General features: G+C 48.0%; 10 protein-coding genes across 34 annotated transcripts; 5 read left to right on the forward strand and 5 right to left on the reverse strand.

Annotated features, from left to right (window-relative positions):
* Positions 1–2,239: 2,239 nt before the first annotated feature.
* On the reverse strand, positions 2,240–11,977 carry GNL1 (G protein nucleolar 1 (putative)). 3 transcript variants are annotated; one of them, XM_064283108.1, is made up of 12 exons: positions 11,870–11,977; positions 11,068–11,233; positions 10,570–10,706; positions 10,277–10,428; positions 10,106–10,177; positions 8,864–9,071; positions 8,601–8,696; positions 7,990–8,184; positions 3,665–3,843; positions 3,422–3,584; positions 2,999–3,139; positions 2,240–2,597 (listed from the first exon to the last, which is right to left on the reverse strand). In XM_064283108.1, the coding sequence occupies exons 4-12, from the start codon at positions 10,388–10,390 to the stop codon at positions 2,353–2,355; spliced, it is 1,413 nt and encodes a 470-aa protein (XP_064139178.1). In that variant the 5' UTR covers positions 10,391–10,428; positions 10,570–10,706; positions 11,068–11,233; positions 11,870–11,977; the 3' UTR covers positions 2,240–2,352. The 3 variants fall into 3 exon arrangements, with proteins under 3 accessions (XP_064139178.1, XP_003422507.2, XP_064139174.1); XM_003422459.4 differs by lacking the exon at positions 11,870–11,977 and adding an exon at positions 11,651–11,828; XM_064283104.1 differs by lacking the exon at positions 11,870–11,977 and adding an exon at positions 11,651–11,764 and having other exon boundaries at positions 11,068–11,208.
* Positions 11,978–12,022: 45 nt separating this feature from the next.
* On the forward strand, positions 12,023–23,155 carry PRR3 (proline rich 3). Its single transcript, XM_010601776.3, has 4 exons — positions 12,023–12,970; positions 13,634–13,696; positions 15,600–15,890; positions 16,140–23,155. Exons 1-4 carry the CDS (start codon positions 12,865–12,867, stop codon positions 16,244–16,246), a joined length of 567 nt encoding a protein of 188 aa, XP_010600078.2. The 5' UTR covers positions 12,023–12,864; the 3' UTR covers positions 16,247–23,155.
* A 1,536-nt stretch (positions 23,156–24,691) lies between these two features.
* ABCF1 (ATP binding cassette subfamily F member 1) lies at positions 24,692–40,251 on the forward strand. 6 transcript variants are annotated; one of them, XM_064283080.1, is made up of 25 exons: positions 24,692–24,824; positions 28,509–28,555; positions 28,790–28,882; positions 30,059–30,188; positions 30,321–30,358; positions 30,443–30,553; positions 31,204–31,278; positions 31,363–31,476; positions 33,339–33,443; positions 33,681–33,803; positions 34,201–34,301; positions 34,404–34,489; positions 34,769–34,908; positions 34,995–35,143; positions 35,458–35,541; positions 35,764–35,888; positions 36,098–36,210; positions 36,336–36,507; positions 36,642–36,716; positions 36,813–36,883; positions 38,241–38,273; positions 38,359–38,527; positions 38,694–38,758; positions 38,869–38,941; positions 39,049–40,251. In XM_064283080.1, exons 1-25 carry the CDS (start codon positions 24,752–24,754, stop codon positions 39,213–39,215), a joined length of 2,532 nt encoding a protein of 843 aa, XP_064139150.1. In that variant the 5' UTR covers positions 24,692–24,751; the 3' UTR covers positions 39,216–40,251. The 6 variants fall into 6 exon arrangements, with proteins under 6 accessions (XP_064139150.1, XP_064139149.1, XP_064139141.1 ...); XM_064283079.1 differs by having other exon boundaries at positions 24,701–24,833; positions 30,062–30,188; XM_064283071.1 differs by having other exon boundaries at positions 24,702–24,833.
* A 5,235-nt stretch (positions 40,252–45,486) lies between these two features.
* Positions 45,487–61,600, reverse strand: PPP1R10 (protein phosphatase 1 regulatory subunit 10). The gene is made up of 19 exons (XM_003422456.4): positions 61,485–61,600; positions 55,133–55,250; positions 54,397–54,483; positions 54,095–54,230; positions 53,632–53,683; positions 51,603–51,680; positions 51,289–51,462; positions 50,930–51,035; positions 50,698–50,810; positions 50,072–50,172; positions 49,670–49,817; positions 49,433–49,591; positions 49,086–49,332; positions 48,850–48,913; positions 48,533–48,727; positions 48,268–48,343; positions 47,889–48,002; positions 47,003–47,719; positions 45,487–46,741 (listed from the first exon to the last, which is right to left on the reverse strand). Exons 2-19 carry the CDS (start codon positions 55,237–55,239, stop codon positions 46,632–46,634), a joined length of 2,784 nt encoding a protein of 927 aa, XP_003422504.2. The 5' UTR covers positions 55,240–55,250; positions 61,485–61,600; the 3' UTR covers positions 45,487–46,631.
* Positions 61,601–62,320: 720 nt separating this feature from the next.
* Positions 62,321–69,140, forward strand: MRPS18B (mitochondrial ribosomal protein S18B). 3 transcript variants are annotated; one of them, XM_023541682.2, is made up of 8 exons: positions 62,321–62,943; positions 64,105–64,213; positions 64,319–64,416; positions 64,542–64,610; positions 65,841–65,921; positions 66,179–66,245; positions 68,060–68,141; positions 68,540–68,681. In XM_023541682.2, the coding sequence occupies exons 1-8, from the start codon at positions 62,866–62,868 to the stop codon at positions 68,568–68,570; spliced, it is 615 nt and encodes a 204-aa protein (XP_023397450.1). In that variant the 5' UTR covers positions 62,321–62,865; the 3' UTR covers positions 68,571–68,681. The 3 variants fall into 3 exon arrangements, with proteins under 3 accessions (XP_023397450.1, XP_023397449.1, XP_003422520.1); XM_023541681.2 differs by having other exon boundaries at positions 62,558–62,943; positions 68,060–68,119; positions 68,540–69,140; XM_003422472.4 differs by lacking the exon at positions 65,841–65,921 and having other exon boundaries at positions 62,576–62,943; positions 68,060–68,119; positions 68,540–69,140.
* Positions 69,141–69,252: 112 nt separating this feature from the next.
* On the forward strand, positions 69,253–82,793 carry ATAT1 (alpha tubulin acetyltransferase 1). Of its 5 annotated transcripts, none has more exons than XM_064283111.1 (13): positions 69,253–69,747; positions 70,210–70,270; positions 70,378–70,469; positions 70,595–70,655; positions 70,764–70,877; positions 71,054–71,155; positions 76,937–76,982; positions 77,098–77,166; positions 78,778–78,849; positions 79,053–79,296; positions 81,871–81,950; positions 82,043–82,085; positions 82,456–82,793. In XM_064283111.1, exons 1-13 carry the CDS (start codon positions 69,641–69,643, stop codon positions 82,628–82,630), a joined length of 1,266 nt encoding a protein of 421 aa, XP_064139181.1. In that variant the 5' UTR covers positions 69,253–69,640; the 3' UTR covers positions 82,631–82,793. The 5 variants fall into 5 exon arrangements, with proteins under 5 accessions (XP_064139181.1, XP_010600075.2, XP_064139185.1 ...); XM_064283123.1 differs by having other exon boundaries at positions 69,642–70,034; XM_010601773.3 differs by lacking the exon at positions 82,043–82,085.
* A 202-nt stretch (positions 82,794–82,995) lies between these two features.
* Positions 82,996–86,877, forward strand: C1H6orf136 (chromosome 1 C6orf136 homolog). The gene is made up of 6 exons (XM_064283128.1): positions 82,996–83,223; positions 84,543–84,944; positions 85,223–85,311; positions 85,493–85,693; positions 86,419–86,488; positions 86,580–86,877. Exons 1-6 carry the CDS (start codon positions 83,152–83,154, stop codon positions 86,691–86,693), a joined length of 948 nt encoding a protein of 315 aa, XP_064139198.1. The 5' UTR covers positions 82,996–83,151; the 3' UTR covers positions 86,694–86,877.
* Positions 86,878–86,899: 22 nt separating this feature from the next.
* DHX16 (DEAH-box helicase 16) lies at positions 86,900–101,176 on the reverse strand. 6 transcript variants are annotated; one of them, XM_064283011.1, is made up of 19 exons: positions 100,760–101,176; positions 99,314–99,561; positions 99,054–99,216; positions 98,694–98,750; positions 94,852–95,106; positions 94,451–94,654; positions 94,175–94,366; positions 93,392–93,502; positions 93,149–93,264; positions 92,320–92,530; positions 92,010–92,108; positions 91,756–91,908; positions 89,625–89,928; positions 89,403–89,521; positions 89,207–89,274; positions 88,350–88,512; positions 88,099–88,260; positions 87,666–87,839; positions 86,900–87,147 (listed from the first exon to the last, which is right to left on the reverse strand). In XM_064283011.1, the coding sequence occupies exons 1-19, from the start codon at positions 100,976–100,978 to the stop codon at positions 87,019–87,021; spliced, it is 3,147 nt and encodes a 1,048-aa protein (XP_064139081.1). In that variant the 5' UTR covers positions 100,979–101,176; the 3' UTR covers positions 86,900–87,018. The 6 variants fall into 6 exon arrangements, with proteins under 6 accessions (XP_064139081.1, XP_003422502.1, XP_023397428.2 ...); XM_003422454.4 differs by having other exon boundaries at positions 100,772–101,175; XM_023541660.2 differs by lacking the exons at positions 99,314–99,561; positions 100,760–101,176 and adding an exon at positions 98,471–98,543 and having other exon boundaries at positions 99,054–99,167.
* A 3,541-nt stretch (positions 101,177–104,717) lies between these two features.
* Positions 104,718–113,233, reverse strand: PPP1R18 (protein phosphatase 1 regulatory subunit 18). Its single transcript, XM_003422453.4, has 4 exons — positions 113,126–113,233; positions 110,414–112,058; positions 105,763–105,973; positions 104,718–104,854 (listed from the first exon to the last, which is right to left on the reverse strand). The coding sequence occupies exons 2-4, from the start codon at positions 112,028–112,030 to the stop codon at positions 104,835–104,837; spliced, it is 1,848 nt and encodes a 615-aa protein (XP_003422501.2). The 5' UTR covers positions 112,031–112,058; positions 113,126–113,233; the 3' UTR covers positions 104,718–104,834.
* Positions 113,234–113,575: 342 nt separating this feature from the next.
* NRM (nurim) lies at positions 113,576–117,238 on the reverse strand. Of its 7 annotated transcripts, none has more exons than XM_003422452.4 (4): positions 117,048–117,226; positions 116,264–116,460; positions 115,484–115,660; positions 113,576–114,947 (listed from the first exon to the last, which is right to left on the reverse strand). In XM_003422452.4, the coding sequence occupies exons 1-4, from the start codon at positions 117,175–117,177 to the stop codon at positions 114,666–114,668; spliced, it is 786 nt and encodes a 261-aa protein (XP_003422500.2). In that variant the 5' UTR covers positions 117,178–117,226; the 3' UTR covers positions 113,576–114,665. The 7 variants fall into 7 exon arrangements, 6 of the variants coding, with proteins under 6 accessions (XP_003422500.2, XP_010600073.2, XP_064139214.1 ...); XM_064283144.1 differs by lacking the exon at positions 113,576–114,947 and adding an exon at positions 116,052–116,103 and having other exon boundaries at positions 115,490–115,660; positions 117,048–117,231; XR_010321626.1 differs by lacking the exon at positions 113,576–114,947 and adding an exon at positions 115,924–116,103 and having other exon boundaries at positions 115,562–115,660; positions 117,048–117,232.
* Between the last annotated feature and the right edge of the window lie 3,423 nt (positions 117,239–120,661).

Raw genomic sequence — 120,661 nt, forward strand, 5'->3', positions numbered from 1 at the left:
CCCAGACCTCCATGGCCAAGTGTCCACATAGTTGGCGTGACCCATAGGACAAGGGCCCTAGGTGTTTCAGCATAGAGGGGTTAGTGGATCCCTGGGTTCCTTAGTCTCTTTCAACCTCAGCCTCAGACACTGGGGTTGGAGCGCCATTTATCCATCTCCTTCATCTGTTTGTTCCTAAGATAGTTCTTTTCTCAATGTTATCTTCCTTCAGAGTGAGCAAGTCACTGACATAGACCTGGAAGGATTCATTTACAGCCCACCTCTTTGGTGATGTTAGAGTTGCCTCCTTCCGGGTCTTCAGCATGAAAATCCCCCTTTCTCAGCTGCCTTTCTGGCTCAAGTCTCAACTCCTCAACCCCACCCCTAGACTCTCCCAAGTACTGCTGGAGAAACTCATGAAATAGCAAGATAGGCATGTGAAGAGCAGCAGCACAGAGGAGGAGTGATACAAATGCAATCCCAGGTTTTCCCCCTTTTGAGGAGGTAAATCCAATGTTCCCATCCCACCTCCAGCAGCAGAGGAGTCAATGAGCACCCCTGAGTATTATGACCCAGAGGAAGCTGAGCTGGGATCCCCTTTCCTCCAGCAGAATACCCATCCCTCAGGCTAAAGTGCCTAAGATGGGAGACAGATGGGTTTTTTTTCTCAGTGGACTTTTTCTAGTACATCCTGCTCAACCTTCAAGCACGTTCACATGCTAGTGTTTAATCTTTGCCTTTCAGTGCAAATTCCAGGAGTTATGTTCTCACTAGTACCAGTGAAGGGAACGAGCTTGAGAGAATGTGTAGCCAGACACCTCAGCCTCCTCTAAATATACTTTAGTTTCCTTTGCTCCTTGGCTGTTGGATCTCTGCTGGCATTAGAGAAATTGCCCAGTGACCCAGAACCTGATCAGGATGCTTGTGTGTGAAGAGAAACAATTTCAAACCACCCCCCACCTCGTTCCTACTCCTAATGGTCAACCTGTCAAACTATGCTTTGCACTACCATCCAACCCAAACAACACTGTGGCAGCCAATTAAAGTCTATTCTTCCTTTTCCCCAAGAGTTAAATCTAGAAGTCCAGTTGCTGCTCACTCAACATGGGAGAGTCCAGGAAGGCCAAAGGTGCCCTGACTCACAACAGAGCTTATATCTGCTGAAATGCAGAGTTGACACTATAAGCTGACTGTGGCCACCTACTGACTCCTAGCCTGGACCCTGCATTGGGCTGCCTTTACTCCGTCCCCAAACTAGGGTAAGTGGGACTCAGGAGGCTGAGTCTTTGCCCTACCCTATGTATCTTGTATACCTTTAGCTGCTGGGATTTTAAGGAATGAAACTTAACATGGTACTTAAAGGGCTCAAATCACAAATGTGCACATCGTCATCTGCCAGTAATTAAGACTCTGCTCCTATACATTTAATCAATGTTTTCACATTTTGTCAACTAGAAATTTCTATCCACAGGAAGTTCTGGAATCATACCACATGAGGCCTCAAGATTTGGAGAACATAATACACTCTTCTTAATCCAAATACTTGGGTGCCTGAGGGTGGAGTCTTGATCATGCCCAGGCTGGCAAATTTAGGTCAGGCCCTGTTTGTGCATCTTTATATATGTTCAGTGCTTAGCAGAGGTCCAGACACAGTACATCCTCAATAAATATTTGTTGAACTTGAATAAATCCTGTCAAAATCTCAAAAAACTTGGAGACATCAGCTTGTGACACCTTCTCTCACCGTTTCCTCCTCCAGAAAGTACAAACCCAGGTTTGGCAGCAGGGGGCGCACAGGGCAGCTACTCAAGTCAGAGAGGGAATGGCACACACTCCAAAAGGGGTTTGGATTTAGAATAAGCTCCCAAAGCCTGAACTGGCCTCTACCGCCTCCCCACCCCCGCCCCCACCACCACCACATAACAGGACCCTTAAGGTGCAGAGTGGCACAATGGTTAAGCTGCTGGCTGCTAACCAAAAGGCTGACAGTTTGAATCCACCAGCCGCAACTTGGAAACTGTATGGGACAGTTCTACTCTGTCCTGTAGGGTTACTATGAGTCAGAATCAACTCAGCAACAATGGGTTTTTGGTGGGTTTGAAGGTGCAGGGTGGGAAAGTGGGCAGAGGAAGCAGCTTTCAGGGCCTTAGAACTCTTAAGAGAACTTTTCCTTAGCAAAGAGAATGCACAAAAAAAGGAGAGAAGTTTTCCACAGTTGTAAGCCTGAACCAGCCGCTGTCACCTCAGTCCATCTGGGGAAGGGGATACAAAGCAGACAATCTTTATTCACAATTGGGGCGGCAGAGGGGAGATAACCCCAGGTCAGTCCAAAAGCAAAGATACTGGGTGGGGAAGATGGCGTGGCAGGGGAACTCAGCATTCGTCCTCACCCAGAAGGGCATAAGGGTTTCGGGTGGCCAGGCTGGACCCTGGAGCTGAGGTTGGGGTGTCCTCATCCCCTTCCCCCTCCTCATCTGCATCCCTGTCTTCGTCTCCCTCCTCCTCACAGGAGCTGCTCAGCTCTTCCTCTTCTTCCTCCTCCTCCTCATCACCTGCCGGTCCCGCTCTGCCCTGCAAAACCACCAGCTCTGTGGTCTCTGGATGGGACTCCCAGGTGCCTGGGGAACCAAAACAAGAGGAAAAAAAAAAAGAGAGAGGAGAGTCTTAAGCAAAAGACTAAAGCCAGAGGAAGATGGAGAAGAGGCAAAGACTAAGAATAGCAATAATCTCTACAGCTGCGGGCATGCGTTCATTCATTCAGTCGATACTTGTGTGCCTCCCATGTGCAGGCACTGGTCAGAAGCTTTGCACACATTAATTCCAGTCTTTATCACAACCTTGTCAGGGGGGCACTTATCACCCTCATTCTGAAGACCAGGAAACTGTCAGAGACATGAAGTAACACAGAGCAGGCCCAGAGGTGAGGAGCCCAGGTCTGGCCTTTGCTGTCTGGCTGCAAAGCCCCCACCCTCTTGCCTACACAACAGCAGGGGGCTGGGGAAGAACCTGGCTCTCTGACCTTTCTGTTCACTGTAGCCTGGGGGATGAAAACACAGGCTTAGGCGGCCGTCTACTGCCAGCCACAGGAGGCTGTTGGCTGCTCTGTACACGTCATTCCGAGCAGCCCTGGCTGTCTTGTAACCACGTTTCTCTGCCCAGGCTGGAGGGAGAAAAGAATAATAGGAGAGAAGCCAGTTAACCAGGTCCCAGTCACCATCACGCCCACTCCCATAACACAGTCCTTCCAGTTTCCTAAGAACATTCCAGGCCAGAGATCTTGTTTCCTGTGGAACAGAAATAAAGGATTGGGTGGACAGTTCTTCATCGATGGCACAATCTCTGAGAAGAGGAAAGGAGATAACACAGGGTAAATGGCAAGGCCAGAAGGCTGGCAGGTAAGGGGGAGCAGGTGATGCCAGGTGGCGAGACACATGGAGCCCACCTTCACAGATGTCCCAGGCACACCAGGGGTGTTCTGCTGAGGGGTCCTCAGCCTCTGGGTGGCGCAGGTGGAGGAGGGCCTGCACAGGGATTCGGGAGGCCAGATAGCCCACAGCTGTATATGGCTCCTGGATTTGGGCGATGGGGTAGATCCCTGCCAGAACCTGAGGGAAACAAGAGCACTCAGCCCTCTTCCTCAGCTTCCCACTTTCCCTCCCTATCCCTGCTCCCTCTGCCCAAATACCTGCAATTGCCTGGGGAGGAGAGAGGGGAAGACAAGGCCTGGGCAGTCGCAGAGCTTTACAGAGGGGGTGAGGAAGTAGGTCTGAAAGTATCGGGTATGGCCCGGTGTTCTGGAGACACTCACAACCTTCCGCCCCACCAGCCCGTTGATCAGCGAGGACTTTCCCACGTTGGGGAAACCTGAGGAAGGCAAGGAAAACACAAGGAAAGTTAACATTTCACAGGTCCTCACTCTGTGAGGGGCAGGACTTGGTTGATGCCTTAGTTATACATGGAAGGGGAACTAAAGTTCAGAAATAAAGAAAGCAGTGCAACACAGAACAATACAGGTTGCAGCTCACACTCTGGATTGCCAGAGGTGAATCCTGGCTTCTCTACTTACTAGCTTTTTGACCTCAAGGCGATTTACTTAACTTCTGAGCCTCTGTTTCCAATTTACAGTGCAGATACCCTCTACCTCAGAGTAGTCAGGATTACGTGAGTAACAAACACAACTGCGTGGTCAGTGCCTGCAGTAGAGAGCAAGTGCTCAAAACAAGTGAGATATACATCTCGTGATAACTATCGGTAATTTGTCTGAGGAGAAGACTGGAAGCCTTGGCTCACTGTAGCTCTTCTCACAACCACCAGCACCATCATTCTGGCTGACTTCAGTACCTGCATGAAGCTCCTGTACAGCACACCAGCCTCTCAGTGCCTTGATCTCACTTCTAAACATCATTTCCTTCACCACCCCCCAGATACCCACTGCATGGTCGCACCCCGGACTTGTCAATTCATATCCCCAAAGTCTCAGTTTCAAGCTCCTCTCTCTCTGCCCTTATACCCCACCTTTTCAGCTTACTTATTCTGGTTCCACCATTCCAATAACTCTTTGACCCTGGCCCTAGTACAGTAACACTCATCAATACCTGACTCACGGCCTCACTTCCCCTCTTACACAACTTAGATTCTACTAGCCAGCTCTACAGTCAGTCCCTTTCCTAGACCTTGAACTCCCTGGTCCTGCCCCTACCCGCCACCTCACCTGGCAAAACCCCAACCCTGTAAAATGCAACTCTCTACCCATTCGGCACCTGCCCTGAGCAGCTGAATGTGGCCAAGCAAGGTAGATGCATGCCATCCTGACTGTGCCCCATTTATAACACACTGAAGTATCTCCTTTCGAAGGAAGAAGAAAGGGAGAGAGGATAAGCGGAAAGGAAGGAGGGAGGAACCGTCCTTTGACAACCCCCACCATCCCCATTTCTCCATCCCCTTTAGGGTAAAACTTAAAAGATGTCTATTTTGTCACCACTTCTTCAGGCCATCTTTGTTGTGACTATAAGCCATATAGCATACATAAAAATGCATAAAACATCAATGCACAGCCTAATGAACCACATATAGCCCAGCTCTGGGTGCAGTGTAGTACACTTCCTCAGAGGCCCCATTCATCCCTTCTGGATCATAACCCTCTTCTTCCGCACATGTGAACCATTTTCCTGACTTTTGAGAGATTTCATTCCTCGTGGAGTTAGAAACCAATGTCCCAAACCAATATGTGTATTAATGGTTTAATGAGAAACTAATTTACTTTGTAAACCTTCATCTAAAGTACAATAAAAAAATTTTTTTCAACTTAAAAAAAAGATTCCATTTCTTATTTTTCATTTAAGTTCTATTACCTGTGTATCCCTGAACAATGAAGTTTAACTTTGCAGCTTTCAAACTATGGACTCACACAGTGTGCATTCTGTTACGTCTGGTTCCTTCTGTGAAATGTTATGTGGGTTCACTCATGTTGTTGCACATCCTCTCATTGGCCAACCACAATCTGGATTTCCTCTCCACCACTGCACTCCAATCACTGATCTGCTCATGGTCAAACCCACTGGTCAAGTCTCTGTTCTCACATCTTGACCCATCAGCAACATTTGACACAGCTGATCCCTTCTTTCCTCTTCAAATACTTTTTTCATTGGACTTCTGAGACACTCTCTAGGCTTTCCTCCCTCTGGCTTCTCCTCCTTTTCCCAACCTCTAAATGCTGGCTTGTCCTGACCCAGTCCTTGGCTTTTTCTTTTTCACCTACCTCCTCTCCCACACCTCATCCAATCCCATGGTTTTAAATATCATTTATATCTACCAGTGCCTTCCCACATTTAAATTTCTCCCAAATTAAAATCTCCAGCTCTTTTCTCTCCCAAACTCCTATACTAACTGCCTAGTCAACATCTCCACTTGGGATCTTTAAATGAATCTCAAATTTAATTTTTGATTCTCTCCCCTCCCCAACCCCTCCAAATCTACTCCTCTCCCAGTCTTCCCATCTCAGTATTCCCACTTGCTCGGGCCAAAAATCTCGATGTCCTTCTTTACTCCTCTTTTTCTCTTATACCCCAAATGCAACCCACCAGCAATTTTGTTTGGTCTACCTGTTTCACCACCTCTACCTCTACTACTCTACTCTTAGAAACTCTTATTTCTCCTCTGGACTACCGGAATAGCCTCCGTTGCTTTCTCTGCTTCCTTTCTTGCCACCCCACCCCCTACCAAGTATTCTCTATTCCACAGATAAACTTTAAAAAAGGAAATCAGAGCCTGTCATTCTCCTGCTCAAAACCCACCACTGACATCTCATCAAACTTAGGATAAAATCCAAAATGCCTTCTAATAATCACAGGACCCTACGAGATGTGGGCCCCAGCGACCATTCTGACCTCGTCCCCTGATACTCTTCCCTGGCTCCCTCAACTGCAATCCCGCTGGCCTCAGAATCACCAAGCTCATTTCCACCTCAAGAATCTTTCACTTGCTGACCCCTCTTCGAAGGCCTTTTCCTCAGACCTCTGAACGGCTCACTTCCTCTCATCACCCAGGTCTCTCCTCAGGAGGTTTTCTCCTCCTAGTTGCTCTCTTTCCCCTTTCATTGCTTTATTTCCTTAAATAATATGATATCAGATTGCCAATCTATTTACACACAAAAAACAGCTTTGTGAGGATAGGGATATTTTCTGCCATTTTAACACTAACATATTCAATCCCTGCAATAGCACCCGACACCTGGTAGGTACTCAGTAAATATGTGTTGGATGGATAAGTGAACGAGAGCTGGAGGGGAACCCGAACTCACGATTGCCTATGCCAGAGGCAACACTCTCCCTATCACACCACCATGAACACAGACAGTTCACTGCAAGGCTCCTGAGGGGGAGCAGAGGCCCCATGTGAGGGAGAGCCTAGGCTCAGGGGGTGGAGGAAAGTTGGGGTGCAGTGACTAAAGAGGGAGCAATCTGTCAGCACTCAGGCAGGTTTTTTCCAGGACAAAAAGGAGACTGAAAGATAAGAAAAATCTGGAGTGTTTCCTAGGAGCCCAACTATCTACTCCACTCTCCCAACTTCTTCTGGGCTGGGTCCTTTTTGGTTGCAATATCACCTCAGACATAACTATGCCAAGGTCTCTCCTAAGCTTTCCAACAAATAAAATTCCAAGGAATCCCACTCAAAATGAAAAGGGGCTCTAGGCTCTAATCATACATTCCTTTCTCACCACTGAGAGCAGAGACAAAGCTCTTGGTTAAGGGAAGCTTCTCACTGACAACAGACTTACAGGGTTAAGACACTAAAATAAATTAATACTTGCTGAGCTAGCATTTAATGATCACTCTACTGTCGAGAGTCCTAGTGGCGTAGGGGTTAAGAGCTCAGCTGCTAACCAAAAGGTCGGCAGTTGAAATCTACCAGGCGTTACTTGGAAACCCTTCGGGGCAGTTCTGCTCTGTCCTATAGGGTCGCTATGAGTCAGAACCAACTCGCAGCACCTAACAACGACTTCTATGGACTCATTGCTACAGTTGAACATAAGTATACATAAAATTAATTAATTTGTAAAACTTATATATAAAAATCACTTATAACAGTGCTTGATGCATAGTAAGCACTTCAACAGTGTTAAGCTCTAATAACAATTATTACTGCTTTTACTACTGACTATTTATCAAGCATCGTTAGACAGTCTCAACACTATTCCATTCATTCCTCACATCCATTCTTTTAATTAGGTATCAACATCCTCATTTTTAAAATTGAAGCAACTAAGACTCAGAGCAGTTAATGAGCTTACTCAAGGTCACACAGCTGAGAAGAGTGGATTTTAACTCAGGTGTGCCTGTGATCCTGCCAGGACAGCAGATGGCCTCCTCCACCTTGTCCACTACCACCAGCATAGGTCACCCCCTCAGAAGCCCTGAGGCCTAATTAGGCCTGATCACCAGCCCTCTTTTCCAAATATTGAAACTCTGTGCCTTCAAGAAGGCCACCATGCCCAGGCCACTGCTTTCTTACCCACACAGCCGATGGTCACCACCCCATCCTTGTAGCGCTCCCGGGTTGGGCCGATTGGCTCCATTGCTGAATCAGTCTGCTGCTCCACCAGGACTGCCGGTGCATCATCCTCTTCCTCCTCCTCCCCAGATCCATTACCCCAGGTGGCCCCTGCCAAGTCCCGAGCAATCTTCTCCCGCCAGCTGCTCAAGTCCACTATTCAGGGAAGAAGAAAATGAAGGAGGTTCTTCCTGGGGCCACTGTGTATGATGACACAGACTGTCTACTGCACAGCTTATGGGATTGGCGCCCTCTGGAGTTAGGTAGCAGCAGCCTGGGCAACAGCAGGCCAGAAAATCTCCCCAGCCTTCTCGTAAACCCACCCCTAGAATCAATTGCATTTCTCTGCCTGGATTTCTTAAGAATACTGAGAAGACTAAAGGCACCAAACCCACTCAGATGCCTACTTACCTGCTGCTTCTCTGGCCCCACCAAGTCAGCCTGCTCCCTATTCCATCCCTCCCTCCGGCCTCTCTCACACTTTCCATAATAGAGGGACTGACTTCTGGAAAGGTGGGCCAAATAACTCCAGGCCTTGGGTGTCCCACAGTGAACCTCTGAGGCACACACACCTTTCCCCGCAGTGATGGCTTCACAGGCTCTCAGCAGCTGCTCCGGTCCCAGGGCCCGAGTCCACCCTCTCCCTCGCTTCCGACTCTTCTTCAAGACTAAGGTCAGATGGCACAAAAGGTTAATACCCAGGCTTCTGTATCCCATCTCTGCCACCAACATGGGCCCAAGTTCATGTAATCTCTTGTCAACATGCCTCTCTGCTGTCTCCTTGGTCCCCTGCCACCCCACCTCTCCCACGGTGCCCTTGTCATTGCCTACTCACCACTACCAGGGTCCTGTGGGAAGCGGATATCCCGAGGGAAAGAGGTGAAAAGGACAATGTGGAGCTGAGGGTAGTGTTGGTGGAAATAGTGCTTCCAGGCAACCACGAGAGCTGGCGAGGCCAGGTCCACCTTGTTCAGGACAAGCACCAGGGCCAGCCCAAGTTCTCCAGTCACGTACTCATAAAGTGCTGGCGGGAAATTCACAACCTGCAGCAGGGTTGATAAAGGGATGGAGCAGTGAAGCCCAGAGTCCTCTGCCTCCAGCTCCCTACTCACCAGGCACAGCTCGGAGACAAGGCCCTTGCGGTAGCAGATTCTGTGGCAAAAATGGTAAATCAGCCAAACCAAGCAAAAAAGACAAAGCAGAGGTTAGTAATACCAGTGCCTGAGTCTCTAGGGGGCTTCCTGCAGGTTATGATTAGGAATAGAGATAAGCCAAAAATAAGACAAACAAATAGTAACACCTAGCACAATGAGGTAATGGATGGGATCAGGAACACGAAGATGGGATTAACATAGAAATTAATACATGTTTTCCTGTGCATACAACTATAGACTTGTTTGTACGCGCACATATGTACGCATAGGTGTGTGTGCATATGCATTAGACATGTGTGACCACGTATGCCTGTACATGTGCAGATGTACACCTGTGTATGTGTGTATGAATGTATGTATATGTGCACATGTTAAAGATCTCCAACCTAAATGGTCCCACAGACCTCTCTTTCTCATCGAAGGAGAGCAGTAAAGTAAAAAAGCCAAGGCTTGCAAAAGGTCTCTCCAATACCAGAGTCTACAGCCTTAACCACTACCCTTGCAATCTAGGTGAGGCTAAGTCCTATAGCAACTGAGGTGGTGGTGCTAGAGAAATGAGATAAGGAAGAAAGAGCATCTTTGGGGGGGAGGGTAGGAAAAGCCCCCAGTCGCCTCCGTAGAATCTCTTAGAGTTCCCCACTGTGACTTTCTATTGGCCTACCTCTGGTGGGCTGGGAAACAAGATATACAATTATTTGTCAAAAGAAGGGGAGAAGGAGATAGCCAGAGAAGGAGTGACAAGCTATGACAACAGATGAATAAAGAACTGAGTCCCTGACTGCAGACATCGGCGCAGGATAGAGAGGCTAGAAATGAAATGAGATGGCTGTCTCCCAACTCCTGCCTCTGACCTTTATTCCATAAGAACCTTCCTCCCCCTGGCCTACCTTCACTCTCCACCCTCCCCCCCTTCCAGTACTCACTGGATGTCGGATATCAGTGATGAGCAAGACAATGTCAGACATCTCTAACACTCGCCACAGCTGCCTCCATGTCTGAAGAGACAAGAGATGGTAGAAGAGAACCTGAGTCCAGAGCACCCCCCCACCCAAATCAACTTGACCATGGGTCTCTACACCCAACTCTAGTCTCACCTCCAGATTGTGCTCAAAGTAGCTGAGTTTCTCAGAGGTGTAAGCCCCATGAATCTTCCCAAGATACTCCTGGAAACTCCGTTCCTCCTGACTCATGAGTTGCTCCTTAGACATCTCATAACTCCAAGGAGGACGTCGGGGAAAGTCCAGGACTTGGAAACCAAAAAAAGTCCAAGTATGAAGATAGTTTCAGGACTCAAGGGTGCATCCCAAACCCTGCCTTCCTCAGTCAGCTCTGGCCCTTCCAAACTCCCTCCCTGTGCCAAATATCCTGGTGTTGACCTCTCCCTCACCTGAGCCAGGCTGATAGACCTCCTTGATGTCCAGCTCCAGCACCTCGGCACTGACAGGCTGTAGCACTTGTTCTCGGGCTGCTCTCTTTCTCCTCTCCACCTCCTCCCTGCTGTCCCGCTCAAAATGCAGCCGGTATCTAAGGAGACAGGGGCCAGGCATCCAGTGCAATCCTGTGGCCACAAACTCCATCTTCTCTCCTCTTGGACCAGCACCTTCTCAAAGCCTTCCCTCCACACTTGTTCAAATTTCCTCTCTTGGTTTGCCTTCCTCCAAGTCCCTCTTTCACGGATATTCGGCCTTCCCCTAAGCCTCACCCTCCTACAGCCAAAATCTCTCCACCCTCTAAAAGAGATGACTGTGGACCGCTAGAGGCATCCCAGCCCCACCTACTCCACTTTCAAGCCTCCACCAGCAGCAGCCCGCTTTCCCCTGGCGTTCTGATTTCCGGGTAGGCGGGGAGGCCCCGACCGGCACCCCCTCCCTCCGCCCACCCTCACCGATTTGGGTCGTAGCCTCGCGGGCCCAGCCCCTGGGAAGGCTGCTGGTTGAGCCTGCGGATATGATGGGTCACAGACTCCCCGTCCGAGGTATCGGTTTGCTCCTCTCGCCGCTCCCGGCTCCCGCTGCGGCTGTTGGAACTGGAGCGCAGCCCATCTTGAAGCCCTGCTGGGAGGGGCCGGTGACGCCAGCGCCGGCCGGTTCTCAGGGGCCATAAGATCCCCCTCCCCAGGCGGCCTGGCTCCTCCTCACCCCACCGCACCTCTTTCGAGGCCGGGCCCTTCTAGTCAGTCGGCCCAGGACCCCCCCGGAATTGCGTGAGGGGACTCACCCCTCCTCCAGAGAGCTGCGGGGATGGCGCCCCGTACGAGCTGAAGGGATTCCCCTCCCCCAACTCTCTCTCCTTCCCCATCCCTTCCAGATGTCGGGGGGCTAAGGTGGAGGAATCTCCTCTGCGATCGCCGGCGCGGGTCGTCGCGCGCTCCCCCCCTCCCACGCCCCCCAGAGGTGCGGAGGGCACACCTCTCCCTCCAGATGTGCGGGAGCCCGAGCCCCGCCCCCTCCTCCTGCTCCCTCGCTGACCTCGCTTCCGCTCTCGCTTGTCCTGCAACTGCTTCTTCTTCTGCTTCACGCTGAAGGGCTTCTTCCTCGGCATGGCCCGGACCAGACACCTGGCCCGCCCTCCGCCGAGCTCCCTCCGCCTCAACTGACTCCCCCCCGGCAGCCCCCGCCGCAGGGCCCCGGGACCCTAGAAGGGGCGGGGCTAGCAGGTGACGTCAGCGGGCGGGCCGGGCCACTCACCGCGTCGGCCTGACTGAAAGGCGGACAGGGCAAATACAGTCACTTCCCTCCAGGAGCGTGGCGAGAGGATGATGCCGCGTGGCCTACCCGCGCATGAGAGCCGGTCGCACCGAGAGGGCGCAGCGGCGGCAAGGAAAGAGGTGCGCGTGGGAGGATCGGGCTAACTTCGTCACGGACGCTACCAACTCGCTATCGGAGGAGGGGAGACGTATGTCATCACTACCTTGCGCGGCCGGCGAGAAGCTACCACTCACCTGGAGGGGGAGGCGGAGCGGAGGGCGGGCCCTACCACCCAGGGGAGAAGGGGGCGGGGACACATAGAAGCTCCCTTACCAACCCGGAGGCTTGACCTTAGTGGAGAGCCGAGACGGCGCGTCCCAGGAGTGAATACAGGTTGCTGGGCTACAGCTAGGGGCCGGGGCAGAGGTCCTGAAGGGCAGGTGGCGATCTGAAGAATCTCGGGCGCTGCTCTGCTGGGACCCAAATTCTTTGTGAGAATGATGACAAGGAGCGAGTTTACAGATTTATGTATAAGCGCGGGCGAGGAGGAAAACCTACATGGGATAAAGACTTTCGGAGAGAGGTCAGAGGGCACGAAGTTGTGCCTGCAGCTGTTACCATGGTAACCGGGTACCGGATGTGGCGATCTTAGGATGCGACAGCCCTCGCTTCTCAGGCCTCCTGGCCCAAGACCCTCTCGACTATATGGCACACTGTGAGGAACGGGTTGTGGTGTTTTCTCTGCGGCGAGGAAGAATAGAATATTTTTTAAGCCTCTATAAAAACGCAGCAAAGAGAAGGTTCTACATCGCGTCCATGCCTGGCAAAGACCTGAGGATGCGGCTGCAGCAGAGGCTCCCCGCAGCCTTCCGGAAGTGAAATGGCGGGAGTCTCAGCCTCACTGTCCACCGTCCCCCCGGAAGCGGAAACAGAATCCCAGCTTGCCCCTTCCTCACTGCCCTCCAAATTCTACTGCAGCCATTCCCGCAGCCACGATGCCAAAACGAAAGAAGCAGAATCAGCAGCAGCAGCTTCCACCGCCGCAGCCCCCACTGCCAGAGCCGGGAGAGACTGGAGACGAGGACGACAGAAGTCCCATCGGTGAGGAGCCCGGGAGGTGCACCTGCCTGTCAGCCCGTCCTGGCGAGGGGCTAGGGGCTGACAAGGTGGGGAGGAGATCCTCTAATGGAAGAAGGAAGGGTGCACGCGCTGGGAGAGGGGGCCTATCTGGGATGAAGCCCTGAACGTGGAGTTCTCTTATTTGGACTTTCAACCTTAATCTGACCCCCAAACCTTTCTAGAGAAGGCAGGGAGGAGAGGATAAAGAGCTCGTGCGCGCAGCCGCAGAACGGCAGGGGAGAGGAGCCGAAGAGAGGTTGCAGATTGGGGTGACTAGGATGATTTGTGATCAGATTTTCACAGGAAAGGTGAAAGTGCAGCCTTTTCTCAGCTGCTCTCTGGGGGGGAAGGGATGGGAAGGAGAATCACCTGGGATGTTTTGAATATCAACACTGTAAGAAAAATAGAAAGTTGTCAGTATCCTTCCCACATTATTCTCCCCAGGGCTGAGTCTCTACTTTTTGCAAACCCTGACACAGCTTTGCAGAGAAAGGGCAGATAAGTGGAGTGAGAACTGGGCAACATGGCTGAGAATATATTTGGCTTTGTTGGTTGGACTAAGAAATGTGTAATAGAAGAAAAACACACGTAAGAACTCAGTCATTTAGTCCACTCTAGTGACCATATTTTCATGTCTACTCTCAGGACCACCCAGCCTTCTGGGCCCTCCCCCCATGGCCAATGGAAAGCCTGGTGACCCCAAGTCAGGTGAGAAGGAAGGGGCCCTGAACCTTGGATTAAATCCTAGAGAAGGGAGCAAGGGAGGGAGTAAAACCCAGGCGGGACCTTAAATCAAAAGACCAGTGCTTCTGTGCCTAAGTAAATGGAGAGATGTTGATAGTCACAGAGTGGAAACTCAATGTTGTAAAAATGTCATTTCTTCCCAAATTGATCCATAGTTTCAATGCATTCCCAGTCAGAATTCTATCATTTTCTTGTGGAGATAAAGATTCCACCTACATGTCAGAGTGATAAACTGCCAAGATAGTCTTGAAGAATAAAATAGAGGCCTTACTCTGAATATCAAAACTTAATTATAACAGTATGGTATTAGCACGGTGGTAGACCTATAAGTCAATAGAACAGCACAGAGCTCAGAAACAAGCCTACACGTATATGTATTATGATGAAGGTGGCATTAGAAAGGTGGTCTTTTCAGTAAATGGTGCTGGGTCAATTGTATGTTCGTGTGGGAAAAAACAAACTCTTAATCATAAAAAAATATTAATCATACTGGGTACAAAAATCAATTCCAAGTGGACTGTAGATCTATAAGTGTGAAAAGTAGAAGAATAATTCTAGAAAAAAGTTCTTATCACCAAGAAACACACACACTAACCGTAGAGAAAAGATCACTAAATTGAACTATGCTAAAAAATATAAACTTCTGTTTATTTAAGAGCGCAAAGGAGTCCCTGGGTGGCACAAACAGTTAAGTGCTCGACTACTGGCCGAAAGATTGGCAGTTCCAACCCACCCGTGGGGCCTTGGAAGATAGGCCTGGCAGTCTGCTTCCAAGGATCACAGCCTTGAAAACCCTAGGAAGCAGTTCTACTCTGCATATATGGGGTTGCCATAAATCGGAATCAACTTGAGGGCAACTAACAAAAAAACTCAAAAGGAAGCGATAGAGTGAGAGAAGATGTGTGCAATGTATGTAATCAATGTGGAGCTTGTATTAAAGAGCTCTTCCAGACAGTCTGTTAGAGAAATGGCAAAAGATGAGAACAGGCACCATCAGAAAAGAGGAGATCTGACTGGCCAATAACATGTGAATAAATACTCAACATTAGTCATCAAATGAATGCAAGTTATAAACAACACCACTTTTCACACTCGCCAGATGACTAAAATGAAAGACTGGCAATAGCAAGTGTTGTCAAAGATATGGAACAACTGCCAGTGGGAGTACAAATTGGTACAACCACACTGAAAAAAATTGACATTAGCTATTAAACTTGAACATACATGTACTCTGTGGCCCAGCAGTTCCTCTACTACGTATATACTCAACAGAAATGCATACATAATGTGTGACAAAGACATGTATAAAAATGTTCACAGCAGCATTTTTCGTTATAGCCCCAAACTGGAAACCACCCACATGTCCATCACCAGTAGAATGGATAAATAAATTGTTGTATATGCATGCAATGGGATACTACACTGCAATGAAAATGAACGAACTACTGCTACAGGCAACCAACCTGGATGAATCTCACAAACATGATGTTGAGCGAAAGAAGCCAGACACAAAAGAATGCAGACTGTATGATTCCATTTATGCGAAGTTCAAAAACAGGCAAAAACTAACCTATGGTGTTAGAAGTCAGGATAGTGGTTATCTTTGGGAGGAGGGCGGGATAGTAAGGGGCAGGGGCACATGGGGGGACTTATGAAGTGTTAATAAGGTTCTATTTCTTCACCTGGGTGGTGGTAACAGGTGTGTTTACTTTGTGATAATTGAGTTATATACTTAAATCTGGTGTATTCTTCTGTATGTATATTGTACTTCAATAAAAAGTAAAAATAAGATCAGGATTTCTGTATCGGGATTAAGCTGGCTATTGATCACCTTTCTGTGTCTTCCTCTCTTTGTTTCTCTTTGCAGCTCTTCATAGAGGTCCTCCAGGATCAAGGGGACCATTGATTCCACCACTGCTGAGTCTCCCACCTCCTCCCCGGGGTAGAGGGCCAATGCGGGGAAGCCTAGGTCCCAGATTTGGCCCATATGGTCATGGTTGGTGGGGAGTCAATGCTGAACCTCCTTTTCCTGGGCCAGGCCATGGGGGTCCCTCCAGGGGAGGCTTTCACAAAGAACAAAGAAACCCTCGAAGGCTCAAAAGCTGGTCTCTCATCAAGAATACCTGCCCTCCCAAAGATGGACCACAGGTTACGGAAGGTGAGCTCCATTATTTTTAGCCTGTACAGAGAATATCCATGACTCTTCTCCTTTAGGCTGTTCTTTTTTTTGCTTGAAGTAAAAGTCCTGAATGTTTCTTCTCCCAGCATAAAGACTACCATTCCAAAATAACCAGAAACGATAAGGAGTAGGAAATCTGACCTTCCTCTCTCTCTCTCTCTGCTTTTTGTGACATTTGTTTCTTTTCCTACTCAGGTTTTAAACTGCCCAATTTTCACTCGTTCACAGACAAATCCGACCGCCCCGTCTGCCGACACTTTGCCAAAAAGGGCCATTGTCGATATGAAGACTTCTGTGCCTTCTACCATCCAGGCGTCAATGGACCTCCTCTGTGAGACTGTGCCTTCCCATCCAGGCTGGAACGAGCCCTCTGTGACCTAGCGGCCATAATCTCCCTGTGGCCCTGTGATGGCTGCTGTGAGGCTCTCCGCCTGACACCCTGAATCAGTGACGCACCTATCCCCATCCATCACCTCCCCGTTTGGGGTCCAACGTTGTGTTTCATCACTGGTGCGCAGTGTGCGCTCTTGTGATCCGGCCTCGAGAGACTCGTCTTTGGGGCTCCATCTTTGCTCCCTTCAGCTGCCTCCTGGATCCTCTTCCCCCTTGCCAAATGACTGCTGAACAGGAAACCTCGTTGGTGCTGTTTCTCGTGCATCTGTCCACCCATACCCAGTATTGCCCTCTATTCCTGAGAGCCCTGGAGCAGTTTCCTACCATTCCTTTCTTCTAGCTGCTTGTTCGAAGTCCTTTTTATGTGACTCCCCCTGCCCCTAATGTTGTCAGCTGCTCTGTGAAACTCACCAGGTTGCCAGGCCTGGGGTCAAGTGTGAGTGACTGGTACAGAGTTACTCCCTGAAAGGCCACTCTCCCTGCTTTTGGATTTTGTAGTTTCTGTGTCAGTAGCATGAGCCCCATCGCTATGGTCTGTGATCACTGTGCTTTGTGAAGCTGTGCATCCCCTCGTAGCCTTTCTCAGTGTTTGTGGCATTTTTGTGGCTTCCCAACACTAGAGTACATTTTCTGCCAAACTGAGTGAGGCTCTTGGTGCCCTCTAGACTTTCCCACCTCCCAACACGGGAGAATTGTGAAACTTTCCAAGAGACTGCCTCCCTGGTCCTTCCATTCTTCTCCCAGTGTCAGTTATTCTGGGTCTGACAGGCCCATGAGACATCTTGTAAAGCCTCTGATGGGCCTACCCTGTCTCCTTTCCAGCCTGTTTTAGTTAGACTATGTCATTGTGAGGCCACCAGCCGTTTCGTTTGAATTCTGTGAATCTCCACCTGGCCTATCATCAGGTGGAACCTGGACAGTACTGTCGCCCTCTTCTACTCCTCTTCCCCTACATCCCTGGCACTGGTTGTTTTCTGTGAAAACGGCAGTGAACAGATGCAGTTTTGAAGTGGCCCTGAGGAAATGGGTCAGGAGTCATGTGGGCAAGAGGGAGGAATGAGAGCCGTTGGAGAACTGAGAATGACCTTTTTTTTTCTTTTTAACATTTTTTTATATTAGTAATAAACACAGTGGAAACAAGCATTTTCTTTAGTCCCTGTGTTCCAGTCACCTCTGGAGGTGCAGTGAGGTTATTCTGACATGGAGTCAGCGCTTTCTTCAGTTAGTCTGTGAACAGTGGTGGTGGAGAATGTCAAAGCTTAAATTTCTTCTAGTCTGAAAGAAAAAATGGGTTCCGTTAACCTATAGGCTTCAACCAAACCAGGCTGCATTATGTTCAAGGGTAAAGTTTATAGGAAAACGAAAGGACAGGTATCCATGGAGTAATATTCAGACATTTTACAACTGTTTGTAGGTTTGGTGTTTATGGAGAAGTAGTGGCTAAGCTTTCTTTTTTAAATATTTGTAGAGTGCCTGTGGGCCAGGCAACATACTGGGCACTAGAGACAACTGAGAGCCAAAACAGATGAATTTGAAATCTAAAGCAGGACACACATTCACCAAATAATTACAAATACTTGGAAAGTTAAACTGTCAAAAGTGCTGTGAAAAAGATGTGAAAGGAGTGTGTACAAAAGGGAATCAGGCAAGGAGATCACACAGACTCGCTCTGAAATAAAGCAGGAGGTGAAGTGGGAGAGAACGGTCCAGTCAAAGGTCTGAGATGAGCTAAGAGAATTACGGGAAGAGTGGAGGCAAGGCAAAGGTACAGGAGGCAGACCACCCAGGGCCTTGCAGAAGATAAGGATTTGGGTCTCTAAAACAAGACTTTGAAGAGTTAACCAGGTGGATTAGAAAGACCTTTTAGGATCAACTCTGATAATATATAGAGAGGTCCAAGCTTGGAAATGGAGGTTAAAAGGTACTTCAGTAGTCCAGGTGAATCATGGTGGCTTAGACCCTGGGTATTGGCAGTGCAGTTGGAGAAAAGTGAACCTTTGGAAATAAGTAAAAATGAAGTATTTTGAATTTCTTGAGGGTAGTTACGCAGAAAGGTATTGGAAGAGAACAAACAATGCCATTAATTTTGAATTATTGGGTCTGAACTGCCTTTTAAGACATCTAAGCAGAGATGTGAAGTAAGTAGTTGGATGTACAGGTTTGGTATTCAGATTAAAGCTAAAGACAAATTTGAGTCATCTGTACATAGGTGGTGGTTAAAGCCATGAGCACGGATATATTGATTCACTTAGTAAATATTAAGCACCTATTATGTTTCAGAAGGAAACCCAGGTAGTTTAGTGGTTAAGAACTGTAGCTGCTAACCAAAAGATCAGCAGGTCAGATCCACCAGTTGCTCCCTGGAAATTCTGTGGGGCAGTTCTACTCTGTCCTATAGGGTCGCTACGAGTTGGAATCAACTTGATGGCAAAGGGTTTAACGGGTATATTTCAGGAGCCCTGGAAGTACAGTGGCTAAGAGCTCAGCTGCTAATCAAAAGGTCAGCCATTCAAACCTACAAGCTGCTCCTTGGAAACCCTGTGGGACAGTTCTGCTCTGTCCTGTAGGGTCACTATGAACCAAATCGACTTGTTGGCGATGGATTTTTTTTTTTTAATTATGTTTCAGTGTAATCAGGTGTAAGTTCAGTTGTAACAGAAACCCAAACTTAGTATTAAAGCAAGATGGGAGTTATTTATTTTTCAAGTCAAGAAGAAGTAGTCTGAGGCATGTGTGACAATCATGCCACAAGATCCTAAGGTCTTTAGAGCCTCCTTCCCCCAGCTGTCAGAACCCCAATCCCTACGGTACCAGTTGTGATGGAGTCAACTCCGACTCATGGTGACCCCACGTGTGTCAGAGTAGGACGGTGCTCTGTAGGGTTTTCAAGCTGATTTTTCAGAAGCAAATTGCCAGGTCTTTCTTCTGAGGCACCTCTGGGTGGATTCAAAACTTCCAACCTTTCTTTTAGCAGCCGAGTGTGTTAATCATTTGCACCACCCAAGGACTTCAATCCCTAGGGTAAGACCCTCCTATTCACAATCTAAAATTAAGCTCTGGCTTCATCCGTGTCCCAAGCCTCAAGATGAAGGAAGGGACAGAGGACACCAGCTGTCTTGGAGGGAATTTCCTGAAAGCTAACCTACAGCTCTTCAACTTCCATCCATCTGGCTGTAACTTAGTCCCATGGCCAATACCTGTGACTAGCTGTGAGTGAAGCTTGAAAAAGTAGTCTTTATTCCAGACGGCCATGTATTTGGCTAAATATCGGGCTCTCAGCAGGTGAAAACATGTTAGAGTAGGATGAACAGCCACTCAACTGTGCTAAAATTTGGAGATAAAATAGAGAATAAGACAGTAAACGTATCAATGCCTTCCAGCCAAAGACCACCAGGAACACACCTATAGTCAAAGTTGGGGTTAAGCCACTGCATGGGTAACCATGAGACATCTCATTAAGAGAGGATTAGGATTTCCTGCCAATGCACCGCAAGCACAGCAACCATTCTTTCATCAGTGGAGGCTTTCACAATGCTATGATGCTGAACTGTTTCAGCAGAGCTTCTAGACTAAAATGGACTAGGAAGAAAGGCCTGGCAATCTACTTCTGAAAATCAGCCAGTGAAAACCCTACGAGCGTGATAGTCTGATTTGCAATCAATCATGGGGTTGTGCATTGTTTTGTTTCTTTCTAGGTGGTGTTGCCGTGAGTTGGGGCCACCTCAATGGCAGCTAACAACAGGAATGACACGGGATTAGGGCTTGTGTTAGGTGATTTGGGGTAAGGATTAAGGAAGCAGGGAATCATTCTGGGTCAGGTGCTGTCAGGAGGCGGAAGCCTATCTCAATAAATCTTATCTAGAAGGAGGGAGAAATGAAGCATGGTAAATGCTGTAACTGGTAAAGAAGCAGCAGTCACTCATTAGCCAAGAGGGGTTGGTATTCTGTGACTTGCACAGTGATGTTTTTGTCAGTGCTTAGATAAGGCTATGAAATTTGTCTCGCTTCATTCTGGTCACAGAATGACCTTGTTGGGTGTTGGCGTTCTGTGAGATTATGTTCAACGGGAGAACACCATGGCCTAGTTGTGAGCACCAGTCCACCTCCTAGCAACACCAAAACCTAGCTGCTAATATGAGGCCAGTTGCCAGTTTTCAGTGCATTTTTTTCTCAAAAGTAAACAAATGAATAATCACAGATTGTAATTAAGTACATGAAGGAAATAAAGGGGCTGTTATATAGAGAATAATGATTGGGGGCTAGTCAAGACATGGTTGTTGGAAAGACTTCTCTGAGATGGCCTGGGAAGCGAATATCAAGTGAGAAGAGAAGGCTCGGGACTTATCCTGGAGAAACTCTGACAATGGCCAAGTGGAGAAGGACAAGAGTGAGCCTGACAAGGAGACTGAGAAAAGATGGCTGAAGAGGCAGAGAGGAGAAATCTCAGCATGTGGTGTCATCTGGCTGCTTGCTGTGTGCCAGGTACCACGCTAAACTCTTTACATGAGTTGTCTTACTTAAGCCTCACATTCATTCAACAAATACTTTAGTGCCTACTCTAGAGCAGGCACTGTTTCAGGGGCTGAGGATGCATCAATAAAAAGGATGAAACTTACATTACTGGAAATGACAGACAATAAATATATGTGTAACATAATTTCAAGTAATAAGAACTTCGAAGAAAAACAGTGAAGAGATTAGTGACACGTGGAGTAGAACAGATTGACACCAAAATAGGGCTTCTTTGAGGAGGTAACATTTAAACAGAAACCTAAATTAAATGAGGGTGCAAACTATGTGAATATCTGTAGGAAGTACATTCCAGGGATGGGAACAGCAAGGGCAAAAGCCCTGAAACAAGAGTGAGTTTAGGGTGTCTGAGTAAAGATAGAAGGTTAGTGTGTCTACAGTGTGGGAAATGAGATCAGGAAGTTTGGCAGGGGTCCGAGAACACAGAGCCCTGTAGGCCACGATAAAGCATTTGGTTTTCATTCTAAATGAATGTTCTGAGCAAATAATTTACGTTTTTAAGATACTGCTGACTGCAGGTGTGAAGGATAGACTAGAGGATGAGAGAACTGCAAGGAGACAATTAGGGGACCATTGCGCTGGTCCAGGGAAGAAGAGATGACGAAGACGTGGCAGTGGAGAAAAGTGGTCAGATTTGGGATATGTTTGAAGTCTAGGTTAATAGCAAGTCTATCTTTCTAGTTGCTCAAGCCAGAAACCTGGAGTCATCCTTAAATATTCTTTCTGTCATATCCCACATCTATTAACAAAACCTGTTGTCTCTTTTTCCAAAATATATCCAGAAACTAGCACTTTTCACCACCTGCACTACTATCACTCTGGACTGAGTCACCATCACTTCCTAACAGGTCTCCCTCCTTCTGCCATTCCTCTCCTTCCCCCACCCCTAGTTTATTCTCCACACAGACCCCAGGGTCATCCTTTTAAAATGTGGATCTGGTCATATCACTCCTCTGCTCAGAACCCTGTGGTGACTTCCCATTTTAATCACAATAGAAACCAAAATCCTTAAGATAACCTACCCAGTCCAGACCCTGCTTTATACCTCTAAATAACTCTCCAACAACCTGTTTATAGTCATGCCACCCCAGGCCTAGCATGGGCTCCTTGCTGTTTGTTCCTCAGATGTGCCAAGCACACTCCTGCCATAAGGAGTTGCTCTAGCTATTCCTCCTGCCAGGGTCTTCTTCCAGATACCCATATGGCCAAAGCTCTCACCTTCTTCAAGAGTTTGTTTGAATTTCACCTTCTCACTGAGTCTCATGAACAGTCTGTTTAGTACTACAACCTACCCTCCTGATACCCTTTACCTTGCTTGGTATTCTTTTTTCCTATAGTATTATCTCCTCTGCTAGAATGTAAGCAAATATCTTTTATGTACGTTATTCAATGTCTATTCAAGAACCTAGAAGAGTGCCTGGCACATCCCATACCCTCAATAAATATACTTGTTGAATGAATGAAGTATTGCAGATGGATTGGTTGGGGAGGGGAAATGGAGAGAGGATGATTTTCTAGTTTTGGCCCAAGTAACTAGATGGAAGGTGTGTGATTTCCTGAGAAGATGAAGCCTGGAAGAGATGCAGGTTTGAGGAGTAAAAGCAAGAGTTCAGTTATGAATATATTTTGAGATACTTATTAGACATCCCAATAAGAATGTTCAACAAGCAGTCAGAGCTTGTAGCTCTGTAGCCTGTAGCCAAAGTTAGGACTGGTGAGAGACATTTAGGAATTTTCATCAGTTATAGATAGTGTTTAAAGTCATGACACATAGGTGATAAGTCTAGATAGAGAAGAGTGCCAAGAATCAAGCCTGAGGCACTTCAACATTCAGACCTCAAGAGGAGAAACCAACAGTGGAGAGTTAAAAGGGAACAGCCTGTAGTATAGAAAGGAAATCTCGAGAAAACAGCGTCCCTGAAGAAAACGAAGGCAGGAGTGGCCATCTTTATCAAATGCTGCTGAAAGGGTGAGTAGGATGAGATCAAAGAACTAGCCCCTGATCTGGTGACCTTGACAAGAGTGGATTCAGGGAATGGTGGGGACAAAAGAATGATTGCAGGGGTTTAAGCAGTGAATGCAAGCTGACAGAGCTATGACAGCCTTTTACCCAAGCTCTGATACCTATAAAATGATAAACATAAAAGTAAATCCAAACCTTGACTGTGGTGATGGTCTAATGAGTGTATACATAATGTAAAAATGTATCAAACTATACACTTTATGTGCAGCTTATTGTTGTTAAGTAAAGAACAAAATGACCTTTTGTGTCAGGTTCAGACTTTTCTGAGAGCAATAAATCAAAATGCCAGGTACAAACCTTGACTGAACAAAGTTTGCAAAGCATTCTAACTGCAGGAACTTACTCAGAAAAACAACATACCATTGAGTCATTTCTGACTCACCATGCCAGACACAACCAATTCCCACTGGACAAGTATACCTTTGAAACCAATGGCAGGAAGACCCCCCCTTTGTAAAAACCCTCCCTTCCTATAAAGACATACAAAAGACCTGATCATTGAACTTCTGTTGTGGAAATCTCCTAACTGCCTTTAAAAATCCTGTACTTTTGCTGCTTGATCTAGCTCCTCACCACTTTCAGTTTGAATTGTGCTAACAAACCTTTAAAACTGAGGTACTTGGCATAATAAAATGGCCGACACGAGCTCTGAATCAGAACTCCATTTTGTTACAAGCTCTTGCTCTTGCATTCCTGAGAAAGTAACCTTGACTTCTTTCCATTTACATGCATATGGCCTTGGGCCTCTGGCTGAGTGGGACCAGAAGCCCCTGGGCCTCTGTCAGTCATCTTAAACCAGCCTGGCTCTTGCCCCCAGTCACTCTTAAGTGAATAAGATGAGGTCAGAAGTGAGGTTTAGCAGCTCTTAGTAAATAAGAGTGGGGGTCAAAAATGTGATTGTAGGAGAATAAATTTACTCAAGATGTTCCAGGAAGGAGGTAGTTGCTGATGACCACCCACCTTGTGACCATGTGACCATCACACACCCCCCTTCCTCATCTTTACTATAAAAGCACATCTCTTCCTCCATGCCTGGGAACACTTGGTAGACTCCCCAATCAAGTAATTGTATTGCCCTCAATAAATCTCTTTGCTTTTACTTCAACAGAGTGTTTTTACTATTAGAAAGGATGCTCCTTGTTCAGGAACAGTTTATCACTCCGTATACCCTGTTAACTATGATTGGCTCATTAATCAATTTTTTTCTTTCGACATCGTATACTTTTACGACAGCTGTCGTGTGTGTATATATAAAAAGTGAACACAAGCTCCACTGCACCGCGATTGCAATTCCTTGGGCTCTAGTTCCTCGTTTACTATTCAAGGATGTGGGACCAGATTATCTGTACACTTTGGAATTACGTGACACATCTCAACAGTGTGCCGACAAAGCCTATTACTGAGTCAATGGACAGCGCCTCTTTTTCTGTCCCTAACTAGATGATGAAAGGGGCTGGTGGAAGGCAGTGTCCACTTTAAATTTAAAAAAAAGTATGCCTCAGGAACAACAACGAGAAAAAAAGCTTTAAAAAAAAGTATGCCTCCACTCATTCGTACTAATTGGAAATTATTAGGTTCAGTCCCCTTGAGTGACGCGGCGTCTCAGGGTTACCCGGACCTGAATTACCAGACAGTCATGAACGCAATTTTTTTTTTCCATGAACGCGGTCCGGATGCTACCGGTGCGGCAGGACGCGGGCCCGCCCCCTCACTGCAGGCCACGCCCCCACCGGTCATGGTCACGCCCCCATGATGAGGGCGTGGCGTGCACAAGCACCGCCCGGGGGCGGGGTCGGCCGTGCCGGCCTGGAGAGTCCGCCCCGTTCGGGGCTCCACGCCGCCGGAAGCGGAAATAGCTCCGGACGTCACAGCAGTAACAGTAACTGCCACCGCGATGCCGAAGGGGCCTAAGCAGCAGCCGCCGGAGCCCGAGTGGATCGGGGACGGAGAGAGCACGAGCCCCACAGGTGAGGCTGGTAGGTAGGGAGAGAACGAGAGAGCAAAGAAGAAGAGAGCAGGGTGTGCATGTCTTAGGAGAGGGTCATGGGGCGCGAGACTGACGGGGCCCTGTAGAGTCGACTGCGCATGCGTATGGTCAGACCGGGAAGAGTTTGCCCTGGCAGGAGTGGATTGGGTGGGGACGAAATAATAGGTGCCGGCGTGTCCTGCACGGGCTTCAGTGGGACTGAGCAAGAGACAAGGAAGAGCATATGGTCTTGAAGGGAGAATGGGGAGAAACGAGGAAGTCTTCAGTTTTCTCCTCGTTTGGACGTCTTCCCCTTCCCCTCCCCCGCACACACTCACCTCGGGGCCCGTGATCCCAACTATATTTCAAGAGAAGATGACTCCTTCATGGACCTCTTTTGTAAGAGACGCCAAATGTCTAACTCAGCTGGAGCAAATGTGTAGCTGTTGGGTGTTGGAATGGGGCTAAGGTTTACTGAAAAGCAGCGAATGTTTTTAATTAAGCACACTATATATACTTGTGCTTTGAGAAGAGGGAGAATTAAAAAATGTGCAAACATCCTCCCAGGCTTGAAGGCATTTCAAAGGAGAGATAAAAATGGACACAAATAACTACAGTAGGTATACAGTGACTAATTTTGCAAGCATTTATTGGATGCTTACTGTATGCCAAGTACTGTGCAGAGGAACTGGGAGTGCAGAGATAAAAGATAAAGCTTGCCCTGTAGTGTAGTGGAGGAAACAGAGCTGGTCACACGGTATGGTAAATGTGCTTGCAAATGCTGTGGGACTGTAGAAGAGGCTCAGGAAGGCTCAGACAGGTAGGGCAGGAGTGTCAGCAAAACCTCCCAGGAATATGTGATAGCTGAGTTTATTCTCAGAATGACTTGTCGTACAAGACACAATTCTCATCAGATAAGTATCAAAAAGATAGGGAAGGAGGCTGAGGAGCGGAGACTGAGAAGGAGAGTAGCTAGTGAAACTGGAGGCAAACCAGTAACAAGTGGGATCCCAGAAGTTAAATAAGGACAGGAGAGAAGAGTGAAAAGATGGGAGGGAGGTAGCATGGCATGCTGCAGAGAAGTCAAGCAAAATAAGGACTAGAAACTGCTTTTTGGATTGAGCAACTAAGGCTCAGTGGCAGCCTTGGCAGAAGTATCATTCATTACACAGTGATACCCCAAATCAGATAGCAGTATGTTCAGAGAAGGAATGGGACATGAGGAAGTGGAGAACTACCCTTTTGAGACTCTGTAAATACAAAAATAGAAAACAGTAATAAGAAGGGGTGTAAGATTAAGGATTAGGAGCCTTGGTAGCACAATGGTTAGGCGCTCACCTGCTAACCAAAAAGATCAGTGATTTGAACCCATCAGCCACTCTGCTGGAGAAAGATGTATCGATCTGCTTCTGTAAAGACTTACAGTCTCGGGAACCCTATGGGGCAGCGCTCCTCTGTCCTGTAGGGTTACTGTGAGAATCAACTTGATGGCAGTAGGATTTTTGTTTGTTTTAAGATTAAGGAATCCCTGGGTGGTGCAAACAGAAAGGTTATCAGTTTAAGTCTACCCAGAGGCACCTTGGAAGAAAGGCCTGGAAAGCTCCTTCTGAAAAATCAGCCATTGAAAATCCCATAGAGCACAGTTCTACTCTGACACACATGGGGTCTCCATGAATCAGAGTCGACTTGATGATGATTGGTGATTTAGCCTTGGGGAGAAATTACTGTCTGGGATGAGTCACTCAGTCCTGCCAAGATGAGTTGGTCATGTCATTCTTATGTATTTCAGTGGGCCCTCCCTCCTACGTCTTTAGGATTAAACTCCTTGGAATAGCATGTAAAGCCTTTCATTATCTGTTTCCTGTATATCATTCAACACTATGACACTTGTCACCCAATACCAGGATTAGATTTTGAAATGTGTTCTGGTTGGAGGACACAGATTAAGCAAAGACAGGCATAAGCGCTCCTGAGAGCAGAGAGAAGCCAGTTTATCCAGAACAGAGGTGTGGGTAGAGAAACTGAGGTATAGTAGAAAAGATAGGGTAGAGGCAGTTTAGTCTGTGGAGCCCTAAGTTATAGGAATTATCTTTCATCGTCTCCAGTGTTTGGCATAGTAGGTGCTCAGTAAAACTTTTCTGAGTAAATGGTTACTATGGAATATGTAGAATTTTGGTCTGAGAAGATAATAATGGTAGATCGTAAGAAGCCATTGACCTTTTTTTTTTTTTAAAGTTTAATGGTTACAGGAATGCTTTTGGATGAAATTGGGTAGCAGTGGGTGAGAAGGTTTGGAAAGGAAGATGATCATGGGTAGGCCTAGGCGTGAAGAGAAACCCTGAAGCTGCAAGCTGCTTCCCTGTCTGATTTGGATGGGGGAGAGGGAGATTAGACACAGTCCTTTACTTTCAGGGTAACAGGGATGGAAGGAAGGAGCTGAAATTTGTTCAGTCAGTAAACTTTTATTGACTTATTGTTTCACTTCCAGGGAATGTAACAAGTTGAACAGCCTCTCAGTTTCTCTTGAATGAAAGACTGACACACAGTCAGACATAATACAATGTGATATGTGCTATAATATGTGAACGGAGCAGGTGGGGCAACGTCTCAGATGTTCATTTGCTTACCAGACAGCTCTGTTTATGTGGTCTGCAGCTGTCACAAACAACATACCCCAAACTGAATTCATGACATCCTCCTACCCTTCCCTTCATGGCGGTGCAGGGCAGGAGTAGTGTGGGGGGGAGGAACCGTCTCCCCTTCCATTATTTCCTGTCTTAGTAAGTGGTACTACTGGACCACCTAATCTCCCACCTAAAAACATAGGCGTTATCTTTGAGTTCTTACTTACCTTCCTACCTTTATCCCTACCTTGTGAATTCTTCTTCCCATTCCCCCGCCAACATCCTAGACCAAGCTACCATTGTATGTCTCCTGGACTACTGTGACCGATTTCCTTCTGTACTTGTTGCTTTCCATCCTCATTCCACTATGAAGCCAGAGTGAGTCTTAAAGTGCAGAATTGATTATGTCAGATGAAGTCCCCATTCCTTAACCTTAGAATGCCACCTTGCCTCATTCTCCTTTTCAGTCTCTAAGCTTTAGCCTTACAGAATCTTTTTCTGTTCCTCAGTGTGTATACATTCTCTCACAACTGGGCTCGTGCACAGGCTTTTCCCTCTACCTGCAGCACTGGAATCCACTATGTGCCCGACTGGCTCCGCATATTCCTCAGGCTTCAGGGACTAGCTTAAATGTCACCTCTTCAGATAGGACTGGCACCTGAGATGAAGTCAGTGCTCAGCCCCCAACCTCCCTGGCAGCAGGCTTTAACTTCCCTTTAGGAACATTCAGCACACTTATAATTACCTGTTTAAAATTTCTATTTAAAATCTACCAGCTCCAGAGAAAACCACAGTCATCTTGTTCACTGCCGTATGCCCAGTACTAGCGCAGCGCCACATACAATAGCTATTTAATAAATAAATATTTATTGGCTGAATGAACAGAGGTAGGAATGGCTATTTCTGCAGGAGTTGTGGGACATTGCAAGTGTCTAGGGAGTGATCATTAAGTTGGAAAAATAGTAAAATAGGCTGAAGGCCACTGAGCACTTCACAGGGAGATCAGGCTGCTTTGGCATTTGTAAGTAAGCGTTCCTCACAATGTCTACTTAACTTTCTAGACAAAGTGGTGAAGAAAGGGAGGAAGGACAAGAAGACCAAAAAGACGGTGAGGAAATGAGGGTTGAGTATAAGAAATGATTATGGGTGCTTCCAAGTAAAACAAATGGCCCTGGGAAGGAGGTGGGAGGTATGAGGGAGGAGAAAAGATCTTGTCAAAAAAGGAGGCAAGGGGAAGGTTGAATGGAGGGTCAGTGGGCCTGTGTGTGGTGGGTCTGTGTGGCAGAAAAGGGTTCAGTTGGTCTCTGAGCCATGTTTCTTTATGTCTTAACTCACTTTATAGTTCTTTGAAGAGCTGGCAGTAGAAGATAAACAGGCTGAGGAAGAAGAGAAAGCACTCAAGGAGAAAGAGCAACAGCAACAGCAGCAGCAGCAGGTACAAATGTCATGGACCCACCAATCCTGGTGGCATCTTGGCCCCACTGTCCCCAGCCCAGCCCACATTTGTTCACTCAGCTGATGTCAGACTCTGTGAAGCTGTAAAAATGGCATAGCAGAGGTGTCTGACTTCCTCTAACTTCAAGAGGGGGTGGGAGAATCAGCATCAGCCCATGGCTGAATCCTGTGAATCAGAGGTAGGACAACCTTTTTACCAATTCTGATGCAAACCTTTTCTCCCATAGCAGTCTCTACTTCTCTGCTGGATTTGATAAGTCATTGCAATGGCTATATATAACTCACAGACCATACTCAAGATTAAGGGATTTATTAGGAAAGTAACATCATAATTCAGGATCAGGAACCAGTTAGGATACAGTTCTTTGGTCAGGACAGTTCCTTGGCCATGCCCACAGGCCTACCCTCAACCTCTTGGCCCCTGGGGCTCTTGGGCTGGCCTGGCCTCTGCCCTGCTCTTTACTCTACCAGTAAGTGCCCAGAGGCACCCCACTTTACCAGTAAGCCTCAGCTTCAAGGCGCTCAGCTGTTTAGCTCCATGGGTTGGCAGGCCTAGCTCTGCCAAGTGCCCAGAGGCACCCCACTCTGCCAGCAAGCCTCCTGTCCGAGGGCACTCAGCTTTCTTGCTCTGTGGGCCAGGAGGCCAACCAGTGCCGTCTCCTGCTGGTTTCCTGGTTCTGCTGCTGCTGTTTCTCCACTGCTGCTTCTCGCTGTCTTGTGTTGTCTCCGGTGTTACAGCTCTCTTTGTTTCCTGGGCATAGGAGATTCTCAGCTCAACGATCTCTGGTCCAAAGGATGTGCTCTACACCTAGCTTTCTCTTGGTGGTAGCAAGGTCCTCCCTTTCTGTCTGTGGGATGGTTCATTTTAAGTCTGGCAGGATGGCAAAACTAACCAATCCCCTTGTTAGGTTCCTGATACCTTATTTGGGTGGTCCCACCCCCACAAGGGTACCATGCCCCTTATTTGCATTATTAGCAAGCTATCCAGATATCTGGGTGGGCCACAAACACCTCATTTGCAGAGCCCCACCCAGCCATTTGGTGGGAGTTACAAGACCGAGGCAAGAAAAGCCATATAAAAGCAATCCATCACACCACAGGAGGAGAGATATAGTAAGGGCCTGGGCTTCATTCTGTCACTTTCTTTTTCTTTCAGCAGCAAAAAAAGAAGCGAGACACCCGAAAAGGCAGGCGGAAAAAGGATGTGGACGATGATGGAGAGGAGAAACAGCTCATGGAGCGTCTTAAGAAGCTCTCCATACCAGCCAGTGATGAGGAGGATGAGGGTAAGTGACCTGAGGGAAATGAGTACCGGAATCCCTGAATCATGAAGAGTGAAGAACCTCAGGTCTTTGAGTTGGATTAGCCAGACATTGTAATTCTTTTTCCTGTCTCATTTTCTCCCCTTGTCCTTTCAGTACCGGCCCCAGTACCCCGAGGAGGGAAGAAAACCAAGGTAATCCATCTGTGTGGTAAACAGAGGCCCCAGGGGTACAACCTGGGCTCTCCCGCTGACGACTCGTGCCTTTTCATTCTCTAGGGTGGTAATGTGTTTGCAGCCCTGATTCAGGATCAGAGTGAGGAAGAGGAGGAGGAAGAAGAAAAATGTCCTTCTAAGCCTGCCAAGCCAGAGAAGAATCGGATTAATAAGGTGAGAGTGGTGGCTCTGCCAATTACTCTCACCCCATTTAGTGCCTTCTGCCCTGGTGTGGTAATTCCCTGGTTTGTTTGACAGCTTTTAAACTAGCTCTTCTAGGTCTGTCTTGCTTTTACTGCCTAAATCATCTTTTTTTAGAGTGCTCTGTTCATCATTCAGGAATCTATGGTGATTCTGTTGCCTTTAAACTAAAAATCTAAAAGACTCTGGGTCTTCGCTTTTCCACTCAGACCCCTCTGCGGTCCTTGGGATTCTACTTTTCATATCAGCCTGACCACATCTTGGCACCCAGTTTGACTATGTTTGTGTTGAAGCCCTTGTTCTTTATGATTCTCTTTTCCTCTTCCCTAGAACACCTTCTCCCAAGCCCATCTCTGTTACCTCTTCTCAGGGAAGCCTTTCAGCACTAGTGCCACCCCACCGACATTGCTTACTTCCTTGACTTACAGTCACTTGGCATTGCATATATTCTGTAGTTATCTCTTCATTATCCATTTAGTCTTAAGCTGGAGGCTAAGATTTTTCTGGGTCTCATTTTCTCTCCAGCAGAGCTCAGTAGAGTTAACTTGAACCTAGTATGCTCACTAGAAATGCTTGTTAAGCAACAAGGCAGCAAATTAATTTTCTGTGTGTTTCTTCTCCAGGCTGTATCTGAGGAACAACAACCTGGGCTCAAGGGCAAAAAGGGAAAGGAAGAAAAGTCAAAGGGGAAGGGCAAGGTGAGGGAGTGATTGGCAACAGGACATGTTGGGCCTTGGGCATTAGAGAATCTTATCATACCTACTGTCTTGTCCCTGCTCTAGCCACAAAATAAATTTGCTGCTCTGGACAGTGGAGAGGAGGATGAAGAAGAAGAAGTACTAAAAGAGAAGGAGCCGCCCAAACAAGGGAAGGAGAAGGGCAAGAAGGTAGAGCAGGTGTGCATTTTGGTCTTGGGTGGGAGGTGGAAAGAGGGAATAGGACTCTGCGGCCCCTTAATGGGAGAGCCAGATCTGGGGATATGGTTGCTGTCTGGAACAGGGGTTAGCAAATTTTTTCTAAAAAGGGCCAGATAGTAAATATTTTTTGCTTTTGTGGGGCCCATATGATTGGTTGCATGTATCTGTGTGTGTGCGTGTGTATACATACACGTGTGTGCATGTGTGTGTATGTATATTTTTTTAATACAACCCTTGAAAAATGTAGGAGATCTGGTGGCACAGTGGTTAAGAGCTACAGCGAACTGCAGCTGCTAACCAAAAGGTCAGCAGTTCAAATCTACCAGCTGCTCCTTGGCAACTCGGTGAGGCAGTTCTATTCTTGTCCTGTAGGGTCGCTATGAGTCAGAATTGACTTGACAGCAGCAGTGTTTTAATTTTTTTTTTTTGTGTGTGCTTTAAGAGAAAATTTACAAGTCATGTGATTTTCTCATACAAAGTCTTAATACACACATTGTTACGTGACCCTAGTTGCTCTCCCTACAATGCACTCCTTCCCTCCACCCTGTCTTTCCTGCGTCCATTCAACCACCTCCTGTCCCCCTCTGCCTTCTCATCTCGCCTCCAGACAGGAGCTGCCCACGTAGCCTCATGTGTCTACTTGAGCTAAGAAGCACATTCCTCACCAGTATCGTTTTACGTCTTATAGTGCAGTCTAATCTTTGTCTGCAGAGTTGGCTTCAGGAATGGTTTTAGTTTTGGGCTAACAGAGAGTCTGGGGACCATGACCTCTGGGGTCCTCCAGTCTCAGACCATTAAGTCAGGTCTTTTTACTAGAATTAGAGGTCTGTATCCCACTTTTCTCTTCCTCCATAAGGGATTCTCTGTTGTGTTCCCTCTCAGAGTAGTCATTGGTGGTTGCCGGGTACCATTTAGTTCTTCAGATCACAGGCTGATGGAGTCTCTGGCTTACTTATGTGGCCCTTTCTGCCTTTTGGGCTCATATTTTCTTTGTGTCTTTGGTGTTCTTCATTCTCCTTTGCTCCAGGTGGGTTGAGACTAATTGTTGCATCTTAGATGGCCACTTGCTAGCTTTTAAGACCCCAGAGGCCACTCACCAAAGTGGGATGCAGAATGCTTTCTTAATACACTTTGTTATACCAATTGAGTGTTTTGTTTTTTAATTTAAAAACCATTCTTAACTCATGGCTATTCAAAAACAGGCCTCAAGTCAGCTTTGGTCCATGGGCCGTAGTTTGCAACCCCTGATCTAGAGAGGAAAGGGCCCTGGAGTTAGCCTCAAATGATCTGGGTTCTAGCTCTGCCACTCTCTGGCTGTATGACCTTGAATGTGTATCTTTCCAACTCAGTTCCCTCATCTCTATGATAGAAGGGAGTCGAATTGATTTCTAAAGTGTTCTATATAATTCTAGTACTTTCTAATTCTGTCGTTCTGCTAGACTTCTCAGTGGCTGTATGTTAGGACTACCTGATCCTTTCTTCATATTAATTTATGAGCTGGTGCAATTCATTTGATTCTTGAAGAAAAGGCTTTCCGTTTACTCCACCCTCAGTTACATTGTGTTGGTGTTTGTAGTTATAAATACAATGTTACATTTCATAATACACATTCATACCATTTATCTTATACCATTCCTGGTGGCAGAAATTGATAAATGGCCACAAGGAAAGCAGGTGGAAGGGGTAGATGTGAGAATGAGTGGCTTCACCAAGCTATCTCAGGACGCTGGGTGGAGAAGAGCTTAGAAGGCAGGAGCTGACTGCGGGGCTGGAAGTAGATGGCATGAAACCTGAGTTCTAGAAGGGGTCCCTAGTTTTCTGCCACCTTTTGGTTGTCACAGGGGTCAGAGGAGGAAGGAGAAGAAGAGGAGGAAGAGGGAGAGCCCAAGGCAGATGATCCTTATGCTCACCTTAGCAAAAAGGAGAAGAAAAAGCTGAAGAAACAGGTAAGACCTTGGGTTCTTAGTGGTCAAAATGGGGGGGTTTGATTTTTTATTCTTCAACTAGGGGACAAATCAATTCAAGGACAGGAAGGAGAGCTTTGTTTTGGAGGTTACTTCAAATAATGGGAGTAAGGCAAGAACTGTTCTGTGAATCTTGTCTCAGTGTCTGATGACATTGGGCTGCATCGTGGTGATGGGAACTGGCAGATGATGGTCCCGAACATACTTTTTCCTTCTTAGATGGAGTATGAGCGCCAAGTGGCTTCATTAAAAGCAGCCAGCGCTGCCGAAAATGACTTCTCTGTGTCCCAGGCAGAGGTGTCCTCCCGCCAAGCCATGTTAGAAAATGCATCTGACATCAAGGTGAGGTCTGAGGGGCCCCTTGCAACCAGCCTCTCCCAAGTGGTCACAGCAGCCAAGGAAGTGGGGTGTGAAGGGGCTTTTCCACTGGGAAGAAAGCTCAGAGGCATTTTCCACATCTTGGGTTCTGCCAACTTCAGAGAGACGTTAGAAAAACCAGTGGAAAAAAAGGGGTCCACACTTGAGATGGGATAGGCTGGACTGGCTTAGGATCTTAGAGACTCCCATTAGAGGCAATAGACAGAGAAGAGGGCTGACAGTGGTGGGGCATGGGTTGCTTGAGGCATCAGCTCGTCAGAAGGCTCCCCTGGAGTGAGAAAGTTGCAGCTCTTGTCCCAAATGAGAATGCTGACATTCTCATCCCTTCTCTCTGCCACCTTTCTTTCCCCAATGGCTGCAGCTGGAGAAGTTCAGCATCTCGGCCCATGGCAAGGAGTTATTCGTCAATGCAGACCTTTACATTGTAGCCGGCCGCCGCTATGGGCTGGTGGGACCCAATGGGTGAGGAGAGATGGGGTCTGGAGGTACAAATGGGGGGGGCACTGGAGGGAAAAGAAGTGACTTCTCAGGGTGGCCTGGTCCTAGCCACTCTTAATTCCCCAGCAAGGGCAAGACCACGCTTCTCAAGCACATCGCCAACCGAGCCCTGAGCATCCCTCCTAACATCGACGTGCTGCTGTGTGAGCAGGGTGAGCCAGCGGGTAGAGAGGGGTCTTGGCGGGGAGGTGAAGCTGAGGGGATTTGGGGGTGGGACAGTTGGGGGAGAAGACCTAGCCAAGGCTAGAAGAAATGGTGGTTATGGAGTTGGAAAGGATAAAGGGGGATGCTGGAAACTGGGAGAGGGATGCTATAGAAAGAGGAGTATGAATGAGAAACCTGAGGATATTTTATTCGAAACAACTGCAAAGGGCTGGGCAGGGTCAGGCAGACCAGAAATGGGGTGGTCTGACTGCTTTCCCCACGCCCAGAGGTGGTAGCGGATGAGACGCCAGCAGTGCAGGCTGTGCTTCGAGCTGACACCAAGCGATTGAAGCTGCTGGAAGAGGAGCGGCGGCTTCAGGGGCAGTTGGAACAGGGGGATGATGCAGCTGCTGAGAGGCTCGAGAAGGTAGAGGAGATGGCGCAGGGGACACAGGCTATGACATGGGGGCTCCTGGGGCCCTTGAACATGTGTCCTCTTCTCCCTCCTCCCAGGTGTATGAGGAGTTGCGGGCCACAGGGGCGGCAGCTGCAGAGGCCAAGGCACGGCGGATCCTGGCTGGTTTGGGCTTCGACCCTGAAATGCAGAACCGGCCCACACAAAAGTTCTCGGGGGGCTGGCGCATGCGTGTCTCCCTGGCCAGGTGAGCACCCACCTGACCACCTCCTCTTCCAACTTCAAAAACCCAGGCCCTCTCCCTTCCTGTTCTTCCAAGGCCAGTAGGGAGTTTAAGGCCAGCTTTACCCTCCTTCACTGTTTGCGTTGTGAGAATTCATGATCTAACCTCCATTTCTCTCCCTACCTTGTGGTCTCTTGTCATGGACATCTGCCCAGGAGCTTCTCTGAGGACAGCTTGGGAGGAGTGTACATGGTCTCAGGCTTTTCCTGCCAGAGGCTCCTGAGGCTCAGTGAGCAAGGCTCTTCCTCTCCTCTGATCCTTACTGCCCCACCCTCTAGGGCATTGTTCATGGAGCCCACACTGCTGATGCTGGACGAGCCCACGAACCACCTGGACCTCAATGCTGTCATCTGGCTCAACAAGTGAGTCAACCTTGATTATGGTCTTTGTGTCATTAGTTCCCATTTTGCGATTCCTTTTCCTTCACTCCCTGCCTCAGTTTCTCTAGCTGTTGTCCCTATGTCCTTGACAGCTCTCATTCCAGCGCCCCCCCATCACTCCCTGCCCCCATTGTCTGTCTGCGTCCCCTGACTTTTCTGTAACGTGACCATTTTGACAGTTCCACACTCTTCTCTAAAACCCAGCTACCTCCAGGGCTGGCGGAAGACGTTGCTGATTGTCTCCCATGACCAGGGCTTCCTGGATGATGTCTGCACTGATATCATCCATCTTGATGCCCAGCGGCTCCATTACTACAGGGGCAATTACAGTAAGTAGGTTCGCTAGTGGGTGGAGGAAAGACATGGACATGGAGCCTCCAGCAGAGGCCAAGCTGGGAGGGCTCTTAGGGACATGATGATGAGCCAAATCTTTTCAGAATTCAGGGCGATGATGCCACCACCATTCTTACCAGTCCCTGGTTGCTCCTCTGCTGGGGAGAGGGGCAACTGTTGATTCCCACCCCCTTTTTCTCCCCAGTGACCTTCAAGAAGATGTACCAGCAGAAGCAGAAGGAACTGCTAAAGCAGTATGAGAAGCAGGAGAAAAAGCTGAAAGAGCTGAAGGCGGGTGGCAAGTCCACCAAGCAGGCAGTGAGCACCTGAGGCTGGATCGCCTCCCTTCTCATGAGAATGGAGACAGGGTAACTCTGGGTCACAGTCTACATTTCAAGGACTGCTATGCAGCATGTGGTTTTCTTCTTCCTCTTCCTCCCCAGGAGAAACAAACAAAGGAAGCCCTGACCCGAAAGCAGCAGAAATGTCGACGGAAAAACCAGGATGAAGAGTCCCAGGAAGCCCCTGAACTCCTGAAGCGCCCCAAGGAGTACACTGTGCGCTTCACATTCCCGAACCCCCCGCCCCTCAGTCCTCCTGTGCTGGGCCTGCACGGTGAGTGGATACAGATGCCGAAGTGTCATTGGACACTTGCATGCCTCCAAGTCTCTGCCAAGAGTGGGACATTCAGGGGGACCTTTGGGGTGGCTCTGAAAAGGAAGTAACTCACTTCTTTTCCTGGCTCTCAGGTGTGACGTTTGGCTACGAGGGGCAGAAACCACTCTTTAAGAATCTGGACTTTGGCATTGACATGGACTCAAGGAGTGAGTTGAGGGTGTTGACTGGCTCAGGGATGTGGGGCAGGAGCCACAGGGAGAGTTACTGAGGATGTCTTTGTCTGACTGCTTGCCTTCCTTTAGTCTGCATCGTGGGCCCTAATGGCGTGGGGAAGAGCACCCTGCTCCTACTGCTAACAGGCAAGCTGACACCGGTGAGTCCTGCAGCCACGAAGAGCAAAAACACACCTGTTACCAAAGACCTGGTGTACCAGAGAACGGTTTAGATCCTTTTAGGGAGGAGAGCTAGGAGAATTGAGGTTGAGACTGACAGGCACACCCAACACTCACATGCCTTGGTAACACTAGAAATAAGTCCACTGTCCAACAATTAGAAATTAAGAGAAAAATCTAGAGGCAACCAACATTAACGTTCTGGTGGATAGATTTCTACTTTTTTCTTTTGCAAAGATGCATATAATATTTTTAAACAAAAATGGGTTATCATGTGAATTGTTTCGTATCAGTTTATTCCAGATAAAACGCATCAGGCATTTTTTCATGCCGATAATTATGCGTGTACCCCTTCTCCTTGCTTACTGTCTCATTATCCAATATTGGCATTTACAACAATAGTAAAAAATCTATGATACTATTTTGCACATTAACAGTGTACATCTGACAATAATGAATGCTGAGGTGCGAGGCAAGAGGAAACACTGGCTTTGATGGTAAAGGCTATGTGTCAGCTTGGCTGGGCCATGATTCTCAGTGGTTTGGCAGTTAAGAAACAATGTGATTTGTTGGTTATGCAATGATGTTGTCATCCTCAATTTTGTGATCTGGTGTCACCCTTCATTTTTGCCTAAAAGTAATTCTGCATAACAACCTGGTTTTTGGAACCTAACCAAGTAGATAAGTGAGGAGAGGGTGTACATCCATTTTATATGGATTTACCGTAATATATTTGATGTTAGTCGTTTAGATTGTTATTTTCACTAAAAGTACAGTAGTGTAGTGAATTTTCTTATTGTGTATCTTTATGAATTATAACCAGTTTTTCTCTAGGATACAGTCCCTACAATTGCTTTGAGGACTTTTGCAATATCACCATGTAGTGCTTTTAGAAAGGTGGTAGCCAGTTCTGTTCCACCTAGTCAAGTGCTGAGAGGGCGCCTTTCCGCTGCCCACAGAGAGTAGATCTAGAGAAAGGTGCTGTTAGACACCCCTCCCCCCCACACACACATGGTCTATTAGTGCCCCACCACGTGAGGCAGAACCCTTAAAATGTGCGTTCATTCATGAGCCTTGCTGTTTGGAAAGTGGGCATTCTCCTGGTTCTGAGTCTGTCCTTTTTGTCTCACCTCCTTTGTTCTTCTCTTACTCCTCTTTTTCCCCTCATTCTTCGTATTTCCTGGGTGTGTGTTTGTCATGCTAGGGTGAACATTCATGATTCCTTTCTTTCCCTTAGTCGTCCCCAGCCTAATCTGGTATTTGTCTCCCCTTCAAGTTGGGATACGGAGCCGTTTTTCCGTTCCTTGCTCCCTCTTACCACTTGCCTTTTCCTTGCAGACCCGTGGGGAAATGAGAAAGAACCACCGGCTGGTAAGTTGGCTTTGGGAATTAGAAAATAAAAATATGATAGAGGAAGTATGACTTTCACTGGCCACCTCCCTCTCCTCTTGGGCAGAAAATTGGCTTCTTCAACCAGCAGTATGCAGAGCAGCTGCGCATGGAGGAGACTCCCACTGAGTACCTGCAGCGTGGCTTCAACCTGCCCTACCAGGACGCCCGGAAGTGCCTGGGCCGCTTCGGCCTGGAGAGTCATGCCCACACCATCCAGATCTGCAAACTTTCCGGTACAGCTGTAGGGGGGTGAGCCCTCCTCATTACTTGTATTTACAAACTGTAGAGGCAGAAAGTAAGGAGAATCCGGAACTGGGGGAGCCTCAGCACACACATAGGCACACATAGTCATGGTTCAACTTCAGAGATGTAAGTAGACCTCCTTTTCCTGTGCTGCAGGTGGGCAGAAAGCCCGAGTTGTATTTGCAGAGCTGGCCTGCCGGGAGCCTGATGTTCTCGTCTTGGTGAGTGAGTTGGGGTGGGGGTGAGGGGTTGGGGATGAGGGGTTGAGGGTGACAATAATGAGAGGGGGGAGTTGTAAGTGCTAAGTCATGGAATTCCTCCTTCTCTGCAGGATGAGCCGACAAATAACTTGGACATAGAGTCTATTGATGCTCTGGGGGAAGCCATCAATGAATACAAGGGTGGTAAGTCAGCTCAGAGCATTCCCCCTTCACCTCTTGGGGACCAAGCTGTGGTATCCTTGAGCCAGAGATCCCTTCTTGTGTGTTCTGATTCCTCCCTTTCTTCAAAGCGGTGATCATCGTCAGCCACGATGCCCGACTCATCACAGAAACCAACTGCCAGCTGTGGGTGGTAGAGGAGCAAAGCGTCAGCCAGATCGACGGTGACTTCGAGGACTACAAGCGGGAGGTGCTGGAGGCCCTCGGCGAAGTCATGGTTAACAGACCCCGAGAGTGAGCTTTCCTTCCTGGTGGTACCCAAGAGATGAGCTTGTGTGGTCTCGAAGTCCCCTGTTGTCTCCCTGTCACCAGTTGGAAACCTGCCTCTGGCCTGCAGCTGATCCAGCAACCACTCAGGCATGTGAAGGTGGAGCATTGCCTTGATGTGACCAGGATACCACTATGATTGCTCTCTTTTCCTTGAAAGACTTGTCTGTTCTGCTTCTCTTCAGATAACTGAGCTGACTTTGTCCTTGACATCCCTCTGAACAAACAGAGGTGACCTTCAGTATTGTGGGATTCTGTCTTGCCAAGCCTATGTGGCCCAGAAGGCCCCTGCTGTCCCCTTCACTTCCCCCAGAAGCCTGCCTCAGGCCTTGCTGCCGGCCCCCTGGTCTCTGAGTGGTGCTGTTCTTTCCTAGTGGATTTAGTGCTAACTCAGTGATACAAGTGGTTGTTGCACCGCAGAGCTTAGGCTTGTGCTGTCACCAGCCCAGGATTTGGTGCCTGCAGTCTCTGCCTGGTAGGGACTTGGGGTCAGGAGAGGGATGCTGCTGAACTTCAACCTCCGTTTGCAAGAAGGAATAAAGGAAAGGAGAGGAGTCACTGCCACCTGTCACTGTTCGGAGAGTCCTGGGAGCCAGAACTGTTCTCAATCTCTTTGATTTTCCAGCAGCATTTAGCATTGCCTCTTCCCCACTAATACAGATGGATCTAATTTGCAGCCTCACTGCACCGTAGAGAGTGCTTGCTGTTGGAGAATCCTCCCTCCTTTCCCCAACTCTTCAGACAAGGGGAAGGAAAGTGATTGATCCCTTCCATCAAGGACACTCGACTCTCACTGTCCAAGCTGTCCTCATGAATGAGAATGTGCTTTGCCTGTGATCAGAAACCAGAGTACTGATACTTTCAAAAGCGATGAAATCAGCCAGCCAACGTGTGGTGCTGTGGGGTATATACAAGAAGGGACAAGGCCTGCCTTTATTCATAGTACAGTTACAGAAGACTTGAAAAATAAAACACAAGCTTACCATGTACTATGATTAATTGCCAAACGGGTGGTACTCTAAATTCTGAATTGCCACATACTCAAAGATGATCCACGGCCCAGTTATTTGGCAGGATCACTTGAGGATGGTCCTTAAAATATATTAAGGATTTGAATAATCAGAGAAGGGGTGGGGGCATTTTTCAAAATTAGAAAAAGAGCAGATCTAAGACTTGGAAGAAAACCGAAACTATTTGAGAGTTAATGAGGAATCATGACTAGTGTGGCCATTTTTCTTGTAGAGTTAGGTTGGAGAGGTAGCTCTGGAAAGTAAAATACTGGTGGTTGGGTGGAGTTTCTAGGTAGTGATGTGTGAGGTAGACTGTAGAAACTTTTGGGATAGACTCTTAAGAGAATGAGGTGACTAAATTCTGAACCAGGATAATAGAAATGAAAAAGGACATACGGAAAGAGCTTGATTGGGTTAGAGAGAACAGAATGATTAGGAGATGTATCCAGTTCGGAGGGGAATATGAAGACCTATTTGGTGAAGACCTTGAGTTTGAAATCTCAGTGGGAAATATTAACTGGATGGACCTCAAGTACAAGGTTCATACTGGAAGTGCAGACAGTTGCAAAAGCTCCGTTAAAGGACATCTCCAAATTAGAGAGGAACACTTAAGGAACTGAAGAGCAAAAAATCATTGAGGTCTTGTGCCAGCACCAAAGTATGTTACATATGATTTCATTTCCATTGTTCTGTGAAGCAGAACAGTGGGAGTCAAGTATCCAGTCCACTAATGGGATGCCCTTGGTCAGGCAGCATTAGCCTCTTGGTACTTGTTTCCTCATCTGTGAAATGAAGGTGATAAATAGTACCTACCTCAGAGGGCTGTTAAAGGGATTACGTGTATAATTTGTAAAATGCTTAAATTCCTTTATTGAGATATATGTATTTCATCTTACACTCTACATTTTATGCTTAAAATTTTCAGTTCGCTAGTCTTGATGAGATGATAACATATACAGGGATATTGTTTATAAAATGAATACTAAAATATTTGTATTTCAAGCTTTTGATCACTAATTTCACTACAGCTGCTTCAGGTCCAAAATAACTTCCACCCATGACACGAATTTCATTTATTCCTTCATAATATGTATACTATAATGAAATTATTAAGAATTCACCTAGGTTTGCAGAACAGTATGCCCAAGAAAAGCATAGAAATGGAATGCAGAAGAAAAAATTAGCATTTACATGGTATGGTTTATAGGCAACTGAAAAAAATCAGAATTTTACCTACAAATCACGCACAAAGTGGTACATAATGAGTGCTATTAAAAAAAAAAAAAAAAACGCATTGCTGTTGTTTCCGACTCACAGGGACCCTATAGGACAGAGTAGAACTGCTCCATAGGGTTTCCAAGGACCGGCTGATGGATTTAAACTGCCGACCTTTTGGTTAGCAGCTACAGCTCTTAACCACCGTACCACCAGGACTCCGATGAGCACTATAGAAATGTAAAAAAAAAAAAAATGATTCTCTACACCTTGCTCATGAGGAAGCTCGAAAGAGGCCAACCTGCCCAAGATCACCCATCCTGTAAAGGGGTGGAGCTGGGATGTTGGCCCTGGTTTGACTCCTGTAAACCCATTTACTCTGTAGGACAGGGTAGAACTGCCCTGTAGGGTTTCCAAGGCTGCGATCTTTACACAAGTAGGCAACTGCCACATCTTTATCCCTTGAAGTGGCTGGTGGGTTCGAACCACCAAACCTTTTCAAGTAGCAGCTGAACACTTAACACCTGTGCCAGCAGGACTCCCTAGTTTGGCTCCAGTGTCCTGGTTTTCTCCCTACTGTGTCCTAAAGGGCCAAAGCTAGCCAGGATTGGATTGTGTTTTAGGAACAAATGCGGTTCAGGAAAGACTCAGTGCTGTAGTGAAAATCAAGACCAGGGAAGAGTCCCTAGGCCATACTGAGCCCAAATGGGGCCTGAAATATCAGAATTTGTTGCCCTTGTAGGGGCCAGTAATGGGTGTAAATCAAGACACCTAAAGTGATTCTTCTAGGGCAGTGGTTCTCAAAACGTGGTCCTAGACCAGCAGCATCGGCATCACTGTGAACCTCAGGAGTGCTTGAATAGGAACTTAGTGGTGCCTTTGAAGAATGTCGAATACAGCAGATAGTAAAACTGGGGGCTGGTGTCAGGACTCTACTTAGGGGGATGTGATAAAAAAGATGGTGTCCTAGCTAGAGGGTTAACGGGAAGGGTTTTGGTTTTTGAGGGTTTTTTTTGGTTTTTTTTTTTTTTGGTCTCTTAAGAGAAGGTCTGTGTATGGTAAGGAAGCAAAGACACTGGAGCAAGAATGAAAAGTATATAAAAAATAGATCACAGATTATAAACAGTGCTATAAAGGAAAAATACGATGTTAGGGAGAGATAGAGTGCGGGGTGACCTTTAGATTGAGTGATCAGAAAAGCTTTCTCAGAGGAAGTAACATTAAAGCCAAGGCCTGAAGGTCGAGAAGGAACTGATGAGATGAATAGGAAGGAAGAACCCTCGGTGAACGGACAAGTAGGAGGATGGAAAGCTTGTCACGGTCAAGTAGTATGGCTTGAGCTTAGAGCATGAGTAGGGGCGTTATATTGGAGTTGAGATGCTTCTAGGATGGACGGGAAGCCACTGGTGGTGTTTTAGCAGGAGCATGAATCGATCCTGGTTTTCATTTTTACAAGGTTGCTCGGGCTGATGGGTGGAGAATACGAGGCTGGGGGGAGACAGAGAGAGTGGCTGCCAGGAGACCAAGCAAGGCATTATCTTGGAGAGAAGGAGATGCTCTTCCTCTGAGAAAGGATGATCTAGACTTGGGCATATTTAGAAGGAGGAATGGCACTCACGTTCAATGGGGCTCACTTTCTCAGTAGTTTTGGTGCCAGAGATTCAAGAAGAGAAAGTTTGCCAAGCAGCCGTGTTGAGCCAATGCTAGTATTATTTATACTGAGCCATGATAGTTGATTTTATGATTTTTCACCATTAGACTTACTGCATGGGAGCAGGTGTGTGAGAAACAGAATGATGATGATTCAAAGGAGATGACTTGGTGGGTCTGGGGGATTTTGAGAGAATGCCTAAAAATGGAAAGTATTGATGAGGGCCACATATATAAAAAGAAGTAACAGGTTAGTTTGGATTTTGATGGAAAATTGGAAAGAGAATGGTTGAGGTCATTTTTAAATTGAAATATAGAAAATACTATTAAAACAAGCACAAACTCTCTTTTTAAAAGATTCTTGCGGCCTGTTGCAGGAGACAGGGAAGAGGGTGAGAGGCAGGCTGCAGATGAAACCAGAGGGAAAATACACAAGGTTGTGACATGTTCACTGGGTTTTGTATTTGAACTGTGTACTTCACTGGTATTTCACCGCTTAGCTTGGCCCTTGGGTTACATCCCTTCTCAGGCCTTCCTTTCCCAGTACAACAGGCTGACTGATACGAACATTAGCCTTACTAAATGTAAACATACCTGTATACCCGTTGCCGTTGAGTCAATTCCGACTCCTAGCGACCCTATAGGACAGAGTAGCAGTGCCCCATAGGGTTTCCAAGGAGCACCTGGTGGATTTGAACTACCCACCTTTTGGTTAGCAGCTGTAGCCCTTAACCACTACAGCACCGGGGTTTCCCAGTGTAAAACAAGGCCTGTGAAATTAAGACGTTGTTGCCCTCCTGTGGCCAGTGCTGGAAATAACAGCCAAGACGCTTGTGTTCCAGAGCAGTGGTCCCTTTCAAAGGGTGATTTCTGGACTTGGAGCATCGGCAAAACCTGGGAACTTGTTAGCAATGCAGGATCTTGGGACCCACCCCAAACCTACTGAATCAAACTCTCCTGGATGCCACCCTCCATCTACCTATTAATAAGCGCTCCAGGTGATTCTGATGCATGTAAAAACCAGCTCTCAAACCACACACCCCAACATTCCCACCTTTTCTGCCTCCCTCACCCTACATAAATATGTAGTGTTTCTTTGTTGCATTTTCACCACACACAAAAAATGTAATAGACTTCTAATTTCCACTTTGAAGAATACCAGAACATCCTACTTAAAATTAATCCTATCCCTCCGTGTTCTGGTCTTCATAATTTCCTGTCTCCCCAGGAATCATATCAGCTCTGCCCTCCATTTATAATCTATCCTTAGAAAATTAGATGTGTATTTGTAAGGTGCTTTAAATTCCTTTTATTAAAATATATGTATTTCATGTTACACTCTACACTTTACAGTTAATGTTTGCAGTTCACTGGTCTGGACATGGGAATTTGATAAAAGGAGTACTGACATTTTGGTACATCTTCTGGCAGGCTCCCTTTCCTCTCTACAGAGCCGTTTTGGGGAAGAGCAGTCAACGCTGTTCCCCCTTTTCTTGCCTCTCACTTTCTCACTGAAACCGCTGTGGAAATCAGCAGTAAGCAACCTGTTTCCTTCCTTCCCGAGACTGCTCTTGGATTTTCCTTTCTTCGGCCAGTGTCTCTGCTCCTTTCTCTTCCACCTGCCCCTACACTCAAATTGCTTCTCTGAGCAAGTTCACAGGGATGTTAGGTTCAACTGTTGCTATGCCAACATTGTCTGCAGCTTTAACAAGCTCAGTGAAGAGCTCTGGCTCCCAAAGTTTCCAGTGCTCAAAGAACACTGATCCAGTGGATCTACCTGCACCCTGTTTTTGGCATGCTATACATTTCTCAAAGCATTCCTTCAATACTTAATACCAACTCTGCAACTTGAACGTACAACAATTGTTAGATGCCATCAAGTACATTCTAACTCAGCAACCACATATGACGGAGCAGAACTGCCCCCTTAGGATTTCCATGGCTGTAGCCTTTATGGAAACAGATTGCCAGGTCTTGTCTATCACAGAGCCACTAAAACCAAAAAAAAAAACAAAAAAACCCACTGCGGTTGAGTCGATTCCACCTTGTATACTCTATAGAACGGAGAACTGCCCCATAGTTTCCAAGGAGCCCCTGGCAGATTTGAACTGCTGACCTCTTGGTTAGCAGCTGTAGCACTTAACCACTATACCACCAGGGTTTCCAAAGAGCCACTAGGTGGGTTCAAACCACTGACCTCTTAGCAGCTGAACTCTTTAACCATTGCACCAACCAGGGCTCAACAGAACAAATGTTAGTGCCACTTAATTGAATGACTCCACAGAAGTTTGCATCAGTATACCTGAAAAGATCTGATAACTGGCCAGGCTTTCTTATTTTTAAACAAGAGTCCAAACACACCAGGGGTTAAATAAGCTGCTTCTCTTTCCACTGTTTATTATTAATGTACAAAATATACAAAACCAAAAGAAAAATACTCATCCTCAAATCCATTGTGGCTCTAACCCAAGACCCTGCACAAAACCCAACCAATCCACTGTTTTCATAGAAAACAACTGATGCCAAGACAGGCAAATAAGGGCTGGGTAAGGACAAGTTCATTTTGAATACACCCAGGGCAGCCCCTGGTGGGGATTCTGGGGGCTGACAGGGCAAGGGAGCTGGAAGCCTCACACTGACAAGGCTCCAGGTGGGGGAGAAGCGGCCTGGCTCCCAGAGGCAGTGCATGTAGTGTGACATCAGGCCCGGCACGCGGGCTCAAGGTGATGAAAAGTTGGTCTCACTGATGTGTCTTAAGAAGTCTCCAGAATGAGCTGCAGGCAAAGGCGGACCGGCACCGTGGCCCTCACCTATGCCAGCTGAAACTTTCAGTGGATGCAGATGAGCATTTGCCATCACTGAGCCTAGCAGACCCAGGACGCAGACGGTGTTCACTGAAGGTTGCAAAGTCTTACTTGGGAAAGGACTCTGAATTTTACAGCCCATGACAGGGGAAGGAGTGGGGATGATGTGTTCCAGAACTCAAATCCAGCCTGATTGAGCCCTCTCAGTGCAAGTGGGATAGACAATACCCCTTACCACCTCCCCACCCCATGAGGAATAATGAACTTGGCTGGGATGATTTCATAAGTGCTGCGGATCCCGTGTCAGAGTTCTGTGTGCATGTGGAGGATCCACGATAGGGGAGCAGAGGCATTCTCCAGGATAACCAGCTTTAGGTTCTCAGGCATAAAGGGTAATACTGGAAAGGGGTTTGGGGTACAGGGCCAACCTCCTCAAAAAGTGAAGTCAACTGGGTCTCCTCTTCAGCAGTCCAGGGGGGGTACAAACATGTCCAGTCTCTCTCCTCCCCAGACTGGAGGAAAATATGTACATCAATGTGCACCAGTGATCAGAAAACCCCCAGGAACCCAAGCAGGTGGGTACTTAGGGGGCCGGCTCCTCATCAGCTGGGGAAAGGGGAAAATGGGCCTCACAGAAGCCATAATAGGGTGGAAGGAGCAAGGCTGCAGTCCACAGGGGGTTGTGTGGGTTGGGCAGACAGGTGGTCTCTAGGGCAAGGGGGGCCCATTGACACCCGGGTGGTAGAAGGCACAGTTGTTCTCATAGCGGCAGTTGCCCTTCATCATGAAATGTCGGCAAACAGGGCGTTTTGACATGTCTGTTGGAATGATGGTGGACTGGTTAGACAGGCAAGGAAGAGATTAATGCCACCCTCAACTCCCCCCCTCCCAGTCCATGGGATCCTGAGAAATGGCTGTAGTCTTGGGGATTTGGAGGAAGGAACTGCCATGCATGCTGGGAAACCAAAAAGGAGGCGGACTTCATATTTGATCTGGCAAACCCGGAATACAGACACTACCCCGCTCCCCTGGAAATACATGGGACACCAAAAGCATGTGGGGGCAGGAAGCATCCTCACCTCCTCCGTGACTGTGGCCTCCATCGTGCCCTCGGTGGCCCCCTCCCCCATGGCCAGGGCCATCATGGCCACGGTGCTCATGAGGAGGTGGTCCTCGATGGTCGTGGCCTCGGTGACCAGGGACATCATGAGGCCGGTGGCCATGGGGCCCCCCATGTCCAGGACCTTCATGGGGGCGATGTCCACCACTTCCACCGATGCTTCCACCAGGGCCTTCATGGGGGGGGCGATGTCCACTGCCCCCACCCATTCCTCCGCCAGGGCCTTCGTGGGGGCGATGGCCACTGCCACCACCCATTCCTCCACCAGGGCCTTCGTGGGGACGATGCCCCCCACCCATGCCACCACCAGGGCCTTCGTGGGGACGATGTCCACTGCTGCTGCCCATGCCCCCACCAGGGCCTTCATGGGGACGATGACCTCCACCTCCAACCATGCCCCCGCCAGGACCCCCTCGTCCATTTGGGGGTCCTCCTCCAGAGCGACCTCCTCTGGCCCCGCGGAAAGGAGGAGGAGGAGGAGGTTCATTTCCTCCTCGGCCACCACGGCCTCTATGGTATGGGCCAGGACCAGGTCCTGGACCACCCCGCATTGGGCCACCCCGCATGGGGTCACCTGGGCCATCCCAAAAGGGATCACCTCCCCGGGGAGGGGGTGGGGGACCCAGGAGACGTGGACCCACTGGCCCACCAGGACCCCCAGGGCCTCCATGGGGACCTGTATATAAAAAAAGAAAAGAAAAAAAGACAGTATCAATTGCCTGTAACACTTAGGAACCCCCCATGCCCCAACCTAAACCACCTCCTACCCTCTTGACAACTCTGTACTATTCTCAGGCCTAAATTAAGCAAATTAAGCCCACTCCAACCTCTCATTCACCACCTACCTGGCATAGGTCCCCCAGGGCCAGGGGGGAAATGCTGCATGCCCTTGGGGCCCCCAGGGCCTCCTGGTGGGAAACCATTGGCTATTGGACCAGGGCCTAGGAGACCATGTGGCACTGTCATGAAAAACGGAGTACAGCCGTCAGCAAGAAGATTCCAGAAGAATGGCATGGCTTCTCATTTAGATGTGCTCAGATGCCCCGAGGGATCGGGATCCCAATCAATCCTCTCAGACAAATCTAGAGAGCAATGCCCTCTTCCGTCCAGGCTTCCCCTCCCATTTCCTGCCTAATGGCAATACCCAGCTCTTCAGGGTCTGTGAAACCCTGCTTCCCCCAACTTCACTGCAGGCTTCCTCTCCGAGCCCTGAAGATTATTTACCCAGCATCTGCTTGATCTTGTCTGAATAGTCTGGTTGTTTCAGCAGTTCTTCTGAGGGATGACTGTTTGGGCTACCCTGTGAGGATATAAGAGAGCAAGGTCAGCAGACAACAAAGGTAACAACAGGTAAGAGAAAGGAGAGCCAAAACAGGAGGCTAAAGTTAAGTGTGAAGATCTGGAGAACTGGGGTAAAGAGAAAGGGAGACAGAAAAGACTAGTCGGGGAAGTTCCACATCAAGCGGAAAAGGAAAAGGAGGGCTCATACCATGATGGAGGTAAGGATCTCCTGGACATTGATGCCTCCTCCTCCAGGGCCCTGGGGGCTCTTCCCAGCACCCATGCTGCCCATAAGATTTGCCAGAACAGGAGGTAACTTGGAGCCACCTGCCCCATCAGGTGAGCCACCTGATCCCCCAGGCTCCAGGGTCTCAACATATGGGGTCTCATCCATAGAGCACTCCTGAAAAAACAAGAGAGAAAACCAGGACTAATTAAAAGAATGGGAAGACAGTCTCACATGAAAGACACGTTAGGATGAATAACCATCACCCCCCCCTCCACCACCACCACCGACTCACTCACCTCATCAAGGGGGATGAGTTTAGGGGGTATGGGCTCATAGGGCTCAGGATCAGGCTCGTGAGGACTATCAGGAATGCCGCAGGCAAAGGAAGAAAGAAGAATGAGACTTCTTATTCCAGACCTCAAATTTCTTTCTAACCCCTACTCCCTTATCAATTACCCCAGGTCATGTTCCCTTCTGGGTGGGATTCCAAGCACTCCGTATCCCCTGGCAGGAACCCAGGAACCCTGCTCACCTCTCCTTGTTCAGAAAGAGCTCCTGAAGGATCCCCTTCTCTCGCTCAGCCTGGATGTACCGCTCCTGGCTGTTGCTTCCAGGGGTGACAAGCGGTGAGGGCAGAACCAAGGGCCGGGGGCACACCCAGGGCACCTTCTCCTCCATGTTGTCATGACTCAGACGCCGAGCTGTCTCAAATGCATGTCGGTCTGACAGTATCTCTCGCTTAGCTGCCTCACCAAAGTCCTTGATCTTATTCACATTTACTATCGGCAGGTGGAAAAAGCAAAAAAGAAAGTAAGAACCGTCTTGTCCTTTTCAAATTTCCCTATGCCAATCTATCATACAGCACACTTCACCTCCTACCTCGTTCAGTTTCATCCAGTTCAAAATAAAAGTATTCCCTCAATTTGCCCTCCTCAGGCCACGTCACGGTTTTCCTCTTCCGGCCTTTACGGGTCAGTTGGCTGGGATCTCCAGGACTCTCCACTGGCTTTGCATCCAGAGCCCCTGACTCCAAAGAGGCTGTAAGCAGAAAAGGTTTCAGACCCAGATTCTTCCTTTCAGCAAGCCTCAAAACTTGAACCAGTTTTCTAGACTCGCCTGTATCCATGAGCTCTGGGACTTCAACAGGGGGTACTGGGGTCCCTGGACGCTCTGTGTCCATGGCCTCAGAAGGAGGGACTGGTTCTGGGGAAGAAGGTTTGGCTGTGCTTGGTTCTGTGCTTGTTTTCCCTTCAAAGGGGCTTGGCTATTATGAGAGAAAAAGAAGTTAACGAGCTGACAGGATGGTCAAGACAAAACAGTAAGCCCAGTGTCCTAGATAAGACCCTGCAATGACTCCTACAAAAGAAGATTCCATCTCTAACACTGTCCCACACCATCAGTCTCGAGCTGAGGGAAAATTCTTCCTGTTGTTCTCCCCAACCACTCCTAGCTGCTGTGTCCTTCCTTCTACTTTACTCCTACACCCTGTCCCTGGGAGCCACTTCCCAGGACCCGCACCTTGGCAGCTGTAGGTGATAGCACCTTCTTCTTCTTCTTAATTTTGATGCCTGGGACAGGGGCTGAATTGAGAGCATCCAGAAAACCTAGGCCCTCCATAGCTAAAAAAGAAAAAGCATAAAATGGAATTAGACCTCCTCTACAATCTCATTCCTATGAACAAAGGCTGGGGAGAAAATGGGCCAGTGGAGACCTAGCCTCAACTTAAGACACAATAACCTCGAGGTAGTCAGGATGCACATGCAGGAGGATTCACACTAGCAATTCTATTGTTACAATCTCTTTCTCTTGGCAGATGCCACAGCCATGGGTTGGGATAGGAATTAGAGCTCAGGTGATGTGAGCACTTGTGTGCAGGACAGAAAATCCTGCTTAGCTGTGAGTGCCACTAATCACCAGTCGCTGAATGACATACCTCCCTACCTCATCTCCGAAATCACTCCTAAATAACTATGAAAAAGGAGTTAAAGACGTACAAACATTGAAGAGCATTGAGAAATCAAAGGGGAAAAAAAAAAAAATTTAAAGGAGGAAAAAAAACCTTTCAACTCCCAGGACATTCATTCTTATGAAAAGAGCTTGCTCTCAATAAAAAGTATATTCCCCCCCGCCCCCCTTAGACTCACGTTGTGGAGGAATGATCTTCACTTTGATCTCTTTGGTGGCATTGGGTGTTGTGTTGAGTGGCTTGTATTTCTTCTCTGCAGGGGGGACAGCATCTCCTGGAGCTGCTGTAGAGCTACAGAAGAGGGGCTGTCAACCTTCTACCACCACCGACTGGAGCTGTGACTTGACCCTTCTTCCCCCTTCAGGTTCACAGATCCACCCCCATTCCGAAACCCAGAACGTGGCCCATACCTCTGCCGCTTCAGGGGGATAGGTTTCAGATTATACTTGTCAGAAACCACCACTGCACTGGCATTCTTCTTCACAGGCACCAAAGACGGTGTCTCCAGCTCTAGTCCTAGAGGCAGAGACATGGTGTGGTAGCTGAATTCATCCCCCCACCTTCCTGGCTTCTCCTCCCTGTTCCCACACCCAAGTCTTCAACTATCCTGTACACTCTTTCCCTACCCCTCTTTCCCCCGGCCCCAAAGCTTCTCCCACTAGTCTGCCCTCTTCCACAGGTTTAACAAATCACAAATCAAACTATTCCACCACACATCTCTGGGTGTGCACATGCCCACGGACTTCCCAAGGCTAACCAGCAGCCTTACCAGTGGAACGGAACTTGGCATGACTGGGAGCTGTGGTTCGAAGAGACTTGGGTTTCTCTTTCTTCTTCTCTGGGGCCTCCTCAGTCCGGGTCTCAGCCTTCACCTCAGTCAAGGGTCGCTCAGGAGGAGTGGTTCGACTCTTTCCCTCTTCCTTCCGTTTCTTCTTATCTTTTTCTGTTGCAAAAGACACAGCAGGAAAAGCTTTTATTTACATAAAGATTGTCAGTCAGAGGTGAAGTAGGCTGGGGGCACCTGGAGGCCAGATCCCAGTGGGAAAAACAGAAATATAAGGGATCAAGGACAAAGGAACTTACCAGCAGGCTGGGTACTGCTCTGGGAGCGGATAACAGCCATCCAGTCGCTGACAAGGACTGAGGCCAATTTCCGGAGTTCTGTAGGTGAGAGAAAAGGCAAATGCCTGAATAAATGAAAATGCCAATTCTTTCAGTAACAAAAATAGGGATTTTGAAAATGTACTGTGAAATGGAAAAAGTCACCTAGAGTTTTTAGCCGATGAGGCAGGCTTAAAAACCAAACACCAAAAACAGAGCAATGAATCACAGAGTTGTCTTCTAGTCACAACACTGTGGAGTGAAAAGAACTAACACTGATTACAGAGCGTGTGCTAAGAATTATGCTAGTTGCTTTCCACACTATCTTAGGGAATTCTGACAACAGCCTGAAGATGTCAGTCCCACTGTGCAGACATGGACACTGAAGCTCCGAGACTAAGGTCACAACACTGGGAAGTGGCCGAGTTGACACTGAAAGTGGTGCCTGAGCGCTTCCCCTAACCACTTGCTAAAAGACAGAAACTGAAATCAAAGCAAGAGCAGACAAGGCAGACACGACAGCAAGATCGGAAGAGCTACAAGGTGCAAAAAGATGCTTTTTTCTGTGTTGTCCTAAAGGGAAGCTTAATGCAGAAGTTTCGAGGAGGCAGATTCAGGTCAATGTTAAAAATAACTTTCTAGACAACCTTTTCCCCTAGAATGCTGCTAGTGGCCAAGGACTGGAAAAAAAATCAACTGACTGTAGTAAAGGTGAAAAGAGAGCTTTAAAACAGACCAATTTAGGGTGGGAGAAGCAGAGTTTATCTAGAGAAAAAAAGTGGTCCGAGAGTTTAAAAAATAGAATCTGTTTCTAAATACATGAAAAAATGCCTGTATAATTCTTCTCTTTTGTTCTTGGCAAATGACACCTCTTAACTATGGCATATGTCTTCTTGACAACATTTCCACTTAAATGCTCATTTGACAATAAAATTGCAGTAAAGCATTAAAACTCAACTTTTCAAAATAGTCAAACACCTGGCAATTTCTGTACCTAGGGCAACACGAACCCCAAGGCATCCCAAGGACTAGCCTAAAACCTTTTTGAAGTAATTGATACTAAGATCCATTAAGTTACAGTTGGGCAAGGAGCGAACAGATTTCAAAATGTGAACGATTATACGCTAATAAATTAAATCCTTATTCAAGGAAGGCAACACAATTCAGTCAGCTGGTAACAGGGAACAATATACTCGACAGTAAGAAAGAAAAACAAAAGACAGGCAGTGATTTCATGGTCTCCCGTTTTATGTTAAAACGTATGATTAAAGACACTCTGAGAGACCACAAAACCAGCGAGCTGCTCAGTATCTCAAAACTAAATGGACCCAAGAATTGGACTAACACGACCTAAAAATGGGAAACAAGGAAATGTTTCTTCACTTAAACAATACTGTGAATTAGAACAAAATTGGGATCCTTTATCTTGGAAGAGTGTTCCCAGTGCTTCCTCCCATAGGCAGAGGAACTTTGGATAGGCTTACCCAGGTTGGATGTTCCCTCCATATCAAACAGGCCTTTTACCAAAAGGGCCTAAGAAACAATTCTCTTCATTCAAAGTGCAATCCTGTATTTTTATACAGGATTCTGATACATTATTGCTCATTTGGTGGGAAGAATGGTATTTTGTGCTTCTGGTTTACACACTGGGTAGGGATTAAGGCAATCCCTAGAATTTAGGAAAGGCTGTGAGTTTCTGGAGCCAGACTTTGTCTCTGAACGAGAACGTCTAGCCCTTGCCAGGAGCTCCAAAACCCTTTGTTTTAGAAAAGTTAACCATCTGTTATCAGAGCTATGCTACACTCAAGAGATTAAGGATTCTGCCTGTGCCCTACAAGATGTTCACTAGTAGAATTTTTAAACAAAGGAAGTAAACTTTTAGAAGAGAGAAAAAAGCAAGAGAGGTAGAAAGAGAAAGGAAGGAGTGAAGGGACAATCCAAGACTGGGAGAAAAATGGTCACTGTGTGGAGTGCAGAAAAGCCCATGATACAGGAGGGGCTGGCACCCTACCTTCATCCTCACTCGACTTGCTCAGCTGCTTCACCAGCTTGGCTGTATTGTTCTAGGACAGATGTGGAACAGCAGAAAAGTTAATGCCAGGAGGAAAAGCAGCCCACCCAGAACTAACTACCCGCATGAACTCATAAGCTCTGAATAGTCCCCTAACAGCAACTAACAATTATTATGGTACTTTATCCTTTACAAAACCTTACTTAATCTTTAGAATAACCCAGTTACATAGTTACAATTATTCCTATTTTATGGAAAACTGAGGCTCAGATATATGAGATGCCCCAAAATACACACTTATTAAATGAGATCAATTTGAACCAAGTCTTCTGATTCCAAATTCCTGTTTTTTCTACCATTCTGCCTCCGAAGGCCCAAGATTGCAGCCACATCAGGTTCTGTGTTTCTCATCCGTTAGGCTAAACAGAAAAGAAAGAACCAGGGTAGTGAAAAATAAAGGTACCTGCTTAAGATGGTCCACAGTGAGCGGTAGGTGCTGCAGGGTGAGTAGAATCTGCTGCAAGAGGGGAATGTTGTTGGTCGTCTTTGAATACGTCAGCCAATTGTTAAGAAGCTTGTAGCCACCAACATCAATAAATCTGCAGGCAGGTAGAAGGAGAATCTTTAACTGCCTTCCTTGGGTTTCAGAAGAGCCATATCCCACATACCTAGATCCCCCTCGACAATCTAGGAACCCCATGCCTCACACATCCCCCCGCCTTCTAACTCCATGTTCCCATCCCAGCCACCCAGATCCCTACTTACTTGACCAATATTTCTGGTGAACGGGTCTGCAGAAGAATGTTCAAGTAAGTGCACCGACTCACCATCTTTCGTGCTTCCTTCATCAGACTGCAGGAGATGAATTAAGGTTAGAAATGGAGTAGTCAGACCAAGCTTCTTCTTTTAGCACAAGAGTCTATTATCTGTGTGAGTGCCTAGAAATCCCTGATGACTTGGGACTTTGCTCCAGAGTGGGAGGGTCGCACAGGCCTCTAGGAGGGTGGGATGAATCCAAACTGACATGGAAAACCATGGGACGATGGAAGAAAATTGAGGAGACTCTGAAGTCTCTGATCCTGCTTCCAGGTAGAGTGCTAGCCCTCAACGACCATCCTTTAGTGGTCTGTTCAAGACTGGTTTGGTCATTTGGCTTTTCCTTCTGATGGGAAACCGGAGGATTCCTGAAGGAAAATAACATTTTGGGTATTTGGAGCATGACCCAAAACAGAGCCAAGATTCCTGTCACTTGACTCCCCTGAACTCATTCCAAAATGTGACCCCCTTGGGAATGTGGACATCTAAATCTCCAGCTTCTACTAAGGCCAGGGACCAAGAGATAATCTTTTCCAATCATTTCTCCTAAAACTGCTAGATGTGAATCCAATTCCACTGACATTCGTTTTCCTCTCAGAGATTCACTGCTGCCTGCCTTAATTGGAGTCGTATCATTACATTTAATATCCTCTACCTACAGTGAATCCTAAGGACACAGACTCACCTGAAGATTTTGGAAATCCCATCCACACTCTTAACTTCCCCATCTCGGTTAAGGAAGCTATCCAGGCCCTTGAGAAGCTCTTTGGGGTCTATGGGACCTGAACCCATGATCGTGGTTTCTAAAATGAGAAGACAAAACAGACATAGAATAAATAGGTGGCAAAGACAGTCCCAGTATGCCCTCTAATAGGTCCCATCTCTATATCTGACAAAACATGATGACTAATTATTCAAACTATAATCAAGTGAGCTCAGCATTTTCTAGATAAAATCAACACTGACCATTGTTGCTCCTGAGAAAAAAAGCCCTCACACATTAATCACAGGATTAATACCAAATGGGAAGGCAGTTAGAGGACTGGGGCAGCACGGCTTTCTGTCCCTCCCAGTTACAGGCTTCCAAGGACAGCTGAACTTTAGAGTGTATTAAAGAGCTAAGATACAAGTTCCCCTAACAAGACGCTCAACTCTCCAAGGCCCTTATTTGCTTATTTTAGGCTCTCTCTCTCCTCAAATACTGATAAATTTGCCTGGCTTGAGGAAGACAAACTGCAGCTTGGTAAGAACTGGGCCAACCTTGGGTGCTTGGGCTAAATGTCTTATAAGATCAGCTGCCTTTTGAGCCTTGCCCATCAAGAGTCATAATCACCAGAAGTGGCAGGATATGTTCTGCTTGTACCAGTGGACAACCAACTGAAGCAGTAGATGATAGAGAAGAAAACAAAACTTGAAAACAGACCCTTCCCCCAGGGGAATTGGGGGCAGCTTCCAGAAATAGAGACAAATGGATGCAAACGAGATCAAGCAGGTCTGCCTAAGCCTTGAATAGACTCTAGCCAAACACTGCACAAGTGTTTACTGTTTCAAAGTTAAGGGCAAGCTTGGTTTGCTGTTTCAAAAGCAAAGATAGAAATCTGATCTCTTATTCCCTTCCCAAATTACAACACCTTCCAAGATCCTCAAGAAAGCTCTGAAACTAGAAACCATGTAGCCGGCAAGAACAGAATAAAGCTAAAGGCTTGAAAAATGCCATTAAACTTTAAGTAGCTCCTTTTGACCAAAAAGGAAAAGGCGTTAATTAAAAACTACACTAATACCACAGAGCAGAGAAGTGTGAGGTAATCACCAGGCCAGTATCCAAGTTCCAGGGAGGTTTCAGGATAAACAGGGTTCTGACTGGGATTTTTATCTATGTTGCCTAAAACACTGGCTTCCAGGAAGTACAAAGAAAGCCACCTCAGTAAGATCTGCATTTGGAAAATAAGGCTAACACTGGGGAGAACACAAAGAGAAAATAAAATACTCTCCTGCATTTAATACAGAGGTAGCAGGCACAATTTCAGCAGAGGGGTGGAAGAAATCAGTGTTTTTGATTTTACTAGATGGCTACATTGTTTTTTGTGCAAAAAGGTTTCTTTTAAAATAATGCAAATTAGTTCTATTGTTCTATGACAAACCAAAAGAAAAAAAAAATGCAACAATCATAATCTTTTAATGTTCTCAACAGAATGAATGTATCGGTCCTAACAACCTAGGCAAAAAAGAGGCCCAAGCAGGGAGGAGGCAGCCTGGAAAAGACAGGGTGGTGGTACAGGCTTGATTCTTGAGATCATAACCTATAGATATGAACATAGGGAGAAAAGGAAATAACCCAAGAAATGCTGATAGGTGAGCAAATCTGGGTTAACTGTGCTCTTGTTGCTGCTGCCCTGGAACTTCCACAAGAACAAGCAGAACCTGAGGTCAAAGGAAAAAATATTCAAGTAGAATACAGATCAGATTAGAAGTCTGTGTGGGCCAAACCCACTGAAGTATGCAAACTCTTATAACCAGAGACAGAAACAGGGATAAAGAAATACTTCCCATGTAGTTGAGACACAATAAAATGATATACAAAAACTACAGAGAAGTATACAGTTACTAAAAAGATATATACAAAATAGATGTCCCACCTGTTGGAGACTGGAAAAGCAATGAACGGGTCCAAAATAACACTGCATATAACTGACAACCAAAAAAAAGAATTATATACATATACACACGTAACAATACCTACCATTAGGTTCCACCCCAAAATATACGCCATCTGACAAAAAGCCTTGAATCAAATGAAGGTCACTTCAAAACAGTCACCCCTAAACAGCTGATTCCACTAATTCAAACCCAGAGCTGAATATATGTAACCATGAGTACTCCTTTTGCATTACCTAGCTACCAAGTAAGCGAGGAGGCCTGCCACCCCTATTTCCTTCAGGAACTCTTAAAAACATTAATAATCAACTAGGCTCAAATGTTCCTTCATGTAAGTGAGTGTGAGACAAGAGAGAAAATAACCATTATCAGAGAAATGAAGTGACCAAAGAGTACAAAGCTAAATTCTGTGTAGTTCCTGCTGCTGGAAATGTGACCCAGGAACAACTTTTTAATTCCCAAATAACCAAGGAAAAACAAGAGACATAATCATCAATGGAAGCTAGGACACAAAGCAGAACAAATGTTAAAGACTCATCTTCCATTATTCATATTTCATAAATTAAGTAAACTGAATTTTGTCTTAAGGACCTAGCATGTGCTAAAATTTAAATTGGCTTTCCCCCAGGTAGATCAGTCTTCAGCCATTTAAGATTAAGGACCACCCCCCAGCATTTTAGAACCTAGTTTCCTTACCCTGAAGTCAGTACATTTTGAAAGAATTTGCAAGGCACTCAAGCGGAAAGGAATGAAGAGCCTAAAGCTCCTGACACAGGCCTACAGTAGATAAGGCAAAATGAGTTGGCCAGAAAAAGCAGGAGCAGTGACCAAGTGCCACATACCTACTAATGACCTGGAACCCAGTGTGATACTTTTGAGTGAGCTTTCTGGAACTAAAAACAATCCAGGGAATGTTCTCTTTTAATGCACTGCTAGTTTCCTTGAAAGCAGACCATACAGAAAGGAGGGGGAAAAGGCAACCCCCTGGCCTTTTCTTCACCTTGCCCTGAGCTGAGCTTTCCTTATGGAGGGTGTTGCTATCAGAAACAACGCACAACTGGCAGGTGCTGGGGAATTTCCTACAGATCTTACCACAGATAAGAAGTCCAGAAAGTGACACTTCTGCCTCCAGAGTGGATTTTACTTGAGAGTTATCCCAATTAAACAGGATGAAAAACGTCTAGCTTGGCTAAAGTTGTTCCATACTCATCACCATTGAAACAGGAGTGAATTCGTTCAGCATGAAAATTCTATGCAAGTCAGAGCCCTTTAAAAATAGATCACAACTATCTTCTAACAAAAAGAGAAAAAGAACCCTGTTTTATAGTAATTTAAAGGAGCCTTACTTTAGTACTCCTGGAAATGTAAATGCTTCATACTCAGCCCCTTATATTTCCCTTCTTCCTCTCTGTTTTAGGCATTTCCTAGTATGCCTCACTAAAAAAAAAACCAATAGTGGATTGAATTATGTCTCTCAGGTGATTCACAAGGTTGTACCTCTCTTCTTAGTAAGCTCCGATTTGTCCATCATTTTGAACACCTGGTATGTGACCTCCCCTGTTTATATGCCTTTCAGTAAGGAATCCAAAATCACCCTTCCTGCTCCTCACAGGAAAGCATCCCAGAATAGAACTCTGGCCACAACTACAGGGCTCAGCTTCTCCAAGGTTCTCTGGATGGATCTGGTTTTCCTAGTAGACCTTCTTGTTTCCCATCTCCCATGTTAAAAAGGATCTTCATTAATCCCCTGCTCACTAGCGATCAGGAACCCCAGTGGGTACAATGTTCAGCTCCCAAAGAAGATATGCTGCACAGGCACATGACAAACTGCTTAAAAGATAAAAAACACTTGTGGTCAATAGACAAGTGAAGAGTCCCTCCCATCCAATCTAAAAGTTTAAGTAATAATTTGGGTGTCCACACCAAGTAGAAAATTAGCCTCAGGACAGTTGTACAAAATGGCTTTCCAATTCTGCCTAAAACCTCCACCTTTCAATGCAGGTCTTTAAAGAATAAAAAGTATATGGAGATTCTGAAAAAGATTTGTGACTTTGAAAAAGTCGTAAAGAAGAAAGATAAGGAATAGGACACCCACTACCACCCGCAGATAGGGCATGGCTTTTGAACATGCACCAACTGCTACAGCACAAGTTAAAATGGAGAGGACATCATTTTCCCATCAACGTTTTAAAGAATTTTCAGGAGGAAAAAGAAATTCAAAAAAAGTGGCTCTTTGGAAAAAAGAAATGAAGGTTGTGAAATGTAATTAATACCAGAAAGGTTTTGCTTACCAGAAACCGTAGCTCGATTCCCCCTGAGTTTACCACTGCCGCCTCTTTTCCTAAAGATTCACTTCTCATCCTAGTACCAATGTACAGGAGCTAAGCAACTGGAGAACGTGTTACAGCACTGAACACAAAGAGTTTATCCCCAAACCAAGAGGCGGGAATAAGGGCAATTTAGAAAAAAAAGTCCTAAAGCACCCATCTCCACTGTATTCTCATTACATGAAACGAACAAATGCAGGAGGCCCAAGGACTGGTTCCTGAGCAGAAATGGCACATTTCGGTGTTATTAGGCCCCATTTGTCTACTCAAGTTACTTTCTCAAGCCCTTGTGTCTTTCCCCAGTATACCCCAACAGAGATAAACACAATCACACACTACCCCGAGAGTTGAGGTTTGACTGGCAACTAAGGTGGGGAAAACTTTCCAAGCAGTTGTGACGAGTGAAAGGTGAAAATTAAAGCAATGAGCTCTGATTGTTAAATAAAAGCTACAGCTGACCAAGGAAATGGGCAGTCTCAAGACCTAGTTTCTAGCAGCTTTTTTTTTTTTCTCTTAAGATAGAGTATAAAAGATTACATCTAAAGAAAATAAGGACAATTTCTTCTCCTGTCTTCTCCCTAGCAGCAGCCTGCTCACAATCCAGAAAGCATCTGCTCAGGGGCGGAGCTTCAAGAGGGTGGAGAGTGGAGAAGCTGATTACATCACCTTTCAGTGCCACTCCTCCCCCTTAATCAAGTTTCTAAGGCGGCCCTAAGCTCTGGATGGCAAAGGGGAAGAAAAACAACAAAGAAGCAGGGACGCCATCTTGTAATGGAGAAGAGAACTTGAAAATAAAAAGCTATCCCGGCTTTGCCGGTAGCTACGATTACATTTATAAAATACCCTGGTTCGGTTAAAAAAAAAAAAAAAACCAGCCCTCCATGCTGAATAAATTTGACCTATTTTTTGAGAAAGAGAGTTGTGAAAAAAAAATTAAACTATTAAAAAACAATTTTCTGGGAGAATTGAATTTGCAATTGAGGTTCAATCTACCAACACCGACCACCCCCTTCCTCCCAATAAAAGGAAAGGGGGAGGGCTTGGACCCCCCTCAACAAATAGGGTTGAGGTGGGAGGCCAGGAGAAAAATGGGTCAAGACACAACCTGGAACGCCGCTTGGAAGACAAAAGGACAAGTCGCCATATTGAAGCAGGGAAGAAAAAAATTGCTTTTAACGACACAAATCTTTTCGAAAGCTAGCATTCAATTGCACTACTGGCTTTTAAAATTATACTCCTGAATTCCACATTTCCCAACCTTTCCACCCTGTATCCCCCCTCCAAAAAATATAAAATGTTAATCATTTTTGCTTTTAAATAACCTATACAATCTGCAACAATTACAAGACATTTACTTTCCCATTATTTTGTATGTATTGGCACTAAGATTATATTTTGCCCTAAATTAAGTGTCTTGCAATCTTTATTCCTAGATTGCCACCTATTTTAACCACACAAATATACCCCAAGCAAATTACATTAAAATTGAGAGGATTTAACAGTCATTTAGAAAGTCATAGCCAGCTATTATCTCTCTGCCCATCTCCTTACCCTGCAATCTTTATGTACAGATTGCTTATTAAACTGGCAAATTGAAAGGCGCCCCTGTTCGTCTCACACACAAAGAAGTGGGACTTCTGGGCCACAAGATCCACCATCTTTTGTATGTGAGCTCATTAACCCTTTTGAAGACTGCTGCTAAGCAGAGGAAGGCAGCCATTCCTCTTTATAAAAAGCATACACTTATGGCTTTGGCAGTCTGGAAATTGCTTGGATTATCAAGGGTTAACCGTCAAAATTCTCACTTGCTGGCCCTCCCTCCACCCTCTCCTTGCCTGCAGTTGGGCAGGTTAAGAGATAGGTGGTGAGGAAGAGAGAACAAGATTGTTTAGACCCAAAGGCCCTTCTTAATGGAGATTAAGTGACCGCGTCGGTCGTTCTCCAGTTCTCTATTTGTTCTATGATCTCATTTCTTCCTCTCATTATTTTTGGTTTCACAACGGGAAAACGTTGATTTCTTGTTGCAAGGCTGGTTTTTGAAAATTCGACACTTACTATCCAATTTTTTTGCGACGTCAGCACCTCGGGCTCAGGGGGAAGGGGTTTAAAATTTTGGAGGAAAAAAAACAACCAACCAAGACCCAAACTCAATTATTTGGGAGGGGGCCTCATTGGATCAAAAAGTCTCTTAAAAAGCAAAGACCAACTCAGTATTCATCCCCCCCCCACCCAACTCCATTTAGGGAGGGGGGGTTGTAGAAAAAAGTCCTGAGTGGATTCAAAAAAATTAAACGCTGGATGAGTGAATTTGGGTAGGTTTAGGATGGGAGGGTGGTTGATTATTTTTGCAGTTATGTGGTGACGTCCTTCGGCCACAGATTTCAAGTCCCAAGCAGCGTGGGCTGGTGGGGGGGCAAGATAGGTGGGAGGGGGGCAGAAGACACAAGTGGTTGGGCTGGTGGCTGCTGTTTTCCCTTTCCCCCCTCAGGATCCTTTCAAGGGCTTAGATGTTGCTGCGGCTTGTTTCTTTTTCTCCTCGTGGCCGGCCTTTCTTTCTCCGAGAAAATTCAAACCTGGGATAAAAGGAACACAAGGGAGAAAGATGTAATCAGTACGGGTTGCTTTTAAACACCCAAAACTACCTTGTTTTCCCAAAACTCATTCCAAGTGCCAACCCCGATGCCGCCACTTTACAGAATCCCTGTCTCTCAACTTAACGCCCGGAAACACTCCATTTTCTAGTACAACGCCCTCCGCAAAATTTTACCCTCCAACCAACAAATCACGAAAACTTACCTCTAAACGAACCCCAGAATGGCGGCTGCCCGTTCGGGCGGAGTCCTTTATACTGGGACACCGCCCAACGCGCCCAAACGTGCTAGCGAAACTCCCTTGTCGCGAGACATTGTGCGCGAGGCGTGAACTCATTGGCCAACGTGAAAGACAACGCGCGAGCTGATTGGCTAGCCTTCCTTCGCCTTCGCTCATCCCCTGCCCCTGATTCCGTCTTCCGCCTCCTTCCTGCTCCCCAACCGCGTGCGCGTGACCGGAGAACCTAGCGCCACCCTTTCCCCTGCTTCCACCACTTCCGCCCCTCGTGAACACTTCTCACCCTGGGTTGGTAGAAGTGACTCGGCGCATGCGCACTGAGAGGATCCCGGGGAAAATCTCCTTCGAAATTGCTCAGAAAGGAGGCTGTAAATATGAGATCTAGAAGTTGTAGCGGGTGGTTTAGAAAAAATGCAATTTTGAGATCGAATTCGATTGTGACGCAGTTGAAATTGGCTTTCCCCACAGCACCCTATCACGCTTACGTCCTGACGCAAGCGCGCGGCCGCCTTCCGCACTGCGGGCTCGTCCTTGGCACTAACTAGTCAGGTTCCTGGAGTATGCGCAGTCGCCTTCCCGGGCACGCCTGCGTTGGGCGTAGGTCAAGATGGCAGCATCTGTATTGAGCACGTTTCTGAGGCGGCTTCCTAGCTTTTCGCCCTTCAGAAGTGCCTACGGAGTTCAGGTAACTCCTCGGAGCACTTTTTGTACAATTCTAACTTAGTTATCCCTTCTCTTAGTCGTCGCTCCACTGCGGGATTTTCGGGAGGTTGAGGTGAAGACTTTCCCACGTGCTCACGTCTCGGCGGTCTAGGCAACACTTTGTTTCTACCGCCCCACACACCCCTACCCACCGCAGTGCTGCGCGTATTTTCTAATCCGAGCCGAGGGCAAAGAGCGAGGGTTAGAGGTTATCCTCTTCCCAAATTGCTGTCTAATCTAAATAAGTGTTGGAATTGATCCTTATGGACAACCACCTAAGTAAAAAAGGTAGTGTTTAAATCCGTGATGGCCTGTAATATTCTTGGGTTAAGAGACTCCACCTTCTACTGGCTCTTCCATTTCTCAGTAAAATCAGGATACATTCTCACGACTTAGGTGACCAGTTTCCCAACTCGCTTTATCTCACTAAATCACTTGGAAGATTAACTCTGTCCTTTGGATTGAGATTTCCGTCCAGCCTCACATACTCACCACCCTGGAGATTCTTGGTAGGACAGGGCAGGTTCTTGGTAGGGCAGTGTCAGATGGGAAGGCTTGTTCAGATGCCACTCCGTAAAGTGGGACTGAAGAGTGGAGAGATGGGGGTCACCACGGAGTTAATAACAGGCCTGGGAGCTTTAATGCTAGCGTTAGGACTCGTTTGGTCTTTCTCGTGGAATGTTGACGTTCAACTTTTTATGAGGTTGGGCAGCTCACTGACTCGGTATTGAATCGAGTTGGGGACTCACTTGTCATATGCATCCACTCTTCTCCAGACATCTGCTTTTAAGAGCCTAGACATTCTCCCCTTTCCTTTCTTCTTTTTCCAGCAGACTCAGTTTCACAGAGAGCATTGGCTTTCTTATGTGTGTCAAGTTTTTTGAAACATCTTCTCAAATAAGATTGCCTCCTAGTCACCTATCGTAGTCATCTCCTAATATTAGCTTCTTTTTCAGGATCCGTTTGGATGTAGAGTAGTGGTTGGTTGTGCCAATTTCACCCCAACAAAAAGTACTAGTTTCCACGTATATCCCTGTTGTGTTCCATTAACAGAATGGACATGTGTCCCATTCCCAAAACGTGGGAAACAAAATAATGGAGCCTGTTCTTGGAACTCATGTTCTCATATTTCATTCCTTCATAGGTATCCCTTCAGGCTCTTTGTACCAAAGCCTCCCCTGTGGAAGATTCTTTGCCCCTGGCTCCCATTTCTCCTTATGAGGATGAACCCTGGAAATACCTGGACTCAGAAGGTATCTCTAAATGGGAAAGGAAGAATCGGGTACGGTCTGAGATAAGTGCACATAGACCTCTACCCTATTCCACCGAGAAATAACTTCCGCTGTTTTTTATCTCAGAATACCAGAACCGCTATGGCTCTCGCCCTGTCTGGGCTGACTACCGTCGCAACTACAAAGGTGGTGTACCCTCACAGCGGACTCGAAAGACGTGTATCGTGAGTTCTGAGGGTGGCACATGAGGGTGGGATACGGAAAGGGGGGGAGGCCATGGTGACAGTGGCAACGGCATTTTTTCTGATTGGCCTAAATATCTTCATCTGCCAATTTCTTTTCTTTACAGCGTGGGAATAAAGTTGCTGGAAACCCTTGCCCCATCTGCCGGGATCACAAGTTGCATGTTGACTTTAGGGTAAGGAGAATCCAGAGATCTTTTCTCTGGGATAAGTATTCGGAATCTCCTTGTAGTGATAAAAGGAGCCCTGTTGGCACAGTGGTTAAAGTGCTTGGCTGCTAAGCAAAAAGTCGGCAGTTCAAATCCACTAGCCATTCCTTGGTAGAAAGGTGTAGCAGTCTTCTTCCATAATGATTTACAACCTTGGAAATGCAACGAGGCAGAGCTGCGAGTCGTTATTAACCTGGTGGTCATTAGGTTTCATTTTTTTGCAATGTAAAAGAGAGTACCATAGGTGTCCCACACTTCCTGATAGCCAGGAGCCCCTGTAGTACCATTTTCTCCTGTTTCTGGTGATATGTGCACATCAATCTCTCCAGCCTTTTCTTCTCTGCTATGGATTGTACTAAAAGGCTTCATCCCTTTTCTGTGAAATTTACAGTTTAGATTGCCAGGTAAGAGAAATGCCTGTTTGTAGTAAGGAAATGGTGCGCAAAAGGTTCATTTATATCCGTCACAACTATTAAAAAGCATATCGTGCTATTTTTTTTTTTTTTTTTTTTTTGATATTTTTTTCATTAACACATCACTGTTCAATGGCATGCCAAAACTTGGGGCAAGAGGGCAGATACATGAAGCACGGCATAGATTCTACCGGACTTTTTTCAAAAAGGCTTCAACGTTGTGAAGCGGATGGGACTTGCTCTTTAAAGAATTAGAGAACGTTATAAAACTGACCGTAGGCAAGTGCTCCTTTGAGCTTGCGGTGAAGGTACTGGAGTACAGGCGGAATGGCTGGTCTTCATGGAAGTTGGAGGTCAGCCGTGATATCAGTCAGCTGGCGGGTGTACTCAATCACTCTAGGCCCTTTCTGACATAGGTTACAGAAGAGTCACATAGATAACTTCCTTGATTGAACTGTATAGACTAAGAGCAACTTGCTAGCTGAGTCATTCTACGTAATTAAAGCTGTAAAGTTATTCTTAGTCAAATATACATCATGGAGCCTGGTGGCACAGTGGTTAAGAGCTCAGGCTGCTAACTAAAAGATCAGCAGTTCAAATCCACCAGCTGCTCCTTGGAAACCCTGCAGGCAGTTGCACTCTGTCCTGTAGGGTCTTTATGAGTCAGAATTGATTTGGTGGCAATCGGTAACAGTACATATGTTATATACAGCACGAGGTTATATTCGTTAATCATTTACACATGTATGTTATGATATCTACTGCATCTTTTGGGTGATTTCAGGAATTTCCAAATTTGACCATCGTTGGTTTTTTGCCGAAAGGCCTGGCTTTAGAACCTAACCCCTGCGGAAGAGAATTCTCCGTGAGTCTCAGTGACAGAACATAGGTGTGCACATGAAATGGTTGAAAGGCCAGGAAAGGGGAAGAGTTTGTTGGAGTTTTCAAGAACAGGTTCAGCAAGTTGATGGAACAGATTTGGGCCATGAAAGAAGGTAGTACCTTGAGGGGTGTATAGGAATTAAAGCAGTCCATGGGAGTGTGGAGGGATTGTGTACTTTTAGTCTCTAGTGGTCTTGCTGCTCTCCCCTCCTCTCATGTTTCTATCCTGCTCTCCCACAGAACGTGAAGCTCTTGGAACAGTTTGTCTGCGCCCACACGGGTATCATTTTCCACGCTCCGTACACAGGTTAGCCCATCGTCCCCCTCACCACCAGAGTAGGTTTTCTGTAGGACACTCCTCGTTTATTCAGTCAGACAACAGGTATTTGTTTAGTGAATCCTACTTAAAAAATCCATCGCCATCAAGTTGATGCTGATTCTTAGTAACCCTAAAGAACAGAGTAGAACTCCTCCATAGGGTTTCCAAGGAGCGTCTGGTGGGTTCAAACTGCTGACCTTTTGTTTAGCAGCCATAGCTCTTAACCACTATGCCACCAGCGTTTCTGACTCCTGCTTAGGGCAAGAAAAATATGGTTGATCTTTTTGGAAACTTAGATTTAATGGTAATGCTTGAATGCTAAAACAGATAGGTATATAGATAGAAGAAACGTTATACAGGCAAGTACTGCCATAAGCCAACCGTCTGTCTAAACATAGCTGTTGAAAGATAAATGGCGGGTTTTTTTGTTGTCGTTGTTAATATGAGGTTTCTTCTCTTTTACAAAAGGGAAGTTATTTTTCTCGTAAGTAAATTGGCCGGCAAATAAGTTTTCTTGAACCATTGACAATCCAATTAGATTTCCCAAATTTGGAATGGTAAGCCTAACAGTTCAGGATTATTCCGTAAGTATGGCCCACAGGCCAAATCTGCTCCACCGCCTGTTTTTATAAATAAAGTTTTATTGTAGTCAGTTGTTCTATGTGTGTATACAACCATTTTTAGCCTACAAGGGCATAGTTGAAAAGCTGAGACAAAGACTGTAGCGCCTGCAAAGCCTAACATATTTGCTACCTGGTCCTTTACAGAAAAATTTTGCCAACCCCTGCCCTAAAGTAAGATAAATTTGCAAAGAATAATCTGAATCAAGCCCTGGTGGGGCAGTGGTGAAGAGCTAAGGCTGCTAGCTGCTAACCAAAAGATCAGCAGCTTGAATCCACCAGCCGCTCCTTGGAAACCCTATAGGGCAGTTCTGCCCTAATCGGTAGGGTTACTGTAAGTTGGAACCTAGCAACAACATGGTTATTGGGGGTGGCAGTATGATCTTTGGTACGTATTTTGTTGGAGTTTTTAAAGAGAGTTTTGAGTCAATCTGTAAAACTCTTGGGTCTGTTGCTGCTGCCCTCTCAGATTGCTTTCCCTAGATCTGAAATTCTTTTTTCCTTTATTGAGTCTTTCTCTGTGGATTGGCCAATTTAACAGTCTCGAAAAAGATTAACTCAAGGTACACCCTACACTAATCCTGCCTCATTAACATTACATAGATAACCCATTCCCAAATGGGATTGTAACCACAGGCATACCAAAAAACAAACCCACTGCCCTCAGTTGATTTCCACTCACAGTGACCCTATGGAACAGAGTAGAACTGCCCCATAGGGTTTCCAGGGAGCAGCTGGTGGGTTCAAACTGCTGACTTCGTTAGCAGCCAAGCTCTTAACCACTGCGCCACCAAGGCTCCACCACAGACATGTTGTTGTTGTTGTTGTTGTGTGCTGTCAAGTTAATTCTAATGTCCAGAAGGATAGAGGTTAGGATTTACGAAACATATTTTTGGGGGACGTAATTCAGTCCATGACACCCAGTCACTCTTCTATAGTGGCTAGACCGTCTTAAATCTTCATTCTCATTTCAGCTCTCAGGGAGGATTCTTCCCATCAGGCACATGGGGAAACTGAGGCCCATGGAGGGGTCAGAGAAACGGGGTCATTGGGTAGAACCAGGTCTTCTAGATCCAGCCCTCTGTCACCATATGGAAGCAGTTCTGTTCTTCTGTTGACTGTGCCTTATAGAACTAGTGCTGAGTTATTTTTTTCTCCACTCATCTTTTTTGCTCCCTGTAGGAGTCTGTAGGAAGCAGCACAAGAAGTTGACCCAGGCCATCCAGAAAGCCAGGGATCATGGTGAGCATGAGAACGGTCACAGGTAGGCAGAAAGAGGTGACTTAGGGCTGGAGCATGGATATAAAGGCTCCAACTTATATAAGAAAGTAGCTTCTAACATGTTCTTGCCAGAATCTCTTTCCTCTACTGTCATTTCCCTCCTTTCCTGAGTCCTTACTATGTCATTGCGTTGTCCTCTTGTTATTCCTCTTATTTTGCAGCACCTGGTCCCAAGGCCATAGCTAGAACATAGGAGAATCTTTGAATAAATTTTTGGCCCTGGTCTCAATGGCACCTTTGCACAAACTAGAAAAAGGCACCACCTCTCTTCCCCACCCCCCCACAGGGCAGGCAGAGCCCCCTTGGTCTCTCTGTATACGTTGGTTTTCTTATTATCTGTCTGTCTCCCTCTTTTTTTCAATTTTATTTTATTTTCTCTAGGTCTTCTCAGTTACCACATTCCCCAGGTTGAACCCCGTGACCTTGACTTCAGTACTTCTCATGGAGCTGTGAGTAGTACTCCACCAGCCCCCACCCTGGTTTCAGGAGACCCTTGGTATCCGTGGTACAGATGGAAACAGCCCCCAGAGAGAGAGCTGTCCCGCCTCCGCCGGCTCTACCAGGGCCACCTCCGAGAAGAGAGTGGCCCCCCACCTGAGAGAATGCCCGAGGTGCCCCCCACAGCTCCAACTGAAGCCTCCCTCATGGATCAGGCGGGACCCCTGAGTGCTCTGTAGGAGCTGCAGCAGACTGGGAGGGGAGGCTAAGGGACACTAGTACCAAGGAATTACATAATGGGGACAGATACTAGTCCATGTCACCCCAAAGAGTTGTGTCTGTTTTGTAACTAGTGGCAGACCTGGGGCTGGAGAAAGGAAATGATTGTGGTTGAAGGGGATAAATACACCTGAGACTGAAGGATGTACAGATGGGTATGGGAAACCTCAGCCCTTCAATTGTAAATAGATGGGTTGAATATTCTGTGCTTTCAGACTTCTGCCAACTTGGCTTTTCCACAATAAAGCTCTTTGTCTTTCCTGTTCCTTTGTTTTGCTTTGGGCTGAGTTACAATGAATGCTGGGGGGGGGGGGGTGCTGAGTTTTTTTTGTTGTTGTTTTTTTAGGTAATTAAAGGAATGGGGTGGTGCTGTGGGAAGAGGAAGAGTCAGGCTTGAGGCAGCTTCACCATGGGACCTTCCCTCCTGGGATGGGCAACAGTGTGACCCCTTGCGCCCACAACACCTAGCAGTTCACTAAGGGGCTGAAGGACTGGAGAGCAAGACAGTAGTACGAGAAAAATGCGTCGCTATGGCACCCACTACCGTGGGAGGCGGGGAGCTGGCGTTGCTAAGGGGACAGCTGGCTTGGCAAGAAGAACGGGGTCTCCGGGGCTGGCTGCCAGGCAGCTTGAAGGAGGAAAGGCGGGGCGACCCGTTGGGGGCGGGTCCGTGCCATTGCCTCTTGCAGCCCCGGCTTATAAGACTGCGAGGGGCGGGGCGGATGTGACGTTGTGTGGGGCGGGGCTGGTCGCGCACAATGGGCCATGGAGTTCCCGTTCGATGTGGACGCGCTGCTCCCGGAGCGGATCACGGTGCTGGATCAGCACCTGCGGCCCCCAGCCCGCCGACCCGGAACCACAACGCCAGCCCGGTGACACCTCAAACCCGCCCCGTGGCCCGTCTCTCCCGGTCCCTCCTGAAACCTGGTCCAGGGACCACGCCCCCTCTCACTGACTAGTGGCCACTCCCTTTGATGTCTTGGCCCGTTCTTTTGGTGACCTTTGACCCTAGACCAAGGGGGGTTATCAGTGCTTGCATCTGTGGCATTTCACTCCTTTGCCCAATATGTGGTCCCACCCAAAGGATATGGTTGACCTGTCCTTTCTGCTTCACCCCAATAACCTCCAGGGAGGAGGGAATGAACCATTTTGGAAAGAAGTATGGCAAAAATTTGGGTTTCAGCGGGGTGGGGCCGAGAATCAAGTTGGGAGACTCCAAGACAGGCAGGGAGCCTTAAGTGCTGAACCTGGGCGGGAGTTGTGTCCCAGGGTCTCAAGGAGTGACTGCCTGGGACCCTCTAACTCAGTGAATAATATCTCTCTTCTTTCTATAGTGTTGATCTGCAGCAGCAAATTATGACCATTGTAGATGAGCTGGGCAAGGCTTCTGCCAAGGTATTGGGAAATCTTAAGATGGGGGGGTTGGCTTTTGGGGGACAGTAGAAAAAGAGGGCTCTAGGCCCTTTAGAAGGGACTTGCAGAAACTGTCATCTTCTTGGCAGGCCCAGCATCTTCCTGCTCCCATCACCAGTGCATCAAGAATGCAGAGTAACCGCCATGTTATGTATGTGCTCAAAGACACCTCAGCTCGACCGTAAGTGCCAGATGCTCTTCTTTTGCATACTTCCTTCCTTCCTCTCCCAACCCTTCTTCCTTGTTTGGTTCAGTCTCTTCTAAATTACTACTCATAGCTTGTTCATCATGTTCCCCATCCTGCAGGGCTGGAAAAGGAGCCATTATTGGTTTTCTGAAAGTTGGATACAAGAAGCTCTTTGTCCTGGTATGTTTTGTTCTTTGTATGTTTTGGTTCCTGAGAACAAAAATACTGGGGGTTGGGAGGCAAAGATGCCTGGGTAAATAAACTTATTTATTGTTCTTTACCTGTTAGGATGATCGTGAGGCTCACAATGAGGTAGAACCACTTTGTATCTTGGACTTTTATATCCATGAGTCACTTCAGCGTCATGGTCATGGGCGAGAACTCTTCCAACATATGTTGCAGGTATCATTTAACTCTTTATCAGAGTCCACCCAAAATGGAGATCCAAGACCCCTTTGGCCTGAGTCCTTCCAGAGGCCCTGTTTTTCCCCGCAACTCTCATGTCCTCATGTCCTCCTGTTCTCTTCCATGGCTCTCACTCCTCACACCTCCTATCCTGAGCCTTCTGTTCCTTGCAGAAGGAGCGAGTTGAACCGCACCAACTGGCCATTGATCGACCCTCACAGAAGCTGCTGAAATTCCTGAATAAGCACTACAGCTTGGAGACCACAGTCCCACAGGTTAGAGGTTTCAGAGGGTAGAACCCTACTAAACATTCTCATTAAAATTGTTGATTATTTGAGGGTAAAGAAGTGGCACTTTCCAAGAACTCCCTGTTGCCCATTATATAGGATTCAGTTTCTACAACTAAGCTCTTTTCTTGTGGTATCGCTTTGCATTCTGAAGCCATTTCACTCTCATCTATTTTGATTCTTAATCATGGGCTGTTTGCTACATCTAATAATTTTTCACCCTGTCTCAAACACAGCCAGGTCATTTTCACTTCCTTGTTTTCACGTGGGCTGTTACTCATTTAGTCAACCGTCATTTATTAAGGGCCCAGAAAAATATATATTCCGTGTTCTCAGGGAGCATCATTCTAATAAGAAGAAAGTGATCTTGTTTATAAATGAGTACAATAAAATATTACTAATGATATTCATTCATCTAGCACATAAGTATATATTGAGCACCTGGCACTGTTGTAAGTGCTAGGAATATTTAACAAAACAAACAAAAGTTCCTGCTTTTGTGGAGCTTATATTCTAGTAGGGGGAGACAGATAAGCATAATAAACAAGTATATACTATAGTTGAGGTTAAGTGCTCTGAAAAAGTGAGAGCAGGTAAGAGGGGTTGAGGAGTTCTTTGGTGATGCAAACAGTTAAGCACTCCGCCACTAACCGAAAGATTGGCAGCTCGAATGCATCCAGAGGCACATCAGAAGGAAGGCCTGGTGATCTATTTCTAAAAGATCACAGCCATTGAAAACCCAATTGAGCGTAGTTCTACTCTGAAACACATGGGGTCACCATGGGTCAAAATTGATTTGGCAACTGATTACTTAGTAATTAAGAGGGCTTGGGAGTACAAAGGTGGGGATGGGGGCATGTGGCATTGGGAGCTTAAATGGGATATTCAGGATAGACAAAGTATTATTTGGGCAATAACTTAGAGGTAAGATAAAGAGCCAGGTATTATCTACAGAGAGAGCATCCCAGGCAGAGGAAATGGCTGGTACAAAGGCCCTGAGGTGGGAATGCCCCTGAAAGAGTGAACTGGTTAATGTGGGTAGAACAGAGTGTGTGAGGGGGAGTATGGTAGGAGATAAGCTCAGAGAGGTAATGGAAGAAGAACTCTGGGGGCATTGTAAGCTATTGCAAAGACTTTGGCTTTTACTCTAAATGAAAAAGAGCCTTTGCAGGGGTTTGACCAGAGGGACGACATGGTGACCTATTTTTAATGAGATCATTTTGGCATCTTCCTGCTCCCAGAGAGGAAGAACAGACAGTAAGGAGACAAGGATAAAAGAAAGACCAGTTAAGAAGTCATCTTTTTTTTTTTTTTTAATTGTGCTTTAGATGAAGGTTTACAGAACAAATTAGTTTCTCATTAAACAATACACATACCGTTTTGTGACATTGGTTGCCAACCTCACGATGTGTCAACACTCCCCTTCTCAACCTTGGGTTCCCTATTTCTATTTGTCTAGCTTTCCTGTCCCCTCCTGCCTTATAGTCCTTGGCCCTGGGCTGGTGTGCCCATTTAGTCTCATATACACGGTTGAGTTATGTTTATTATTGTTTGTTTTATGGGCTTGTCTAATCTTTAGCTAAAAGGTGAACCTCAGGAGTGACTTTAGTACTGAGTTAAAAAGGTATCCGGGGGCTGCACTCTCAGGGTTTCTCCAGCCTCTGTCAGACCAGTAAGTCTGGCCTTTTTTTGTGAGTTAGAATTTTTTCTACGTTTTTCTCCAACTTTGTCTGGCACCCTCTATTGTACTCTTTGTCAGAGCAGTTGGTGGTGGTAGTCGGGGAATATCTAGTTATGCTGGACTCAGTCTGGTGGAGGCAAGAGGCAAAAATCTTGATGAGAAATGGTTGTGGCTCAGACCAAAGTGTTAGCAGTGGAGATGGTAAGGAGTAATCAGATTTTAAATCTTTCGGCCTGAGCAGCTGAAAGGGTGGAGTTGCATTAACTGAAGTGGAAGTTAGAACAGATTTGGGGGAAAACACTGGGAGTCCGTTTAGAATATGTTAAGTTGTAGATGTCTGTGATATGTCCAGGTTGAGTAGACAGTTGGTACTTCACGGGAGTTCAGGGAGGTGGTTTAGGATGAAGAGTTTTCAGTCTATGGATGCTATTTAAAGGGATGAGACAGAATGAGATCTCTAAGGAGAGAGTAAAGATCGAGAAATGGTCCAAGGACTTGAGCCCTTGGGCACTCTTTAAGAGATCAGGGAAGAGAGGAAGAACTGGCAATTGCGACTGAGGAGTGACTAGTGAGGCAGATGAAAACTTAAAAATGAGGTGATCTGGAAAGGAAGTAAAGAAAGTATTTCCAGGGCATACTGGAAAGGAATGGCTTACTGGATCAAATGCTGCTGATCAGTGAGGTAAGATACGGACTGAGAAATGACTGTGGGTTTAGCTTCCTTAGCCCACTGGTGATCCCAGTGAGTAGCTGGTGCAGTGGTGGGGTGGATGCCTCAACCGAGTAGGTTTAGGAGATTAAGATAGGAATTGGAGACGGCAAGAATGGGCAACTCTTTTAAATGTTGCTTTAAGGGGAACAGAGAAGTAGAATAAGAGTTAAAGGATAAAGTGGATCAAAAGAGGGTTGATTCTTTTCAAATGGAAGTACTAACAGCATAGAATGATTCAAAAGGGAAAATTCAATAAAGTGGAGAGAATCGCTGAAGCAGTGTCATTGAGGGGTTGGAATTTGGTTGACAAGTTAGCCTGGGAGAGGTGAATGGACAATTAATCCATCGAAACAGGACTTTATAGAATTAATTACAGAGGAGGCATAAGGACACAGTGGTGAGTTATAACTCAGGGTGGGGGTTGGGTTAAGAAAGATTTGACTTACATTTAATCTTGAAAGATGAGTGGTTGTCAGGTGGACAGAAGTGAACTGGTTAAGATGCATTTCATGTACAGGAGCCAGGATGAGCAAAGGCAGAGAGGTATTGAACTCCCCAGTGCTTCCAGGGCACATGTGCTTCTTGGGGAGGATGAGGGTGGGTTGGTAGACATACACCACAGTCAAGGCAGGAACTAGGCAGGGTCTACTTATAAGACTCCACCATACATTACTCCATTAAGAGGCAGCAGAGGGCAGGGGAAGGGGCACAGTATTTGGCATCAAACACATTACCCAGCTAACATTTAAGACCAGAGCAGTATAGATTACAAATAACAACTAATGTTTCGCGAACTCTGTGTGGTTTCATGAGCTGTGTTGTTTCATGAGCTCTGTGTGTTATCTACATGCATCATCTCAGTTGATCCTTGCACATCTCTTTGAGGTAGGTGTCACTAGTAACACCATTTTGAGATTATACAGATTGGTGATTTGACCAAGTTCACATAGCTGATAAGTAGTAGAGTCCAAATTTGAAACCAAAGCCTGCTGTAATGACTACACCATATTATTGGTTGAAATTCTGCACACAGAATCAGAAACTGGGGGCTTGAAGCCCAGCTTTGCCGTTTGTATCTAAGCCATGTCTCCAAGCCTTCTTTTATTCATCTTTTAAGGCATTGACTTTTAAGAATTGTTGTAAAGGCCAAATAAAATGTGATAGTATGATGAAACCACTATATCATTTTGTTCTCAGAGTGGTACCTTATCTTCCATTGTGTCTTCCCTTGGCCCACTCATTTCAACCCTGCTTTTTTTTTTTTTAATTCTTAGTTTCCTCAGTATTTGTGTACTTTATACTGTTTGGTCTTACCATGTTTTATTTTGAAGTCTTTTGTTTTGGCAATTCGGGATGCCTCATTTTCCCTGATATTTTATACATTATGTTTCCATTAGCCTGGGTCCTGGGACAACATAAAAGCAGGGTCTGAGTTTTTCTGTTCCATCTGTTTTTGAGAAAAAATTCAAATAACACAAAATTGACCGTTTTAAAGTATACAATTCATTGGTTTTTCATATATTCACAATGTTACACAACTATTACCACTGATTTCCAGAATATTTTCATCACCCCCAAAAAAACTTCCTATTAATTAAGCAGTCACTCCCAACTCTGTCCCCTCCCCCCAGTACCTGGCAACTACTAATCTACTTTCTATCTCTATTGATTTGTCTATTCTAGACATTTCATATAAATGGAATCATATAATGTGTGGCTTTTTGTGTTTGACTTCTTTCACCTAGCATAATGTTTTCAAGGCCCATCCATGTTGTAGCATTACCAGTATTTCATTCCTTTTTATGGCAGAATAATATTCCACTATATGAATATAGCACTTTGTTTATCCATTTATCAGCTGATGTACATTTGGTTGTTTCCACTGTGGGGCCATTATGAATGCATAATGGTGCTATGAAAATCTGTGTACAAGTTTTTATTTGAAAATGTGTTTTCAATTCTGTTGGGTATATACTTGACAGTAGAATTGCTGATCATACGGTACTTCTATGTTCAACTTGTTGAGCAACTGCCAAACTGTTTTCCACAGTAGTTGCACCATTTTATACTGCCACCAGCAATGCGTGAGAGTTGCAGTTTCTCCACATCCTTGCCAACACTTGTTATTTTCCATTTTCCTTCTTTTGTAATAGCCATTCTAGTGCTTTTGAAGTGGTATCATTGTGGTTTTGACTTTTATTTCTTAATGACTCTAAATGATATTGAACATCTTTTCATGTGCTTATTGGCTATTTGGATGTCTTCCAGGTATTCATTTGCCCATTTTTAAATTGTATTGCTTGTCTTTTTGTTGTTGAGTTTTAAGACATTTTTATATATTTGAGATACTACGTTCTTATTACATGTATGACTTACAAATATTTTCTCCCATTCTGTGAGTTATCTTTTCACTTTCTAGATAATGTCCTTTGAGGCGTGAAAATTTTTTTGACGAAGTCTAATTTATCTGTTTTTTCTTTTGTTGGTAATACTTTTGGTGTTGTATTTAAGAAATTTTTGCCTTATTTATGGAGCCCTGGTGGTGAAGTGGTTAAGGGCTACGGCTGCAAACCAAAAGGTCGACAGTTCAGATCTACCAGCCACTTCCTGGAAACCCTACGGGGCAGTTCTACTTTGTCCTATAGGATTGCTATGAATCAGCATCGACTGAACGGCAATGGGTTATGGGTTGCCTTATTTAAAATCATGAAGATTTACTCCTGTTTCCTTCCAAGACTTTCATAGTTTTAGCTCTTAAATTTAGGTCTTTGACCCATTTTGAGTTAATTTTTGTACATAGTGCGAGGTAGGGGTCCAACTTCATTCTCCTGCATGTGGATATCCAGTTGTCTCAGCACCATTTACTGAAGATAATACTGAGTGGCCTTAGCACCTTTGTTGAAGGTAGATGTATGGGTTTATTTCTGACTCCCAATTTTCTTCATCTGTATGTCTATCGTTATGCCAGTACCACATTGTTTTGATTACTGTTCCTTTGTAGTAAGTTTAGAAATTGGGAAGTATGAGTCCTCCTACTTTGTACTTCTTTTTCAAGATTGTTTTGGATATTCAGTGTTCCTTGCAATTTTTTATGAACTTAGAATCAGCTTGTCATGGTCGGGGTTTATTTATTTTTTATTGTGGTAAATAGAGAAGAAAATAATTTGGTATTTCAACTGTCTTCACATGTGTAGTTCAGTGGCATTAACTATGTCCACCATGTTGTGTAAGGTTTGGGTTTTTGATGGTCTGCCACCAAGGAGAGAAGATTGCCTTTTGTTTCTCCTACTGTGTTTTTTCCTAGCACAGGGTTCGTACTCAAGTATATGGTGAGTAGCTGAATGAACAACTGTATTTTGTGTGTTTCCTCTTCTAGGTGAACAACTTTGTGATCTTTGAAGGCTTCTTCGCCCATCAGCATCGTAAGTTGTCTCACCTTTTGTTGGTCATGTAGTTGGGGTGAGGGGAAGGAAAGAGGTGGATTCTTGGTCCCACGGGCCCCCTCACTGAGGGGCAACACCGCTTCCTTCCTCACAGGGCCCCCTGCTTCCTCTCTGAGGGCAACTCGACACGCTCGTGCTGCTGCGGTCGATCCCACGCCCGCTGGTAAACTTGCATTGAATGGGTGGAGTGGTAGTACAGTGATGGCTAGTCACTCTAGAGGCAGCGGGGAGTACAGTGCTATCTGTGGGCCATTTTGGAGAATTCTGAATCACCCCAAGTCTCCAGTAGTCATTACCTGGTTGTCTTTGCCCTCATGGGAGCTCAGTGCATTTTATACATGGCAAGACTTTTAATAAGCAAGCTCATTGAGAGCCTATTTTATAATTGATGTTGGTGGAGCCTCTTGCTGCTTCAGGTCCATCAAAATAGTCCAGAGTCACACTCCTTTGTAAACCCCTCAGGTTTCTCTCAGCCTATGAGGGAAAGGCAAGTGCAGACAGCCTTTTCGTTTCCAGTCATAGAACAGGAAACAGGCGTAACATGAATGGTCCAAAGGTTAAGTATTCATTTTGGAAGGTAATTCTCAGGGTTTATAATGTTTCCAGCCAAATAATGAAGTTGATCCGAAGAAACCAAACGCGAGAGATACGCTTCCTGGATTCTCCTTGTCCTCATACACACAGATGCATTCCCTGCCCAGCTGAGCCCCACTCCTTCTCTTCCTCATTACATCCCAGAGGTGGACAATAACAGCCCTCTGCTGGCTGTGCAGTGCTTCCCTGTACAGGAGTGTCCCCTTCCTGAGCTGACCTTGTGGCTAGCTCTCACCATCCTCCATGTCCAGGACAGGGAAAAACCACCACCCAGAAACTACTATTACCAGTTACTAGCATCGACCAGTGTCAGGCACTGAGAGAGGCACTTTCTGTCCACAACTCACTTTGGTTTCCTAGGCTTCTGCCTTCTAGTTGTAGCTGACCTCCCAGCTATGAGAGGGAATGAGTGCTAATGAGGATAGTGAGGATGTCGGTACAGGCTTCAGGTACACGGGGGAGGGTAATGTTGCAAAGCTTGAGCGAATTAGCTGAGAAGTCACTCATTCACCACAGACGATGGAGAGTCTCTTGAGAGGGAAGGGTGGGAGCAAGTGGAGAAGTGAGGAGAGGGGAGGCTGAGTTTTGTGCAGTACATTATCCTTCCGTTTACTCTGATAACTCCTATTCAGATATCCATATTTCCTTTTTTTTTTTTAAGTAAAACTTGAATCTCTTCCCATCTTTACACAGGAAGGAGAGGTTCTGCCCCACCCCCAACCTCTCCAAAGCAATTTTTGATTAACCAAGGGCTTTGTCCATCTCATCTAGAGGGACCCAGGGTCCTCACTGGCCCGGCTGGGACCATTCCACAGCCTCAGAATCCCAGGGGGCCCTGGCAGCACCCACTGACAGTAAGAGCTCACCTCCCCTTGGCTGCCCTTCTCCTGCATCTCCCAGGCCCCCAGTCTCCCCTTTGATCTTTCTCCCTCAACTCTGTGTTTGGCCTACTCCTTCTGGCTCTCCTCAGAAGTGCTCCAGCATTCCCCCTAAAATCCCTGTTGGTGTGCTGGCATCACCACAGAGCTGATTCTACGATGGAGCTGAACTACTCTCCTTCCCCAGGAGGACCTGGGTGTGAAGGAGCAGATGTTTGAGATTGTGAGGGGCTGTGGCAGGGAGGAGGGGTACAAAGTATGTCTTCTAATGCTGACTTTCCCTGTGTTCCCTCCACCGCAAGCTCCGGCAAGGAAGCTGCCACCCAAGAGAGCAGAGGGGGACATTAAGCCATACTCCTCAAGTGACCGAGAATGTAAGAGGGGCTGGGGGGAGGGTGTGAGGGGCCTGGACACAAGGGAAAAAAATGCTTGGGGGACGCTGGGAAGGATTAATTCTCCCTTAAAGCTCTGATTTCTCTTTTTTTCTACCCTCATTTTTGCTGTCATGACTCTGTATCTCTGTCTTCCCTCTATTCCTCCTTTCTCTGTCTTGCTCTTCACTGTCCCTCTCCCCCAGTTCTGAAGGTAGCTGTGGAGCCTCCCTGGCCCCTGAACAGGGCCCCACGCCGCACCACACCTCCAGCCCACCCACCACCCCGCTCCAGCAGCCTGGGAAACTCGCCAGAACGGGGTCCCCTCCGCCCTTTTGTTCCAGAGCAGGAGCTGCTGCGGTCCCTGCGTCTATGCCCCCCACACCCTACCGCCCGCCTTCTGCTTGCGACTGACCCTGGGGGCAGCCCGGCCCAGCGTCGCCGCACCAGGTAATAGAAGGGTCAAAGAGGGTCTGAGAAATGGCAAAGAGCATTTGAATCTGTCAGAGACTTGAAGCAGTAGGGTAGACAGATTGGGGAGTCATGAAACCTTTCAAGAAAAATACATGTTGAGGTCACCTGGAAATAGATTACAGTGAAGGAGCAGAATAGAACTGTATGTGGAGCCCAAGGACTCCAGTTTTAAAGTGAGTTAGGGGTAGGGTAGGGTAGGAAGAACACTGAGATTCACTGGGTGGGGGGAACTGTGCCTTGTAAGATTGGAGAAGTCTTGGTTTACACTTGCTGGAGGAGGGGCAATGTCTGACAGATTGGGGAGCCAGTGGCTTCATGTCAGCACCTGTGTGCCAAGAGCCCATCCTACCAGACAGGGAGTGGGCATCTCTCTCCCTAGCTTTTATTTCTGTCCCTAGCTTTCTTTTCACCTGACTGCTCTTTCTGTTTTTCTCTCTCCCCCATGTTCCCTCTCCCTCCATCCTGTCCATAACATCCTTCCACAGCTCCCTTCCCCGCTCTGATGAGAGTCGATACTGACAGACCGCTAACCCCTCCTTCTCTGGGAGACCTCGGGTCGGCAGAGACCCCCTTCCCCTGAAAACCCCAGGCTCATTCTGCATTGCCTCCCCTAGGACCCAGAGACCTGACAGAGTCCATAGGGTTCCCTCTTCCCGATTCTTAGATGACTGGGTTGTCAGGGTCCCAAATGGCCTAATACTTTGCAGCTTTTCTTACCACAGAAAGCACTGCATCCCCACAGACAGCCCAATCTGCTGTCAGACCCCTTAGTTGGGTGGCTCATACTAATTACCCAGAGAAGCATACTCTTGTTTGCTGTCAGACTAGAACACCATGGAAGGTCCAAGGGCCTCTTCTGCCAGGGAAATCTTTTAAGGAGTCTTGTCTATGGAATAAATCCCATATTTTCTCCATTGTCTACTGGCAGCTCTAATACTGCTTTGTGCTGTCTGCCTCACTTGCTCTTTGAGCCAGCTCACGCCAGCCAACGAGCTCCGCTTCAGAACACCTGAAGTTAGGCAGGACAGGGACCTTCAGAATTTACCAGCTTCCCAAAGGGGTCCACTCAACATTGCCAAACTCTTCATTTCCACGTGTTTTGTGTATGTGTCAGGGAACCTCCAAGCTGATGTCTGCTTAGGGTCTCTAAAGGAGACTTGCTGAGGACACCACTTCCCCAGATCCATTCTCTGAGGAATTTTAAATCTTGGCAGTAGATCCCAGCAAGCACCCAGGAATCACTCTTGGCCGTGTTACGGAAGAGAAGCCTGGTCTCAAGGATCTTTTAGATCTGGAATCCCCTGTCACATCCATCCCTCCCAGTAGCTAGATGCTGATATATTCCTGTCATGTGAGATTGCTTTGAGATGAAGGACCATTCTTCCTCTGGCCTCCTTTCTTCATAGCAAGAACCTCCTTCCCTGCTCCCCACCCAGGGTATAGATATATCCTTTCCCCTTCCTCCCCTCTGAATGTGTGGTAGATTGAGTACCCCCACTGTACCGCACGCCCCCCAAATCCTTGGGAGCAGGATCTCCCTCATTCCCTCCTCCCTTTTCTTCTCCTACTCAGTGTTGTCTGAATAAAGTGTAAGTTCTTTTGTGTTTTTTTTTAAACTGACATTTCCAGTGAAAAAAAGAACCATCCAAAAAAAAGCCAACTCATGGTCTCAGCCTCTTTTGTGCGCCGCCCCTTGTTTCCCTGGGATCTCAGGGCCTCTGCCCCTCTCATCTCTGTGCCTCTGAGATCTGCAGATCTTCTACCAAGGAGCCTGAGCTCCCCTCCAAGATCTGCTGTTGCCCATCCCCATCTTCACTGCTGGATCTTCCGCGGATTCTGCATGTCTCCTCTCATGTGACCGCTGATCCCACGGTGTAGACTTCTGTATCGGCCCCATTCCCTCCAGGAACCTCCAGCTCTCCCCAGTGACTTCTACCCTCTACCCTGGGCCAGCACTCGCTGATTTACTGACATCTCTGGGATCCAGTAACTGCCTCCTGATTATTCCCTGGATTCCTCTTCCCACAATGTGATTTCCTGCCCCCTCCCCCTCTAAGCCCTTGTATCTCTCTGTAGACAATCCCTTACCTCCATCGAGCATCTAACATAGTCACCATGGCTCCCTTCCTTTTCCTCCTAAATTCAGCCTCCTCACTCCCTGTTTCCCTCTGGTCTGAGATATCCTGTATTTAAGGTAACCATATTTTCCAAACCAAACATCAGGGCACCTGGTCCAACAAAATCTTTTTTGCCTATATGTGAGTCTGGTTTTATGACAGGATTGGATCACATTTAGCCATACATTTAACATATTCTTCAACTAAAAAGAATAAAACAACAAATCAGGATTGCTCCAGAAAGTTTTGGGGTGTGAAATAAGCTTCCTCCTCATTTCTGGGGTACAGTTTAGATTAGAACACCAAAGGAATGATAATTACCCCCTTCTCTTTGTTCCCGTGCTCTTCCTTTTATGCCTGTCCTCTGAATTCTCCATACCCACCCATCTTTTGCCCTGTAGCCTCTCCCCACCATCTCCCATTTCTTCTGCAGGGGGACTCCCCCAGGGCTGGTAGCCCAAAGCTGCTGCTACAGCCGCCATGGGGGGTTGAATTCCTCACCCCCTGATGCAGGTAAGTATTCACCCCTGCTTACCCACAAATCAAGTAGGCCACATTCACTACCTACTGCAGCCTTCCCATGCACATGCCTGATATTTCCACAGGCAAGCAAGAATTGAAGCAGGGGGAACAGGAAACAGAGACTAGGTGAGGTCTAAACCCCTCCCCTACAGTTGTAACAACATATGCCTCCCACCACCACCTTTTCTAACACCACGTGCAACCACTTCATCCTCCTTCATCTTACTTTCAATTGGACACCAGCTTCTCCCACAAATTCTTCTACGTAACATTCTTGGAGAGCGTGTTTCCCCCTAAGATCAACTCTGGTGCTTCCCTGTGGCATTTTCTTGGGGGGCTCCAAATTTAGACACGGCACTAAGTGGTTCCAGCCTCGTATCCTCCTCTACATCAAAACTTGGCACCCAAAAGCCAGACAGGACATAGAGGACTCTTGACCTTAATTACGTGTTTAGTACTCCTATAACCCCCTCTCTGCCTCCCTCCCACCTCCCAGGTCTGCCAGTGAGGAGCAGGTCCTGTCACAGGACGGGTCTAGGGAGGAACCCGTGCCCACAGTTCCTCTACAGGTCCAGGCCCCACCTGCCCCGTCTTGGAGAGTAGGCGGGGATATGTTCAACGCCAGGTTCATTCGAAACCTGCAGGAACGTCGCAGCACCAGGCCTTGGTGACCGCAGCTGCCTCCTATACCGCCAAAGACATTATTTCTCGCTACAGGAGACAGCCAAAGCCCAGCCCGCATAATGGCTATATTCATTCATTCATTCAACAGGCTTCAAATGATTTGTATCTTTTTTAACCATAATAATAAAAGTATTTATTTTTATCATGAGAGCTATTCTAAAGCTTGTCATTATCTCAATCCCACCCCTCTGCGCCGGGTCGCTCAGCCCCACCTTCGCCCAGCTTTTGTGCAAATGTCGCAGGTGGCAGTGTTCTCCATGCCGCTAATTACTGCGCAGGCGCTCTAAAGCAGCCTCCTATCCCGTGAGCGCAGGCGCACTTGCTGCAAACTGAGCGCCCCTCTGGAACCCGGAGTGCGCAAGCGCGCAAGCGCGCAACATCTCGGTTTCCCTCCCCTCAGCCCCTTACCCCCCCTTTCCCCTTCACGAAGCCGGCTCCGGGGCGCGCTCACCCCTGTGAGGAGGCCGGAGGCCGACTCGGCAGGCGCTCTCTCCACTCCCGGAACATCATGTACCAGTCCTGCCGGGCGACGGCCCGGCGTCTCGGCCCCTGCCTCCGCGCCTACCAAGCTCGACCCCAGGTAACAACTGAGAGGAAGCGTGCGGGGAGGAGAGGGGGCGGGGAGAGACCCTCCTCAGAGCCGGCGCGGGGGGCGGAGCGCGCCCGCCTCCGCGCAGGCGCAGGAGCGCCCCACTGCCCCTTCCCACCTGTGACTCGCGGCGCGTGGAGGGGCGAGGGTCTGGGGGACCGGAGCGCGCGAGATGTCGATTTTGGCGGATCTGAGAGCGGGCAAGGGGGTCCTAGGCTGGGGCAACCGGGAACTTAAGTTCTGCCCCCGGATCTCTGCGGTTACCTGAGGCTGGAGGTGATTTGAAGGGCAGACGGGGCGGCGAGGTTCGCAGCTGCGGCGCCGCCTGGGAGGCCACTGGGCCCCACCCGACCAAGCGGACTGAGCTCTGCAGCCGGCGCATCCTCCACCTGGGTAGCGGTTCTGGCAGCAAGGCCGGCCCGGGTGACCCGGTTCGGGCCCCGGCGCCCGGGCGGGCAAGATGGCCACGCCCCCGGCTGAGCCGGCTCCTCGGGGACGCAGTCGTGGACACAGGTACCCGCTCTGCCGCCCGCCTTCCCCGGAGTGAGGCCCCGGGGCTTCCTCCGGAGCGGCGTGCTCGGGTCAGGCCTGATTTTGAGTGACCTCCCCTCGTCGCAGTTTCAGTGTCGGTGACCGGGGAGAATGAAGCCCAGCATTTGTCTCCTGGGATTGTGTCCTTTACAGGGGCTGGAACTGAGAGTAGCTGACGTTTGTGCTGCATTGTAAATTGCAGAGTTTTATTTGCATTCATTATCTCGTATATTCCTGATAATAAACCAGTGAGGCTTTATCTCACATTTATAGGAGGCCATTTATAGGACGTTGAGGCATGGGGAATGAGAGTGCCTAGGGCTGCACGGTAGAATTGGAGCTCAAAGAAAATAGTCCTAGCTCCAGTTGGATGTTTTCTCTGTACAATATTTGCCTAACACACTTAATCGTGGAGTGGAGTTGTGCTGTAGGCCGCATAATTTCGCTCACAGTACAGTAAAGCTTGTTATTTATCCTTTGGCTCATTCATCAAACGGGTATCATTATAATAGGATTCTTGTCTATGAGAAGTGACACTGCCCCCAAAACTGTGCTGGAATCTTAAACAAGTGTTTGTTAATGTTTGGGGAAGGTCCTTGTTCCTGTGTAACATGGAAACAGTTTTCAGTAGAGATGAATCCATTCCTCTAGTATGTAGTTCTATCTCGCCTGTCAGGAGAAGCAGGTGGGAGCAGGAGACTATTGACGAGGGAAGCAGAACTTGGATGAAGAGGCATTAGGCAGCTGAATTCTTTTTCCCTTTTGTTCTTCCTCCTTAGGACCAGCTTTCTCCATGGGCACTACCATTCCCCCCACTTTGGCCCCACTCCACGACAACCACTCCTCCACCTTCTCCCCTCCTCTGGTCTCCCCTACCCCCATGCCCATCCACTCGGCCACTTCCCCAGACCCCCTCACTACCTCTCCCTCAGGTCCAGGCCCTCACTTCACCATGGGTGGTTCTCCCTCCAGGAAATGGGGAGGAGGGACCAGGACCTGAGTTGCACAGGGGCTGCCTGGATGGGCTTAGAAGCCTCTTTGAGGGACCTCCCTGCCCCTATCCTGGGGCTTTGATACCCTTTCAAGCCCCTGGGACCGCCCACTCTTTCCCTGCCACACCATCAGGGGATTCCGGTATGGAGGAGCACCTGGCTGTCATGTATGAGAGACTAAGACAAGAGGTAGGTCAGTTTGAAAGTGGCCTTTGTCCACAGTGGGAGGGATACAGGAAATATTGGAAATAGGTGGTTAACTGTATTCTTTCATGGAACCATGAGGCAGGCATAGAGAGCTGTTATAAACATTCTCCCAGGAAGATGCACCTCAGTTCAGGTTAGGGGAGGCTAAACGTGGGATGAGATGACCTTTCACTTGGAAGAGGGGGACACTAAAAATAGAAAACCGAGAAATAGGATCATCTTTTATCTTTCTCACTGGGCTGACACCTTCTTTCACCTAGCTTCCCAACCTCTTCCTTCACTCCCACGACTATACTCTCTACTCATCGGATGTGGAATTCATCAATGAGATCCTGAACATGCGTACCAAGTGAGAGTCGGGGCACTGGTAGGGCCTTGGGGGGGAAAGGGCTCAGTGCTAGATACCCAACCCTTTCCACTTCCAAAAGTCCTACGCTGCTTATCACAGCTGTACCCCGTTCCTTGGGCAGAGACCAGATGGTTTTCTGATTCTGCCATCCTTAAGTTTCTTTCCCATCCCCTACTCACAGAGGCCGGACATGGTATATTCTGTCACTTATCCTCTGCCGTTTCCTGGCCTGGAACTACTTTGCACAATTTCGGTTGGAAGTCCTACAGCTGACCCGCCACCCTGAGAATTGGACCGTGCAAGCCCGTTGGCGGCTTGTGGGGTTGCCCATCCATATGCTGGTTCTGCGTTTCTACAAGCGTGACAAGGGTGAGCTTTACCGGTAAGTGAGAAAGGACCCAAACTACGATTTTAGGATTTTAGGAACATGATAATCTCATCTCCCAGGCAAACCCTGATCTACCCTGACTTAACCGTGAGCTGCTTGAGAGTAGAGATCTTCTGTTAGTCTAATGTAACAAAAAGAATAGGGACTTTTGAGTATATTAGCAAACCTCTGAACTTCAGTTTTTTAAGGTACATTACCTGGCACATTTTGGGTACTCAAATACTTACTGAACAAATGAAAATTCCTTTTAGGTAAACCAAACCCACTGCTGTTGAATCAATTCCCACTCACAGTGACCCTGTAGGACAGAGTAGAACTGCCCCATAAGATTTCCAGGGAGCTTCTGGTGGGTTTGAACTGCCAACCTCTTGGTTAGTAGCCAAGCTTTTAACCACTACGCCACCAGGGTTTCCCCTCTTAGGTAAAGTATCTGGTAAATTTCTGGCAGAGTAGAATCCCCAAAATTGTTAGGCTCAGCCTCTAATGGTGTGTTTAAACCAGTGGTTCCCAGATTTTGCTGCACAGTGGAATCACCTAGAAATCTTTTAAAAATATTGATGCTACACACCTGCAACCAGGGTATCAGGATTTTTAAAAATTCTCAAGATCGCCTAAAATATAGCAAAGTCTAAGAACTCATTTAAATGAAAATGTTTGAATTAAAATTTGGGACCAGTCACCCTCTCCCTCAGTAAGCCTCTCACTTCCCCCCTCCCCAGGACCTATGATGCCTATTCTACCTTCTACCTGAATTCAGATGGCCTCATTTGTCGCCATCACCTAGATAAAGTGAGTTCCAGGGTGGGTGGGGGAGAGGGTAGGGTGAAGGGGTAAAGCATCCAGAGATGCTCTCAGCTGACATTAACCTTTCTCCCTGCAGCTGATGCCTTCACACTCACCCCCGACACCTGTGAAGAAGCTGCTAATGGGAGCCCTGGTGGCCCTGGGACTGTCAGAACCAGAACCCAGCTTACACCTGCATACCAAGGCCTGATGGGGAACCAGGGTGGAGGCAGCACTGAAGACTTTGTTACGCACAAGAGAAGGGGGTATAGGCAGCCAAGATTCTCAGGAGCCAACTTCCTCGCCTCTTCTGTCTCCTTTCTTTCTTTCCATCTCATGCTGTGTAAAGCTGCTGTGTAATTTAACTTGTAAATAATAAAGCTAAAGTGAATATATGATAGGCTTTCCATTTGCCACTTTCTTTGAATCCCAAAAGTTCCCACCAGCTTTATTCCAAAAATAATTTTATTCAATAGATATTAAATAATGTACAGAAGGAAAAGGAGATGGAGTCAGATTCTGCTTACATCCCCTTTTTACCCTAGTTCTTCTCGTGTCTTGCCTATTTTCTTGGGCATTTTCTTAGCATGGGGATCTTCTAGCTCCTTGGCCTTATAATAGTGGGGAGCCACCTCCAGAAGCCAACTGCTCTCAATCTCCAGTACCTAGAAGGGGAGAGAAAGGATTAGTAGTTTTCTCTTCTTTCCAACCTAGATTCTCATGTGTGTATAACTGAAGTTATCTTCTTTCCCCTCTGACTGCAGGGCTAGGGGAAAAGGAGCCGTGCTCTATTATCATAATCAAAGGGCAAAGACACCTCTACTTTACAGTCCTTAGGTTCAAAGTGTTACTCAAAGTGCAAGTAAATTACCCCTAAGAAAAGCCTGGAAGCTAAAGACTATAAAGTATGCCCTATGAGGACAGAGACTTCATTTGCCTTGTTCACCACTGTAGCTCCAACATCTGAGACGCTGAAATAGTATTTATTGAACCAATATATAGTTCTCACCAGATCTTAGAAGATGCTGCGATAGCTATTAGAAAAGATGTCTATTTACACTAGGCCAACGCCTGTTTTCTGTTTCTCTCGCAGTCCCAGCAACTTGAGACTGTGTTCCTAGCTTGCCAGGATATCATGTCTCCATACAACCTCTACCTGCCGGGGTAAGGGATGGTACCTCACCTGTCTCATGAACTCCTTGGTGGTCAAGACAAGTTCGTGGTAGAGCAGCCAGCGTGGCTGTTCCTCAAAGAGGGAGGAGTTGGGATGAATAAACACTGTCTGCTGCTGTTTCACTGTGCGATACCCGCTACGAGTCAACCGTGCAGTATGGTAGAAGTAACCAGCAGTGATGGCCTAAGAAAAGAAAGTCAACGGGAAAGCCAGACATAAGGGAAGCCTCAGCACTCACTACCTTCTCAGTTCAAGCTTCTGGGGAACTAGAAAGCTACAGAATGCATGAAGAACCCATTGAGAATCAACCTTCAGTGGTCTGGGGGAGAAAGGGCCTGGGAAAACAGCATATTCTTGGACTGGAGGAACTGAAGCATGCTCCTCATCTCCCAAGGAGATGGGGGACGCTAGGTGGGCAACAGTAGACTGAAGAAATGCTGACCTTGCGTACTCGGATATAGTCCCCCTGGCAAGAACTAAGACCAACTTCCACACGCTCCAAGAGCCCCTCTAGCTGTTCCCGCACATCCCGGGCTCGGCGCATCGATCTGAACTGTACGAAGTTTTCATAGCACCACTGGGAAGAGTAGCCACTCTCAGCCCACTGTGAAGGTTAAAAAAGGACAGTTACATAGACAGCAGAACTAGAGTCTCCTCCCATGTCTTCATTTCCACTCACCCGAGCCCAGTTACCTGTGTGTAAACGTTGAGTAGAACCAGGTGGTCACCACCAGGGAGGAAGAAGTTGACACGGGCATTGTCAGCATGGACGACCTTGTCCTTGGGCCGGTAGAAGATAGAATTGTTGACAGAGAGCATGGCAGCAACTGTCAGGATCTCCTCTGAGCAGCTGTACCTGGGGCAGGAAGGGTAGAACATGAGCGTTCAAAGAAAAATACTCAAGAACAAACATGATGGAGAAAAAAAATGATCATTGTGTGATGAATGTTTCCTCAGGTGGGTTGGGATAGTGGCTACAAGTCAGACAGCTGATAGATTTTGGTGGTGGTGGCAGTGGCAACTGAGGGTCGAGGAGGTGGGGGCCGTAGATCAAACAGTTATACAGGAGTGATATCTATGGAGGTGGGGGGAAAGGATGGTAGGAAAGCACCGGGGACTTCTGAGAGCCTCTGCAGTAGGAAGGCATGTATTACATGCATTGAGGAAAGACAGCACTTGCGGTGGTTCATATAATGATCTCTGACCTCAACCATGGCAGGGGAATGACATTTGAAGGTAGTCGTTCCACAACTATAGCTAAGTGTTCTGATCTGAAACTTTAGTAAGTTCCAACCAGCCCTCTTCAGCACCCCTCACAGATGGAAAATCTTCCAATTTCTTTTATGCCCTGAATTTTCCATGTCTGTCAATCTTTCCCATTTGATATCATGATCAAGGATAGGGCAGGGTCTTACTGACACTTGTGGGCTTCAAAAGGGGCAGTAAGAGTTCTCTAATAAGTGACTATTACTAGAGACAGAGGGCCCAGAGACAGGAGAAGGCATGGCCAGTTTGTGGGCTAAGGGGGCAGGGGCAGGGAGGGAGCTTACTTCTCAGAAGCCAAGATCATTTTAGATAGCATGGGGTCCACTGGCAGCTCTGCCATCTTCCGACCAGACTAAGAAGAAAGAGAGAGACAGTCGAGGCCGGTCCTCCCTCAGGTTTCCCACCACTATTAGAGGGGTCACCAGAGCCATCCTGATCTCTTCATCCTGTCCCCTACCCCATGTTTCCCTCCTATCTCACCGTGGTAAGCTCCCCAAGGTGGTTGAGGGCTCCCAGAGCATACAGCTGCTCCAAAGCCAGAAGCAGGGTCTCATATGGTGGAGGGTCCAGGAAATCAAAGTGCATTAGGTCATGGATCCCTAAAGAAAGATGGGAGGGGATCAGATAGAGTCCCTTCACAAGAACCCAGTTACTCCAGCCCCACCTCCCTCCTCTTTCAGGAGGACTAGGGCACCCAATCACCTAAGCTCTTGAGCAACAACACAACATTGCCCAGGCTGGTCCTCTGGATCTCAGGCACCGTCGTTTCCTCGAGCTCATGCTGATAGGCCCAGGCGGTATACAGGCGGAAGCACTTTCCTGCAGCCACCCGACCTGCCCGGCCAGCTCGCTGATTGGCTGAGGCCTTGCTGCAGGGTGTGACAGTGAGCGACTCCATGCCTGTGCGGGGGTTGTAGCTCTTTTGCTTACAGAATCCTGGATCCAGCACGTAAATGATGCCCTCAATGGTGAGAGATGTCTCAGCGATGTTCGTTGCCACAACCACCTGGGAGAGAGGATATGGAGTCACCTCAAGACCTGCCCAACTCATTACCTAGAAAAAAATCATCCTGGAAAGCTAGGAGTAGAGAAGCAGGTGCAGATGAGGGGCAGGGGCAGAGGGGGTTGGTGTCCCAAGTCAGGAGAGAAAGACAAGGCCAATGGAAAGGTAGACAGAAGTGGGGTCAGCAGGGGTGTAAAGTGGAAAAACCCATTGCCATTGAGTCCATTCCTACTCTGAGCAACCCTACAGGACAGAGTAGAACTGCCCCATAGGGTTTCCAAGGAGCATCTGGTGGATTCGAACTGCTGACCTTTTGGTTAGCAACTGTAACGCTTGACCACTATGCCACCAGGGTTTCCATAATGTAGAAAGGAAGTGAAAAAGAGGATCTAGGGTTTATTTCAGAGATGAGACATTGGAGTATCTAGGTTCCTGCCCCCATCTTCTCTATGTACCACTTTCCTCTTAATCTTCACACATCACTTCCTACAACAGCCTCCTAACACATCTCCCTGCTTCTTCTCCCAGCCTATCTTCACTTGGCATCCAGAACGATTTTTTTTTTTAATAATTTTTATTGTGCTTTAAGTGAAAGTCTACGAATCAAGTCAGTCTCTCACACATAAACTTACATACACCTTACTACATACTCCCATTTACTTTCCCCCTAATGAGTCAGCCCGCTCCCTCCTTCCAATCTCTCCTTTCGTGACCGTTTTGCCAGTTTCTAACCCCCTCTCCCCTCCCATCTCCTCTTTAGACAGGAGATGCCAACACAGCAGAATAATCTTTTTAAGATGTACACCTGTCACATCACTCCCCCATCCTTCAATAGCTTCCCATCCTACTTTAGAATTAAACTGCTTAAAGCCCTATGTCTTCTAGCTCCTGGTAACCTCTCTGACCTCATCTCCTAGCACTCTACCCAACTTTCCTTTACCCCTGCACACTGCTGCTCCCTGACTCAGGGCCTTTGCACAAGCTGTTCCCTCTTCTGGGAGCATTCTCCCAGAAACAGCCTGGCTCCCTCCCTCACCTGATGCAGGTCTGTGCCCTACTTATACCTTATCAGAAAGGCCTTCCCTATAGCCTAACAAAAACACCTTGCCACTATCCCTCACCCACACCCCCCCATAGTCAGTCCCCATCTTCCTATGCTGCTTTGTATGTCTTTAGAGCACTTACCACAATTGATGTTATGTATTTACATGTCCATTGTCTCCTCCCATTAGATTAAGTTCTGTGAGACTAGAGACTTTGTTTTGATCACTACTGTATCCTTATTCCTTAGTATAGTACCTGGCACACAGGAGGAACTCATTAAATATTTGTGAATGAAAGTTACATCTCTACTCAAATCCTTTGATGGCCATTCAATGGTCTGAAGTCCAAACTTTTTTACCTGCAAACAGAGGCCCTCCCTAATCTCAGTCCAAAGTTGTTTTTGGCCTTATCTCCACTACCTCACCACGTGAACCTTCCATTAAGTCCGCTAGCTCTCTCTCTGGCCTCAAAAGTACCTTGAACCTTCCTCTTTTCTCCCAGCCATTTTTCTTAAAGGTCCAGATTAAATTCCACCTTCTAGAAGGCCAAGGGCTTGCTTTATTCTCTAAATCTTTCCAGTACTCACCTTCAGCTCATGCATTTGGCAGACTCTCGGTTCTTGCCATACTCACCGTCTCTCCCCAGCTCCTGAGGCCAGGGACTGACTCCTACTCAGCCTTGTAAGTGCAGCAGTGTCCACGCATACCTTGCATGGAACAGCTGCCTATCTTTTTTGCTGTTAGTTGTGTCAGTTGCGAGAGTGGAGAGTGGGTTTCTCCAACTGACCTTTCGTGCTCCAGGGGGTGTAGGCTGGAAGATCCGAGCCTGCATGTCAGAGGGCAGGTTGGCATAAATGGGCAGCACCAGAAGCTCTCGGATTTTGGAGCCCAGGCGGCGGCAGCGATCCTGGAGCATCTCGCAGGCAGCCTCAATCTCCTCCTGGGTTTGGGGTGGGGATAGCACAGCACAGGGTCCCAGAGTCACAAAAGGCCAACACGCTGGCCCTAGTTTGCCTTGGGATCAACCCCCACATCACGTACCTGTCCTGTCAGGAACACCAGGATGTCCCCAGGTGGCTGCGTCACATGGATCTGCAGCACAGACACTACACAGGCTTCTAGGTAGTCAGCCTCTGGAGCCTGGGGAAGAGAGAGAGATGGGGTCACTGAGAGAAGGAGTCACAAGAAAGCCATATTCTTAGCTACACCTTTCCCTCTCCTCTCAGCTCAACATACCTTCTACCCCTGCTCCCCTTCTGACTCTCCATTCCAGCTTTCCCTCCTTGGGACCTCCTCCAAAGACCCCAGCTTCTCTGCCTCAGACTGAAGCCCATCCTCCCTGAGGGGGTACCTTGGTATAAAAGATGTCAACTGGAAATCTGCGTCCAGGAATTCGGAAGACAGGGGCATCATCAAAGAAAGCAGAAAAACGGGCTGTGTCCAGTGTAGCAGAAGCTACCAGGACCTTGAGCTCTGGGCGGAAGCGAGCCACATCCTTGATCAATCCAAAAAGAATGTCTGTGTGCAGGGTTCGTTCATGAGCCTCATCCACCATCACCACGCTGGAGAAGGAATGGAGGGAACAGTAAGTGCAGAGCGTGGGCAGTGCAGGCCTGGACACGAAGGTTCCTGGATGACAGGAGGGGGATGGTACCCAGTTGACTGGCTCTCTGCTCCCATCCCTCTCTTCTCCCAAAGATAAATGTGGGGCTCCAAGGAGAAGCCAACGATTCCAGTTATGCAGGACTAACACATAGTTAGAGAAAGCCAGAACCAATGGTCTTCAACCTACTCCAGCCTTGGCAGACAAAAGTAGCCAAGATCAGGAGGATGGAAGCTGAAGCCACAACAAGTCAGATATCCTTTGGGATCCGCTCAGAGTCAGCAGCTGCTCTTGCCAGAGAAAGCAGAAGTAAGAGAGAGGCTCCTTCCTGCAGTCTCTTCTACCCTCCTGCCCCATCTCCATGGTACCTAGATGTCAGTTCCAGGACTACGTGAACCATAAAAAACTCAAGAACTGATGGATTAATCAGAGGACAGTGGGCAAGTTGGCTGGGTGAGAAGAAATGAGAGAAAGACCAGAGATTAGAGAAAGAGGAGACACAGAAAAACATTGGAGAGTTGGCAGACTGGAAGAGAAGGTGGGTGGCTCTCCCATAGGAGCTGGGGCCCGTGTGTACCTGTAACTTGCAAGGTCAGGCTCAGAGAGGAACTCCCGGAGCAGCATCCCATCTGTCATATAACGGAGAACAGTTCGCTCTGACGTGCAGTCCTCAAAGCGGATGCTGTAGCCAACCTGGTCAAGTGGCCATTAGTGACCAAGAGTACGCTGGTGTTAGGAGATGAGGGGCCCAGAGGGTAATGTGGGCTGAGTTCCAGACACCAGGGGCTCCCCCCACCCCTCGGTCTCCCATGGATCTCACCTCATTCCCAAGCTTCACGCCCATCTCCCGGGCCACACGGGCTGCCACACTCATGGCTGCCACCCTCCGGGGCTGGGTGCAGGCAATCTTCATACCCTTCTTTGTGTAACCCTGAACGACAAGGGAGAAGAGAAGGCTTTCCCTTTGCTAAACAAATGCCGTCTTTGGTATTTATATAGAGAAAGAAATCGTAAAAGCAGGACAGAGCAGGTAGAGAAGAGAGAACAGAAAGAAGCTGAAAACCCTGGCAAGAAAAATGGTAGATGAAGAGGGATGACAGACCCAGGATCCTCAAAGGGGGTCCTCATCCAGCCCCAAAGACCTAGCCCTTCTAGTGATCAACTTCAGAGTTCAGCTAGATTTGAGCTGGAAAAGGACAAATCAACTGGGGGAAAGCACGAGTGACAGGGAACAAAAAAAGGTAAAAAAGCATGAAAATGAGTCCTTTCACTCCTCGTTCTTTGGCCCTTTCTGATGAATGGAGGCGGAGCTGGGTCTGGAGTGGAGTATAGCAGAGGGCCTCATTTTCTCTCTCTCCCTCTGACACACACATGCACACACACACAATCCCTTCACATTACTGAATGCCTACCAGACGTGGCCACTATGGTAGGAGTTGAGACTAAAAATATGAGAAAGGTATGGTCCTTATTCTCAAGAATCTCATGATTTGGTGGAAAAGACAGTGAAATAATTACTTAAAGTATTATACATAAGGAGCTAAGACAGGACTGTGTTCGTCTATGCTCAGTTGTAGCAACCTGGAAGGGTGGATGACCCTACCTCCTCAAAGAGATACTGGGGGATTTGGGTAGTCTTCCCCGAGCCTGTCTCGCCTTCAATGATGAGGACCTGATGATTGGCAATTGCAGCCAGGAGCTCCTCACGGAATGGAAATACCGGGAGGCTTTGGCGGACGGCCTGGATGGACTCCTTCTGCTGAGCCTGGGTCTGAGGGGGTGGAGCTAATGGCTCCTAAGGAAGGAGAAAGAGGGTGAGCGCTCTAGAGTCAGTTTTAGACCCTCCTCAGAACATCCCCCAAAACTCCCTCTCTCTCACCTCATCACCCTGGAGCTGAGTGGCCCGGACAAACTCGATGGTCTCCTCCTCCTCCAGCACCAGCTGATACTTGGGCTCCTGGGAGGCAGCATCTCGGGCCCCAAACTTCAGAGACGCTGCTCCCAGCCGGGCCTCCTCCCAGCGCCGCTGCTCCTCCCCGGGGGCACCCGATTCCTCTTCCACCAGATCCACAGCTCGTGCTGGCTATGGAGGAAGGTGGCATTTGAGGCCCAAAGACTGATAATGCCCTCTCTGCCCAGTCCCTCCTTCCCAGTCACTACCCCTGCCCACTGGGAAAATGAGACAAGGAAGGGGCCAGCTGTACACACTGCCCAGCCCCTTGAAGCCTTCCCTCCCCTCATCTTGGGACCAAGGCTGACGCAGACACCCCTTCACCTCACCTGTCCTCGAGTTTCCTCAGGCATGTGGTAGCGGTTCGTAGCCTCTAGCTTTTCCTGTTCCCCAGCTGCCCGGTACTCACGGGCCAGGTCTCGCACACGCCGTTTGTATTTGAGCTCCCGCCGCTCATGCCGGCTCAGCTCCACATCCCCAAAAAGGTACTCCTCATCAGCCAGCTCTGCCTCCAGGTCCTCAAGCTTCTCTCGCTCCCGCTTGGCCAAGTACTCCCGGCGAGACTTCTTCCGCAGCTCAGGGACCTGTCAGGAAGCGGCAGTCAAATCCTCACCTGCTGGAGCAGCAACACTTTTCCTTACCTAGCCCGAAGGGTGAAAAATTCCTGAGGGTCTAAAGATGTGCCCTCCACCCTCTTCTGCAATGTACAACCTGAAGATGTAATCAAAGTTGGGCCGCTGAATGTATCTGGGGAAGGGGGAAGAATCAATTACAGGTATCCCCCACTTTTCCAAAGCTCGCTTTATTCCACTTTGCTTTTATGAAAGACCTATATTAGTACCTATTTTTGCTAACCAAGAGAAATCTGAAGAGGATTTTTGCTTTTATGAAACAGCGTTCAGTGTTTGTTTTACAGTGAGCTGTTAAAGAGGCAGCGTGCACCCCAAGCAGCAAGAGTGGTATCACCAAGCTCCCTCCCCAGGAACTACACTCAGCATCTCGGCATCAAGCCGCCATAGCTTTGAACTGTGTCTGTGAGCATCTATGCTTTATCTTGATTTATTTTGTTTATCCATTAGCAAGGTGGGTCTGGGAACACACAAAAATTTTTCCCATATAAATTAATGGTAGCTGCTTCTCCACTTTATGCCATTTCAGCATATGGAAGGTTCCACAGGAACTCTACTTTCAGATAGCAGGGAAAACCTGTATATACAAAAAGTTGGAACCAGAGCATCAGAGTATTCCTATAAGGCAAAATGTATTTGGGGACGCCTAGCTCTCTGGGACTAACCTCTCCCCCATACTATATGTCGTTTGGCTTCAACACATTCACCTTTGATACAGGCTTCTTAGGACACATTACGGAGGACAGTAGAAGACTGACCATCTCCTTAAGGCCCTTCCCAGTCTATGATCCCTCTTGCTGTGGCAACATGGCCTCCCCTGTGATCACAACAATCTCCTCCACCACAGTGGCAAAACCCCACAATATCCTACCCTTGGGGGCTCTGATTCATTTTAATTGCTTGGCTTTTCTTAAAGACTTAAAATGGAAGTTTATGATCATGACCTAATCTGTATACAACAATCAATATACCCCTTCAGCTTGATAGGCAAGGCAGACAGACATCCAAAAAAATCAGAGCAATGTGAATATCAAAAAGAATAACAATACAAGAGGCTATAAAACACCAAAAAATAAAACCCACAAGTCCAATGTGATGTACACACACACAAAGAGAATGGGGAGAAAAACCTTATTTGTCACCAATGAAGTAACTCTTTTACCAAACTCCTTACTCTGAAAACTGGTAATTAATGGGAAACATTTACCTTTCCTTTTAAGAAGAAATTAAAGGTCTTTCCTAGTTGTTGAGGAAAACCTCTTCTTGGTATAAAAATGTTACCCAAAAGCTTGCATGCAGCCACCTAAGATATAACTATTGGTCTCTACTTGTCTGGGACCAAAGAGCAAGAAGAAAACCAAGATTCATAAAAGAAAGTAGTCTACAGGAACCACAGCCTCATCTACCCTGAGACCAGAAGAACTAGATGGTGCCCAGCTACCACTACCTACTGATCTGACCAGAGCCACAACAGACAGATCCTGATAGAATAGGAGAAAAATGTGGAACGGAACTCAAACTCCTAAAAAGTCTATACTTACTGGACTAGTTGAGACTAGATGACTCCTCAAGACTATTGTGCTAAGGTACTCTTTTATCCTTGAAAGAAACTATCCCCTCAGGTCACCTTTTAGTTAAGTAACAGATGGGCTCATAAAATAAAGACTATCACCTGTGAGTAATAAGCTCCTTTAAAAAACCCTGTATAGGAGACCAAATGATTAAAAATTACATTAAAGTAGAAATTAGAAGGTAAGGGGGTAGGAAAACTTGAGTAATGGAGATGGTACAACCAGAATGGAATGAATGAGACTCATGACACATTGTGAAAAAGTAACCAGTATCACTGAATAATAATTTATGTAGAAATTGTTAAACGGAGATCTAATTTGCTGTGTAAACTTATACCTTAAACACAATTAAGTATTATTAAAAAAAAAAAAAAAAAAGCTAGCCAATCAATATAGAAGGAATAATATAACCAAAAAATTACTTTGTAATCCCAAAGTAATAACTGATGCAAGAAAGGATCAACAGTGGTTGGTGAAACCACTAAATAAAAAGCTGTCAGCAGAAGGAGCATACAACCAAATACTGTATCTCCCTGATGCGACAGAATGTGAAGGGTACATTAGCACCCAATAGGTGTTCCTGCCACACTGTTTATTCTGAATCAAGGGAAGCTTTAGACCCAATTTCCACTTTAAAGGTTTACAGGAAGCACAGGTTATAGCGGAACTTAACACCACAACCTAAAGATCAGATAAATCCAGAATGTAGGACACTGTACAAGATGAGAGAGAGAGCGAGCGAGCGAAACAAGAACAAAACAAACACACTGAAGAAGCCTAGCAACCAAATGCAGTGTATGAACCTTGACCGGATTTTGGTTTGGAAACAGCAGTTATTAAGAACATTTTGGGGTAACTGAGAAAATTTTACTGTAGACAGGTTCTTAGTTGATACATGAGAATTATGGTTCATCTTCTTGAGGGTAACAATGGCACTATGGACCTGGGGAGGAATGTCTTTATTCTTAGCAGGTATATGCTGATGTATTTAGAGCTAAAATTCCATAATGTCCACAACTCTTTTAAATGGTTAAAAAAAAGACCCTCATTTACATAGACATAGCAAATACTGCACAATATTAGCAATTTTGGAATTCGAATAGTCTGTATGAGTGTTCACTGTAGTACTCTTTCAACTCCCCTCATTTGTTGGACAGTTTTTATAATTTAAGAAGAAACAAAAAATTAAGTCCAGGCAAATGAAAGCACTATGACTGCACTAAGAGATGTCTCAGAAGTCTTTGACCACAGCCCTTCTGTGGGCTGGGACACGAGATGGACTAGTCAGGAGAGACCTGAGGGTGACTAGGCCATTCTTAAGACTCAAAGATTCTCGAGATTCTTTTGAGAAATCTAAGTGTGACCTTATTTGGGAAACTAGGCCCTTGGGAAACTGCCTACCCTACCTAGACTTGCATCATAGAAGTCTGGTTCATGAATTACAAAGGGCTCTGCCCCTGTCCAGTAAGAACACCAACTCAGGAAGCCACAGAGACATCATAAAGCCATGTGGGGGATGCAGGGATTAGGTGGTAGAAAGGTACTTGGAGATGGTGGTCAGGACATCCCTGGGGAGCTGGGACAGTTGCTCTGCCCCTGCCCTCTAGCCACCCGTTGATGACATCGCAGCTGCCTTTTGAGTAAGTCCCGCTAAGTCCCAGGAACAAGGAAGGTTCACATCTCCCTAATACATACTGTGATTTGGTCCTAAAGTAAAGAGTGAAGGAGGGTTTGTGGGTAGCTCTCACCCATGGTTCCTTCCCTCTACAGCTTGATTCCATCCTATGGCCTTCTCCAAGTTCCTCTGTGCTCAGCTGGCTCCTGTCAACCAAATACCATCCTCCAGAGGCCTGGGCATTCCATCATCATCCCCACTGTACTTCTTTTGTATCCTTTCTCCCTCCCCTAATCTCGCCATCAGAAAGTATTTCCTTTTGCCTTCTGATTGGCTTCATGGGCCCTGGGACTCACCATGGCTTTCCGGTCTTCCTCAGCCATCTTGAGGCGCTTTTGAGCCTCTTCATAAGCCTAGGAGAAGAAACCAAGAGGGGAGGGCTGTGAGGGCAAGAAGCCCCCCGACAACCCATCGCCATCCCCCTTTAGAATTGCAAAGGATCATTCTGATGTGCCCCCTCACAGAGAAATATCCCCTCAGTAAGGAATCTCTATGGCTGCAGGTACAGCAGGGAGGTACCTTAGCAGAGAACCCGAAGATGAACATACTGCTAGAGATGATCCCTGTCTTCGTACCATCTCTGGGATCACACCCAACATCAGATTTGACCCAGGGATCTTCTTGGGGATTTACAGAACATTCTGGCTCCTATGCACCTTCTTGTCTGACCGCTCTAGGACATTGCGAGTCCGATCCTTGTCCCGCTGCCGAACGCGCTCAGCAAAGGCATCACGTTCCTCCAGGTCCTGAAGGCGCTCGCGCTCTGTCCGCTCCCATTCATCCTCTGACTCTGGCTTCTCCGTCTGCTGTTTACTCCCCCTGCAGCCCGGCCCAGGAGATTAAGTAAGGGCATCCACAGGGCTTATAGTCCCATCATCCACCTGCCCCATCCCCTCTCATCTTGCTTCTAACTTACCCCGTCTTTCTCTTTTCTTTCTCAGAGATCACTTCCTCCTCTTCTTCCTCGTCCTCCTGGCATTTCTTCCTGAGGTGTTTCCGTTTCTTACGCTTCTTCTGGAGGCTGCTCCCAGCCCTACCCACAGTCTCCTCACTGCTATCCTCACTGTCTTCCAGCAACTTATAAGATCGGTTCTTTTCCAGCAGGGCTCGGGCCTCTCGCTCAGCTGCCCGAGCTGGCTTTTCTACCACTGCCTTCCGTGGTACCTGTCAGGAGAGGGGAAGATAATGGGGTGCGAGCAACTCCTGACCTCTGCCCACTTACTTAGCCCTGTGCCTAAGTTAATTTCCCTTTGAGGAATTACTCGCTCTTAAACCAACCTTTGCCCCCTCTCTTCCCCATGGCTTCACATCATGTTCCTTAGCCTTAATAGGACCCTTCAACTTTTGAACGTCCTCTCATTCATTTGGCAAACATTTATTAAGCCTGTTATGTTTCAGGTACTTTTCTAGGGACTACAGACAAGGAATAAACAAAAAAGATAAAAATTCCTGCCCTTGTGGAGCTTACATTTTCAGGCCAATTCTCAATTGCTCAGCCTCTTTCTCCTGGCTTTGTTCTTCCCAGTGATTGGGTCATTCCTACAAAAAAGGCTGACAAGCTACAAGGGTTGTTTTGCAGAGGCTTGTCACATGCCCCGAACTGTATCAAACTCCAAGGATAAACTGGTGAAAAGAAAGTCTTGTCCACATGGCACGTACATAACCTCATCTCTCGCCATGCAGCATATACCACAGCCACACCAGGCTATCTGCCATTCTCTGAATATGCTGAACACTTTCACTCTTTCTACAAGGCAGGAACTTAGGTGGTAGGAATACAAAGACAAGAAGTACACAGTCCTGTGCTCCAGGAGCTCACTATTTATACCACTACTCCTTCCCCCTTCTCTACCTGACAAATTCTAGGGGCTCTCGGGACCTGCCTTCTCTGGTCACTAATCCCTCTTCTCCATCCACAGCACTTCCCACAAATCTCTTCTATGGCCTCCCACTCAAAGTGTGGTCAGTGGACCAGCAGCATCCGCATCGCCTGGGAGCATATTAGAAATTGCAGAAACTGAGACCCACCCCAGACCTCCTGAATCGGAATCTGCGTTTTAAACAAGGGGCCTAGATGAATCGTAAGCACGTTCAAGTTTAACACACTGTTCTATAGCACTTAACGCAGCCTAAAAGTAACATACTTAAAGCCTTCTCCTCGATCTTCTCCACTGAGCTGGACGCCCAGCACCTAGCACAGTACCTGGGTGACAACGGACAACGGATACACACCTGGCGAACTGACGTTACTTAACTGCGGGACATTTAGGCCAGCCTCACCAGGACCTACGTAGGGCTCCTCCCCTGCTCCACCCCTACTCCTACCGCTCCCACGCCAGGCACCGCCCCAGTCGCGCTCCACCTCTCCCGACACCTTGTTCCAGAGTCTCAGGGCGAAATCCCGGGCCGGGCCACTGAGGTCCAAGGTGTCGGTGTCTCGCAGACGCTGCACGAACTCCTCGGCCGAAGCGCAGCGCTGAGCGGTGCCGATCAGGAACTGGGCTACGTGCCGCTCGCTGAGCCCCAGTACCGAGTGCAGCTCGTCTTGCACCCAGCGCTCCAGCCCGGCCGGCGTCGCCATGGCAACCTACGGTCACCACTCCCAGCCTTGAAGCGTCCGGACGAGCCGAGCTGGGGCCAGTCTGCTTAGAGGCCTGGACCCCCGAGCCGGACCCTAAACTCCGCAAAGGAGCCCACTTACGGCCTCCGGGTTCAGTTTCCAACAAACCCAGTCCGTCTTCCCGGACCCCGAAAGCCGGAAGCGGACGCGCTTTTCCGGCCTGAGCACTACGGTGGCCGAACAAGTTCAAGCGTCGCGTTACCGTACGAGAAGCTCGGAGTAAAGCACTTCCTCCCCCCATTTCCTCCTCTACCCAATCGTGCTATCGCCCCCTGCTGGTCAGCTCGTGGGTGCTTCACTCATTCATTCAACAAATACTGAGTTTTTTTATTTGTGGTTAAGTATGGTGGCCTAGTGCTGTGGCTGCTAGCCAAAGGGTCGGCAGTTCCAATCGCCAGGCGCTCCTTGGAAACTCTATCGGGCAGTTCTACTCTGTCCTATAGGGTCGCTATGAGTTGGAATCGACTCGACGGCAGTGGGTTTAGTGGTTAAGTACTATGGCTGCTAATCAAAAGTTTGGCAGTTCGAATCCACCAGGCGCTCCTTGGAAGCTGTGTGGGGCAGCTCTACCCTGTCCTGTAGGGTCTCTATGAGTCGGAATCGACCCCACGGCAGTGGTTTTTTTTGGGGGGTTAAAGTGTCAGTCGGAATAGACTCCACAGCAACTGGTTTTAATTGTTTAAAGTGCTCTGCAGTTAACCAAAAGATCGGCGGTTCAAACCCACCAGCCACTCTGCAGAAGAAAGTTGTGGCAGCTGGCTTCCTAAAGATTTACAGCCTTGGAAATCCCATGGGACAGTTCTACTCTGTCCTATAGGGTCGCTATGAGTCAGAATCAACTCCACGGCCATGAATTTGGTGGGGTTTTGTTTGTTTGTTTGAGGTAGTTCTAGTTGCAGAAGGGAAACCCTAGTGCCATAGTGGTTAAGAGCTATGGCTGCTAACCAAAAGGTTGACAGTTCGAATCCACCAGGCACTCCTTGGAAACCCTTTGGGGCAGTTCTGTTTTGTCCTATAGGGTCGCAATGAGTTGGAATCCACTCCACTGCAGCGGGGTTTTTTTTTTTTTTTTTTTTTTTAGTTGCAGAAGATACAGCAGAGAACAAATCAGACAAAAATTCGTTACCGAATTTACATTTGAGGATGCGGGCAGACAAGATAGGTAATATGTAAAATAGGTAAGTTCTATGGAACCAAAAATAAAGCAAGTAAGGGGGAGAGGAGTTATATTTCAAATAGGAAATTCAGGCCCATGCTTCTGAAAGATTAGCCAGTGATGAGAAGGGACCTTTGCTAGGACCCGTACCTGCAGCAGGAGTGAACACAGGTTAGGTATAAGGAGGGACCTCCAGACAGAAGAAACTTGGGAACTGGGGGGAAAAGCAAAGATGTTCTCTTTTCTTGATGCTCAGAAAGTTGTTGGGGCGGGGGGTGGGAATCCAAACTAAGGAATGAGCAAACTCTGCACTTTTGCTAATAGCTTGAGTAATTCACTGATGGTTGCTTATTTGAAAGCAAACTTGTTACCTGAAGCTCTGCTGGCTCACCTGTTTGACCCTCCTTCATACTCTTGTGGTTGATTGGACTTATCAGACACTACTGTTGGAAAATGAAACGTTGTTATTCCATTAAAAGGCACAGGGGGATCCATATCATTGACTTCTTGGATGCCTTGTTTTCTGTTTCAGAGGTGGACTGAGAGCACCACCCCTGGTATCTTAGAGCTTCCTGCCCCAGCTTTTCTAGGTCACAACTGGTTAGAATCTTTACTGAATTTGCTACTGATAAAAGAATTATGTTCCCCTCCATACCCACACCCTCTCTGAACTGCTCACTCTTTTGTTACCTTGCTTGTCATATATGCTTAAGATTAATTTGTCTAATACATTTTGTTTTTTAACAAAGGGGGGTCTCCTCTGGTTAGACTCGATGAGGCATCCTGTGTAGTGGTAAAAGGACTATAACTACTCAGCTATGCCTTTACTAGCCTGAAGAGCTAATAAATAACTTCATAGGTAAAATGTTTCCTGCGTGGTATAAAGCAGTTAACGTGGTTGGCTGCTAACTGAAAGGTTGGTGGTTCAAGTCCACCCAGAGGTATCTCAGAAGAGAAGACTTGGCAATCTACTTCTGAAAAAAAAAAAAAAATCAGCCATTGAAAAACCTATGGAGCACTGTTCTACTCTGACACACATGGAGTCGCAATGAGTCAGAATCAACTTCATGGCAACTGAAAAAATAGGTAAACTATAGCAGATGTTACACATAGAAGATAGATTCTTTGAAATAAGAAAATCCCCTAATGTCAACTATGGGTACCAAAGCCATGAATTATGGTGGTTCTTAACCCTTTAGAATATAAAATCTGTTGCCTATCAGAGGGGACCCTCTTCCAGGAAATTGACCTTCTGTAGATAGTCACTAAATTTTGCAGCAGTTTCAGAGGACTGACTGTTGATGGCCCCAAACCTTAGACTAAAAAAAGCTCCTGCAGTAGCCACATGAGTTGTGTCACACATTACAGTTGCTTGCATGGCAGCCAGCATCTGGATATTGCAATCCTTTAATTCAGTGTCCTGTGCTTCAGATTTATTTTTTATAGCTCCTTTCATGAATTCATCTGTTCAGTCATTCTAGAAGTAATTATGTGCTTATTAGGTGCCAGATGTGGAGACACCACAGTGAACCCAACTGACATAGTCTGCCCTCATGATACTTCTAGTCTACTGAACACCTCAACTGTCCTTCCTCACATCTGCTTGTCCTGCACGTGAAACCCATGCAAGGCTCTCCTAAAGCCCCTTCTATACTCAGTGCTGAGTTCCTGGTTCATCCTCCATTATTCTTCCTTCCCACAGCCACAGCCCCTTCCTCTTCACTGCCAATGGGAAGAAGAGAGAGGCTTGGAAATGAGGAACCCGAAGCCTTTCCTCCACATACACTTTTTCTTTTTTTCTAAAGAAAGAGAAGCAACACGAGAGTCGGAGAAAGCTCCATTTTATTACGGAAAGTTAAAAAACAAAACCACATTCATAAAGAAGGAAAGGCAGGTGCCTCCTTAGTCACCCCACACTCTTACAATTCAATTGTGAACCACTAGGAGGAACAGAATTAAATAACTATCTGGGAGTACAAAGTCAAGATTCCCAGCCTTCCCTCTTGGGGAAAACTGAGGCACAGTAATACTGAGCAAAAGTGGGAGGAGCCACGCCCCAGGCGACTCCCAATGAGGCAACTGAAGGAGGGGGGAGAGGAAATCCACGTGGACTCGGCAAGTGGGCGTGGCTTGTAAACGTGGGGTTTTGGCAGCATGGGGCTGGGAGTTGGTGGGGTTTGTAAACCAGGCTGTGGTCAAGAGAGGAGGCAGGAGCTGTAAACACAAGGGTGGTGATCTAGGGATCGGAGTGAAGGCCAGGCCTCCCAGGGACATAGATGAGTGCTTAAATCCTGAGAGTACCTGGTGGGGAGGGGAGCTAAGGAAGGCTGTAGGGACAGTGTCTGTGCCCATGGAAATGGGGGGTCCTCCATCTTCACACATACCCCCAGTGGGCTCTGTGCACCTGTCCAGGGCTTGGGACTCACTCTTGGATCACCTAGATGCACCAGCACGTTTGACACACCAGGGACCTTGGGTTAGGGTTGAAGTTGAGCAGTTGTCTCTGCCCCCATAAACAGGACGAGAAAAGCAAGCTGGGGGATGTTGGTTGTTCTTCCCTGCCACGCTCATTTTCAGGGTCTGTCTGCCCAAGATCTTCTAGGCTCCAGGATCTTCAGTTCTGGGAAGGAGGGCAATATATCTTTCCTGTGTGGGGGAGGGTCACCTCCGGCAGGACTCATCTGTACAAGAGGCAATAATGATAGAGAATGAGTGAGGGCCTTTGCCTCCTGCCCTCCTTGCCCCAAGTTAAAGGGCAGTTGGCATATAGGAAATCAAATCCTATAACCTCTTCCTCGTCTTGAGTGCTTGTTACTATCAGTAACAGCAACCATCAATCATTTACCTTGTACTGCATTCTGTTCTAGGCACTCTTATGTTATTAGGTGCGGTCAAGTCATTTTAGACTCATAGCGACCCCATGTGACAGAACAGAACTGCCTCGTCAGGTTTTCTATGCTATAATCTTTATCGGGGCAGATTGCCAGATCTTTCTCTGGTAGAGCTGCTATAGGGGGTCGAACCGACAACTTTTCAGTTGGCAGCCAAGTGCTTAGCCATTTGTGTCACCGGGGCTCCTTCAGGCACTCACATAATCCTTAATTCCACAGTAACACCGGGAGAAGTGAAATAAAATAATTTTGTATCCAGCCATGGTTCTGCGTGCTTCACAAAAATCATTTAATCCTCTCAATTCCCAGAGGTAGTTATTATTAACCCCATTTCAGAGGTGAGAAAATGGAGGCCAGAGAGGTCAAATGCTTTCCCTGAGGACACAGCACAAGTAAGAGACAAGCTGGAATTCAAACAGGAGCTTGTCTGATCTTGTTTTTTGAACTACACTCCCATTGCCCATTGCCTTGAGTCTACACTAGAGCACCGAAAAAAAGCCCTGATCTTGGAATCTGGAGGCCTGCTGCGCACTTCGCTTCCCAGTGCCTCAGCTTCCCCATCTGTAAAGGAGTGGGTTGGGCTAGAGGTCCTGCCGAGCCCGTTCCAGCGCCAACATTAAGCCCTTCCCTTCCTCCTAGGCTGCAGTGCCAGCCCCCAACACCAGGTGGCGCGCTCGGCGCGGCAGAGCCTCGCTCACCCACTATTAGGGCCTTGGTGCGCAGCCCGCCCTGGAGCTCCCGCTGCAGAAGCAGCAGCTCCTCCTCATCCTCGTCTTCGTCGGGCTGGGCTGCTGCGGGTCCAGGGGCACTGGGGATCTCCGGCTCTGGGCCCAGCTCTTCCAGCACCGAACTCTCGGAGGGGTACTGGTACGTCGTCTCCAGGGCCGTCTCGCTGAAGGAGATCTTTAACTGGGTGTGAAAGAAAGAAGGTGGAAATGAGGTCAGCCCTGAAGCTGGCTGGGTGGGAGGCAGGGGTTGGGCTAGGGCGCCATGCTGACGACTCTCCCCTGCTCAGCCACTCTGACATGCAGTTTCCCTTTTGATACTGGCTCTCCAATCCCAGATTTCCCATCTTCAATCTTATTTGAAAACCATCAGACTTTGGCCTGTGCTCTGGCAGGGGTTGTGAAGGCAGAAGTGAGTTAACACAGGCCCTTTAGACTGTGGGCAGCAGAGGAGTAAAAAGAAATTTTAAAAAGTTGAGATAAATCCTGTAATAGAACAAAGTCCCTGGGCACCCTGAGGTAATCCCGGAAGGCTTCCCAGAGGAGGTGAGATTTGAGCAGACCAGACAGGAAAGAGGTGGATGGGGACGGAGTCCCAGGCAAAGGAGATAAGCACATTGTGTTCCATGCCCTCAACCCCTTTCTTTTCCCCTGGGAAACCCAGAACCCTGGACATTTACCCCTCACTCCTCTCCTATGGCTGGAAGCAAAGGGAACCTGGGGCTGGGAAGGGCAGGAGACCAATATAGAAAGTCCCAGAGGAACTAAGAGATCCCCTAACACACCAGGGATAAGGTGAGGTGAGAGGGCAGTGAGGAAAGTCCACACAGAGAGCGCCAGAAGGACAGGCAGAGGCAGAACCAAAAGACCAGAGAAGAATCTGGAAGGGGCAGAAAAATCCTTCGTAAACACCGTCCCAGGGGCAGGCTGAGCCCCAGCTGTTCGGGCTGCCTTTCTACCCTTCCCCTTTGCCCTTCTAAGAAGCTCAGGGGGAAGGAGCAGGGTGGGATTAACTCTGGGAGCCAAAGGGATTAGGCAGAGAAACAGGAGGATTCCATGTGAACTACTTGGAAAGGTCCAGATGATCTACTCAGGCCTTCCCTGGAGTCAGTTTAGGAAGAAGGGGGGCTGGGGCCCTGCGCCCCTGAGTTTCCACATGGACCAGGGGTGTGGGAATACAGAAGCCAAGAAGGTGGGTGGACAGGTGGTTTGCTCAGGGCTGTGTGGGATGGGATATCTGGATCCCCATGGGAAGCTGGAGCTCAGGGACTATGTCACTGTGACTTCAAGTCCTTTAACGTTTCCCCATTTCAGAGCAAAAGCCAGAAGCTTGACCATGGCCCCAAGGTGCCATCCAAAGTGCTGCTTCCCCCTCACCTTGCTGGCCTCTTCCCCCACTCCAGCCATGCTAGCCTTGATTTCCTCCAAGCACTCCCACCTCAGGGCTTTTGCCTGTGCCAGAAATACTCTTCCCCCAGACATCACCCGCGGCTCCCTCCCTCCCATTCACTCCCTTATAAAGTTGCCATATTCACCTCCCCCCACCCCAGGTTCCATTTACCTCTGCTCTATTTTTTTTTTTTTCCATAGCCACCAGCTTCTGAAGAATTTACTTATTACCCTTGCTGTCTGCCTGCCTCTCCTCCTGCCAGAGGGCAGGAGTTTTTGTCTATTTTGTTGGTGACAAAGCCCCAACATCTAGAAAACTGCTTTGCACATAGTAGGTGCTCAATCAATAGGAGCAAGGAAGTTGCCACAACAGGAAGATAAGGGTTTGTTCAGAGCTCTAATGAGGTCTCAACAGAGGACTGAGGCTAAGGAAGAAATGTGGAGGGGAGCCCAGTGGATGCAGTCAACCCCCAGTCCATAGTGGTAAAACTGCCGGGAGAATCAAGTGATAGCAACCAGGCCCCATACATCCCAGCTTCTCAAAAAAGACCACTTCTGGTTCTGTTACTGACAGATTTGCACAAACCTCTGGGAACCCATTTTTGTTTTCTTTTCACATCCCCTTTTGGGATAACAAAGGTCCCTAGGTGGTGCAGACAGTTTGCAATCAGCTGCTGACCTAAAGTTGGACGTTATGAACCCAACCGGCGGCGCCATGGAAGAAAGGTCTGCTGACGTGCTTCCGTAAAGATTACAGCTAAGAAAACCCGATGGAGCAGCTCTACTCTGTAACCCATCAGTGGGAATCAACTCAATGACAAAGGGTTTGGTTTTGGTTTTGAGCTAACAATCTCCATCGTTTCTTATTCACTCACTCAAGGATACCTTTGATTTGCTCTCAGTCTATGGCTGTCTCTCTCCCCCGCCTCTGCTCCTTCCCTTGCCCCCCCACCCCCAAACTTCTGGCTGAGCTTCTCAGGAATGCACAGCCTGCATGGAAGTGGGGGGAGTGGGCAGGGGGTGACTGACTTGCTCCTTTCCCACCAGCTATATAAGGTCACAAGGGGGCCAGGGACGGGAGGGGCTGGCCTCTAGGCCAGAGATATCCCTAGTGACTGGCAGGGCTAGGATTTCTCTCCTGATGGCAGGGATCAGTTTGATGGAATTAGCCTGCAATAGGAGTTATTTAGGGAAGGCAGGGGGTGGGGTGTGATGGGGTGGCAGTCCTCTTAACCCTGAGTCAGTGGGTTGGGGCAGCACTGGGCCAGGGCCCCGTAGTCCTGATAAGCTGGAGGCTGGAAGAAAAGAAGGCCTGAGAGAGGGCAAAAGAGTGAGGTGTCTGGGTCTCGGAAATTCTGTGCTACTTCCCCACCCCCACCCCAGGCAGCTGCTTCCTTATTCTCTCACCACATCCTGAGCACAGTTGTGGCAGGCCCAGGCCCAGCCTTCCGCATGCAGCCCCACCAGCCTTCCGGCTCCCACCCCAGGCTTCCTGTTTGGCCGATGTGCTTCCGGCTCCCCTACTCCCTGACCTAGGGATGGTCACCACCCCAGGTCCTGCTCTGCCCAAAGTTCCTGGCTCCTGTTAGACAGACACTGTGCTTTGGGACACAAAGCTTCTTGCCTCCTTTCCCTTCCTCCACAAAGCACAAACTGACCTCAGTAGGAAGTGACTTTTCTGAGCACCTCCCCGGTAGTCTCCTGACATAGCTCCTTTGCATCTGACCAGCCCTTAGGGGAAAAGCTGGTAGCAGTCAGAGGGCTCAGGAGAGACAGCCACAAGTACCATGGCTCAGGGATGGGAGATTAAGCAATACGTGAAGATGAATCTGGAGACCAAGAGACCCCCAAGCTTAGCCTAGGTCTTTGGTCCCTGTGGTTTCCCACTGATAATAAAGACATGAAAAACAAATCTTAGGATGTAGCACGTGGGATGAGGACTGGAGGCCAGGAAGGGCTTCCCAGTCTCTGAGATGGCTCATGAGGGGATCCTCAGGGGGCTTGGGTCGGGGAGACAGAGGGGCTGGTGGTAGAGGTCTGAGTTCTACTGCTTCCTCTTCCTGTTGTGTGTGCTAGCTACAGAGACTTCTGGGTCTGACAGTCTGAGTGTGAGACTTCTCTTTCCCTAGAGATTTTCAAGCTGGGGCCTGGTCTCCATAGGGAAGGAATTGGGCCAGGCCCAGGGGGAGAAGTTGGCCTGGCTGCTCCCACTTCCCTGTAAGTCCTTATTCAATCTAACCTCTGACCTTCTGCTGGCCTCAGCCCCCACTCTGGTTCCCAACTCCCATTGTACTCTCTAGCCCTCTGGCTTTCAGCACTGTGCCTCCAAATTCACTTCTCTTTTTCTACCCCGAGGGGAGGGAGAGGCCAGGGTGGCAGGAAGAGAGGGGAAAACCAATTGCTAAGCCAGTTCTGGGAGGGAGGGGAAGCCCACAGAGGAGGGGCAGGGAGTGAGGGGCGGGGGTATTTTGGAAGAGAAGGCTTTTCTTGTCCCAAGAGAGAAGGGAGCACTGTCTAAAGCAGTGGCCCAGCTGGGGGTGTGTAACCCCGAGGTCACCCACTTCAAATGGCCTCTGTGTGCCTCTCCCATGGGGCCGACTCGGGGTTCAAAAACCTTCTCTCTGCTCCTTGGCCAGCCCTGTTCCATTCCTCCCTCCTCTCTCCTTGAACGTCCCCACTCAACTCTGCCCCCCTCTTTCTTGGGGCTCAGAGACATTCCTCCCCATTTGTCTCTCTGCCATTTCTCCCCAAGAACCCACAACCCACCCCCTCAGTCTCCTCAGACTTTCTGCTCCAATATTCTGTCCCCTCAAAAAGTATAAGTGCTTTCATGCTGGTGGCTGTGCCATGATAGATTCAGGGTTGGCAGCCTCAGTGCACATCGCCCACCAGATGGGCTGGGCTGGGTCACAGACTCAGAGGAAAGGAGAGAAAGAAATGGGGAGAACTCAGAGCCCTAGGGAAGGGAGAAAGCACAGCGTGGGCACACCCTGGGCACACCCTGGACAGCACACCCAGAGACAGTGCTTGATTGCTGGGCAGGCTCTGAGATGAATGGAACAGGAAGGCAGCAAGAAGAAAGGGTGTGTGTGCAGAGGGAGGAAGGGTGGTGGCAGGAATTAAAAAAGAATAGAGGGAGACAAGAATACAGGAGTATAAAAATGAACAAAAGACCGGTGCCCAGAGAGAACTGGCGAGTGGGCTCCTAAGAAGTCTGGCTTGGCTGCTCCCCTACCTGTTTGTGTTGCCTTTCCGGGGACCCCTTGACAAGGCAGCTGCGGCTGAGGCGGAGGTAGCCCCCTAGAACCAAGATCTCCTCGGCAGTCGGGTACCGCTTCTTCCCGGTCCCAAGGACTGCAGCATCAGCTGTGGAAGGGGCTGCAGGAGTGGCCGGGGTTGCAGGGGGCACAGACCGCCGGGGGTTGACTGTGAAGGTGTGTCCACTGCGGCGGGGGCCCCCCACCCCTGGCCCTGCCTTTACCCCATAGAACAGACGGCTCATGAGGGGATCCCCAGGGGGCTGGGGGACAGGTGGGGCTAGGGGTGGGGGAGACAGAGGGGCTGGTGGCGGGGGCCGGAGTTCTACTGCTTCCTCTTCCTGCTGTCGAGGGCCTCCAGTCCCAGCATCCTCTGGTGGGAGGGGGGAGGGCACAGAGCAGCGGTTCTGCAGGATGCTCAGAGGCCTGCCCAGAGCCCCTGTCTCCTCCTCCTCAGCCTCCCCTTCTCCAGGCTCTACCCCAGGAGGCCCCAGGCGCTTCTCAGCGGACTCTGAAGGTTCTGGTTTCTGAGTTTGTGTCTCTGTGTCTCTGGGTGTCCATTCTTGAACCTTCCCGGAGTTCAGGGTCCACTTCCACCCTTCTGTCAGCCTCAAGCCCCTCTCACCGTCCTCCACTAGGCCAGGCCTCTGCTCTGCTGCCTCCACTCCTCCGGGGCTGCTGTCTCGAGCCTCCCTTGTTAGGGTCTCTGATAGCCCTGTAATCTCTTCTGGGACCATCCCTGGAATTGGCCTGTCTTCTTTTTTCCCACATTCTCCCGAGAAGTCTTTGCTTTCCTCTCCTGAGCTCGGCCTCCACTGTGATGCCTCTAGTTGTACCGAACTCTGTTCCTGAGACTCTCCGCAGTCAGGCCTCCATTTATGGGCCTCTGTCAGGCCCAGCTGCTGGCTGCCAGACTCCCCTGGGCTCAGTCTACTTTCCACCACCTCTTTCCTCCTGGGGCTTTGTTCTTGAGGCTCTGCCAGTCTTAGACTCCTCTCTGGAGTCTCTCCAGGGCTCAGTCTCCATTTCCGTGCCTCTGACTGTCGGGAGTTCCTATCTCCCATCTCTCTTGGACTTGGCCTCCAGTCCTGAGCCTCTAAAGGTCTGGGGCTAGACTCTCGGGCTCCCCGTGTCCCCAGCATCTTCTCTCTGGCCTCCCTAGGGCTGAGCCTCTCTTCTCTTGACTCTCGTCCCTTGGGGCTCTGATCCCGAGTCTCCCCAGGGCTGGGTCTTGGCTCCCGAGCCTCAAGCAGCCCGGGCCTTCTCTCAGCAAGCAGCTCTTCACTCCGCTGCTGCTGTTGCTGCTGCTGTCGCTCCTGCCGGATGAATCGGTTCTGGTGCACTGGTCCGATGGCCTCCAGGAGGACAGCAGACTCGTCTGCGTCTGGAGGTCCAGCCTCCGCAGTCCAGGGCACAGGGCTAGGCTCCCCAAGGGACAGCCCAAGCTTGGCCCGGCGGCGCTCCAGGAGCCCCCGCTTCCAGGCTGGCATCTGGGATAGGCGCTCTTGCTCAGCCTTCTCCCGGCCACGCATGGCTGCCTCCTCCTGCCGGCGCCGGGCTAGCAGCTGGAGCTTCCAGTCTGGGATGGTGGCCATAGTCGCCTTGGGGTGAGGCTGTGGAGTGCTGGGGGCAGAGGACAGGAAGGAGAGGCTTGTGAGAGAGGCTCAGGGGGTGAGACTGAGTGTGGGGGGAAAGGAAGTGAAGGGAGGAGGTGGGAGACAGAGAAGAGGAGCTGAGGTGAGGACAGGGGAAAAGAGGGAGAAGAGGAGGCAGAGGAAGGGAAAAGCTGGGAAAATAAAGAGAAAAGATAAGAGCCAAGTTGGTGGGGGGGGCAGTGAGGTAAAAGGAAGAGTGCAGATTCAGAGCAAAGAGGGAGGAGTCAGATTTGGCACCACATTGTTAAGAAGTCTTAGATACTGTCCCAAGGATGTGACAGGGAGAGAGAAGGGAGAAAAGAGAAGCTGGGGGCGAAGGAGAGAAAAGCGAAGCGGGGGGAGGGGAGGGCCGGGTTCAGGCGAGGCTGCCTCACCGCTACCCCACGGGAGCTGAGAGTGGGAAGGGAGGTCAGACAGTAGCGCTGGGGACAGGATGAAGGGACCTGGGGTGGGGGGGTCTTGGGGAAGTAAGGAGGGGTCCGAGAGGGAAGGGGTCTAGGGGAGAGGGGAAGTGAAGGGGTGGAGGGGAAAGTGAGCGCCGCGGCAGGAGGCCGGCGCGCTTCAGCGCGGCCCTAAGTCTCCTGGCTCCCCTTCCAGCGTCAATCGGCCACGCCCCTCCGGTCCCCCAGCCCCCACCTCCCCGCCCCGCACTCCGCCCCCAAGGCGGGTCAAGGGAAATACCCTCCCCCGGGACTCTCCGAACCCGGGCGTCTGGGCTGCCAGCATGTTCCCAGAACTAGGCATCCACCCCCACCCTGTCCAGCCACCACCGCCTGCCTCCCCCACTGGCTGCGCCCCGGGGCCCAGGCCTGCCGAGGACCGGCTCCACGCCTCTTCTTCCCAGAGCCTGAGAGTCCGCTGCCCCGGTCCCCCGCTCTCAGGGAACTCCCACCTAGCCGGCCGCCCCTACCCGGCTCTGACTGCACAATCTCGGCACAAAGAAGAGACAGCCCAAGGCCCGGCACTGGGAAGGGAGCAGGGACCAGAGCGAGGAGAACATCCCTCCCCAAGTCTGAAGCCCCTCAGTCAACTCACGCGCCGCTGGGCCCCAGGGGAGGGTGTGCAGGAGAGCCCGGTGTCCGGAGAGAGGAAGAGGAGGAGAGAGGGAGCGAGGGAGATCCGGAGACGGGAGGGAGGGGAGAAGGAGGGATAGGAGGAGGGAAAAGGGAGCCCAGAAGGAGGGACCTAGACAGGGACCAGGGGGCCGGGCGGGGGGCGGCAACCGCTTTGTCTGAGGACAATGGGGAGAGGGACCGGGGCGAGGGGCGGAGCCTGAAGAGGGGGCGGAGTCTCGCTACCCTAGACACAGCCTTGGGGTTCCGCTACGGGACTCCCTTCTTCGCGTCAGAACCCCCGACAGTCTCTGCCCTGTCCCCAGAGGCCCTCATCCCTCCGCCCCCTGGCCCTTGAGTGCCTAGGTGACCAGACCCCCACTCCTAGCTCTCCGACCCAGGGCGGCGGCGGCTAGTGAGTGACTCAGGCCCCTCGAGGGACTTGAGGAGGAAGCTGCAGCTGCTTCGAGCCGGGCCCGCCCTTCCCATCTCCTGCCGCTCCTCCCCATGCCTTTGCCTTCCCCCGACAGCCTTTGTTACTGAGGGGTCGAGGGCTACTGCTGCCCCGCTGTCCGGGCCCATGCGAATGGGCCCCGGGGCGAGGGGGGAGGACGGGACAGGCGCACCAGGCCAACAGCTTTGGGAGCTCGCTCTCCAACCAGAGTAGCAGCCCCCTCTCCCATGAGTCCCCTGGTCTGCAACAGAATTGGGGTTGTGAAGGAAGGGGAACTCGGCAGCTCCGGGCAAGTGGCGGCGGGTCCGCGAGAAGTGGTCGCCCAGATCTGCGTTTGTCTCGGCCAGCTTCCCGCTCTCCTTCCTTCCCAAACCCATTCCTGCAGCCTGAGAGACACTAAAGATTGCATGTCAGATGTAGAAAAGTCAGGCTAAATTTTATTTTCCTGTAACGCGTGTACCTCGGGGAAGCAGGGAGCCCTAAGCTATCCAAAACAAGAGCGGGAGAGTCCCCTCAACGAGGCCCAGGGGAAAGTGACCAGTGGCGGGACCTAGGACGGTGGAAAGACAGGGCGGGTGGAGAGGATAATAAGGGCTGGAGATGGAGCCTCGAGGCGTGGGCCCTGGAGGGACGCCCAGTACAGTCAAACTTGCAGACTCTGATCCAGTTCCTTGGGACTGAAGCCAGCTTTGGAGAAGGGGGATCCCTGAGCAACAGTGCCAGGGGAGTGGTCAAGGCGGATCCTTTCCCTTGTGGTGTAGGCGCTGGAAGGGGGCGCTCAAGCTCAATCCCCAAATGGTGAGGGGACAGATGAGTTCCACACCAGCCTCTTTAGGGAGAGGAGAGGGCCCTAGCTGGTGAGAAGTGGACCTTCGAGTCCAATGACTAAAACTCTGAATTTAGGGTATGGAGCTGACCTCAGGAAATGGAGTCTCAAGTAGGGGAAGGACCAGGCCCTGCAGTTCAGAGTTTGGGGCCTCTGGCCCGAAGTAGCCAGCACTTGGATGTTGACAGATTTAGAATTTGAGGGGAAGAGGAAGTACAGGGCTTGGAACCAGAAGTTAGCTCTTCATTCAGCCTCCCCATCCTGGGGACGGGATAGCAGGTGCAGTTTTCTTTGTAGCTGGGCCCGGAGGTAGCGGAGGTCATGTTGGTCCAGCCCATGAGCTAGGCCCAGGTAGAGGGTGAGGAGGAGAGCAAGGAGGAGGCGATCAGTGCCCAGGGTGGGCACCACCCACAGTATGGTCAGCAGCTCCACACACACTGGGTGGCGAAGATGGGAGAAGAGCCTCAGAGCCCGGGGGGACTTCAGGGCCAGTGGCTCCCCCAGCCCGAGAACATGGTAGTACACCTAGGACAGGGAGAACAGTGTAGAAATAGAGCCAAGACCTTTTGACAACTTAAAACGAAAAAAAAAAAAAATTACCATCGAGTCGATTCCGACTCATAGGGACCCTATAGAACAGAGTAGAACTGCCCCCATAGAGTTTCCAAGGAGCACCTGGTAGATTCGAACTGCCGACCTTTTAGTTAGCAGCACTAGCACTTAACCACTATGCCACCAGGATTTCCTTTCATAACTTGGCTTCCTCTTTTCTCTCCCAGGCACCCTCCTCCTAGAACTCAGGCCCAGGCACTCCCCTTCAGAGAGCTGGGCTCCTGACATGGCTATCTAGTCCATGCATCTTCCCCAGGCCCAGGAGGCCCATGGTTGCTAGGCTTTGAGGGAGGGCTGAGGGGAGACTGTCTGACAGGAAAGGGAGGTGAGGGAGTCACAAGCAAGGGGAAGGTGGTAGAGCACTGGAGGGGGAGGACTGAAATCCTTGGAAGGGGAAGAGGAGTTCTAGAAAGGGCTGGAGGCCCCAGGTAGGGATCTGGAAGCCTCACCTGTTTGAGGCCCATGAGCTCAGCGTAGTCAAAGACGAGAAGGATGCTGAAGATAAGGAGCCAGGAAATGATGTGGAGCACAAAGCAGAGCAGGGGCACCCAGGTGGCCCATGGCTCAGCTCGAGCCTCCCACAGCACAGGACCTCTGGGTACAGGTTCCCAGTACCTCATCACCAGCTGGGGAAGGATGAGGAGCTGAGTATCCCCGCAGCCCACCCCTGAGATACCCAGTCCCAGAGGCTGCCCCATCCAGGCTGATCTGCAGCTCTCCCCTACCCCCATCATGAGCATCCACCACGTGGAGCGTGCTGGGTGGGGTTCCAAGAATATAAGGATGACCTGTCTCTACCCTGAGGACTTACAGAATGGGTAGGGTGATCAGACAGGTACACGAAGTAGCCAGTACCAAGCACCCAATAAGAAGACAAAGGAGCACTCACTGGGAAGCTTTCCCTTGAGGCTTAGGGGTGTGGGTTTTGAAGAACTGGTAGGACTGAGTGGAGTTAAGGAGGGGATCCCAGGCAGGGGGAAAACATGAACAAAGTTGCAAAGGTGAGAATGCACATACTGTGCTTGGCCAGTGATGAGTACACCCTTCTTGATAAATAGTAAGATATTTGCTGTGGAGGAACAGAAGCTGAGATTAGAGTCTTGAGCATCCTCAGCTCTCCTCCTAAATCCAAATTTTATCAGAAGCCTAAACTCCATGCCCCTCCACGCCAGGGTGTCCCTCCCACAGATTCTGTCCTCCTTGAGAATATGCCTGCCAGGCCCCCATACCTGCAAGGCCAGGGCAGTGCATGCCACATACAGTGACCGCTGCAGGACCCCAAAGTACCGAGACGACCATGCCTTCACTGTCTCAGTTGCCATGAGGCTGTGCTGCCCCACAAATAGTAGCAGGAGCCCCAGATCCCATGCCAGGGAGGCAAGAATGCTGCGATCCTGCAGGGCAGCCAACCATCCCTGCCGGACATCTAGGGGGAGATGAGAAACAGATAAAAGATCAGGAAGATGGCAGGAAACACTCCTTATCCTAGGCTCTTAGAGCACCAGGCCATGTCCCTTAATGCCTCCAAGAGCCTTCATGCTTCCTCTCCAGGCTTGCCCATGTCACTTTTTCTTTCCCGTTTCTTCCTTCTTCCCCAGGCATCCTCCAGAGCTGGGAAAGAGGAGTCACAGAACAAAGAACGTTGGGCAGTCACAAAAGGCGTGGCTGGAGAGGCCACCTTGGATTCTCTCTTTCATTTCAGTTCTCCAAATGGTCCCTCTTTTAAACTCTTCTCTACAGTCCTCCCCATAAAGCCCTTTCCTTAAAATACTCTGCTTATCACCCTTCCCCTCCCCCTCAGTCCTCACTCTCTCTCCATTCTAAACTTCTTATCCCCGAGTTCCTAATTTAGCCCGCAGGTCCCCTTCCCCTGGCGCGATTCGGCGCTTCCAAGGTTCGAGTTCCCTCTCCAGGACTTCCCATCTGTCATTGGTCTCCAAGTCCCGCCCCCGCGCCCTCTTCTCCGGCTCCACCCCCCTATCCCGGAGTCATCCTCTGGTCCCTCCCGCTCACCGGGGCCAGCCTCCGAGACCCCTCCAAGAAGTGGCCGAAGGGAGGTAAAGCGCACGAATTCCACTCCGGTGCCAAAGGCTAGAACGAAAGAGGCGAGGGCAGCAGGAACCAAGAGAAGCGCAGGGGCCATGGCGAGAAGCTGAGGGGCGAGGAAAGGGGGCGGCCCCGGGATTCCCGCGGCAGCTGGCCCCGCCCCGGCCCCGCCTGGGGTCCCACCCAGAGGGCGGGGCACCCGCGCACCGCCTCCCGGGCTTCCGGCCCGCCCGGCTGCGCTTGCCCAGCAGGTGGCCGCGCCGGCGCTTGGGTCCCTTTTTCGATCCTGCGATCTTGGCGTCACAGAAGGGAATGTTAGAATTTCATGTGAGCTGTTTAAAGGGCAGCGGCTCGGCAGCCACTGTCGTGGGTTGAATCTCAGCTCTTGCTAACAATTTCTCTCTTGTAGGGTTCTTAAGGAAATGGAACCTTGTAAACCCCGTTTTCTTTAATTTAGCCTTGACTAAAAAACATAACCAGAATGAGAGCTAACAAGCCTCAGCAGTTTAATAGTGAACGGTGAGAGAACGGGAAGATTGTTGACGCAGACTGTCTGAGAACCCAAAGCTCTGAATCACATATTACATCTTGTTAGACTAAAAAAGAGAAAAAGCTAGTGACCATTTTACCACAAAATAAATTAATGTTTATTCTGTAAATTATTATAAACTTGACTTACTGCCTTTCCACATACTGTGAAGGGGAGAATTTCTCTGTATTACTGAAAGTTTTGTTCTAGTAGTTCCAAATCCAAAAACTGTTGACTTATAAACGTGAAGTTGAGGATATGTTAAAATACGTGGGGTAGAAAACTGCTTGTTACAGTTGTAAACTTTGCAGCAGGTTAATTTCATCCAACAAGCTTGTGATAATTAGCTATCTATGACTTTACTCTGTAACCCCATTAGCTTGATTTCACTTCCAGAAAGGGTTAAGATCTTTTGTCTTAACGTATTTCCTACAGGCCTGTTTGTAATACCTACAGACTAACATTCATATCTAAAAAGCAAAGTAAAAGTAAGGTTTTCTTCATCAGAATTAAAGATCATTTACTTAAGGACTTACAGTAAAAAAAAAAAAAAAAACCCTACTAAAGGGACCTTAGACATCATTAAGCTAATCACCTTAATTTATAGTTGGAAGAGATGTAGCCCCAGAGAGATAAAGAAAATTGCCAAGGTGAGAATTAAGGGAAGCTGCCAGTCATGTGGCCCCCGGGGGGCAGTGGTGTTTCAGTGGTAGAATTCTCACTTTCCATGGTGGAAGACCGGGGTTCAATTTCTACCCAATGGACCTCATATGAAGCCACTACCCATCTCTCAGTAGATGATTGCATGTTGCTATGATGCTGAACAGGTTTTGGTGGAGCTTCCAGATCAAGACTGACTAGGAAGAAAGGCCTGAATATCTGCGTCTGAAAGTCAGTGAAAACCCTGTGGATCACAATGGTCCAAACCCCAGGCAATCATGGGGATGGCACAGGACCATACAGCACTTCATTTCCTTCTGCATGGGGTCCCCATGAGTGGGGCCTGCTGGATGGCAGGTCACAGCAAGAAGTCATGTGGGCTAACAGATGAAAAAAATTGCCCAGCAGCATCCCACAGGCTCTACATTCCTTCTCTTCCCTCTCCTAGGCTGAATACTCTTACTTCCTCTGAATCAAAGCTATCGTATCCTGCATCAGCCTGCTGTCTGTCTCAGGAAGTTGTTCTGAGTAGACTACATCAACGAAGGTCACAGTTTGGCTGAGGGAGCCCTCTTTACACTCCTGCTCCCTCCTTCCATCTTTTTAGCCTTGGGAGTGGTCACAGCACAGCTCTGGGGTACTGTACTATTTGTGATTTCTCTACGCCATGCCCATTTATTTGTAATATCGCTTTATTAAACTCTCCCCCAAATTATCTTAATTTGATTGCGCCATCTGTTTCTAGTAGGACCCTGACTGAGAGAGACACTTATTTCACAAAATATGCTATAAGCTGTGGTATTAGAGTGTAAGAAAAAAATTTCTATTGTCTAGAAGTTTACATTGGGGGATGTAAATGGTACCAATCATGAGGTGGTGATGCACCTGAGTGCTAAATGGTGCTATAGAGACAGCAAGCACTGTAGGAATCCCTCAGGCATTAATGACATGGATAGATTCGCACAGTACAGAGGCTATGAGTTGTGCAAGGGGACTTTTTTCTTTTCTTTCTATTATTGTACTTTAGATGAAAGTTTAAAGAACAAACTAGCTTCTCATTAAACAATTAGTACACATCTTGTGTTGTGACATTGGTTACCAGCCTCACCACATGTCAACAATCTCCCCTTCTCAACCTTCGGTTCCCTATTACCAGCTTTCCTCTCCCCTCCTGCCTTCTAGTCCTTGCCCCTGGGCTGGTGTGCCCCTTTAGTCTGGTTTTGTTTTATGGGTCTGTTTAATCTTTAGCTGAAGGGTGAACCTTAGAAGCGACTTCATTACTGAGCTAAAAGGGTGTCTGGGGCCATACCCTTGGGGTTTCTCCAGTCTCTGTCAGACCAGTAAGTCTGGTCTTTTTTTGTGAGTTCAAATTTTGCTGCACATTTTTCTCCAGCTCTATCCCAGACCCTCTGTTGTGATCCCTGTCAGAGCAGTCAGTGGTGGTAGCCAGGCACCATCTAGTTATACTGGACTCAGTCTGGTGGAGGCTGTGATGGTTGTGGTTCATTAGTCCTTTGGACTAATCTTTCCCTTGTGTCTTTGGTTTTCTTCATTCTCCCTTGCTCCTGACGGGGTGAGACCCGTGGTGTATCTTAGATGGATGGTCGCTCACAAGCTTTTAAGACTCGACATTACTCAGCAAAGTAGAATGTAGAACATTTTCTTTATAAACTATGTTCCAAAACCCAGTGCTGTCGAGTCGATTCCGACTCATAGCGACCCTATAGGACAGAGTAGAACTGCCCCATTGAGTTTCCAAGGAGCACCTGGCAGATTCGAACTGCCAACCCTTTGGTTGGCAGCCATAGCACTTAACCACTACACCACCAGGGTTTCCATAAAATATGTTATGGCAGTTGAACTAGATGTTCCTCTGAGACCATGGTCTCTGCCCAGTACGCTGATTCCTCAGGGAGTTTGGCTGTGTCTGAAGTTTCCATGACCTTGCTCCATCAAGTTGTGCTAGCTTTCCCAGTATTGTGTACTGCCTTACCCTTCATCAAAGTTACCACTTATCTATAGTCTACTTAGTGATTTTACATCCCCACCCACCCACCTTGCTCATAACCATCAAAGATTGTTTCTTTCTGTATGTAAACCTTTTCATGAGTTTTTATAGTAGTGGTCTTGTACAGTATTTGTCTTTCTGTGATTTACTTATTTTGCTCAGCATAATGCCCTCCAGATTCATCCATGTTGTGAGATGCTTCATAGGGCCATCATTGTTCTTTATCATTGCGTAGCACTCCATTGTGCATATGTTTATTCATTCATCTATTGATGGGCATCTAGGTTGTTTCCATCTTTTTGCTATTGTGAACAATGCTGCAATGAACATGGATGTGTATGTCTATTCATGTGATGGCTCTTATTTCTCTAGGATATATTCGTA

This window comes from Loxodonta africana, chromosome 1, assembly GCF_030014295.1.
Source record: "Loxodonta africana isolate mLoxAfr1 chromosome 1, mLoxAfr1.hap2, whole genome shotgun sequence".
NCBI classification, from domain to species: domain Eukaryota; kingdom Metazoa; phylum Chordata; class Mammalia; order Proboscidea; family Elephantidae; genus Loxodonta; species Loxodonta africana.

Bases quoted from the DNA above. Each gene is read 5' to 3' on its own strand.
- GNL1 (XM_003422459.4), bottom strand. From the start codon at position 11,723: ATGCCGAGGAAGAAGCCCTTCAGCGTGAAGCAGAAGAAGAAGCAGTTG. The intron at 8,185-8,600 runs GTGTGTGTGCCT...TTCCCTGAATAG, and splicing joins AGCCATCACTGCGGGGAAAG to TGGACTTGAGCAGCTGGCGG. The intron at 3,585-3,664 runs GTATTTGGGCAG...TGTTTCCCTCAG, and splicing joins TCCTCCCCAGGCAATTGCAG to GTTCTGGCAGGGATCTACCC.
- PRR3 (XM_010601776.3), top strand. From the start codon at position 12,865: ATGCCAAAACGAAAGAAGCAGAATCAGCAGCAGCAGCTTCCACCGCCG. The intron at 12,971-13,633 runs GTGAGGAGCCCG...GTCTACTCTCAG, and splicing joins GGACGACAGAAGTCCCATCG to GACCACCCAGCCTTCTGGGC. The intron at 13,697-15,599 runs GTGAGAAGGAAG...TTCTCTTTGCAG, and splicing joins GCCTGGTGACCCCAAGTCAG to CTCTTCATAGAGGTCCTCCA.
- ABCF1 (XM_064283071.1), top strand. From the start codon at position 24,752: ATGCCGAAGGGGCCTAAGCAGCAGCCGCCGGAGCCCGAGTGGATCGGG. The intron at 31,279-31,362 runs GTGAGGGAGTGA...TCCCTGCTCTAG, and splicing joins AGTCAAAGGGGAAGGGCAAG to CCACAAAATAAATTTGCTGC. The intron at 38,528-38,693 runs GTACAGCTGTAG...CCTGTGCTGCAG, and splicing joins CCAGATCTGCAAACTTTCCG to GTGGGCAGAAAGCCCGAGTT.
- PPP1R10 (XM_003422456.4), bottom strand. From the start codon at position 55,239: ATGGGTTCAGGTCCCATAGACCCCAAAGAGCTTCTCAAGGGCCTGGAT. The intron at 48,344-48,532 runs GTATGAGCCCTC...ATATCCTCACAG, and splicing joins AGATCCTTACCTCCATCATG to GGTAGCCCAAACAGTCATCC. The intron at 48,003-48,267 runs GTAAATAATCTT...TTTTCATGACAG, and splicing joins CAAGATCAAGCAGATGCTGG to TGCCACATGGTCTCCTAGGC.
- MRPS18B (XM_023541681.2), top strand. From the start codon at position 62,866: ATGGCAGCATCTGTATTGAGCACGTTTCTGAGGCGGCTTCCTAGCTTT. The intron at 62,944-64,104 runs GTAACTCCTCGG...ATTCCTTCATAG, and splicing joins GAAGTGCCTACGGAGTTCAG to GTATCCCTTCAGGCTCTTTG. The intron at 64,214-64,318 runs GTATCTCTAAAT...TTTTTATCTCAG, and splicing joins GAAATACCTGGACTCAGAAG to AATACCAGAACCGCTATGGC.
- ATAT1 (XM_064283123.1), top strand. From the start codon at position 69,850: ATGTCTTGGCCCGTTCTTTTGGTGACCTTTGACCCTAGACCAAGGGGG. The intron at 77,167-78,777 runs GTAAACTTGCAT...CTCCACCGCAAG, and splicing joins GGTCGATCCCACGCCCGCTG to CTCCGGCAAGGAAGCTGCCA. The intron at 82,086-82,455 runs GTGAGGTCTAAA...CCCACCTCCCAG, and splicing joins GAACAGGAAACAGAGACTAG to GTCTGCCAGTGAGGAGCAGG.
- C1H6orf136 (XM_064283128.1), top strand. From the start codon at position 83,152: ATGTACCAGTCCTGCCGGGCGACGGCCCGGCGTCTCGGCCCCTGCCTC. The intron at 85,312-85,492 runs GTGAGAGTCGGG...CCCTACTCACAG, and splicing joins ATCCTGAACATGCGTACCAA to AGGCCGGACATGGTATATTC. The intron at 86,489-86,579 runs GTGAGTTCCAGG...TTCTCCCTGCAG, and splicing joins GTCGCCATCACCTAGATAAA to CTGATGCCTTCACACTCACC.
- DHX16 (XM_064283011.1), bottom strand. From the start codon at position 100,978: ATGGCGACGCCGGCCGGGCTGGAGCGCTGGGTGCAAGACGAGCTGCAC. The intron at 89,522-89,624 runs GTGATTGGGTGC...ATCTTTCTTTAG, and splicing joins GTTGTTGCTCAAGAGCTTAG to GGATCCATGACCTAATGCAC. The intron at 89,275-89,402 runs GTGAGATAGGAG...CTTTCTTCTTAG, and splicing joins ACCTTGGGGAGCTTACCACG to TCTGGTCGGAAGATGGCAGA.
- PPP1R18 (XM_003422453.4), bottom strand. From the start codon at position 112,030: ATGGCCACCATCCCAGACTGGAAGCTCCAGCTGCTAGCCCGGCGCCGG. The intron at 105,974-110,413 runs GTAGGGGAGCAG...TTTCACACCCAG, and splicing joins CGGAAAGGCAACACAAACAG to TTAAAGATCTCCTTCAGCGA. The intron at 104,855-105,762 runs GTGAGCGAGGCT...CCTCTTGTACAG, and splicing joins CACCAAGGCCCTAATAGTGG to ATGAGTCCTGCCGGAGGTGA.
- NRM (XM_003422452.4), bottom strand. From the start codon at position 117,177: ATGGCCCCTGCGCTTCTCTTGGTTCCTGCTGCCCTCGCCTCTTTCGTT. The intron at 116,461-117,047 runs GTGAGCGGGAGG...ATCTCCCCCTAG, and splicing joins GGTCTCGGAGGCTGGCCCCG to ATGTCCGGCAGGGATGGTTG. The intron at 115,661-116,263 runs GTATGGGGGCCT...ATCCTTCCCCAG, and splicing joins GCACTGCCCTGGCCTTGCAG to CTGGTGATGAGGTACTGGGA.